The sequence below is a fragment of the Chiloscyllium plagiosum genome, unplaced genomic scaffold, assembly GCF_037043375.1.
Source record: "Chiloscyllium plagiosum isolate Xiang-an unplaced genomic scaffold, Cpla_swu_hap1 HiC_scaffold_21, whole genome shotgun sequence".
Classification (NCBI taxonomy): domain Eukaryota; kingdom Metazoa; phylum Chordata; class Chondrichthyes; order Orectolobiformes; family Hemiscylliidae; genus Chiloscyllium; species Chiloscyllium plagiosum.
The window spans coordinates 11,268,885-11,413,063 of NW_028270159.1; the positions used below are offsets into that span (position 1 = coordinate 11,268,885).

The 144,179-nt window shown below is 43.3% G+C and overlaps 1 protein-coding gene across 2 annotated transcripts; it reads left to right on the forward strand.

Moving 5' to 3' along the window:
- The first annotated feature begins 2,303 nt into the window (after positions 1-2,303).
- lhx3 (LIM homeobox 3) lies at positions 2,304-74,083 on the forward strand. 2 transcript variants are annotated; one of them, XM_043720490.2, is made up of 6 exons: positions 2,304-2,531; positions 15,935-16,106; positions 55,053-55,255; positions 57,006-57,157; positions 64,093-64,264; positions 72,093-74,083. In XM_043720490.2, exons 1-6 carry the CDS (start codon positions 2,426-2,428, stop codon positions 72,494-72,496), a joined length of 1,209 nt encoding a protein of 402 aa, XP_043576425.1. In that variant the 5' UTR covers positions 2,304-2,425; the 3' UTR covers positions 72,497-74,083. The 2 variants fall into 2 exon arrangements, with proteins under 2 accessions (XP_043576425.1, XP_043576426.1); XM_043720491.2 differs by lacking the exon at positions 2,304-2,531 and adding an exon at positions 15,042-15,237.
- The last annotated feature ends 70,096 nt before the right edge of the window (positions 74,084-144,179 follow it).

A 144,179-nucleotide genomic window follows, 5' to 3' on the forward strand; every position in this document is an offset into this window, starting at 1 on the left:
CTTGTTTTTTTAAAAAAAATATTAGTAGAAGTGTTATAATCAGGGGGCTATGAGCATCAGGAATAATGTAGCCCCGGAACCAGCTCCTCTCTTCAATCAGATCCGCGCCTGTTTCCGGCCTCACTCGAGTCCATTAGCTCAACTCTGCCCAGGTTCTCGCCCAGCTCGACAAACATTCACCAAACTTTGTTCTAGTCGCTTCGTTTGTCCCACGATCTCAGAGTGAGATCCAGAATTATATTACAGTTTTTTTTTGAAGAAGTGTTACCTGAATTTTAGAATATATTCTCTTGTTCGTGATACCTTGCGATAGATTTTTAAAATATATCATTGACAGGATGAAGGCGTCGCTGACTGGGCCAGCATTAATAGCCCATCCCAGAGTCAACCACATTGCAGTTTCCTTCCCGAAAGGACATTAACGAGCCGGATGGGTTTCTCCCCAACAATCGTCAATGGATTCATGGCCATCATTGGACTTTAGCTTCCAAATTTTTATCGAATTCAAATTCCATCATCTGCTGTGGTAGGATTTGCACCTGGCTCTCAGAACATTATCTGGGTCAATAGTCCAATGAGACTACCACTGGGGCATCGTCCCCTATAGATGGGTACATGGATGGATGGCCGGGTGGATGATACACACTTGCATTGATAGATAGATAGATAGATAGATAGATAGATAGATAGATAGATAGATAGATAGATAGATAGATAGATAGATAGATAGATAGAATAAATAATGGATGGATGGATGGATGATGAGTAGCTAGGTAAACGGAAGCACAAACACATAAGTAGACCATGTTTTTATTTAACTTGTCTTTTCAGATGTGACTAACCTGTCCGTTCCCGAGATTGCTGCCTTAAATTCGTTTCATTTCTTTCCAACTGATCCCAGTGAAATGTTTAAGAAGTAGTAACATTGTCCCTGTGTCCGCAGGTAAATCCTGATGGTTTGTTATATAGAATCTAAAAAAAACTATCGGATACTTGTAACACCGTGTTAATAAAAGGAAACATATGTCAGGAAAATGGAAGAATTCTGCAACTGCTTCGAAATAAAACGAGAAATGGCCGGGGCGCAGATAAGCTTATGGTTTGGGATATCCCTAAAGGTCTCCAGGGATCTAATTTTGTTAAAAAGGCTCTAACTCAAAGGATTTTTTTTAGTTTCGCATGCTCGCCGACCAGTCGGTATAAATCAGGAATTCTCGGTGTTAATGCCGCATTTACATTTAAACATATGGCATAGTTAGCGGCTATTCGGCCCACCCTCCAATTAATCTCCCTGCCCTGCGGGGCCGGTGGCACAGTGGTTAGTACTGCTGCCTCACAGCCCCAGGGGACAAGGTTCGATTCCAGCCTTGGGCGACTGTCTGTGTGGAGTTTGCACATTCTCCCCGTTTCCTAAATTGCCCATAGTGTTCGGTGTCTCCTTCAGAGGGAAATAGGTCTGGGTGGGTTGCTGATTCCTGATGAAGGGTTTTTGCCCGAAACGTCGATTTTACTGCTCCTCGAATGCTGCCTGAACTGCTGTGCTCTTCCAGCACCACTCATCCAGAATCTGGTCTCCAGAATCTGCAGTCACTGTTTTTACCTGCTCTTCGGAGGGTCGGTGTGGACTTGGGCTGAAGGGCCTTTTCCCACACTGGAGGGAATCTAGTCTATTTGAAGTTAGAGAGTCCATTCATCAGCAGGGAAGAAGATGTCCCTGAACCCGTTGGTGCCTGTGATCAAACTTCTGCATCTTCTGCCTGACGGAAAAGGTTGTAGGACAGCATTAGTCTAGTTCTGTTTTTGTTTCAGATCTTCCGCGTCCACAGTTTTTTTCCTTTTATCATCTTTAAATGGATCTGCGTGTTAACGGTTTATATATGCCTTTATACCTAAGTATCTAAATACATGTGTGTTTCTGGTAATTAAACGCCCCTGGACTTTCAAGGTCGAAATGCAAGTTTAAAGGATTCACATAAATGCACAAAGTGGCGCTTCTTTATCAATGGAAGGGAATCATGTTTGACTAATTCGGAGATAATTTGAGAGGGAGGTCGGGTGTGCTGTCTGAAGTTCTCTATTGTTTAAAACAAAGCACTGACAAGTGGATCAAGTTGTACTTGGGGACACAAATGTACACCCCCCCCCCCCCACCCCGGCGACGCGTCTATCCAGCTTTCCTCTGAGTCCCAAGGCAACACAATGTGCAGCAGCATTGGCTACAGTCGACGGCCAGATCAGCTGACAGTATTAATTCCAGGAATTCCCCACTCGATCTCTCACAAACACCAGTAGCTTCGACTCCCTGGCCCGCGGCTATCTCTCCTTGTCTTGCAAAAGGGATTTATATACCCCATACCCAGTTTCCTTTCATTTTTGTTTTGCTTGTGGTTATTTTAGGTTCTTTTATTTTTGCAAATTGTTATTTATGAAGAAAATTTCTGCTGTAGTACGAAGCGCAATGCTGCTGGAACATCCTGGACCTACAAGCTGCCCGAAATCGACAGAGCACCCACGGTTCAACGGCGGTGCAGGTAAAATGGGTTTCGCTGCTTAATTAATCCAGTGCATTCAGATGGCACTGCCTGGAAAATGTTGTTGGAACTGTCTTTTTTTTAAGGAAAAAAAGAAGAAACGAGTTTCTCAATCATCACCATTTGACGTCTCTTTCAGCAAACACTTTCCCTCAATTTCACCCCCTCCCCCACCCCCGCAACGCATCCTTTTCTCAAATTGACAGATCAGAGACACAGTTAGATCTAACTGTCCAACACTAAAATCCCGAATATGTCAGTCAGTACATGGAGTATGGATTGCCTGCTTTAGAACTTCAGGACTGAAATGTTGCACCTTTCCCTCTATTTCTTTATTTTTTTTCCAATTTGTACATAATATTTTGTACCTAGGTATCTTTGTACCTAAGATGGCGCCGGAAATGGCGACTTTGTGCACTTTTCTCTGTACTCATGTATCCCTATACTTGACAATAAACCTAATTCTAACTTTAATTCGAGAGGGGGGCGGGGGATGAGGACACATTTTACATGCGTTTCAAACAGTCTCGCAGCCTTTCGTAGACAACATCCCAACGCCGTTGTAATCTGACACTCAATATTAAAGCCTTCTGCTATCCCTTTCACTATGAATGTGGAATGAGGTTGTGTACTTTTCAGGACATTTAATACGTTCAGAAATTTCACAATAGTACTTGCATGGTCGCACGGTTGTGTGTCATTTTAGTCACTTGCCAATATAAAGGCAAGATGATGTTTGTTAATTTTTTTTAGGGAAGAAAACAAGATGTATTGTAACTTCACCCGCCCCGCTCCCCCCGCCCCCGTTCCTTGGGTAAGCAGCACACGTTATGAATATGTAATGAAGCGCATTGTTATAGGAAATTGTATCAACAGATGTACAGCGCGTGTCTGGGTTGAGTCCGTCCGTACAGGCACATCATTCATAGTCAGCATCCAGGACTGGTCTTCTGTAACCCCCCACACAGCAAGATCCCAATCGGCTGTCTTTGCCTTTGCTCGCTTTCCCTAGTCTCCCCAAAGCAAGCTTTAACCAGGAGGTGGGGGTCGGGTGGGGGGGCAGGGAGGAGAGGACGAGGGGGGAGGGAGGGTGCATAAAGGGCTGGAGAGTTTCCTCAACTCAGGCTCTAGTCTGCCCAAGGAACCACGTTTCGATTCCTGCCCTTGATCGAACTGCCCCTGTCAAGTTCTTCATCTTTTGGGGATGGGAGAGTGCATTGAGAATTCATAGAGATCCCTGCTGCCTCCTTCCACTCCCCTTCATACACCTCTACATCCATCTTTACACACCCACGTGTGTTTTTGTATATGTGTGGGTGTGTATGGGTTTGCCTGTGTAGTAATGTGTGGGTATGTGTGGTTGTGAGTGTGCGTGGGTGTGGGTGAATGTGTTGGTGTGCGGGTGGATGAATATGTGTGTGTGGTTGTGTTTGTGTGTGTGTGGGGGTCTGTATATGTGTGAGTATGTGGGTGTGGGCGAATGTGTGGGTGTGTGTGGATGAATGTGTGTGTAGGTGTATATGTGTATATATGGGTGAATATATCTGTGGGGCTGATGAATATGTGGGTGAATGTGTGTGTGTCGGGGTGTATATGTGGGTGAATATGTATGTGGAGCTGGTGAATATGTGGGTGAATGTGTGTGTGGGTGTATATGTGTATATGTGGGTGAATGTGTACGTGGGGCTGGTGAATGTGTGGGTGAATGTGTGGATGTATGTGTGGGTGTGGGTGAATGTATGTGGATGTATGTGTGGATGAATGTATGTGGCTGTATATGTGTGTGGGGGGAGGGCGGTGAATATGTGTGTGTGCGTGTGAGAGAGTGAGTGTGCTTGTGGTTGCAGCGAGTTGTGGGGGGTGGGGGGAGGTGTGGAGAGGTTTGGTAAATGAAGGTCGTGAGGTGAGGTTGGCGGGGCAAATGGCTACAAGGAAGCGCAGCGAGTAATGTTAGTGAAATGGACTCATGCCCGACCATGGGCACAGCAAGACTGTGCAAGCCGGTGTCTGGGTCCATTTCTCGAGGTTAATTAGTTGGTGCTTGAGACGGTTTGGGATCAGTACAAAGGGGAAGGTCAAGATTAAAAAGCCCCAGCCATCTCTAATGGGACACGTCTCCAAAATCTGCTGCTTTCAGTTCACCCCACGGTCTATTAACGAGCTCCTCTGTGATTTAGACAGAGGTTGTTGACAGCACCGCCAGAAAAGGCAAATGTTTGTAGGGGCCGCAGGGGTTGGAGGGGTAAAGGGGGTGCGGTAAATGTATCCCCACCATGGCACACACTTCCTACAACACAGCATCTCCTCCGGCAATCCTTTGGGAATGAGATTCCTTTTTGTTTTGTTTGGACTATCCCGTCCCTGATCTCACAGTAGGAGGCTAGTTCAGGTTAGCGGCCCAAACAAACCCTCGAGGTAAAGCCAGATGTCCCTTGGGGTAGTTGGTGACAGCGTGTTGTGTGTATAATCTGCACTGTAGGGCATGCCCCCACCCTTCGATCGGAGAATCAAAGTATCCCTATACTGCGGGAAGAGGCCATTCGGCCCATCAAGCCTCCACCTACCCCCCCCCCCGAAAAAAAAGCATCCAACCCAGACCCAACCTCTCTACCATATCCCTGTAACCCTGCATTTCTCGTGGCTAACCCACCTAAGCCTGCACATCCCTGGACACCGTGGGCAATTAAGCATGGCCAGTCCACCCTAACCTGCCCATCTTCGGACTGTGGGAGGAAACCCACTCCTACCCGGGGAAAATGTGCAAACTCCACACAGACAGTGGCCCGAGGGTGGTATCTAACCTGGGTGCCTGGCGCTGTGAGGCAGCAGTGCTAACCACTGATCATTGCATTTCATTGAGGTTGTTCTCCAGCCTTAACCAGCCAGCTCAGTGATACATTAGCTAACCACGGGAGGGGTGACATAGCAGCGCCTATGATAGCCTGGTCACCCAGCGCCTCGGGTTCAGGATGTGGGGTGTGGATTCACCATCATTTGGTTTGCTCGTCTGTCATGGTTACCCGGTTTGGTCTACATGTGACTCCAGACCCACAGCAACGTGGTTGGCTTTTAAAGGCTCTCTGGGCAATTAGGGATGGGCAAGAAATGCTGGGCCCAGCCAGTGATGCCCTCATCCCGTGACCGAATGTCAACAGATGCAGCGCCTATTGAACTTATAACTAAAAGAAAACAAGGTTTATCTTCTCGCGTTGAGTCATGGTCACTTCCAGCCCTTGCGATCAGGGATGAAACAAGAAGTCGTTTGGAAAAGGAAACCTGCGAAATGAGGTTAAAATCGCAATGAGAATTCAGAAACGTGTATACAGTCTAGCTGGAAAATGGTGGTGACTTCAGAGATCCGAACCTTCTTACCTTCTAACTGATGGGTCAAAGTCAGACTCTAACGCTCACTGGACTTGAACTTGCACCCGGATGCTCCACGTGCCTTGCTTGTGCGCTTAGTCACCTCGCCCATAAAGGTCTTAGAATACTCATTGCCGTCCAACCCATGGAAGGATTTGCTGTTGAATTTACAGCTGCTGGCCAACTTTAACAAACAAATTAGCCACACACCCCGTCCCCCACTACCACCCCTCTCTCTGAAAGAGAAGATGGTGGATCAGACTGTTCTCCCCCTCCCTCCCTCTGCCCCCACTATTCTCAGCGATCACATCGCCACTACGCCTGGTTTGCTCTCCAGTTTCTGGGCCCCAGCCCACCAACCCCTGTTTTCGTGAGCCCTTCCAGGGGAACTTAAAGAAACAAAAAAAAACTCATATCTTTAAAAAAAAGTTAAGGGAGAGATATGACTGAAGCGCCCCTCGCTTGACAAAAAGGTGTTTGATAAGCTCCCGGAATACAAACAAATGGAACATTGATTTTGAATTCATCAGGAGGTACATCAGTAGCACTACTGCCTGATTTCCCCAGGCACCGCTCCGTTTTAAACATCACCGTCAATAAAATTTATCAGGGTGTTACTTAACATTTCATTGAGCGCAGAATGTTCCAAAAACAAACGGGAGGCGGTGGGTCAGGCAGATCATTCCCCCTCCCACCCCCCCCACCTTATTCCTGAGAAATATAGCATTATTTACCTCTGTAACGAGTAGATGAGGCGTTTTAGGATAGCGTGTTCTATTTAGTAACATTCAGCCCCTTTCTGGGCTTCAACATTTCATAAAGCGAGAGGTGCCTGAGCTCACAGCTCCGTCTCCCAATCGAGTGACCCGGCGGCGACCGACAGCGACCGCTTGTGTTGCGCGGGCAAAGGCTGTGGACCGAGCCCAGTGTTTTCAACTGGTGCATTTTTGCTCAGAAAACGTCGAGAATATTCTCTGAAGGATAACCTGAGACGGGAAAAGGTGCATCGGGTGAGTATTCAGCATTAACAAGAGACAGAATCTCTTCTGCGTATAATATCCTGGGGACTGATGTCTTCTACGTGGCTTCGTTACATAATCCTCACATGTTAATTGTTATCCATTTTTTCTTAAATGAACCTTTAATTTGATATTTGATCGATATATTTAGCAGAGATAATTTACTCATACACTTAGCTGAATAGATGTTGTCTCTGATGCGCTGGACACCGTTGATTTTAACAAGCAGAATTTGCAAACACTTTATTGCAAACTACATCAAACCAATTGAAACACGTGTCTCCTAGTGCTCAAGCGGCCAATAACATGGACGTTATAGAAATAGTGAATATGTCCATACGTCCCTGGTGCATTACACGTGCCTGCCATATGTCAATGTATCCTTGGTATGTTATCATGTTATACATAGGTCAATATATCCTTGGTATATTGGTACATCACATATGTACACTATATGTCCATGTAACCCTGGTGTATTAACATGTGTATACTATGAGACCATGCTTCCCTGGTGTATGACATATACTTTATGACCACGTATCCCGATCTATATATCTATACTTATGACGATGTCCCTCTGGTATATGACATGTGTATACCATATGACCATTTACCCCGGTGCAGGACGTGTATCCCAATATCTAACGGATAAATGTCTGGGGGAACCATTTCAGAGGTTTCCCTCACTCAGTTCCACAACCCTTCTCCAACGCTCGCTGATATTATTGAGTGACAACATCCTTGGAGAGAGAGCAAGCTAAGATTTCGAATCTAAATGACTGTATCAGAGCTGAAGTGCGGAGGGGACAGTATTTATGCTATAGTTTGGAAAGCGCGTGGGGATAGTGGCACCCTTCACCAGCTCTGATGCAGAGTCATCTGGACAGGAGACGATATCTTGCTCTCTCTCCATGGATGCTGCCTGGCCCGCTGTGATCTCCAGCATTTGTTGTTTTCAGTACAAGATTTCAGCATCGGCTGTAATTTCTTCCTGTATTTCGAGTGACAGTTGTGCAAATCCAAGTTTTTTTTTCCGGGATGCAGAAGCATTTTAAAACCCCAGTTCAAGGTTGACTGTTGAATTTTGTCGCATTGTAGCCCAAGTCAAAACAAAACAGGGAAGGGACGCCGACACAGCCCTCAAGGATTGTACAGTAAAAATATTGAACAAACTTTGAACAGTATATATATTAGAAAGTTGAAATTAAACAAAATCACTGACAGGGAAACACCAGACCGATATTACCAAACCGCGTCGGTAGTTTCCTGGAATTGTTTTTCGGTTCTGCCTTCAAATGGAATAAAACAGAGAGAAGGGAGATTTCTCGTATAGAATAACGTGAGTGTAATTCAATGCTCCGAAAGCATATTCAAATGATGCAATTAAAAATGCAAACAAAAACCTACATTCGTATATTCACTACTAGTGCAATTACAATTGTATAAATATGTAATTAATAAATATGCCCACGAACCCCTGGTGTGTTTGTTTCATGATTATAATTATTAAATACCATAAATCATAAATAAATTAAAGTGTAATTTATTTTCATATAACCATCTTCAAGAGATAGTCTAGGAGCAAGTGGGCGAGAATTGACAGTCTGTCCAATTATCTGTCGGCGGATTTTGCCCAACAAAATTGCTAAATTTCACTTGCTCCTTCCCGAGCCGCCTTGACAGGTTCCGCCGTTGCTCAAGCAACAGCAAGCACCGTACAGAACCTCGGCGCCCGCTTCTTTATAGGCAGTTTTCAACCTTTTTTTTAATCCTAAGGGGCAAATTTGATTCAAGTTCCACTTCAGAACAAAATCAAGTTAAAGTACATTTTATGTAAAAAAAATTAAACGTGTCGAGCACAAATTAAACCATTTAATGGCACAAAAAAAAATTGAAGAGACGTTCAAGACTTTGCCAGTCACCTTATAATGTGCAATGCGGACAAAAACCTTAAAACTGTAGATGGGAAAAGTACCGGCTTATTTCTCGCCTGGGCACAGATGCTGCAATTTGTTCCTGTTCTCTCACCTCACCGCAACTTTCCACTCTTGGGCAGACTCCAGTATAGAGGAGCCGGATCAGATCTTTGCTTTTGATTGTACCTTTCAGTCGCTGGAGTTACTGACCGAGTGTGTGACCGTCTGTGTATTAGTTGTTGTCTGTCTGTGTAGGTGACTGTTTCTGTGTGTTTATGTGGGATCGTGTGTGACTACTCCAGTGTGTTTTTTTTTCTGTGTGTGTGAGATCGTCTGTGTTCGTGTGTGTGACTATTTTAGTATGTTTGCGCGTGTGTGTGCCGTGCACGCAATGTAGCAGCTCCGCTTGGTCTGCCCAGCCAGTAACACATCGGCCCTGCCAATGGGCGATCTCTGCAAACAGATTAGGCATCCCAAACCATCATTTTAGAAAAGTTGACCCGGATAAACATTGAGGGGGTGGGGGGGGGGGGGGGGGGGGAGTGCTTTCCAAAAGCAACAGGAGTTGACTTCGACTTTGGGGCAGAGATGTGTGCTGCTCGTGGGCTGAAGCCGGGAGAGAAGTCAAACTCGGAGGCGCCACATCACTTGCTGACCCAGAATGATGATCTGTGCAAAGATACTGAGTCCGACTCATTCATAACAAGGGGTGTTGTGATGATCTGAACTGACCAACATGCCTCTTCCAGACTCTTACTGGTTTGTTTTCCGCTCGGAGGTTTGGAGGCAGTGTTATATAAGAGTCTGATATCGAAGGCCAGTCACTAACAAAAATTTAGCTAAAGAGGATTTCACTGTAAACAGATGCGTATCAACCAATGCAGGTCAACTCTTATAACCAGTCAATTAACTAATTAGATAGCATTTCCATTTGAAAAATGTGCACACTTTAATTACATCAGGCACGGAATTAACCATAAACCTCTCCCAACAGCCGGCTAACTATATTCAAGTCTTTAAATTCGCGGAAGAGATTCCGTTCTATTGCCGCCTGGTCTGATGGTCCGATTTGCGTTAGGAATACCACCGCAGTGAGTGGGTTGTGAGTTTGTGGGTTATTTTAAACGGCTGCTATCCGGAAATAAAGCCTTTGCTTATAATTGCGCCAACCGATTAACTCAATGCAACAACCTATTTTTTTTTTCAATTTAAATTATTTGGGGAATGTGAGATCCCGCGTGTATAGAGTTATCCATCAGGAGGCCTTGCTTCTTATTTCAGTATCACATCGCGTTCTTGTTAAAATTGGCAGCGGATTAGGGACATGCGAATGTCACTAACCGGATATATATCTCATCTCCCCCAACCTTCCTTCTCCCCACCGCATTTAATAATGGGGTTGTAATTTTTAGAAACATTTTCATTCCCACATTGTGATTGCAGTCTTCAGCGGGAGAGACCACGGATGGATTAATATTCAAAGGTAGCTGTGTTTTTTTAAAAAAATGCTATGTTAAAGTAACGAGATGCACATGGTGACAGGGTAAGTTAATGCGAAGAGGGACTATTAAGGAGTTTCACAAATTCTCTTGACTGCGAGTATGTCCGCAATACGCTAATATATAAAAGGAACTAGCTAATGAAAAGAAATGCAAAATGCTCACACCGGTATACATTTAATGTCAGTTTGCCGCTACAGTCCATTCACAGTCCGTGTAACCTGCTTGTCCATCGCTATGCATTAGCAAAGGACGCAAACTTCATACAAAAGCGCCGCTTTCTTTCCGTGCCGTGAAGAAGTGTGATTTGGCGAATCAGTTCACAGGGAGTTTGCAGTTTGAACCGAAACCAGTTCTAATCCAGGATTAATCCAGGAGCGTGCAGGAAGCATAACAAAAACGGGAATTTGCGTCTCACATTCTGGCCGACGTCTGTCCCAGGTAAGCAAGGAAGTATTGAGCACTAAATATTACCTGATTCATAAGTAGCACTTTCATTCTCTATATAGATACATTTCGTATAGAACTCTAGAGATAATTGCAGTGTAAAGTAATAACAGAACGACCAAGATGAAAAATAAGAATTTGCATAATAATCTGAGGGCCAGTTTAACAGTGGACTGACCACTTTCACTGGAGGAAGTTACAACGTGAGAATACCAAACCACCGACAACCTACTGCTATATTTAATCATGGAAATTATTGCGCGTACTCCTTTTGTGTTCTGTTTCACTGTGTAGAAAAGATCTACATTTCACTGTTTAAAGCAAAACTCTGTCGCTTCAAAGTTCCAGCAGTAATTTGAGGGATTAGTGCGCGGTTGATCTGACTGCAGTTCCCGACTGGACAGTTTCAACATGACTCTTGTACGACCCCATTTCAAACAGAGGATTTAGATTTATCGAGTAAGCAGACCCACATAAGCGGGCGCGTGTTCTGGATCTCCGACTGTGATCTTCGCTATCCTGGTGACGGTTATGGGATGTCGCTGGAAGACAGGTTCCTGCTGCATTACTTAGGGATTGGTCCCATGTTTGCCGAGGCGACCAGAGTGAGCTACTGGATGATTAAACCCTGAATTGGTTACCCGAACCCGCAGTATCTATCTTTAGAAATAGAGACACTACTGCCTGCACCATAAGACACCCCCAGCCCTTCTCTTCATGAGCTGATTTCTGTAGCATTGATGCTGGAGTTCGGTTAATAATAGGAATCCAAATCCCACTTTAGATGTTTGCAAATTTCAATCGAGTTAATGGGTGTTTCTTGGTGAAATTTGACGGTGAAAGTGAGGATGGAAATGGTCTAGAAATCAAGTACTTCATTAAAACTGTGGAGATAGGGAACGCTGGGAGCAAATTATTGCAGATGCTGGAATCTGTACTGAAAACAACAAATGCTGGAGATGACAGCGGGTCTGGCAGGATCCATTAGGGAGAGATAGAACAAGCTAATGCTTCCAGCTCAGATGACTCTTCGTCAGGGAGGGAAACCCACTGTCTTTCCCGGGTCTGGCCTATTGGTGACTACAGTCCTACACCAATTTGGGTAACTACCCGCCGAAGTGGCCGGACGTATCACTCATTTGTATCCAGCAGCCAGCACTACATTCTTAGGGTCTCTAGGGCGTCTGGCGAAACCATGTCCGCGGAATGAAGTAAAGCAGTAGGTGTGTGTGCATAGGGTGGGGGCTGTTGGTGAGATAATGCATTTGGGACGTGAAGACGAATACTTTCCGCAAGAGAACAGTTTGTCAATGGGCGAGGTGCTCAGAAATAAAGTGGAGTTAACGTTAGTGCGCAAAAGTGGCCTTCCGTTTCCGGATGGCTGTTCTTGTGACCCTTGACCCAATGTGTTTTTTTTATTTTTTTGCTATTAAATGAGCTCAGACTCCCCCTGAAGCCGCGAACTGCAAGAATCTCCCTTTACAGGATAATGTGCCGAGGGGAGTACCTCTAGGAAGGATGCTTTAAGGACCATTTTCTTGGCTAGGTCTAGATGTGATGTTAGCTTTGCTGTTTTCCCTCCCTTTTCTCTGAGTCCACCAGCTCCCAATATCCCACCACTACTTAAAAAAAACACGCACATCCCTCCCCCAATATAATTAGGTGGGCTGCCTACCCAACTGTTCATACCGGAAGTCACCATTCATTGGATCCCGCCCGATTCGCTCTAATGGTCACCGTGCAACGTACGGTTGTGATTTGATTTCATTTTTTTTCAGTTAGGCTGGAGAGGGGCCAGATCTTAACGAGGCAATGATCTGGCTTTCACACATTTATTTCCTTAAAATCGAGTTGGAGGGGAAAGGTCCGACTGAGTTGGACCAAGTTCTGACTCCTTAGCAGAATGGTCAATAACTCTGGACACAGTTTTAACATAAGGAGCAGGATGTTTGGAGGGGATTTGAGGGAATATGTTTTCCCCCTGCAGCACACCTTCTAAAAACAAGTGTAGAGAGAGGAGCCTTCATAATGTTTCTGTATTTAGTTGAACACTTGAACACATGCAAGGCTACCGGGCTACCATAGCGTAGTCGTAGTGTCCCTGTCTCTGAGCCAGGAAACCTGGATTCAAGTCCCACCTGCTCCAAAGTTGTTTCATAACATTTCTGAACAGGCTGATTGGGAAAATATTTGCAGGTCTACGGGCCTTTGATGGCAGAAACTAAATTAGAGTAGTTAGATTCTTGATGTGCAACACCGTTACGATGGGCCAGAGGCCATTTGTTCCTGCGGTAAAAGCTTTATTTTCTGAAAGTTCATTTCAACTGCCCCCCGCCTCTTTCACACCGACCGATGGTCTCAAATCCGCAAACTAGACAGAAGTCGACGAACGCTCGTTTTATTGCAATGACAACTAAGACCGTAGGGGTTTTTTTTTTCTCTAAAAAACAAAACGAAATTACTCCGGATGCTGTAAATCAGAAACTAAAACAGAAATTGTTGGAAAAGCTCAGCAGGGCTGGCAGCATCTGTGGAGAAAGAAAGCAGAATTAATGTTTCGAATCGAGTGACTTTGCCTCAGTTCTGAAGAAGGGTTAACTAGACCCGAAACGTTATCTCTTTTAACCTCCCCACAGGTGCTGCCAACCCAGCCGAGTTTCTCCAGCGGTTTCTGTTGTTTTATTTTGTTAGTTTCAGGTCTGCAGCGTCTTCAGTTCTTTATTTATTATCTCAGATGGTTCTCTCCCTCGTCTGTTCTTCTTCCAAACATCGATGTACTGATTAGAAAGATCAATTGTTTAAATAATTTTACGTAACGCTCTTTATAAAGCGTTTATTTTTTTCGTAAATGTTTTTGTCTTGTTCACAGGGGATTAACGATACCAGGGAGATTAATTTTGCAACAAAAGCACGCGCCCACACATCTGTACATTGACAGCTTCTAACTTTTCCAAAAACAATATAGCCGGGGTTTAAGATATTCCAAGGTTTAGGAAAATAGCCCCGATGCACAGCCGACCCTGCTATATTTCTTAATGCCGTGCTCCCAGATTGTGAGTTGCGTTGTAGATTTTAAACACCGTCTAATTCCTATCACGGTCAACAGCTCAGTTCTCAGTTCTTTGCACGCCGATGCAGTTGTAGTGGGAGCTGTGTCGTAACTGCATAGGGATTGGATTGAAACTGTATGGACCTTGCCTGCTGTGATGAAACGACTTTAAGTGTTGCTTACAGATACGCTCTGGAAATCCCATTTACTTTTACTGAACCTCACCAGGCCTTCCCTCAGTACCACTGATCTACGACTCCAATCGTACGCAAAACCTTCCGTAGTGTCGTTTAAATAAACCCTGCTCTCTCCCAAAAACAAATAAAAGCAGGAAAATAATAGCAGGTCAAATCTTTATACCCATCAGAACGACGGGAAGCCAGATACTGTCGTGCATTGTCATTTGACTTCTAAAATCTCGAAGGTACGTCGTTCCAAAACTAAATAGAAAAAATGATAAATATTCGGATATTGCCGATAAATATAGATGTAATCTGAAAGTAGGAGACAGGGAACCAAGCTGTTGTTGAAATGGGAAAGAATTAAAACGCTTAATATATAAATATATAATTATATATTGTATTTATATATTATGCACATTAAACACTTTAATTCCTTTATCATTTATTATATTATGTATTCCTAATTATATATTTTATAGACCATTATATATTATTATGATTAAAGTGTTGAATATATAGCTATTTTGCATGTCCCTGTGGAAATTGTACGATGGATATGGACCTGAAGCTGGGGAAGATTCACCAACACAGAACCCGAACTGGCCATAGTTCTCGCTTTCACTTTTGACAGGGCCCCGGTAGTCAAGGTGCTGGAAGTGAGGTGGAGTCAACATTACGTTGGGGAAGGTGCGGCCTACCTCGCTGGTATTTCCCCTTTGCTGAACTGGCAGCTCCCAGAGGCTGTCACACTCCAGTGATCCCTGACCCACCTGCCCGGGGTTGGGGTTTTTTGGATATATCCAATGAGCGCAGATTCTCCTTCAATTGATTCCTCTCAGAATCTCCCTTCATGGAGTAGGTTGGTGTGAGGACTGCACCTGGACCTAAACTTCACTTGGGTGGAGAGCTGGGCTGGTGTACACACGGGGTTGCTGTTATTCCTCCCTTCCCTCCTTTAACTTAGCCCCCTCCCACCAATCCCATCAGCCTCTGTCTCCAATCTACCCCTCCCACCCCACCGTCACAACATCCCCAACCATCTCCAGTCCCGTTGAGAGCCAAGCTGCTCCTGTTTGGAACATAAGCAGAAAGTGCTGGAGAAACTCGGTAGGTCTGGGAGCAAATGTGCAGAGAAAACAAAGTTAATATTTCGAATCCAGTAACCCTTCTTCAGAACGGATCATTGGATTGCGCCCGATTCCTTCAAAGGTCTTGAAGATCAAAATGCAACGTAAGGTTTTGCTTTGATTTCCGTATCTCTGTTAGACCAGGGAGGGGTCAGATCTAAATGAGACCGCCACCAGATTTGCATTTATATGTTGGAAGCTCAGTTCTCCGCATGCTTCCAACCTCCATCTCCTTTTTGCAGTCCAGCAGATTCATCTGCAATCCGCAAATCAGTGAATATTTTAAAATAACAGCATTTTGTTTAGAGCCGCACTTGGATGTTTCTGTGGCTGAAGTCTGTGTGACTGAGACGGGTCTTTGTGGCATCTTTGCCAGTGTGGATATGGGATGTCAACTCTGGAACCTAACTTTGGTCGGCAAGTTCCGTTTCTTAATCAAAATGAATTACCACAATCTCCTCAATCTGAAGCCACACGACCCAGTGTTTGTAATAAGGGTCTGCGATTGATCGAGCTCACATGTTTCAACTCTGCAACTCTGCATTTTAATATTCATTGAATTTAACCGAGTGATACACGTTACTCAGAAATTATATGTCTATTTCGTTTGCACTTTGTATAATTCGTTGCCTCGTTTACAGTGTCGGTCAGGAGTCCGGAATTTCGTCGTTATTAGTGCCGAAGTATCATTGTCGTTTGCAGAATTCATAGTTTTCTGAAGGCATTTGCTTTAAATGTGAATGTTGTACAAGGTTCGCGGTGTGATTTATCTGCATTAAACAGAGCGTGTTGTGTGTGCAGATATCCCGCTGTGCGCCGGCTGCAATCAACACATCGTGGACAGGTTTATCCTGAAGGTCCTGGACCGTCACTGGCACAGCAAGTGCTTAAAATGCGGCGACTGTCAAAAGCAACTGACGGAGAAATGCTACAGCCGAGGGGATAGCGTTTACTGCAAGGAGGATTTCTTCAAGTAAGTACGATTTATCTTGCAACATGTCACACGCACACACTCTCACACACAAACATGTTCGCACACATTCACTCACTCATCCTCTCCCAATCACTCACGTACACAGATACAAACACACATATTCACGCACTTTCGTTCATATGTATATAACACGCACATTCACTCACAAGCACCCAGACTTACAGACACATGCACACTCGGGCATATGCAGGAGCAAGCAGATTTACATGCGTTCACTCACACATAAACACATGCTCACAAACACAGTCACTCAAAGATACTCACACATACAGATACAACCTATGCAGATACACACGGATACAGGCGCACACAAACTAACACTTTCAGGCACACGGATACAAACACACTCAGACATATAGATACAAATACACACACACACATATAGAGACAAACATACTAAGACACGGATGCACATACAGATACGAACACACTCAGACACGGATACAAACAACACAAGCGCATTTACTCACAGACACAAACACACACACAAATACTTAGTCACACAGACACAAACACATTCAGATATGATCCGGTACAAACACACACATGGACACACACAAACACACGCACACACACACACACACACACACAGACGCAAGTACATACAAGGATGCAAACACACAAACGTCGAACATGAATAGGAAACGGTAAAAGCGTCTCTATCTCAGGCTGACGCCAACAGGAAAGAATAGCAGCTTCCCAAACCTACTCATATACAACAATCGAAATTAGATTTTCCAGACAATGATCAAAAAATTCAAAGACGCCGTTTCAGACTTAAAATGCAGGGCATTCCTAAATGAGAAAGGAAATGCTGGAAATGCTCTGCAGGTTTGCCAAGCTTTGAGGAATGCGAAGCAGAGTCAATGTTTCCAGGATAAGGATTTTTCAGTAGAATACAATATTTCCAGCATCCTCTGCTTAGATCCTCGGTCTGTTGCTTTGGTCCGTTAATTTCAGACTTCTTTAAGTTAATTGATATTTTTGGAGAAAAAAAGGTCCTCGAATAGATACTGTCTCCAATCTACAGAAATATTGGACTTCAGAAATACAGAATGTGTGTGGGAAAAGGAAAAGCCTATTTAAATAGAATAATAATGACCAAAATCACCGAAGAAACTAAAATAAAGAGCTGCTGACGATAGAAATCTGAAAAGAAAGCAGGAATTGCTGGAGAAACTCAGCAGGTTTGGCAGCATCTATAGAGACAGAGAGCAGGGTTAACGTTTCGGGTCCAGTGACTCTTCAACCGACCGAGTGCTTGTCACTTCATGGCGGTTGCATTAGTCCTGACCCTGAAACCGATTACCAAACCGGTATGTGTGTGTGTGTATTTGTGTTTAAGTGTTTGTGTGTGTGTTTGTACCTGTGTATATCTGAATGTGTGTGTGTCTATGTGTTTAAGTGTTTGTGTTTGTACCTGTGTATATCTGAACGTGTTTGTATCTGTGTCTAAGTGTTTGTGTCTAAGTGTTTGTGTCTGTATATATATACATTAATGCATCGCTTTCCACATGTATCTGGTAAGGTTAGCGATTTTAATGAGCCGCAGTTCAATGGCCTCTGAGTCAAAAGGTTCAAACGCTGAATCCTTACAGAGAGGAGGCCACAGGGTCGCAGTATCCCCAAGCCCTCTCAGACCAATGTTAAAAAAAAATCAATGATTCCATTGCCAGGAGATCCCCCCCGCCCACCCCCAGCCTGTCTCCTCGCTGTTTTATCACCTTCGAACATCACCTTAAAGTCATCTCTCAGACCCCTTGGCCCACAAACCTCATATCTAATGAAGGGCTTATGCCCGAAACGTCGATTTGCCTGCTCCTCGAATGCTGCCCGACCCGCTGTGGTTTTCCAGCACCATGCTATTGACTCTGACCTCCAGCATCTGTAATCCTCACTTTCTCCCCCTTAAAGTACATGACTGTCATAATGCTATTTGCCGGACTTTTTCATGCAAATTGCAATTGCTGCTGTCACGTGAATGCAATTGAAAGGTGCATGTAAAATACTTTGGGACATCCCGGGGGCTCTATATAAATGAATTTTGTCTTTCTATTAAAAAAAATCAGGACGATAGGGAGAAAAAAATCGGAACACTGCCTTTTTTTCCAACCAGTTAAACATATTCACAAAATAGAATTCAGAAAAATGAGGGAGAGTCAAGAAGGGTGGGATAGATCTTTTTAAAAATTACATGTGTTAGAATATTGAAACTGTCCGATTTAAAATTATTAATTCCATCCAGATCAGTTCCCCACTTAGAATAATGAATCCCGACTGAGGGAGAAATATGAAATCCCCCAAACTGACCGGGATATTGTTAAAATATGATTTTTTTTTCAAAAAAGATTTTGAGTTAAAACAATAGTGGTTCTCATATTGAAAATATGCGGTAATTACCGATATAGCTACACCTCTGTAAATATGGCAAGACCGTATAGTTTAACCTTTCTTTATATTTAGATAAACGCTGCAGAATTTAATTTCACTTTTACGTTATTTATAAATGTTTGCCATTATATTCTGCTTCCTAATTCGTGCGCTCCATCTCTCAAAGATATGTATCTGTGTAACATCGTTAGCAATAACCTTGGTCTGCAGCAAATCTCCTGCTGAATTTAGGATTTCGAAGTGAGGCTTCGTTTCCCATCCATGTGCGTATCGGTGAGAGACACAAAGACACGGTCTGTATCCTCAGCACTTACACATCCAGCCAAGACACTAAGCTTCTTATTTGTCTTTAAATTCGTCCCTGAACCCCCCCCCCCCCCTCACAATTCCTTAGTTTTATTTTCTGATCCCAGAAGATTAATATCTCGTTTCTATCTTCTTGCTGGAAGCAAAGATTGAAAGGCGAGGATTAGTTTTTTCCAAATCCCCCAGCCGTCGAACTGGGTCAGGGCTTTGACAAGCGGCGTTGGTAGGAGATAGAAGTGGAGGCCTTGGGTTTAGTTTTAAGAGACATTCACCGATTAGCGAACCGGCATAGGATTAGAACAGGTTTACTGTTTTATAATTCTGCATAGATAATTAAAATGTTTTGTTGAAGTAACAATGAACATGATCTACATAATTTAGTAACCCACAGTGTAAATTTACTTAAACTAAAAAAAACTATTTGAGTGGCTGTAGTTTTATATGATTTTCCTGTGTAGCATTTTCTTAAACATAAGTTTAGAAGTGGTTTCTTTTGCATTTAAACAAAACAACAGAAAAATAACAAGATACGTCGATTTAAAGAACGAATCCATTTCAACTCATTTAAAAATATATTGTCACAACCGTTAGATATTTTACTTTTCATACGCTGGTAGTAAATTCCATTCAGGAAGTGTGAGTTGACCAGCCTAGATTAATTCCAGTGCTGTGGTTGAAGGTTGGAGTTCAGGCGAACCAGAGAATCGGAAACAGCCCAAAATCCAATCCTCTCGGGGTTAATCCCGGCTGAGAAATTCAGTTCCATCAGCATCTCTAACCAGCTTTCAGTCTGTTTCATTCCCGCTTAGGAAGCAACTAATATCTTGAAGCGACCTTTATTTCAATCAAGGGAATAATCTTAGACATGCCCGAAAATCTGAAATTAAAGAAAAAAAGAAATACCAGACAGTGCTATAGGAACTCAGTGAGTCTGGCAGCATCGGGCAAGGAAAAGAGAGTTAACGTTTCAATTCCAGTGACTTTTAGAACTTTCTTATCATAACCGTTATTTAATTATAATAATGATATTAACCTTTAACACACAGTGACGTCCACTTGTCCACTGTTCGCCTCTAGCGAGTTTAATTCTTATTTAAAGATGTCGAATGTTAAAATTCATCAAGATATAGTGATATAATGTATATTAGATATAAAGTCATTGGAAAATGATAGGTTCAATGATTGGATCACAGCTTGCAATTACAATATGCATCGACAACAAATAGCCTACTTTTAGATGCCGTGATAAATTAAATTCCGGGCGGGTAGAAAGAATGAGTTTTCTAAGACACTTTTCTCCCCCCCCCCCCCCCCCCCCGCTAAACTCAGTTGTCAATGGAAACAGCTCAGCAGGAAACATCGATCAATAAATGTTACCCCGCCTAAACATATTGGTGATATAGTATAAATAAAATGGACGTGTTCTTTGTGATGGTGGGGCGGAGGGAGGGGGTAAGGTTGTGAAGTTGGAGGTCATTAAGCCTGACCAAGAAAATAATTTTGGAGAGTTCCTTACCCGACATTCGATCCGAACAACCGAGATTACATGCTAGCACAAGAATTGCGGGAGTAAACTTGTTTTGCAACCCCTGCATTTCACTATAATGGTAAACTTCCAGTTTTAATTTAAAACTTACCGCCATGTTATCCGTGGAAGTATTGCCATTTATAATTTTGCTGATGGTGCGTAGTAACATTTCGGGTGAGGTATTTAGCACGCGAAACAGTGCAGAAATACGGCTCACTTTTTTTTACACAGAAAACCACTTTTCTAGTTAAACGTAGTCGTATTTTGAGGTCTGTTTATTTAATACTCTGGCAAACTGTAAGGTGTCACATAAAAGCAAAGAACTGCGGGTGCTGGAAATCTGAAACAAAAAGAGAAATTGCTGGAGAAACTCAGCAGGTCAGACAGCATCTGTGGAAAGAAAAGGCAGAGTTAACGTTTCGGGTCCAGTAATTAATCACAGAAGTTACTATTCACAGAAGCTGCCGGACCTATCTGAGTTTCTATTTACGCCTTAGATGTCACACTCTAGCGTGCGGACTGCACAACAGTCTTTCCATCAATTTTATTGCTTCTGTCCTTTTACATAATTCCGCTGGTAAAGTTGGAACTACCCCGATAAGCCACTTTAACAACAAAACGCTGGGACCCTCAGACAGTGCGGCACTCCCTCAGCACTGACCCTCCAAACAGTGAAAAGTCCGATAGTTTAAATGTCTTCGAATCACACGGCAATCGATCCGACAGCTGGAGCATCCAATCGCAATTTGGTTTTCATTCTGCCCTGGTTTTTGGAGAATGAGTCCTTCCCGAATCGAAGCACGAAGTGCTGCCAACCGTAGTGAGGGGATAGATGTAGCGGTTCAGGTCAAGTTAGCGTCAACACGTCGACGGTGAGAGAAACCGCTTTTACAGGAGTTCTTCCACATCTCTGGTGTGTGCTTCGCTCGAATAGCCCTGCCTTTCGTTGAGTGCCTTGGTATTTTGGAGTTAGTTTTATCATCCACATTTTATAATGTTCCATCTCGCACTTGGGGCTTTTTGCCAGGACCTACAGGAACTTGCTGACCCCTTGCCTTTAGCAAATTGTCACCACCAAGATTAGAATTGACCATGCGTTTTGATTAATTATTCCAAGCCGTCCTCATCAGGTATGGTTTAATTTACACTGGATAAAGCAATGCAAAGATTTGTTTACAATTCGTACAGTCCAGCAAGGCGGGCCGTGATATGGAATATTTATAAAATACAGACACCAAACGCAGCAATTCTAAACTGATTTTATTCCCCATTCACAAAAGAAGGTTCTCCACTCAGAAATATTGAGAGAGCAGTTTTGGTTAAATCATTATACAGGGACGAAACCCGGTGTTTTACATCAAACGGCAACGTTGTTTATAATATTAAAAGCTGTGTTTTAAACACATAGAAAATATGCTCCCATCAAATATCAACGTTGTTTGTAATATATTTTAAAAGCTATACCTTTAAAATAAATATACTCCACATCAAATAATAACATTGTTTATAGTATTGAAAACTATACTTTAAAATGTAGAAAACATAATTACACTTAAAAGACACAATGTGGTTGTTTTGCACAAAGTAACAATGTGGTTCCCACCTACTAATTAATGCCCCATGTCGATCCTTCCCAGTACTGTTATCTGTTTATTTTTCTGGGAATGCGGTGGGACTAACATCACTGGATTTGTGCTCGAAAGGCCCAGGGGAAACACCAGGCCAATGATGAAATTTAAATTAAATAAAAATCTGGAATTAAAAAAAAGATTGGTGATTGGTGACCGTGTGAACATAGTCCATTGTTATAAAATCTGTGGGTCCTTGCCTGTTCTGCAGCACGTGACTCCAGACCCACAGCAATGTGCTCGAACTCTTAACTGCCCTCAAAACCGGCCGAGCAAACCTTTCATGTTTCTAAGGTCAGCCGAGCCAGCAATATTCACATCCTCTGAACAAATAAACAATAACCAGGGTACTGTATCTATTTATCGGTACTTTGGCTATTTATCAATTTGTGTTAAAGATGTGTTGATCAATCTGATATTGTATGAGTCTGTCTGGGAATAGTTCTGATTAAAGGTCACTTCAACCTGAAACATTAACTCTGGGCAGAATTTTCCACCATGAAGATGTTCGATAGCAAAGGCCAGACGTGAAAGTCACTTTTGTTTATAGGCACATTGTCTTTTCTCTTGTGATGTCCTTGGCAGCTCATTAGATATGCAAGCAGATAAAGTATAAAGAATATTGCATGTGGTCGTCAGGAAGTCACTGCCCCCCTGCCATTACTTCACAGGGTTTATGGTTTGGATTAAAAGAATGCCAAGACAACAATTAATTCCCTGCAACCTGGGGGCATCCCTCTGTGCCTGCGGCTACATCTTCTGGTCCTCATCCTCCTTCTTGGTTTTGCTGCTCAGGATGTCACAAAAGGGCTCTGCTGACCAGCAATCTGAGACTGCAGGTTTTTTCCTGGGCTGTTCAGGAAAGGCAGGAGTCCTGTTTCCCCAAGGATGGTAGCAGGAGGCCCTTGCTGGCCATTGGGACCCATTCCAGTGCTGGAAGAAGCTGGATGATCCATTGTGCTCCACAAGGCTACCTAGTGACTCTGTATAGTCACTGCAAAGTGACAGTCTTATGAGCATCAAGCAGTCTTTGTGGAGGTGCAGAGGCCTACCAGACAGGAGTTTGTGTTGCACACCTCATCAGCAGATGGAATAGGTGGTTTGAATATATGGCAGCCTTCCATTACCTGAAGTTGTTCCCATTGAGGGCAGTGTGGGTTTTAAATGTGTATGGGGGAAGTGGAGGGGGAAAGGTGGTGTGCGCTCTGGAGCAGTCATACTGATGCACACTTATAAAATGATTTTGTACCAGTTGGGAAGATAATCAATCATGCTTCTCTCTACCTGCAGGAAAAGAACACTTACAGCAGAAAATAACATGAGTTGTTCCAAGATAAGAATCCTTGCCCCTCCACTCTAAGGAGGTGGTCATGGAAGTTGTTTGACAGGAAAGGGACTGATCCCTGAAGAAGGGCTTATGCCCGAAACGTCGATTCTCCTGTTCCTTTGATGCTGCCTGACCTGCTGCGCTTTTCCAGCAACACATTTTTAAGTTAAGGAAAGGGACTGAACCTACATGAACAGAGAGACTGTAGACTGACAGCCATCCACTGAAGGTGCCTCCATTCTGCTTTGACAAGTTGGCTTTCTTTGTTGAGAAAAGGGATTGTGCACAACAAAGAACAAAGAACAAAGAAAATTTACAGACCAGGAACAGGCCCTTCAGCCCTCCAAGCCTGAGCCAATCCAAATGTACTGTCTAAACCTGTCCGTCAATTCCTAAGCATCTGTATTCCTCTGCTCCCCACCTACTCATGCATTTGTCCAGATGCATCCTAAATGAATCTACCGTGCCTGCCTCTACCACCTCTGCTGGTAACCTGTTCCAAGTGCCCACCACCCTCTGTGTGAAGTACTTGCCGTATGTATCCCCCTTAAACTTTCTACCTCTCACCTTGAAAGTGTGACCTCTCGTTATTGAATCCTTCACCCTGGGATAAAGCTTGTCTCTATCCACCCTCTCTATACCCTTCATGATTTTGTAAACCTCAATCAGGTCCTCCCTCAATCTTCTTTTTTCTAATGAAAATAAACCTAACCTACTCAACCTCTCTCTATAGCTAGCACCTTCCATACCAGGCAACGTCCTCATAAACCTTCTCTGCACCCTCTCCAAAGCGTCCACATCCTTTTGGTAATGTGGCAACCAGAACTGTACACAGTATTCTAAATGCGGCCGAACCAATGTCTTGTACAATTTTAACATGACTTGCCAGCTCTTATACTCAATACCCTGTCCAATAAAGGCAAGCATACTATATGCTTTCTTGACTACTCTATCCATCTGTGCAGCAACCTTCAGGGTACAATGGACCTGCACTCCCAGATCTCTCTGCCCATCAACTTTTCCCAAGGCTCTTCCATTCATGTACAATTCGCTCTAGAATTAGTCTTGCCAAAATGCATTACCTTACATTTGTCTGGATTGAAAACCATCTTCCACTTTTCCACCCAACTCTCCAGTCTATCTATATCCTCCTGTATTCTCTGACAGTCCCTTATGCTTTCTGATACTCCACCAATCTTCGTGTCATCTGCAAACTTGCTGATCATACCAACAGTGCTCTCTTCCAGATCATTTATGTATATTACAAACAACAGTGGCCCCAGCACTAACCCCTGTGGAACACCACAAATCACCTTTCTCCTTTTCGAGAAACTCCCTTCAACTACTACTCTCTGTCTCCTGTTGCTCAACCAGTTCTTTATCTGAACATCCTGCACACCATATGACTTCACTTTCTCCATTAGTCTACCATGGGGAACCTTATCAAACGCCATCAAAGTCCATGTATATGACATCAACAGTCCTTCCTTCATCTATCAACTTGGTCACTTCCTCAAAGAACCCTATTAAGTTGGTAAGACACGATCGCCCCCACACAAAACCACGTTGCCTATCACTGATAAGCCCATTCTTTTCTAAATATAAATAGATCCTCTGCCTCAGTACCTTCTCCAGCAACTTTCCTACCACTGACGTCAGGCTCACTGGTCTGCAGTTACCCAGAATAGGTAAAAACAATGACTGCAGATGCTGGAAACCAGATTCTGGATTAGTGGTGCTGGAAAAGCACAGCAGTTCAGGCAGCATCCGAGGAGCAGTAAAATCGACGTTTCAGGCAAAAGCCCTTCATCAGGAATAAAGCTTTATTCCTGATGAAGGGCTTTTGCCCGAAACGTCGATTTTACTGCTCCTCAGATGCTGCCTGAACTGCTGTGCTCTTCCAGCACCACTAATCCAGTTACCCAGAATATCCCTACTACCCTTCTTGCACAGGGGGACAACATGAGCAACCCTCCAGTCCTCCAGCACCTCACCTGTATTTAAGGATGCCACAAAGATATCTGTCAGGGCCCCAGCTATTTCCTCTTTCACCTCTCTCAGCAACCTGGGATAGATCTAGCCTACCCAACACATCTATTTTCATCCTCCATTGTAGGTTCTGGCAGCAAGTCCCCAGAAGCAATAACGTTCTCCTTGCTCCCAGTCCAGTTGCACTTTGATCTTCACCACTGATGAAAAGAAGTCAGAATCCTCAGAGGATGCAATGCCATGGTATTCACTGACACTCTCCAGCATCACAGATACCTTCACCCCAATGGGCGCACATTCAGGGTCACAGGCTGTTGAGCACATCACTGACATGCAGTCAGCTGATGAAGGATGAGACAGTCAATGTCTTTGACTTGGTGAACAGCTAGAGACCAGACCTCTGCTGAGCCCCATGCAGATGCCAATCATCTTGATTTGGTTGTAAAAGACCTGTTAGATTTGGAGAAATTGAGGCCATGCACAGACAGGAGCAAATGCTGCAGAGGTCTATCCATGTTATCAGTAATGTCATGGCTCTGGCATCTAAACACTTGGTTTTCTCCATAATGAAGGTTGCAACAGGCATGGGGGAGGCGGGTGGGTCTAAGAGAGTACTCGGTGGCTGCTGCACATACATTCATACCAGCACACCATTGCAACAGTACAGAGCAGTAATGCTTAGGCAAGAGGGGAATGAGATACTTTAACATTTTTCCTGATGGACCCTCTCCATAAGGAATTAGGGAGTTGCCTTCATGCACTAAGAGGGGAGAAGGAAAAACAACAAAGTACCCCCAGGGTATCCATCACAAAACTCTCCAAGGGTAGCTTGCCTGTTGAGCACCTCTCTGCCAGTGACTACGTGTGCTCGGGCAGGTCAGACTGAGGTGAGTGCACTGGCTGGAGTCCTCTCAGCCTTGGTCCACCAGAGGACATCCTCCAAGATCATCACAGGCAATTGGGAAGGCTGGCTGCCTCCACCCCAACTGTGGATTTCGGCGTTGCATCGAGGTGTAGTTGTAGAAAAAAAAAGCTGAAGAAATTATAAGGCACAAAGATGGCAGGGTTGACAGTTCACTGTACATAAGGCATACATTTGTAAGTATACCTTTAATTCCACTTAGGTTTCAATATTGTCATGCAGCCAGTGACTTAACTGGTTGTGTACACTTAAGGGCATTGCTTTTAATTTTTAGTTAATGTTTGAAATGTTTGCCAATGGGTATGCTAAACATTGTGTCACATCATCCATAGTTATACTGACAGGTATAGGTTTGCATGTTGGGTATCATTTGTAGCCATGTGGCAAAACAATGCATCATGTAAGCCATTAGCTCATGTTCATCTGATTATCCCCCACCCTGAGGCTGCTGTCTAGGCAATGTCTACAACCAAATCATTGCATGCCTTTCTCATGTTTGCATGAGAGTCCTTTGTAAGTCCTTTCCCACACTTGGAGGATGTGAGTGTATCCATGCTATATTAAGATTAGAATGTGGCTTTCAACATTGCATGCAAATGGGCTTGTCTGTGCAAAAGGCCTGCAGTCCTGTTCCTTCCCGTTGCCGGTGGTCACAGGAAGATACAGTGATACACAGTGTTGCATTCCTGCTGTCACTAATGGTGAAAAGTTATGTGAGTAGTGTGACCGGAATGTGCATCATCTCAGACTGGGACTTGCAAAGGATCAATAACAGCAGATTTAAGGCGAAAATGTAAAATTTAATGCAGCCACCAGAATATAAAAGCAGCGAAACAAAATAAAACCTTTGCACCTTTATGTCCATTGATCTTCCCACAGACATTCTGGACTTATGGATTTCTGATGTTTCCATGCATTGCATGGACTAGTATCCTCCCTATGTCCCACCTCACCCCAGGTTCACTTGGTTGTGCCAATTCCTTCACTCCCTCCCACTATTCCTTGGTCAGCAGAAGCTGCTCTTCAGTCCATCCAGTTCCCAACCTTGTTGAAATCTCACTGGAAGGAGACCATGCATAAGGCATCAATGCTACTGTTTTTGGAGGATGGCTATAAAGAGTGGAATACACCTGAACAAGGTTCTCATCTAGTTGACTCACTTATTAGGGTGCTTCTATGGTAAGCTACTCACTCCAATTCCAGCAAATTAACTACCCTAACTGCTGCAAGCCACCAATGTGAGTTGTGAATCTGCAGGTACATATAGCTCATTTCTGGATGATTGGGAAGGGGAAATTAATGCTGGCAAGATTGCCATTCATGGAGGACACATGAAAAGCAAATATGTGCAGAAGACTTTCTTGATGCTTGCCATTGAAAAGTTTGATCTGCCTTCAAATTTTCCTGAACATATTGCTTAGAGTCATCCTGCCTTTGAGAAGTTGACTATTGGGCTCACATACAATGGAGTTGTCTAGCTTGTCTCGTTTCCTGCTGCCTGGGTGCAGCAGAAGATTCCGTCTTCTGTTTTTCTTCACAGATGTTGTCTGATATGTTATGATTTCCTTATTTCTTTTTCAGTTTTTTTTCTGTGTTTATTTCAGGTTTCCAGCATCTGTGGTATTTTGCTTTGTTTCTGGGTACAGCATCAACTTGTCTATCTGTGTTCAGTAACCTATCAGTATTGTACCGATTTATCAATTTGGTGCAGCAATGTGACTATTTATTAATCTGGGACTGCATTTATTGAGCTATCTAGGTGCTTTACTTATTTATTTTATCACTTCCCAATCCTCTCATCAACAAAGAAGATAATGTTTATATTGCACTGTTCACAAACTTCAGGGTCTCCCAAAGTATTCTAAGCCAATGAGGTGTATCACTTTTTCGCTGCAGGAAAATGTTGGTCAATTTAATCAGCTAATACTCACAAATTATAAATTTTAAAAAAAAATTCATTTATGGGACATGGATATCATTAGCTGGGCCAGCATTTGTTATCTATCTCTAGTTGTCCTTGAAAAGGTCATCACTTTATGATCGTGGTCAGGCTTTGGGGAGTTAGGAGCTAAGTTACTTGCAGCAGGAAATTTAAAAAATCATTTTCAGGTTGTGGACATTGCTGTCCAGGTCAGAATTAATTGCCCAAAGGGCAGTTGACAATCAAATGTAGGCCAGACCAGGTAAGGATGGCAAATTTCCTTCCCTAAAGGGGAAGTAGTGAATCAGGTGGGTTTTCCTCCTCGTCTATCAATCAATCTTAGACTTTTATAGAATTTAAATTCCACCATCAGCCATGATGGGATTTGACCTTGGGTCCCCACAACACTATATGGGCTTCTGGACTGATAATCTAATAATACCAACTATCACCTCCCCTAAGATTCCTAGCCCCTGATCTGTTCTTGTAGCCAAAGTAACTGGATAGATAGGAGAAAGTGAGGATTGCAGATGCTGGAGATCAGAGCTTAAAAATGTGTTGCTGGAAAAGCGCAGCAGGTCAGGCAGCATCCAAGGAGAAGGAGAATCGACGTTTCGGGCATAAGCCCTTCTTCAGGAATGAGAAAAGGTGGGGGCAGGGAAAATGAGGAAGCTGGAGAAATCTGCATTCATCCCCTGGGAGGGGGAGTTGAAGTGTTGAGCCACGGGGTGGTTGGGTTGGTTGGTGCAGGTGTCCCAGAGGTGTTCTCTGAAACGTTCCGCAAGTAGGCGGCCTGTCTCCCCAATGTATAGGGGGCCTCATCGGGTGCAGCGGACACAGTAAATGATGTGTGTGGAGGTGCAGGTGAATTTTTGATGGATATTGAAGGATCCCTTGGGACCTTGGAGGGAAGTGAGGGGGGAGGTGTGGGCGCAAGTTTTGCATTTTTTGTGGTTGCAGGGGAAGGTGCTGGGAGTGGAGGTTGGGTTAGTGGGGGGTGGGGATCTGACAAGGGAGTCGCGGAGGGAGTAGTCTTTCTGGAACGCTGATAGGGGTAGAGAGGGAAATATATCCTTGGTGGTGGGGTCTGTTTGGAGGTGGCGGAAATGACGAAGGATGATCCGATGTATCTGGAGGTTGGGGGGGTGGTAGGTGAGGACTAGTGTGGTTCTGTCCTTATGGCGATTGGAGGGGCGGGGTTCAAGGGCGGAGGAGCGGGAAGTGGAGGAGATGCAGTGGAGAGCATCGTCAACCACGTCTGAGGGGAAATTGCGGTCTTTGAAGAAGGAGGCCATCTGGGTTGTTCGGTATTGGAATTGGTCCTCCTGGGAGCAGATGCGGTGAAGGCGAAGGAATTGGGAATATGGGATGGCGTTTTTACAGGGGGCAGGGTGGGAAGAGGTGTAATCTAGGTAGCTGTGGGAGTCAGTCGGTTTATAGTTTACATCCGTGTTGAGTCGGTCATCCGAGATAGAAATGGAGAGGTCTAGGAAGGGGAGGGAGGAATCTGGGACGGTCCAGGTAAATTTGAGGTCGGGGTGGAAGGTGTTAGTAAAGTGGATGAACTGTTCAACCTCCTTGTGGGAGCATGAGGTAGTGCCGATACAGTCATCAATGTAGCGGAGGAAAAGGTGGGGGGTGGTGCCAGTGTAGCTGCATAAGATGGACTGTTCCACATATCCTACGAAGAGGCAGGCATAGCTGGGGCCCATGCGGGTGCCCATGGCTAATCCTTTGGTTTGGAGGAAATGGGAGGATTGGAAGGAGAAGTTGTTAAGAGTGAGGACCAGTTCAGTCAATCGAAGGAGAGTGTCAGTGGAAGGGTACTGGTTGGTACGGCGGGAAAGGAAGAAGCGGAGAGCTTTGAGGCCTTCGTGATGGGGGATGGAGGTGTATAGGGACAGATGTCCATGGTGAAGATAAGGTGTTGGGGGCCAGGGAAGCGAAAATCATGGAGGAGGTGGAGGGCGTGGGTGGTGCCCCGAACGTAGGTGGGGAGTTCTTGGACTAAGGGGGACAGGACCGTGTCAAGGTATGCAGAAATGAGTTCGGTGGGGCAGGAGCAGGCTGAGACAATCGGTCAGCCAGGGCAGTCAGCTTTGTGGATTTTGGGCAGGAGGTAGAAACGGGCGGTGCAGGGTTGTGGGACTATGAGGTTGGAGGCGGTGGATGGGAGATCCCCCGAGGTGATGAGGTTATGGATGGTCTGGGAGATGATGGTTTGGTGGTGGGAGGTGGGGTCATGGTCAAGGGGGCAATAGGAGGAGGTGTCCGCGAGCTGGTGTTTAGCCTCAGCAATATAGAGATCGGTGCGCCAAACTACCACCGCGCCCCCCTTGTCTGCCGGTTTGATGATGAGGTTGGGGTTGGAGCGGAGGGAATGGAGGGCTGCACGTTCTGAGGGTGAGAGGTTGGAGTGGGTGAGAGGGGTGGGGGAGTTCAGGTGGCAGTCAATGTCGCGGCGGCAGTTGGCTATGAAGAGATCGAGGGCAGGTAAGAGGCCAGCACGGGGTGTCCAGGTGGATGGGGTGTGTTGGAGGCGTGAGAAGGGGTCGTCAGAGGGTGGGCGAGAATCCTGGTTGAAGAAGTAGGCGCGGAGGCGAAGGCGGCAGAAGAATTGTTCGATGTCTCGCCGTGTGTTGAATTCGTTAATCCGGGAGCGTAGTGGGATGAAGGTGAGGCCTCTGCTGAGGATTGATCTTTCATCCTCAGAGAGGGGTAGGTCTGGAGGGATGGTGAAAATACGGCAGGGCTGGGAGCTAGGACCTGGTGTGGGGCTGGAGCTGGGAGTGGGGGCGAGGTTAGGCTCAGGGGGCGGGGTTCAGCGCGGGGGCAGGGTTCGGCAAGAGGGCAGAGATCGGTGAGGGGGTGGGGTTCGGCACGTGGGCAGAGATCGGTGAGGGGGGCGGAGATCGGCGAGGGGGCGGAGATTGGCGAGGGGGCGGAGATACATTCGGCGTGGTCGGTGTGTCGGCGAGTGACGTCACTGGGGGCGGAAGTGGATGCGGCGACGGCAACTCTGGGGGCGGAAGTGGCTGCGGCGAATGCAGAAATGGTGTTGTTCCCGGTGGTTGTGGACCCCGCGAATCTGTTGGCGATGGTCTTCCTGGCGATCGTGGAGGCGGTTGTCTGGGCGGCAATCGCGGAGGCTGCATGGTCGGTGGGGGCGGAAGTGACGTCATGGTTCGCGGCGGCAGTTGCTGCAGCGGCCGCGTGGTTAATGGCGCCGAAGTGCTTCCGGAGGCCGATGGAAGATACTGGAACGGTTGAGGAATCTGGAGTGTGGGGGTAAGTACATGAAAGTTTTTGGTACTTACTGTCTTTAATTTCGGAGTCACTCTTCCTCCAGGCGTCGTGTTGCCATGGTCTGGTGATGGAGAAGATGAATCCAATTCCAATACCGAGCACAGTGGGATGAAGGTGAGGCCTCTGCTGAGGACTGATCTTTCATCCTCAGAGAGGGGTAGTTCTGGAGGGATGGTGAAAACACGGCAAGGTTGGGAGCTAGGACCTGGTGTGGGGCTGGAGCTGGGAGTGGGGGCGGGTTTAGGCTCAGGGGGCAGGGTTCGGCACGGGGGCGGGGTTCAGCATGGGGCAGAGATCGGTGAGGGGGCGGAGATCGGCGAGGGGGCAGAGATTGGCGAAGGGGCGGAGATACCCAGATGGCCTCCTTCTTCAAAGACCGCAATTTCCCCTCAGACGTGGTTGACAATGCTCTCCACCGCATTTCCTCCACTTCCCACTCCTCTGCCCTTGAACCCCGCCCCTCCAATCACCACCAGGACAGAACCACACTAGTTCTCACCTACCACCCCACCAACCTCCAGATACATCGTATCATCCTTCGTCATTTCTGCCACCTCCAAACGGACCCCACCACCAAGGATATATTTCCCTCCCTACCCCTATCAGCGTTCCGGAAAGACTACTCCCTCTGCGACTCCCTTGTCAGATCCACACCCCCCACTAACCCAACATCCACTCCCGGCACCTTCCCCTACAACCGCAAAAAATGCAAAACTTGCGCCCACACCTCCCCCCTCACTTCCCTCCAAGGCCCCAAGGGATCCTTCAATATCCATCAGAAATTCACTGCACCTCCACACACATCATTTACTGCATCCGCTGCACCCGATGTGGCCTCCTATACATTGGGGAGACAGGCCGCCTACTTGCGGAACGTGCGGGTGTCCCAGAGAACACCTCTGGGACACCCGCACCAACCAACCCAACCGCCCCCGTGGCTAAACACTTTAACTCCCCCTCCCACTCCGCCAAGGACATGCAGGTCCTTGGCCTTCTCCATCGCCAGACCATAGCAACACGACACCTGGAGGAAGAGCGCCTCATCTTCCGCCTAGGAACCCTCCAACCACAAGGGATGAATGCAGATTCAGCTTCCTCATTTCCCCTCCCCCCACCTTTTCTCAGTCCCAACCCTCAGACTCAGCACCGCCTTCTTGACCTGCAATCTACTTCCCGACCTCTCCACCCCCACCCCCTCTCCGGCCTATCACCCTCACCTTAACCGCCTTCCACCTATTGCATTCCCAACGCCCCTCCCCCAAGTCCCTCCTCCCTACCTTTTATCTTAGCCTAACTGGATAGATAGTCTAATTCAGTTTCTCGTCAATGGTAACCTTCAGGATATTGCAAGTTGTTGATTGAGCAATACGTATTAACCAGAACACTGAGATAACTCCATATCCATCATAATACAGTAAGCCTTCATTTAAAGTGATAGTTGCAGTCCTGAAAATTACAACTTTAAGTAAAACAATTTGATGTAAATCACATTTACCTCTTAAATCTAATCTAAAAACTTTAGTTAGGTTCTGCAGAATCTAGTTCATCTGGAATAAAACATTAAACTTTGAAATACTTTCTCATACTAATGTTTTAACTTGGTAAATGGAATAACTTTTGAAATAAGATGCATTTTAAAATGCAAGAGAAATGGGTTGCTTTCCACTTGCTTCCCTCTTACTGTCAATCCTGCTCACCACTGGTCCTGCTTCCAAAACTCTCAGTTCCCACACAAACCATTCCCTAAGCCTCCTCCTCACTGTGACCTTCTGCTACTCCTTGACACTCCCTCTCTTTCCCACTCTTCAGGCCTGTGGTCTCTGTTGCATTCTGTCCTCCATCTCATCAAACTTTATGATCCCCAATCTTCCCTCTTGGGAACCCCTCGCTGTGAACGAAAGCCCTGAAGGTGAGAGGCAGCTTCAATTGGCAGGGGCTAAGCCATGACTGTGTGGTCATTTTAATGAGGTCAGCAAATTGGACATCATAGAATATGAGTTCCCTGATTGGGGCTGTTAATCTGGCTAGATCTGTGAGCTCAGCTGACAGATAAAAAGAAGCATTTCAGAGATATTGACACTCTGGTAGCTGACTCTGAAGAGGCAGTACTAAAGTCAAGGACTGTTCATGCATAAATAAAGGGCAACTTGGTGATGGGATACCAGCCTCTGTGGAGTTATTTCAGGAGGCTTGAAAGTGAAAGGGAGCTTCAAGAAGTAGCAGGTGACATAAACCAGAGGACTGGTATTGAAGGAAAGGGCCAGGGATTGGACGTGGCTGGTCCAAAGTAACACCTGTCAGGTCATGTGTTCCTAAACCTGACCTGATACTATAAATGTTTAAAATGAAACTTGTCTTGCTAAGTAAGCCCCATTCAACGAACAATGTTAATGTGAATTGACTTGAAATAAGGCAACAAAAGAATTGTATTGGACTCAGAATATTAACATCCGCAGAAGTTGCCAGGTCTGATCAGTGTCTCCAGCCCTTTCTGCTGTTTTCGCAAACAATAGGGAGTTATTATCATTTAAATCAACCTAAGAGGGCAGGTGGGGCTCTGGGTGAACCTCATATCCAAACAACAACACCTCTGACAGTGCAGCACTCCCTCCATACTGCACTGGAGTGCCAGCCTAGATTTTTGTGCTTAAATCTCTGGAATGGAACTGAACCCACAATGTCGCGACTCAGATGCGAGAGTACTATCAGCAGGTGCTAACCACCGTGTCCCTTCCCTATGGCAGCCTCACATGCTAGTGTAAAAGATACAACCGATCACCAAAGATAGCCCTTTGCCACCAGTTGTATTTTTGGTACGGTTGGGAAAGAGCCTGTAAAATAAGATGGGTAGACAGTCCACCACCAATCCACCCAATCCTGAACAGCCCTCAGGATATGTGGCTGGTGCTAGGCCACCCATTCTTAGGTTTATTGAGGCCTTTACCTGACCTAATATTCCCTCTGCTGTCATAATGTGGGTGGGCAGTCAGTGCCAGAACAAAATGTCCAGCCCGCTATTTTGGCAGTTCTGTTTAAAAGGCAGGAAAGGATGTTGGTGGTGGGGGTGAGGATCAGGGAAGGGGTGGCAGTGCAGTGGTGGGGGCTATTGCCCTGTTCACACTGGAGCCCCCTATGATATTGGCCCTCCAAACCCTGACCCCCCCCCCATCCCCACTCCAAAGTCCACCATATTTGGACAGGGGCTATCTCCCAGAGTCATATTGTATTCTTCAGGGGGACTGAGTAAAGTATCAGCAGTGGCAGAACTAAGATACAGTGCTGTTGCAACTACTTGGCTCTCAAGGGCAGGACTTCCTTTCCCTGAGAGGTGGAGGTCCCACTTTCAGGTAGTTATGGCTGCCCCCAAGTATATCATTGCTGCAGACAGTGGGTAGGTTTAGCTCACTTGGCTGGACAGTTTGCAAAGCAGACCGATGCCAACAGTGTGGGTTCAACTTCTATCACTGGCTGAGGTTACCATGAAGGACTCTGCTTCTCAACCTCTCCCCTCGCTTGAGGTCTGGTGGTCCTCAGGTTAAATCACCACCAGTCGTCACTCTCTAATGAGAGCGTAGTCCTGTGGTCTGGTAAGACTAAGGCGACTCAATAACAATTGCTGCAGAGCAATGCTTTGTAGTTGGTTGTTGACTACCTTTTCTACCAAGGGTCAAGCAATACCCTGAATAAGGTAAATAACATGGCCTGGATGCTTTCCCATTTTCCTGTGCCCCAGACACTGCTTCCATGCGAATCAGTGATTTTCTTACATTTCTGACCTTGCACTTACAGTCACCTTTGATTTTTGTTCTCTGTCCCATTCTCCAGTATGATTTCTCTGTACATGGCCTTCTATGCTATTTTAATGGAGCTCAACCTTGATTTGAGAAACAGCATCTCGCCTTTTATTTTTAGACACTTGTAACCTTCTGAATTCAATGTTATGTTCAAACAGTTTATATATCACCTATGTTCACATTATTTCTCCTTTTTTAAACTTTTGGATGACTGGTGTCAGTGATTTTTCAGCTTTCCACATTTACTGCTCTGTGAACACATCTTTTGTTTCTTTATTTGTTCCCTGACCACCCACCACTATCCCATCTGTCATTGAATCTCTCCTACCTTCCAGCCTACTACAGACCTTCCCTTTTGTTAATTTTACCCATCTCCACTTTCCTGGTTTCTGTACTAGCTTGTAAACTAGTGTCTCTCTAATCTTTTTCAGTTCTGTCAGGGACCTGAAATATTAACTCTGTTTCTCTCTCCAGAAGCTTTGCTAAGGTTTCTGACTATTTCCAATGCTTTCTGCTTTAATTTCAAGCATCCAGAGCATTTTGCTTTTAGATTTATTTATCCACCTAGATATAGTACTTTTCCCTTCAAACTGTGCCTGTTTATCCAGCTAGTATCGCAGCCACTTGCCAGGATCTACCTCTCTGTCTGAGTACGTTATCTATTTAACTATTTGTCTGGGGACAATATCTATTTAGTTATATGGTTACACAGAGCTCACTCACTAAGATATTCTTTTATGTATCTGAGTATTTTATGTCTCTCTGGGTACAGTATCAATTTATTTCTCCGCATACTGTGATTAATCTTGGTTACACCAGCCATTTTCCAGTTTGGATACAAGACAGATTTATAGATCACCATCATGCATCTACTTATTTTTATTCATTCATGGGATGTGAATGCTACTAGAAAGACCAGCACACAGGCCTATTATCTATTTGGTTCTGAGAACTGAGTGGTGAGCTGCCACCTTGAATTGCTGCAGTCTGTGCATTGATGTTTTCCCACAGTGCTGTTGGATTTTGCCCTGGTAGTGATGGAGAAATGGTGATATCATTCCAAGTTGTAATTGGAGGGCACTGGCAGGTGGTGGTGGTGTTTGCATGCACTTATTTGCTGTCTGTCACCTCCTAGGTGGAGAGGTCAAGAATTTGGGATGGTTTTTTCAAAGATGTTTTTGTCACTTACTGCAGTGCATGTTGCAGATGAAATACATTGCAGCCATGACATACCTGTGATGGAAAATGTGTATATTTAAAATAATGGACAGGACGCCAGTGAAGTGAACTGTTTTCTCCTAGTTGAGTTCAAGATTCTTCAGTGCCATTTAGATCATCCTGCGTGGAAACACAGACTGCTTAGTTACCTGTGGCATTGCAAATGGAACCAAACACTGAGCAATCATCAGTAAACATCCCCACTTCTGATCTTATAATGAAGGAGAGCTATAGATGGTTTGATCTAAGCAATACCCTGATAACTCCTGCAGTGATGTTTTGGAGCTGAGATGATTGGCTTCCAACAACAGCAACCATATTGTTTTCTGTTAGGCATGACTCCAAATAGTGGAGAGTCTTTTCCAATTCACATTGACTTCAACACTATGATTACTCCATGACGCCATACTGTGTCAAATGATGAGTTTGAAAGGGCAGCCATTGCCACCTTACCTCTGGAATTTATCTCACTCATGTTTAAATTAAGGCTTTAAATGAGGTCTGGAGCTGAGTGGTCCTAGCAGAATTCAAACTGATCATCAGTGAGCAGGTTATTCATGCTGCTTAAATACAAATGCTGCTTAATATCACTGGTGATGACACCTGCGCACACATTGTCAACAATTGAAGATGGTTGTGTGGATGTTAATTAGCTGGTTATGATTTGCCAACAGGATTATACCTGGTCAGTCTTCTACTTTGCTGTGTAGAATTCCAATGTTATAGCTTCTGGTAATATTTTTTTAGTGGCATGGCTATTTCTGGAGCATAAAGTTTCAGCACAGCAGTCATAACCTGCAGTGATTATCAGAGTATTGTATTTAAAAGACTTATCTGAATACTTTGACATGTTTATATATTTGAGTGCTGCATCTATTTACACATCTGAGTGTTGTACTGTTTATTTTTGTGAGTTAACTGTCCACATTTCTACTACTTATGCATCAGTGCACTGTTCTTCCCTTTAATATTGCATTCATTAATTTGCTACTGTATCTATTTATCTATAAGGTATGATACTGTTTTATCTTTCCAAATGCTGTATCAGAATCCAGCAGCTATTTATCTCTTTGACCACAGTGTCTAATTATTTATTTGTACTAACCTATGAAGCATCTGTATCTATTTATCTGGTATATTTTAAATTATATCATGGGATGTGGGAATCAATGACAAAGTTAGCCTTAATTGCTCATTTCAAATCACTTTTGTAAAGGATCTGGTGATGCACCTTATTGGATATAACAGTGAGAACTTTTCAGAAGGCATCAAGAATTAACCTCATTTGCTTTAGGTTTGCCTTCATATTGGCCTGACTGGGTAAGGACAACACACTCCCTTTTAAAATGACATTGGTGAATCTTTCTTCCAATGCTAATCTTGCAGTCTCATGGTCATCACCATTTCTACAAATGTTTTATTCCAAGTTTGTTTCAATCTCTGAAATTAAACTCCCCAACTTCGGTAATGGGATTTGAAGGTTTATCATACATCCATGTCTTTGGACTACTTTACAGTACCACATGCTCTAGAATAGAATAGAATCCCTACGGTATGGAAACAGGCCATTCAGCCCAACAAGTCCACACCAATCATCCGAAGAGTGACCCATTCCCTTACTCTATATTTACCCCGATTAATGCACCTAACTTACATATCCCTGAACATTATGGGCAATTTAGCATGGCCAATTCACCTAACCTGCACGTCTTTGGATTGTGGGAGGAAACTGGAGCACCTGGAGGAAGCCCATGCAGACACAGGGTGGGTATTCAAACTCCACACAGACTGTCACCCAAAATTAGAATTGAACCTGGGTCCCTGGTATTGTGAGGCAACAGTGCCAACCACTGAGCCACAGTGCCATCAAATCTCTACTAGTTGCCTGGAAATGATGGCCATGATGTTTTGTTTTATGGCATCGACATTGTTAGTATGACAAGTACCAATTTAGCGCAATCTCCAGGGTGGGCTTCATTGTTTGACATTTTGAGGGGGTCATTAATATAGCTTTTGAGAATGTGTAAGAATATTTAGAGTAAGCAGACTGTGACATGAGTAAGTATATGACAATGTTTTCACTCCCGGTGCTATTTTTGACTTCATATTTTAGTTTTAAAAAGCATTTGTGAAATAACTCTTATTGAACAAGTTATTGCACTCCTTTGGAGCAGGTGAGACTTGAACTCAGTGGTAGGGACAGTATGACTATATCACAAGGGTCCTCCAGTTACTTCATTCTCTTAAACTCCCACCCTATACAGAAGAAGGAATGATCATCTGCTTTAATTTGAAGGGAAGATTTACCACATTTTGATTAATTTCCATTTGATTAACATCTACTCATTGTCATGGAGGCAGAAAAGGATTTTGGTTGCTACCTGCATCATAAAAATTGATGAAGTCTACAAGGAATTGTGCATAATACAGTGAAAGCCTTGGTTCTTGATTCAAGAGTTCTCATGTTCCAATGTTCTGTAGTTTCTGGCCCATTGACTTGCAGCATGAGAAGGAGATTGAGCAGACATGATGGAAAGTGGATAAGCTTTTTTGAATAGAAAGGAGGGAAAAACTGACAGTAGTAAAATATGTTCACCCATAATCTTCAGGTGGTAATTCTCCTACTGTAGCATCAGTTGTGAACAGTGTTTGTAACATCTCCATTTCACAAAGTGTGTGTACTGTCTACAAAGTGCACTGCAGTTGACTTGCAGCCTCAGAACAGGAAAAGGGCAGCATTGTTAATTGCTATAAAGGGAACTATGGTTTTTGAACTCTTTCTTGTTGGTTGGTGAACACAGCATTTCCAATATCATCCAGTTTGTGTCATTAGAGACATCTCTGGCAGTCTGTTTACAAAATGATGCATACAGACTGTATTTGTTGTTTCCAAATAGAAGCAGGAGAAGTGATCATTGGTTTCATTAACTTAGTAGACTACTTGGTGTTGCTGGGAGCCATTGACTGCACACACATCACTTTATGGACATGTGGAAGTAAATTTAGAGCTTTACTGCAACCAGCAAAGATATCAGCTCAGTATCCAGTGGGCATGTGACTGTTAATATTTTAGGTTAAGCTGACTAGCTGATGGAAGGTCATTGTGACCTAAAATGGTTTATTCTGTTTCTCTCCACTGACAGCAATTGCTTTTGTATTACTGATGATATAAAATTAAACCAGAAACTCAACTGGACCAGTCAGTGGCTACAAGAGCAGTTCAGAGACTAAGAAATCTGCAGCGAGTAACTCCTGATTCCCAAAGCCTGTCCGAGGCATAAATCATGATTGTGATTGAATAATCTCCACTTGCTTGGATGAGTTGGAGCTCCAATAGCATTCAAGAACTTGATACCATTCAGCAGATATTGGCCCAATTGAATGGTACCCACAGCCAATCAAGGTGATTTTTAAATATTTACTCCCATCACCACTGAACAGTGGTAGCAGTGTATACTGTCTTCAAGGTGCACAGTAGTTGTTCACCAAGGCACTTTCAAAAGCATCTTTTGACTCTTCAATCTCTCCTTCCTAGAAGGACAAGGGCCTGACTTGGACCTATATTGCTATTCCTTTACTGTTGCTGGATCAAAATCCTGGAAGTCCCTCCCTAAGAGCACTCAACATAACTGTACATCACACAGACTTCAGTGGTTTAAGAAGGTAGCTCGCCAGGACCTTCTGAAGAGCAATTAGGGATGGGATACAAATTTGGGCCAACTGTACAATGCACAAATCCTGGGGAGGAATTATTTTAAAAATTCAATACTACATACAGATCAGCTAGAGTCTACTTTCTGGTTATCAATTATGATGCTGTACTTTTGCTGTCTGCATATAGGCCACAATGACAGGCTACAAAAAGCTGACTCATTATTTCAACAGACAGAAGTGGGTACTGCACTTGCTGGACATTAGAGTCATGATTAGAGTGGTGCTGGAAAAGCACAGCTAGTCAGGCAGTATCCGAGGAGCAGAAAAAATGACATTTTGGGCAAAAGCCCTTCAACAGGAATGAGCCTGAGAGCCTTGGCGGTGGGAAGATAAATGAGAGGCAGTGGGGCTGGGGAGAAGGTAGCTGGAATGCAATAGGTGGATGGAGGTGGGGGTAAAAGTGATAGGTCGAACAAGAGGGTGGAACGGATAGGTGGGAATGATGATTGATGGTTGGGACAGGTCATGAGGATAGTGCTGAGCAGGAAGGTTGGAATTGGTGTAAGGTGGGGGAAGGGGAAATGAGGAAACTGGTGAAGTCCACATTGATATCTTGGGGTTGAAGGGTCCCAAGGTGGAAGATGAGGCGTTCTTCCTCCAGGCATTGGGTGGTGAGGGAGTGGTGGTGGAGGAGGCCCAGGACCTGCATGTCTTTGGCAGAGTGGGAGGGGGAGTTGAAGTGTTCAGCCACAGGGTGGTGGGGTTGGTTGGTGCGGGTGTCTTAGAGATGTTCTCTGAAGCAAAATGGGCAGCATTCTTCTAAGGAGAGCTACACGGCCACATGAAATATATTTGTATAGACTATCAGGGTGCTTAAGCAACACTTCAGCTGCCTACACTATTGGTGAAGTCATGTGTTAAGCAGTTTTTTAAAATTCAAATGTGGGACATGAGTATTGGATGATTTATTGCCCATCACTAGTTGCTTGAGAAGATGATGGTCAGCTGCCTTCTTGAACTGATGTAGTTCCTGTGCTGTAGACATACCGACAATGCCCTTAGGGAGGGAATTCCTGTGAGAGATGGTTTCATGCTTGCAGTAGTCAGAGATATGTAAGAATGAGATTAACCTTTGACAATACAAGATAAAATTGTTGGAGGTTTTTCATAAACAAATGATTTGAATGGTTCAACCTGAAATGGATTTTGAGACTTGCACACAAATGGTAGAATAAATAAATAAAAAACCGCAGGTGCTCCAAATCAGAAACAAAATCGGAAATTGCTGGTAAAACTCAGCAGCTCAGGCAGCACCTCTACAGATGGTGCCAGACCTGTTGCTGTTTACCAGCAATTTCTGTTTTTGTTTGTGGTAGAATATGGAATCTGTAGATGCATTCAGTGATCTTGAACAACTGTGTGTGTGGTCATAGAAAGTTTTGGCACTTCACCCAGGTCTTCAGGGAATTCATAATATTTGCAATGTGCTTCTTTACAGTGTCTATTTGAAAGGTCTCCTGTGCCCCAATGGATGAGAACAACTCTCTCTTCCTGTCCACTTCTGTATCAAAACCTCTACAATTGCATTGAAGAAGCTTGGACCTCACTGTAACATAGTCGATTATCATTCAAATCAGACACGGTTTTTGAGCACTTGCCGTAGGTGAAGTGCACCTCCCTTTAAGCATTGCAAATTGGCTTTAAATTGGTGAGCTTGAACTCTTGCGAGCCTCTTGATGTTTAAGCACGGGGGTCAGTTAGCTGCTTTACACAGCAAAGTGAAGCAAAGCAGTGTGGGTTCAGTTCCCACTTTGGCTAAGGTTATCATGAAGGGTTAATCTTTTTAACCTCTCCCCTGGCCCGAGACGTGGCGACCACAGGTTAAACCACCATTACTTGTCTTTCTCACAAGAGATGAGCCCTATAGTCTGTTAAGGTGGAGACTTCACCTTTAGTGCTGGCTGCACATTGCAATCATATAAGTGATTAGCCAACATACAGTTGGCGTTCTTCCAACTTTGGAAACAATGGGTTAACTACAAGTCACGATCCCTGTACTTAAACGTCATTGAATATCACGGCCTAAATATACTCTTTCTATTAGGGGGTCAGATTACATATCGGGATAAACCATTTATTTATCAATCTGTCTGCTAAATCTATTTATATATCAGGATCCTACTTCTCTTGATTAATCTGGCTCCTTTCTTTTCATTTCGTGCATGTTCAAGAGAAGGACCGTTTTATTGAAGTTATAATCGATCATGCGTAAATGTTGACCACTAACCTCTGATCAAAATTCCTTCGTGTTGCATATAAGCCAAGGTCAACTTTTGACCCTAAGATTCTTCCTCTTTTTTTTTCAAAACACCTCATGGTAGTTTTGCCGGTGGGATTGATGGGAACAGCCCAGTGAGTCATTTTCATGTTTATCATTTTCTCCAGTGAAGTGTTCGGGACAGCGCTTTCCTTCTGAATGCAGACCATAGCCAGCGACCACGGCGGCGGCTCCCAAGGACTGGCATGGATTTCAACCTCTCCAAAATATTAGCCACGCATAAATCTAACCCCTAAAGTCTTGGCATCTTTATTATCGCATGAGCAAAAATGGTTCCGATCTATTAGGGCACTCTGTTTTTAATCGATCAGTGGAAGTTATTTGTTGCTCGATTTGTGTCAAGAATCTGTTTAGCTGTTGGTGCACAGATCTATTTTTTTCTGTCTTGATACAGAAGAATATAAGGAAAATAGAAATGGGCTATTTTGCCCCTCAAACACGCTTCACGATTTAACGAGAGCGTAGCTGATCTTTTCCATAAACTGCATCTTCCTGCTTTATCTCCATAGCCAGCATCCTGTGAGCACCTAAACTCTGCCAATCTCTGACTTAAATTTGCTGAGTGACTGAGCATTCCCATCTCTCTGCGGTATAGAATTCCAAAGGTCCATTACACTTTGAGTGAATAAATTTCTCTTTATCGTAGTCCTTTGTAGAGAACCACTTATTACGGCTCTGTAACCTCTGATTCTAGCCTTCCCAGGCATCTACTCTGAATGGTTTTGTAAAGATTTTGTATGCTTCAATCCGATCACTTTTCCTTCTTCTAAATTCCCAATGTATAGTGGATTATATTCAGATGGTCAGAAGTAACACAATTATCTCTGTTGTCACTATCTCTAAAACCCTAGAATGTAAGCTATCAGCTGCTGGAAATTTGCTGGCTCTCTGTGCCATTAATGTCTCTAAGTATTTATTATTTACTACATTTATATAACTCTCTGGGTACTGCATTTACCTTAATATCAGAGTACTGAAAATATTTCTCCAGCTAAGTGTTGTAAGTATTTTTTGATCTGTATTGTACACTAAATCTATTTACCTTTTCATGTATTGTATCTATCTGTCCGACCATCTGTCCATCCATACATCCATGTGTCTGAATGGTTACATACCTGTTATTTCCCATCACTATTTCTTTTACCTATTAGAGTATAGTATCTCAAACTATTTGAGTATATGACTCAGATATCAATATGTAGCTATTTATCAGTCTGGGTATTGTATTGATTTTTCTGTTGGACACAGGACTTACTTATCTCTCTCGTTATCTGTCATTGTGCTGTACTTATGTACCTTTCTATTTGGGTATAGTATATTTTTATCTGTTTGAATACAATATCAATTCATCATCTGGGTACTGGGAATATTTCTCCTTTTGAGTTGCATTAATTGTCTTGGTGTACAGAGTTTTTTTGCGTTATATGGTATTTGCTTATCACCCTGGGCATGTTAACTATTCATTTTGTGGTTAAAAGGCCTGTTTGTCATGCTGTGTACTGTCTTTAGCTATCTGGATACAGTACCTTTTTATCTCTCTAGTTACGTCTCTTAACTATCTGAGTATTTATCAATTTATATTTTGGGGCACTGTTTCTATTTCTCTAACTGAATGTGTATCTACAACAACCTGATGAAGAGGCAGCCCTTCAAAAGCTAGTGCTTCCAAATAAACCTGTTGGACTATAAACTAGTGTTGCTATTTTTAACAGTCTAACACTGACACCTCCAAATAATGTGTATTTATTCATCTTTCAGGTTACCTGTAACTACTTAACAGTCTGAGTACTGTATGAATTTATCTTGATATACTGTATTTATCAGCCTGAGTAGATTATTTACATATGTCAGGGCATTGTATCTTCATGCTTTTTTGAGTACTGTATGTATTTGTCTCACTGGCTTTGGTACCTATTTATTTATCTGGCTAAGATATTTATTAATCTTTTTGAGTATAGTATCTATTCATGCATCTTTGTATAATGTCTATTCGTTATTGTGTCTGTTTATTAATTCCACTTGCTGGATATCATATCTGTCTGTTACTAGGGTATGAAACATTTGCATCTAATTGGATACCTATCAATTTGAAAATAATATCTAATTGAGCATCTGAGTAAGTTTCTATTTATCAAACTGATTTATGTATCTTTCTGGGTATCTATTTAGCCATCATTACGTTTTGTCTGTCTATCACTCTGGCCACTAGATCCATTTACCTAAATGACACATTATCTATTCATTTATCTCAATACATTAATTTATCTATATACATACTGTATTTATTTATCTTTGTGAGCATGATCTATTTATCTATCTGAATACTACTTTTTTTAACTCTGGGACTGCAGTAGGAATTTATCTGCCTGGGACCATATATATATTTGTCCTGGTACTATATGTAATAATTAATGTATTTGCATTTATTTATTCATCTGTCTGGGTATAATATCTACTTACCTATCTAAATACTTTATGTACATACTCTCTGGATACTAGTGAATTCATCAGTCCATCCCTGGCTAAGTATTTATCTATCAATCTAGTATTCTGTATTTCTTTATCTATTTGCATGCATTACTCAGATGGATAAATAGATATTGTATTTATTTATCTAATTCAGCACAATATTTATTTATTCATCACTTTACAGTACTAGCATAATATCTTTTTTTTGCATACAATATCCATTTGTCTATCTATATACTATATTCATTTAAATTAATGCATCTCTTTAACCGTGGGTGAATTATGTAGTAGCAATACGGAATACTGTAATCTGTTTATTTATACTGTATATATTTATCTATGTAAAGTATCTATTTATATGTTCAAGAATGCTTTAGCTTCAAGTAGGGTACAGCTTCAATGCATGGCTTTGTGTATTGAACCCAATTATCTAACTTTGTACAGGATTTATGTACATATGTATTACCGTATCTGGATGCTGTTTTGGTTTATCAATCTAGATACTGTACAATGTTTTCATCTGAGTACAGTATCTACAGAGCTATTGTGGGACTATAATTATTTAGTATTTCCTTATATATTTGGATATGAAATTTATTTTATCAGATACTCCGTTTATCTGTTTGCAGTATTGATCTTTGCACTGAGTCTATTTATCTATGTGGATACTATATCTATATAAATATATCTATATCTCTTTGGAAGGTATATTTATTTATCTATCTGGGACTGTATACCATATCTATTTATCTATTTGGTGCAATAAGTATCAACCTGGTTACCATTTAAACTCATTTATTTTTCTCCCTGGCATCTCAGTCTAAATATCTACCTGGGTTCAGAATACAAAGTATTTAACTATCTGAATAACATATCTATTTAATCACATGGATACAGAATGTATGTATTTGAGTGCTATATCTATTTACCTATTGTGCCATAGTCTGTATCTGTCATGGGGGTACAGTATCCATTTATCTTTTGCCATACAGATTGATTCACAGATCCACTCCCGGATACACAAATTGATATATATATATATACACATTGTTTCATGTTTGATAAGTACATAATCTACTCATAAGCAGATATGATACCAGATAAATAAGCATTGCAAGTATCATTCATGAATCTATATACAATATCTATCTACTATCAATTAAACACCTAATATGTTTATCTCTCTTCAATAATTTGTTATTTATGTTTCTGAGTCCTATCTATTTATTTTTCAGAGTGTATTATCTTTTTGTCTGTAGTTTCTATTTTCTATAAGTATACAGCATCAATATATTTAGCTTGGACTGTATATAGCTGTCTGTCTGGATACGGTATCCATTTACCCTTATTGATGAATATATTATTTTTCAATTTAAGTTTATTCAATTAATTCATGGGAGGTGGGCATCACTGGCTAGGCCAACATTTATTGCCCATCCCTAGTCTCCTTTGTGAAGGTGGTAGTGGCTTGCCTTCTTGAAATGCTGCAGTCCATTTGATGTAGGTATCCCATAATGCTCCAGGGTTTTGACCCAGCCAAAGTGAAGGGATGGTGATAAATTTCCGAGTCAAAATGGAGAATGGCTAGGATTGGAACTCATAGGTGGTGGTGTTTCCATGTATTTTCTGCCCATCTCCTTCTAGTAGGCAGTGGTTAAAGTGTTGTCTAAGGAGCACTGGTGAATTCCTGCAGTGCAGCTTGTAGATGGTCCACATTGCTGATATTGAGTGTTGATAGCAGAGGGACTGAATGGCACCACAGCCACAAACAATCAAGTGGCCATGTTGTTCTGAATAAAGTCGAGTTCTGCACTCACTCAGACAAGCACATGGATGATTTTGGGATAGTGTAGGGGGACGAGCTGAGAATACTTCACAGGTCGGCGCAACATCGAGGGCCGAAGGGCCTGTTCTACGCTGTATTGTTCTATGTTCTATGCTCTAATCCATCAGACTCCTGATATGCCTTAGGAAGAGTAGACATGCTAAAATTGGACATGGAATGCTTCAGTATCTGAAGAGACACGAATACTGCAGAACTTTGTGCAATCATCAGTGAATATCCTCTTCTCACCTTATAATGGAGGTAAGGTCATTGATAAAGCAGGTGAAGCTAGTTGGGCCTTGGACATTACCCTGTCAAATTCTTGCAGTGATGTCCTGGAGCTGGGATGACTGACTTCCAACAATGAGAATAATTTTCCTTAGTTCTAGATATGACTGCAACTAGAAGACAGTTTTACCCCAGCTCCCATTGATTTTAGTCTTGACAGGTTGCTTTCATGGTGCACTCAGTCAAATGTGGCCTTGACATCAAGGGAACTCACTCTCACCTCACCTCTGGAATGTGTGTCTCTCCTCCATGTTTGAATCAATGCTGTAATAAGGTCGGGAACTGAGTGGCTCTGGCAGAACCTAAACTTAGCATCAGTGAGCAAGTTATTGCAAAGCAAGCATTGCTTGAAAGCATTGTTGGACATCTTCCATCACTTTACTGATAATCAAGAGCAGCCAGAATGTGACAGTAATTGGCTGGGATGGATTTGTCCTTCTTCTTGCGTAGAGAACATACCTGGGCAAATTTCCTCATTGTTGGGACGATACCAGTATTGTCGTTGTACTGGAACAACTTGACTAGGGGTGCAGCAAGTTCTAAAGCACATGTCTTCAGTACCATTTCCAGAATATTGTCAGAACTGATAGGTTTTGTGGAATCCAGTGCCTCCAGCTGCTTCTTGATATTACATTGAGTGAATTGAACTGGCCACAGTTGAATGCAATGTACATAATTTTGACTGTTTTGTTTAAATGCTGTATCAATAATTTGTCAGGATAAAATATCCAGTTTTTTCGTTTGTACAATGAATGCACTTACCTGTCTGGGAAAGTATCTGCTTCTCTCTCTGGGCATGAATTCATTTATTTAATTGCATTTTAAAAATAGCTATGCTATCAGATAGGTAAATAGATATTGTACATAGGCTATTATCTAACTGCATACTGTACTCTATTTATTTACCTATTTGCATATAATATCTATTTATCTGTCTGGGCGCTGTATCTATATTTCCCAAAAGGAATATAATATTGATTTAACTATCATCATCCAGAATTAAATTATCTCTCTGAATATTTATCTTTCTGTAAGCAATATCTATTTATTTATCTGATACAATTGATATCTAAGTCATTGTGTGCATTGTCTATTTATCTATTTTAATAAAATGTGTACCTTATGTAGCACAGTACCATATGTATTAATCTAGTCAGGTACAATATCTATTTATATATCTAAAGGAATTGTAATAATCAAATATGATTTGGTTTAAATGTAGGCCTTTATGTTGTGTATGTTTACCAAGCTAGGTATAGGACCTATGAATCCATATACACTGTGATGATGTTTAGTTTTGCACATACTGTATCTATTTATTTATCTGATCTATGTATTCATTTATGTATCAGACTACTGTATCTATTTGTCAATCTCAGTAAAATGAGTACTTAATTACATGAGCACTGTATGAAATTATCTATCATTACTTGGATAAAGTATGAGCATGGATAGAGGATTGGTTGCCTAACAGGAAGCAAAAAGTAAGGATAAATGAGTGCTATTCTGATTGGCAATCAGTGACTAGCGGTGTGCCTCAGGGATCGGTGTTGGGAACTACAATTATTTACAATTTATATAGATGAATTGGAGTTGGGAACCAGGTGTAATGTATCAAAGTTTGCAGATGACACTAAGATGAGTGACAGAGCAAAGTGCGGAAATGTGTTGCTGGAAAAGCGCAGCAGGTCAGGCAGCATCTAGGGAACAGGAGAATCGACGTTTCGGGCATTAGCCCTTCTTCAGGAATGGGCTAATGCCCGAAACGTCGATTCTCCTGTTCCCTAGATGCTGCCTGACCTGCTGCGCTTTTCCAGCAACACATTTCCATCTCTGATCTCCAGCATCTGCAGACCTCACTTTCTCCACAGAGCAAAGTGTGCAGAGGACTGTGAAACTTTGCAGAAGAACATAGATACTTTAAGTGAGTGGACAAAGGTCTGGAGATGGAATACAATTTAATAAATGTGAAGTCATCCATTTTGTTAGGAGTAATAGTAAAAAGGATTATTACTTGAATGGTAAAAAGTTGCAGCATGCTGCTATGCAGAGGGACCTGGGTATCCTTGTGCATGAATCACAGAAGGTTGGTCTGCAGGTACAACAAGTAATTAAGAAGGCAAATGGAATTTTGTCCTTCATTGCTAAAGGGATTGAGTTTAAAAGCAGGGAGGTTATGTTACAGCAGTATAAGATGCTGGTGAGGCCACACCTGGAGTACTGTGTGCAGTTTTGGTCTCCTTACTTGAGAAAGGATGTACTGGAGGGGGTGCAGAGGAAGTTCGCTGGGTTGATTCTGGAGTTGAGGGAGTTGGCTTCTGAGGGGAGACTGAGTGGACTGGGATTATACTCATTGGAATTCAGAAGAATGAGGGGGGACCTTATAGAAACATATAAAATTATGAAGGGAAGAGATAAGAGAGAAGTAGAGAGGATGGCAGGTGAAACTAGGACAAGAGGGCATAGCCTCAAGGTTAGAGGAGCAGATTTAGGACTGAATTGAGAAGGAACTTTTTCGCCCAGAGGGTTGTGAATCTGTGGAATTCCTTGCCCAGTGAAGTAGTTGGCGTTACTTCAGTAAACATTTTTAAAGCTAAGATAATTTTTTTTGAACAACAAAGGAATTAAGGAATATGGTGAGAGCACGGGTAAGTGGAGCTGAGTCCATGGTCTTATTGAATGGCAGAGCAGGCTCGAAGGGCCAGATGGCCTACTCCTGCTCCTAGTTCTTATGTTCTATGTTCTATGTTCTTGTAATTATCTCTGAGGAGACAGTGTTCTATTAAGATGCTGTATCTTTCTGCCTGGCTATTTATCAATTTATCTCCAAGGCGCCATAATCTAAATATCTTTTTGAATACTGTTTCCATTTATTGATTGGGAAACCATATCTATTTAACTAAATGAGTATATTAACTATCTATCTATTTGTATATATAATCTATTTGTCTAACCATTTGCCTATCCAGGTAAATATCTATTTATCTATCTGGGCACTCCACAATTTATTTGTCAGAAAACTATTTATTTGTCCATCCAGGAACTATTTCTTAATATTTCTGGTTATGTTTACATTGATCTATCAATATTTAATATGTATTTATTTTTATGTCTACTATGGCTACTTAACTCTCTGAGCACAGTATCTATTTATCTAGTTTAAATATTGTTCTGTATTTAACCATTTGATTGAATATATCTTTATAACATATTTTTTAATCTATGGTGATTCAACAACTATGAATCTCTGTCTTTATGCTATTGCCATTTAATTCTCAAGCTAGTATATTTACCTCACTGTGTGCTGAATCTTTTTATTTGCTTAGGGTATTTGTATTTCTTTTATCCAACTGGTACTTCCTTCTGTTTATCTCTCTGGTATTGTTTAGTTAACTAATTGTATATTTTATTTATATACCTATTTATGTTCTGCACCCACTTATTTAAGTTGTTACACTGATACATGAGAGTGTCCATTAATTATGATGACCACAGTACTTATCTCCCTGTGTTATGTGTCCTCTTGTTTTTGTCAGTTCCCTTTCTGTTTATCTCTCAGGTTCTTCTGTCTATACGTATTCACTAATGATGACACGTTGTATCATCTCAGATATTAAAACCATTGTACTGACTTGCAACAGTATTTGTACAACATTTTGGTTTGGGTTGATAAATGTGTAGTAATGACAACCTTGACCAAATGAGGATCTAACCATATCCTTTAACTTTTGATGGAATCATCATTGCTTAAAAATGTGTTGCTGGAAAAGCGCAGCAGGTCAGGCAGCATCAATGGAGCAGGAGAATCGACGTTTCGGGCATAAGCCCTTCTTCAGGAAGAAGGGCTTATGCCCAAAACGTCGATTCTCCTGCTCCTTTGATGCTGCCTGACCTGCTGCGCTTTTCCAGCAACACATTTTTAAGCTCTGATCTCCAGCATCTGCAGTCCTCACTTTCTCCTATGGAATCATCATTGCTTAAGACTCCAACATCAACATCTTGGGTGGTCACCATTAACCAAAATCTTAACTGGATGAACTATATAAATACCACAGCTACAAGAAAGATTCAAAGACTATCCTGCAGTATGTAAATCATCTCCAGAACTGATCTGCCATCAGCAAGGCACAAGATTGGCATGTGATGGAATATTCTCCACTTGCCTGGATGAGCCAACTCCAGCATTCATGGAGCACACTACAATCCAGGGCAAAGCTATTTTGCTTAGAATCTCATTTGCATCCTTATAGATTCCTTCCTTCCGCCATCAGTGCAGCAGAGGGAACGCATGTACAATCTATGAGATGCGCTGCAGAAACTCCCCAAGACATCTTTACAGAATCTCTTAACCCACTAACTCTGTTGTCTAGATGACAAGGGAAGTAGGGAGCATCAGTTTGCAAGATTCCCTCTGAGTTATGCAATTCCTGACTTGGAAGTATATCACCATTCCTTCATTGTTTCTGGATCAAAATATTGGATTGTCCTACCCAACTGCACTGTTTGCATACTAATAACACATGGCCTGCAGCAGTAAGAAAATACAGCTCACCATCTGATTAATAAATGAAAACAGCATCCACCTTCTATGAATTAGGATTAAAAACTAACATATCTACTATATCTATTTAAATATTTTCAGTACTGCATCTATTTATGTATCTGGATGCAATATGTATTTATCTATTTTGTTGTGAATTTGTGGAATTCTCTATGCCAGGGAAATATGGATGCTCAGTCATTGAGTATATTCAAAACATAAATCATTCAATTTTTGAGTAATAGAGAATTAAACAATATCAGGATAGCTTGCGGAGACAGAGTTCTAAAAAACAATCAATCATGACCTTATTGATGAAGTCTTTTAGGGGAAATATGTCAACCATTGCATCTATTTGTCATGCTCTTATGTGCCCACTTATACCTGGATGCTGGAACCATTTACTTATCTGGGTTTTGTATCTGTGCACCTCTCTGGGATGGGCATCTATTTGAAGAGTCAGACTTGAAATGTTAATTCTAGTTCATTCTTCATAGATACTGCCACACCTGCTGAATTTTTCCTGCATTTTTTGTGTTTATAATCCATTCGTAAGTCTAGATATCTGATCATTTGGACATATTGTCTATCTCCCTGGCAATGATGTCCATTTATCTATTAAATATCAATTTTCCCATCTCAGTATGCTATCTATTTATCTATATAGATGCTATATCTATTCTCACTCTGGGCACTTTTTAATATTTATTTAGGACACTGAATCTATTCTTTCACAGAGTAGTTTGTATACAGCTCTCTAGCTACGGTATTTATTTCATTAGATTTTGTATTCTCTTTTGGATAGCTAACAGGTACCTTACTTCAACTCTCTGGAATCTATTATTTATATGCATAACCTATATATTTATCTATCAACATGGGTTATGTATTTTATCTTTTTTTGTTTGTATTCAGCTTACTTGACTATGTACTCTGTCCTTTTATCTCTTCGAGTGCAGTCCTCATTATCTTCATGGGATTAAATTCATCTCTCCGAGTGCTACTTATTTCAATCTATTTGTGTAGTGCATCTATTTCTCCATGCGAATATAGTGTATTGATGGGAATTCTTTGTACTTATCTATTTAGCTTCTGCATCTCTCTACCTGCTACTGCACAATATCTGTTCATTTGAGCACTTTACCTGTTAATCTTTCTTGCATAATTTATTTGTTTATCTATCTGGATAAGGTAGAATCTATTTGTCTTTCTGGTACTATACCCATTAATCCACCTGGTATGGAAGCTATTTATCTATCTGGAAAATGTAACTATGCATCTTTTGCATACTGTACTGATTTATATATCAATGTACATAATATATTTATCTCTCTTTGGTATGTATATCCCTGCATGAGTTCCTAGCCCAACCATTTACACAGGTCTCAATTCCATTTGCAACTTCTCAGAAAATGAAGTAATTATGACTGTCTGCAGCGAGATCTTGGCAACATCTACATTGGGCTGATAAGTAACAACTGGGTCAGATAAAGCCCCGTAAAGGTCACTTTGAACAAGAGAGAGTCACCTTCCAACTTTCAATGCGATTGCTATCACTGAATATCCCACTATTAACATCCCAGAGGACCTCATCAACCAAGAACTTAACAAGAAAAAAACACACACACAAAGACTATGGGTACAAGACCAGGTGAAAGGCTGGATAATCAGCAGTGAATAAATAATCTCTCGAGTTATCAGTATCTGCAAGGCACAAGTCAGGGATGTGATGGAATACTTTCCACTTGCCTTGATGAGTGCAGCACCACCAGTACTCAGGAAGGTCATCACCATCAGGTCAATGTTGCCTGCGTGATCAGCAGTACATCCACCACCATAAACATTCACTCCATCTACTGTCAACACATCATGGGCAGCAGTGTATATCAAATGCAAAGCAGAGCTACACCAAGGCAACTTCTGCCACTCAGACAGATAAGGGTAGCAAGGCATATGGAAACACCACAACCTAGTAGGTCCCCTCCAAGCTATGAACCATCCTGACTTGGAAATATATCACTGGTCCCTCATTATCACTGTATCAAATACTGGAATGCTGTACCCAATAGTAGTGTGAATTTGTCTACAATATATGGATTGTAACAGTTAAAATATGCAGCTCAACATCACTTTTCCAAGGACATCTGATACCCCTATTGTTTAAATGAATAAAAGAAATATTTATCAGTGTACTTCAGTCATTTATCTGTCTGGGCAACATAAAAACTTATCCATTAGACAGCAACATCTATCCATCTCTTTGAGTACTATATCTATTTCTCTGGGTGCTGTATCTATTTATCTATCTGTATTCTCTATTGCTATGTCTCCCTGAGTCACAATCCATTTATCTGTCAGGGTGCTGTATATGTCAAGTTCTGAATCATTTTTATCTGTGTATGTAGTCTGTAGACATTAATTATTTGCAATATCTTTAGTTTGGCTTCTGTAGACATTTAATGCAGCATAAAAAAACAGAAAGTGACAGAAAACCTCTGCAGGTCTGGCAGGATACGTAGAGAGAGAAAACAGAGTTAATGTTTCAAGTTGAATAACTCTTTTTCAGAGCTGCTTGAGAAACATGCTGGAGGAGAGACATAACTTGAAACATTATGTCTCTCTCCACAGATGCTGCCAGACCTGCTGAGCTTTGTTAGCACTTTCTGTTTTTACTTCAAATCTCCAGTATCTGCAGTATGTTTATTTATGTATAGGAACTGCATTCAGTGTTTAGGGCAGGAACTAGTCCTGTGTGTGTTTACCTGTGTGCAGATAATATTTATTGGATATTATACGTAAAACAACAATTTGCATTTATAAAATACCTTTAATGTAGTGAAATATTATAAAACAAACATTATAAAAAAAACTATGGGAAGGAGCCACATAAGGAGATATTATGTTAGATGACCAAAAGCTTGATCAAAAAGGTACTTACGAATGTCTAAAAGAAGGAAAGTGAGGCATAGAGGTAGAGAGATGTAGTCAAGGAATTCTAGAGTTTAGGATTTGGGTCACTGAAAGCACAACTGCCAATGATGCAGACATTGTAATTGGGAATACACACAATAGGCCAGACTTAGATATCTGAGAGAGTTGTGGGACTGGAATAGATTACCAGTCTTGGAGGAATTTGAAAATGAAGATGAGAAGCTTAAAGGCAAGTTATGGTTTGACCAAGAGCCAATGAAGGTCATTGAGCATAAGAGTGAGACCCAGATATATACCAATGTACAAGCTTAAATTGTGCATTACACTGCTTAATACATAAGTACCTGGACAGCCTATGTACATGTGTATCACTAGATAAATGGTCTAATATTCTTCAAGTGGTGAATTTACAATAGCGCAGGAAATAAGAGTTTGAGCTCTTAGTTCTGTCACAACAACTTTCACTAATACACAGGTACCGTACATTGCATTTCCAGCCGATATATAAATCTGGATTCGATTCAGTTGAGACTTTTTTTTGCTGTTGCAGGAGATTTGGGAGGAAATGTGCTGCTTGTCAGCAGGGAATCCCTCCTACCCAGGTGGTCCGGAGGGCGCAGGATTTTGTCTATCACCTGCAGTGTTTTGCTTGCATTGTTTGCAAACGCCAACTAGCCACTGGTGATGAGTTTTACCTCATGGAGGACAGCAGACTGGTCTGTAAGGGAGATTACGAAGTGGCAAAGCAAAGAGGTGAGTTTACTCCTACCCTGCCTCACATCAGTAAATCAGTGAAGCATTATTATTGTTCCTGACTTTCCAAATGCATCAACAATTCGATTAAGTTAATTTTTTGATGCAATTAATAGGTCAGCCATCAAATCATTTTTTATTGACAGAAGTTATGAGTAAAATGCAATTGAGCAAAGATCTATGTCTTCTTTTATGATACATCGATCAATTTGATTAATAATAATAATTAGGAGCAGGCTTAGGCCATTTGGCCTCTTGAGCCTCCTGCACCATTCAATAGGATCTTGGCTGATCTGGTAGAGGTCTGAGCTGCACTTTCTTATCTGCATCCCTTACTCCTTTGTTCATCAAAAGCTATCAAATTTAGCCTTGATCCTTCATAGATCCAGCTTCCAATATGCTTTGGGAGAGAGAAATGCACAGGTTTGGAAGTCTCTGAGAGAAACAAACAGATTTCTAAATTTCTGTGCTAATATTGAAAATTTGTTGAAAACATTCTTTCTGAAATAAAGTAAAATGAACACATTAACTTTCAAAGCACACACATATATATACATATATATGTTCAGAAATTCATGTACACATGTGTTCATCTAAAGGTAAAGTCACCATAACCTTATTCCCTCCTGAGAGATGGACAGCTGGCGATGGTGTAACACAAGGGTCACCATATCTTAAGTGAGGGGAAGTGTTGAAAAGGAGAACTTTTTTATGGTAACCACTGCCACTGCAGAAATTGAACCCACATTGCTAACATCACTAATTGGTCATCTGGTCTACTGAGCTAACTGACCTCCAATATGCTATGTACAATCCTGATGAAAGGTTCTGACCTGATACATCGACTCCCCCCTCCCCTCCTCTGATGCTGCCTGACCTGCTGTGCTTTTTCCAGCTCAACTCTCTATCCACTCTGACTCTCTAGCATCTGCAGTTCTCACTATCTCCATATTACGAATGCTGACTCATTCAGAACAAATTAGCAAGCACCTTGTCATGGGCACCTACATTGACACCCTGTTACCCAATCACAGGTATTGTCACACAAAATGCTGATGTATGTTACCCGCTTCCTATGGCTAACAACCTGTCCCAATTCCATTCCCCCATTCAGTCTGGGGGTGGGAGGTGAAAGGAGTCAAAATGTGTGGTGCTGGAAAAGCACAGCTAGTCAGGCAGCATCCAAGGAGCAGGAGAGTCGATGTTTTGAGCATAAGCTCTTCATCAGGAATGTGAAGGGATCCAAGGGGGCTGAGAGATAAATGGGAGGAGTGTGGAGGGACACTGGGAATGCGATAGATAGATGCAGGTGGGGGTGTGTGATGATAGGTCAGGGTGGAGGGTGGAGCGGATAGGTGGGAAGGAAGATGGAAACGTATGACAGTTCAAGAGGGTGGTGCCAAGTTGGAGGGTTGGATCTGAGATAAGGTCTGGGGAAGGGAGATGAGGAAACTGGTGAAATCGACATTGATCCCGTGTGGTTGGAGGATCCCAAGGTAAAAGATGAGGCATTCTGCCTCTAGGCATCATGTGGCTAGAATTTGGTGGTGGAGGAGTCCCGGGACTTGCACGTCCTTGGTGGAGTGAGACGGGGAGATGAATTCTTCGGTCACAGGGCAGTGGCCAGTTCACACTTTCTCCTGGGGGGGTAAAACCTAAGCAGATGATTGTTAAGATGATTCTGGAAGAAATTAGTCTGCTCCTGACAATTGAGCCCACTCAGATATGGACTTTTTTATTTCACTTGCAGAAGCAGAAACCAATGCCAAGAGGCCCCGAACCACAATCACTGCCAAGCAGTTGGAAACTTTGAAGAATGCCTATAACAATTCCCCCAAACCAGCTCGCCATGTGAGAGAACAGCTTTCGTCTGAGACCGGGTTGGACATGCGTGTGGTCCAGGTATGGAAACACTCACTGGAGCTTTTACTTTCTTAAAATTGTAACTTCTGAAAGGAGAGAAATCCTGGACCCATACAACAGAACCTTTACAGAAGAGGAAAGGTAATTGATACAAGGCTTTGATTAGATGTGATGAAGGAACTGACACCCATCAATTACCTGCTATTCTTCGGCATCCAGGGAACAGGAGATTCGACGTTTCGGGCACAGGCCCTTCTTCAGGCCCTGAAGAAGGGCCTGTGCCCGAAACGTCGAATCTCCTGTTCCCTGGATGCTGCCTGACCTGCTGTGCTGTTCCAGCAATAAAGTTTCAACTTTGATCTCCAGCATCTGCAGACCTCACTTTCTCCTGCTATTCTTCATCTACCGATTGTCTGCCTTCTAAGCTCCTTTATATTCTGGCTTTAATCACTCAGAGAGTAGGGGTCTGGTAACAGGCTGCACTCTACATTTATAACAATACTGGTTTGCCAGAGGAACATGTGTAAAGTTTAGTTTATGAGACATTCTCTCCATAAATAAGTGTTAGACAATTTCTAATCTCTCTAAATACAGTGAAGAAAATTACCATGAAACTGCAGTTTGGGACTCTTGTAATCACAGTGAAGTTCAAAGTAAGAATAGTATTACTTTAAATCCTATTCCACTACCTTTCAGGTAGGCGATGTCTATCCATTGCTCCCTACCCTCAATGTCAATATTCTTGCTCCCACATTGAGAGTCCCAGTTCAGATATAATTATACACATGTAAATAGATAGAACTGATATCAACAACCTGGAGAGAATGGACTATTCAGTCTTGTACCACAATGAAATAGTCACCAGGTTTCCACGGGGATTCCTTCTGGTCATTATTTCTCGAGGTTGTGGGGGCATGTTTGAAAGTTATTGCCCAAGCCTGAGGTAAGCACATTTTGCAATGTCACTCCATGTAAAGATTTTATCAATTTGAGTTTAATGCTTGAAGGAGATAACAAAAAAAGATCAGGGGACCAACTGGATAGATCCCTCAGAGAGCAGACCTGGGTATGATGGGCCAACTGGTCCTAAGAATCCTATGAATTAATCTCACAATGTAGTTTGATCTCAAGCTATATGCTTAACATCAACAAATTAATGGAACAATGTGAGAAAGGTTTATACTTACATTACCACTTTTATACAAATGTGAGGTGATCCCCACTTTACATTTTCCTAATCGAACTGTTCAGAAATGTTACTGTGTACCTCAGGAACAGGTGAAACCTGGTTCTTCTGGCACAAAGGTAGGAACACTTCCATAGCACCACAAGAACCCCTGACCCCACTTTACACGAACAGAGTGAACAGGGAGAAACTCTTTCTGTTTGTTGGAGGGCCAATAATAAGACCACACCAACTTAAGATCATTGGCAAGTGAATCAGAGGAATTTCTTTTTAATGCAACTGGCTGAAAGGGTAGTAGAAGCAGATTCACTATCATTTTTGAAAGAGAATCGGATAAATATTTGGAAGAATTTCCTTTTTGTGAAGACATGGAAAAAGATCAGGAGATTTGGATTAATTGGGTAATGTGACCAAAGAGCTGGCCAAATGGCCTCCTCCTGTATTGATCTAAGATTCTATCTATGTTTATATAACTGGAGGAGAAGGACAAAGTTTGTGAGAGGATTTGTAGCTCGGGTGCTCATTGTTGTGGTTCTGTTCGCCGAGCTGGGAATTTGTGTTGCAAACGTTTCGTCCCCTGTCTAGGTGACATCCTCAGTGCTTGGGAGCCTCCTGTGAAGCGCTTCTGTGATCTTTCCTCCGGCAATTGTAGTGGTTTGTATCTGCCGCTTCCAGTTGTCAGTTCCAGCTGTCCGTTGCAGTGTCGGTATATTGGGTCCAGGTCGATGTGCTTATTGATTGAATCTGTGGATGAGTGCCATACCTCTAGGAATTCCCTGGCTGTTCTCTGTTTGGCTTGTCCTATAATAGTAGTGTTGTCCCAGTCGAATTCATGTTGTTTGTCATCTGCGTGTGTGGCTACTAAGGATAGCTGGTCGTGTCGTTTCGTGGCTAGTTGGTGTTCATGGATGCGGATCGTTAGCTGTCTTCCTGTTTGTCCTATGTAGTGTTTTGTACAGTCCTTGCATGGGATTTTGTACACTACATTGGTTTTGCTCATACTGGGCATCGGGTCCTTCGTTCTGGTGAGTTGTTGTCTGAGAGTGGCTGTTGGTTTGTGTGCTGTTATGAGTCCTAGTGGTCGCAGTAGTCTGGCTGTCAATTCGGAAATGCTCTTGATGTATGGTAGTGTGGCTAGTCCTTTGGGTTGTGGCATGTCCTCATTCCGTTGTCTTTCCCTTAGGCATCTGTTGATGAAATTGCGGGCGTATCCGTTTTTGGCGAATACATTGTATAGGTGTTCTTCTTCCTCTTTTTGCAGTTCTGGTGTACTGCAGTGTGTTGTGGCCCATTTCTGGAGAATTCACCACAAAGGTATACAGGAAAGCCATTCACACAGACCAAGTCCTAAACTACGAAAGCAACCACCCCAACACACACAAAAGAAGTTGCATCAAGACACTGTTCAAAAGGGCCACAACACACTGCAGTACACCAGAACTGCAAAAAGAGGAAGAAGAACACCTATACAATGTATTCACCAAAAACGGATATCCCCGCAATTTCATCAACAGATGCCTAAGGGAAAGACAACGGAATGAGGACATGCCACAACCCAAAGGACTAGCCACACTACCATACATCAAGAGCATTTCTGAACTGACAGCCAGACTACTGTGACCACTAGGACTCATAACAGCACACAAACCAACAGCCACTCTCAGACAACAACTCACCAGAACGAAGGACCCGATACCCAGCATGAGCAAAACCAATGTAGTGTACAAAATCCCATGCAAGGACTGTACAAAACACTACATAGGACAAACAGGAAGACAGCTAATGATCCGCATCCATGAACACCAACTAGCCACGAAACGACATGACCAGCTATCCTTAGTAGCCACACACGCAGATGACAAACAACATGAATTCGACTGGGACAACACTACTATTATAGGACAAGCCAAACAGAGAACAGCCAGGGAATTCCTAGAGGCATGGCACTCATCCACAGATTCAATCAATAAGCACATCGATCTGGATCCAGTATACCGGCCACTGCAACGGACAGCTGGAACTGACAACCAGAAGCGGCAGATTCAAACCACTACAAATGCCAGAGGAAAGATCACAGAAGCGCTTCACAGGAGGCTCCCAAGCACTGAGGATGTCACCTAGACAGGGGACGAAACGTTTGCAACACAAATTCCCAGCTCGGCGAACAGAACCACAACAAGGAGGAGAAGGATTCATAACTCTACTTACCTGAATGAGCCCAACAGCCTGAGAGGGAAGACTACCTACCAGATCTGCAGTTTTCCAGTGAGCATATGGTAATGGTACAAATGACTGTAATGTTATTATGCAAATGTTTGGAACATTTGATATAAAATTATTTGTTGTGCTATTTTCAAAGTGCAAGTGCAGAGAGAGGAATTTAGGGTGAGTGTGTAAAGTGTTCCTACCATAACATAATGGATAATGATATTATTATGATTGTTGGATTTTCCATTGAATTTTACAGCACAGCAATGCACCATTCAGGCCAATAGCACCTTGCACAAAAAGATCTATCCACCTCACTGTGTCTGATCCTATCAGTGTAACATGCTTCTGGACAAGGTGTGTCAGGTCAAAACATTATAAGGAAGATTAGGCAATTACTTTTCCACTAGCTGATAAGAGGTATTAGAAATAATGACAATAAGTAACTTCTATTTTATATAGTTGCCAAAGTATCAGAATGTCCAAAGACTTCACTGAAGCCTTATCAGGCTGATAGTGAGCCCCGGAAAGGTATATATTAAGACAGGTGCTCCTATGCTTGGTCAGATTGCATTGTTTTAAGCAGGGGCTTGAAATGAATAGAGGAAGGTGGAAAGAATTCTTAGATTCCCTACAGTGTGTGAAAACAGGCCTTTCAGCCCAACAAGTCCACACTGACCCTCCGAAGAACAACCCACTCAGACCCATTCCCTTACATTTACCCCTGCACCTAATACTGCGGGCAATTTAGCATGGTTAATTCACCTAACCTGCACATCTTTGGATTGTGGGAGGAAACTGGAGCACCCGGAGGAAATCCATGCAGACAGCTGCCCAAGGCAGGAATTGAACCCGTATCCCTGGCGCTGTGAGGCAGCAGTGCTAACCACTGAGCCACCGTGCTGCCCCAATGAGGGAGGGAATTTCATGGTGTGTAACTGGCTGGAGGCACAGCCACCAAGAGTGGAGTGAAGGGACTGGGGGAATACCCATGCATACATATAAAAGGTGGTGTTGAAGTATTGATTCTATAAATGATCATTGGGTTGTTACAGAGGTTTACATTATAGCAGCTAATAACATTAGAAGTGTGACCATTACCTCTGTCCAATACTTATGGTCCCGCTGAGCCAATTGTCTAATTAGTATCCAGTTAATGGCTACGTTAAATGTCCTTTTATTCGAGCTCACTGGGACCACAACCAGATCCTAGGAGTGAAAATGGAAATCATACACTGAAGGATGGGAGGACATAGTTAGAAAGAGTAATAATCTCAGCAGATTGATTAGAAAAATATGAACTCTAAAGGAAAGGTTACTGTTGTCCTTTGAGGCAGTTCCTAATTTGAACCAGTTAGGTCAATGGATGTGGGAAATGTGGAGTTGTCCAACAGACAATGCAATCCTTGCAACCAGTGGATTTGAATCAACAGTTTTAAAGCACATGCTGATTCTGCAATGCTACCATTACCATTGAGATCAACTTTTATATTGCATTCCTGCTGTTCTGACCTTCAATGTGTGGCCGGTGCTTGGATCTGGGTTTAGTCTGAGCTGAAGATCATTCCTGGACGAGTAGAGGTGTTTGTGCGGGTTAAAAAGTATTACCCATAATGCGTATAGAGCAGGCCAGAAAATCTATGCCAGTAATTAAGCATCACATCAGATTCTTCCTTCAACATCCTGTCTCCACCTTCTCCATCCAACCCCCTTCAATATATCTTTCTAATCCTTTCTCCCTTGTTTGTTTACTAGCTGTCCCTTATTTGTATCTACTCCTTGTTTTGTAACTATTCACTGGTAAACAAGATTATCCTGAATTCCTTATTGAATTGATTTGTAACTATGTTTAGTTCTGATTTCACTGGTAAATGGAAAAAGATATTATTTACATCTACCTTACAATCTTAAAGACCTCTAACAGGTCATCCCGCAGCATGTCTCCAGACTGTTAACTGTCTAAAGAAAAAAGCTGGTTGATAGGATCAGGGTCATGATGTGTTCATTGGTGAATTACCCAGTCTGACAACCGCCTAGCAAGTATTTAATTACAGTGCCTGCTTACTGAAGGTCATCCATGAAATAAGGATTGCAACCCACTGCACATAAGCTGCTAATGGCATTGCATTTAAAGAGATGCACAGTTCTGATTATTTAGCATGAATAAGAGCAGGCGCCACACAGGAAATCTTATTCCTTCTCAATGCCATGTAATTGAACACCCTTAGATACTGATTAATTATTTCATTTTGTTTTGTAATCTGCCGTAGCCCAATCTGGTGCATGACTCTCTAGGCCTCCTGTTAGACAATGAAACTTCTGCTCTGGGGTTGAAGGGGGAGAAAAGGTTGCCTGCTTACCTTTGTTGCCACTGCAATGGTAAGGAACCATTTAGAAGAACAGGGCCAAGAATGGAACAAGTGGCTTTCTCGTAGGCAGCAAGTTTCATGATGAGGAGAAACTGTTGTTTGAACCTGTACCACATTACTGTTATAAAAACAGAAAGTGCTGGAGAAACTCAGTAGGTCTGGCAGCATTGGTGGAGAGAGAAGCAGAAATAATCTTTTGAGTCCAATATGACTCTTCGGAACCCACTGTTGTAACCCTGACAATCAAAGGGAAGAATTACATTTGAGCATGACAGCAAAGATATTGAATCCAAAATGCTGCAGGATCCCCATATGGAAGATGAGATGCTGTTCTTCCAGCTTGTGGTGATCTTCTCCAGGGCACTGCAACAAGCCTGAGACAGAACCATTGGCCAGGGAACACGGCGGTGTATTAAAGTGGCAGGCATCTGAAACTAAGTTGTCTTGATTTTATGCCACTTGGGGATCTCCAAAATGAAAGTCCAGTGCCAAACGTGGTATGAAAAGTATACACAGATGACTCAGATTGCATCAGCATTTTCTAAATGTATCAGAAGTTGACTTCGAAGTTTTGAGAGTATGAAGCAACCAACTCCTGTTCTCAAAGATTTCAAATGCAGCACAGAATTCATCTGATTTGGAGAATTACAGCTCGAGCCAAATAGCATAAGTGAATAGTATAAGATATAACGGAACACACACTGCATCAAATGAAGATATTAATTTGACTATTGCTGCTCTTTCAGACATTTCAAGGTTAGTTATGCTGTACTTCCTGTCTCAATGTGATCCCATTTTTGAAATGCAATGCAAGATCAATGATCTGAGTATAGTCTTGATTACTTTGAGTCTTACTGTGCCCGGTTTTAAAGCAATTGGAATACAACTGCAATACTCTAAACTTTTTATTCACAATTTGTTTATAATGTTAAAAATTTACTGATGTCCTGACCTCAAGAGCTGAAGCGCTATCATGCAGAATTGGCAGTATAACCTGATGATCCAAGTTAGGTTCGGTGCCAAACCTGGAGTAAATTACCTTTTTTTGGTCATATTCTCATTGCAACATTGTGCAAAAGGTTAAAAATTAAAGCAGGACCTCCAGAGGTTTTTGCTGGTTAACTAAAATGCAAGAGTATCTTTGTTTTGAGGTAGTTCAAAATAATTGACACACAGGTGATAAATGCTTATCTCGCTTTTGTCTCCCATAGGTTTGGTTTCAGAATCGCCGAGCAAAGGAGAAACGACTGAAAAAGGATGCTGGGAGACAGAGATGGGGCCAGTATTTCAGGAACATCAAGCGATCCAGAGCAAGCTCCAAATCAGACAAGGACAGCACCCAGGATGATGGGGTAGCCAGTGATGCCGAAGTGTCCTTCACAGGTTGGCATCCGATAGTCACAGAGAGTTGGGGTTGAGTTTTAGTTGCTCTTGACAATCAGCAAATCCAACAATCCTTTTGGACTATCATTGTAAACAGCATCTCAGCTATGTGGGACAGGCGAAGCTGGATCGATTCAGTTAGAAGAGGGACTGTTCGGAAGAGATTTAATAAAGTGCTTCATATTATGAGGGGCTTTGATAGAGTGAATAGGGATAAACTGTTTCCATTGACAGAAGAGCCTGTCACCAGGAGATACAGCTTCAAGGACTTGGCAGGTTGAGGGAGGATGTTTCACTTTGTAGGAGGGCCCAGAACCAGGACTGTGGGACACAGTTTACGATTGAGGTCTCAAATTTAAAATGGAGTTAGGGAGATGCTCTCAGAGGATCATGAGTTGCTGGAATTCTTTTCTTCAGTAAATAGTAGATGCTATTTGAATTTGCTCAAGCCTGGGTTCAATAATATTTAATAGACAAGGGAGTCAAAGGTCATGATTAGGGGGTGGGTGGTGCAGACAGGAAATTGGAATAGAAACAGCAACCAATCAGCCATGACCTTAATGAATGGCAGAGTAGGTTGGAAAGGACAAATGGCCTATTCCTGTTCCCATGTCCCTATATTCTGCCCAATGTGCCCATTTTAAAAATTATCCAGTTAGCTATTAGGATATACCATACTCCTTGTAAAAGTGGTGAAAGTAGGGTCAGCAGCAGCTTACAAATGTATTTGAAAAGTGAACACCTGCACAGTTATGAGGGAAGGGAGTGGTGGAAGTATGGAATGAATTCAGTACCTCCTTCAGAAAGCTACCACATGTACAAAGGGCTTGAATGGCCTCCTTCTACAATTTTATGATTCTAAATGGTTAATATAAGGATGGAAAATCTAACAAAAGAAATGCATATTGATAGTAATTCATGTCACTGAGAATGAGCCTGAGTGGTTATACATAGAATGAATTCACAATGAGGTGTGGTTGGGTGGGGAAGGTGTTGTTTCTGGAAGTAAAGAGTGATATTGGTGAAATTAATAAAGCAAAGATGCAAATACAAACAAAGGAGACAGCTCACAGTTGAAAAATCACCTAATCTCTCCTTTCAACAGCCAGTCTTATCAAACTGTATGTTCTAAATATCTATAGGGCTACCTCGTGTGCCAGGAGTCAGTTAGTTCATTTGGTTGGATGCCTGGTTTATGATGCAAAGTAATACAAACAGCATGGGTTCAATTTCCATTCTGATTGAGGTTACCAGGACAGACTTTCTTCCTCCCCATTACACTCATTGCCTGAAGTGTGGTGACCCTCGAGTAAAACCACTTCTTGGCTCTTTCTAATGCAACAGTTTTATTTGGAGGCGTTAGCTTTGAAGTGATGCTTCTTCAGCAGCGCTTCGAAAGATAATGCCACCAAATAAAGCTATTAGGCTATAACCTGGTGTTGTGTGATTTTTAACTTTGTCCACCCCAGTCCAACACCGGCTCCTCTAAATCATCTCTTTCTAATGAGGGAGTGGCTGTATGATTTGGTCAGACAATGCTGACTTTCCCATAGTTTGTTAGTAACAGTTTGAGAGTGGCCTTTGAAGGAGGCTGGTGTGACAATAATATCCCCGAGCTGGTAATCTAAAACCTCAAGCCATTACATAAGAAATTTAAATTCAACAAACTTTGGAAATAACAGCCAGCTAAATATAAATTGTGTTATCATTGTCAAATATTGTAAAAACCCATTTGGTTCACTAATGTCCTTTAGAGAATCCTGACAGTGTGGAACCAGGCCATTTGGTCCATCAAGTCCACGCTGACCTTTCAAAGACCCAGACTTACCCCATCATCACCTAGCCTGCACATCCCAGGACACCATGGGCAATCCACCTAACCTACTCATCTTTTGACTGTGGAAAGAAGCTAGAGCAACCCAGAGGAAACTCATGCAGACACAGGGAGAATGTGCAAACTCCACACAGAATTGAACACAAGTCCCTGGTTTGTGAGACAGCAGTGCTAACCACTGAGTCACCGTGCCACCTGTTTTAAGCACGGAAATCTGCTGTCCTCACTGGGCTCACTTGCATGTGACTCCAGACCTACAGCAATGCGGATGACTCTTAACTACTCTCTGAAACAACCAATCAATTAAGGCCAGGAAACAAATGCTGGCCTTGCCGGCCATGCACACATTCTATGAATGAATTAAGAAGACCTTCCCTCTGGAAGGACAAGGAACACCGTCACATTCAATTAGCATGACTCATCAGGCAGTGCCAAAACAAACTGTCACAATGCTTTCCATTTTCAAGAGATATTCAGCATTGTTCTTGGGTAGAATTTGAATTATCTCAGTGTTTTAGACATAACTTAATAATGAAAAAGTACGGAGTATCACATGTCTAATCAGGAACAAAAACAAAATGCTACGAAAATGTGTAACCTGAAATAAAAGCAATAAATGCTGGAGGAACTCAACAGTTTCTGCAGAGAAGGAGAGAGAGAGGATTAACATTTCAGGCTAAGAAACTGAGTGGAGTGGTGAGTGTTCATTTTGTGCAGATTTACGAGAAACTGATGTAATGGGACAATTGCTTTAATCTATTCCAGTATAGCATGCTTGGGTAGCTCTCCTGCTGCAGCAATAGATTGTGGGCAAAGACCTCCTGGTGGGGAGGGAGCAGCGGACCAGTCCTTAATGCAATATATTATTCAGGAAGCTCACCTTTTAAGGATGTTGTTTTTTCATGGGGTTCACGATTCTCCTGGTATCTGGTCTTCTTTGTAGACCCAAGATCTTCTTTGCGTCAATAAGACGAAATGTAAATGAAGGGCATGTTTCGCTGAGCATCTCAGCTGTGCCCGTAAGGGCCAACCTGGCCTCCTGGTCACTGCCCATTTCCCATATGTCCATTCTTGGACTCCTCCACTACCACAGTGAATCAGACTACAAATTGGAGGAACACCTCATCTTCTGCCTGGGCAGCCTACTGCTTACGGAACTCAATGTTGAGTTCTTAATTTCAACTAACCTTCCCACCCATCACCCAACACACTTTCCAGCCCTGTCTCCTCCCTTTCATATCTCCAACTGACACTTCATTCTGGATTCCTTCCTCCTATTGACCTAGCGGATTGTACCTACCACCTGTATTCACCTATTACCACCCCACCACTCTACCCCCTTCTCCACCTATAACCTCTTCCCTCCCCTCTCTTCATCTGTAGCTCCCCCTACCTCCCCATCCCCAGTCCTGAAGAAGGATTAAACACAAAATGTCTACTCCATCACACCTGATGCTGCCTGGCTTGCTGTGTTCTTTCAACCTCCTGCTTATCTGTTTAACACTAGCATTTTGACAGAAATATGTCTTCTTCTGAACTGCTGACAAGAATGGTGCTGTTCTCATCTGGCATACCAGCCACTGCGTTGAAGATGCTGAATACCAATTCTCAGACACTTCTTCCTATCTCCCTGGACCATGACTCCACTACTACATGTCTCGCTGTTGTTTCCAGGACTTCGCAACGACCTCCTCTCCCATGAAGACCGAGCAGAAAGTGAGGACTGCAGATGCTGGAGATCAGAGTCGAGAATGTGGTGCTGGAAAAGCACAGCAAGTCAAGCAGCATCCGAAGAGCAGGAGAATCAACATTTCAGGCATAAGCCCTTCATCAGGAATGGTTCCTGATGATGGGCCTATGCCCGAAATGTCAATTCTCCTAATCCTCAGATGCTGCCAGACCTGCTATACTTTTTCAGCACCACACTCACATCTCCTATAGAGACCTCCCCTCCTCAGTTTCCCTCACTGCTCATAGTTTCCCCATTCCCTTGCACAGCTCCCCTGCGCCCCAAAACAACACAGTTCCAAAGAACAGTCACATTGGCCTCCAAGTGTTAACACTGACTCCTGCTCCACAGTTGCTGCCAGACCTGCTAAGTTTCTCCAGAATTTTCTTTTTTTCAATTTTGATCACCAGTATCCGCAGTATTTTATATTTGCAATCTAATATGGGGCTGGGTGAAATTGGAGCATGCCCATCAAGACAAGGTAACTCTCCAAACAAGCACAGAAAATGTTGGAGAAACTCAGCAGGTCTGGTAGCATCTGTGTAGAGAGATGATGTGGTGCCAGTGTTGGATTGGGGTGGACAAAGTTAAAAAATCACGCAACACCAGGTTCTAGTCCAACAGGTTTATTTGGTAGCACAAGCTTTCAGAGCTAGCTACCTGATGAAGAAGCAGCACTCAAAAAGCTAGTGCTTCCAAATAAATTTGTTGGACTATAACCTGGTGTTGCGTGATTTTTTTAACAGAGAAACAGAGGTAATGTTTCAGGTCTAGTAAGATTTCTTCTGAAGAATTCCAGTTCTGAAGACAATAGACAATAGGTGCAGGAGTAGGCCATTCTGCCCTTTGAGCCTGCACCACCATTCAATAAGTTCATTGGTGATCATCCTTAATCAGTATTCTGTTCCTGCCTTATCTCCATAACCCTTGATTCCACAATCCTTGAGAGCTCTATCCAACTCTTTCTTAAATGAATCCAGAGACTGGGCCTCCACTGCCCTCTGGGGCAGAGCATTCCACACAGCCACCACTCTCTGGGTGAAGAAGTTTCTCCTCATCTCTGTCCTAAATGGTCTACCCCGTATTTTTAAACTGTGTCCTCTGGTTCGGCACTCACCCATCAGCGGAAACATGTTTCCTGCCTCCAGAGTGTCTAATCCTTTAATAATCTTATATGTCTCAATCAGATCCCCTCTCAGTCTTCTAAACTCAAGGGTATACAAGTCCAGTCGCTCCAGTCTTTTAGTGTAAGGTAATCCCGCCATTCCAGGAATTGACCTTGTGAACCTATGCTGCACTCCCTCAATAGCCAGAATGTCTTTCCTCAAATTTGGAGACCAGAACTGCACACAGTACTCCAGGTGTGGTCTCACCAGGGCCCTGTACAGCTGCAGAAGAACCTCTTTGCTTCTATACTCAATCCCTCTTGTTATGAAGGCCAGCATGCTATTAGCCTTCTTCACTACCTGCTGTACCTGCATGCGTACCTTCATTGACTGGTGTACAAGAACACCCAAATCTCTCTGTACTGCCCCTTTACCTAAATTGATTCCATTTAGGTAGCAATCTGCCTTCCGGTTCTTGCCACCAAAGTGGATAACCATACATTTATCCACAGTAAACTGCATCTGCCATGCATCTGACCACTCACCTAACTTGTCTAGGTCACTCTGTAATCTCCTAACATCCTCCTAACATTTCACCCTGCCACCCATCTTAGTATCATCAGCAAATTTGCTAATGTTATTGCTAATACCATCTTCTATATCATTAACATATATTGTAAAAAACTGCGGTCCCAGTACTGATCCCTGCGGTACCCCACTGGTCACTGCCTGCCATTCCGAAATGGAGCCGTTTATCACTACTCTTTGTTTCCTATCAGCCAACCAACTTTCAATCCAAGTTAGTACTTTGCCCCCAATACCATGCGCCCTAATTTTGCTCACTAACCTCCTATGTGGGACTTTATCAAAAGCTTTCTGAAAATCCAGGTACACTACATCTACTGGATCTCCCTCATCCATCTTCAGAGTTACACTCTCAAAAATTTCCAGAAGATTAGTCAAGCATGATTTCCCCATCATAAATTCATGCTGACTCTAACCTATCCTGTTACTACTATCCAGATGTGTCGTAATTTCATCCTTTATAATAGACTCCAGCATCGTTCCCACCACTGAGGTCAGACTAACTGGTTTATAATTTCCTGCTTTCTCTTTCCCACCTTTCTTAAAAAATGGTACAACATTAGCCACTCTCCAATCTGTAGGAACTGATCCCGAATCTATCAAACTCTGGAAAATAATCACCAACGCATCCACGATTTCTCGAGCCACCTCCTTCAGTACCCTGGGGTGTAGACCATCAGGCCCCGGGGACTTATCAACCTTCAGACCTAACAGTCTCTCCAACACCAATTCCTGGTAAATATAAATTCCCTTCAGTTCAGGTCCTTCAGCCACTGATACCTCTGGGAGATTGCTTGTGTCTTCCCCAGTGAACACAGATCTGAAGTACCAATTCAACTCTTCTGTCATTTCTTTGTTTCCCGTAATATATTCCCCTGTTTCTGTCTTCAAGGGCCCAATTTTAGTCTTAACCATTTTTTTGCCTTTCACATACCTAAAAAAACTTTTGCTATCCTCCTTTATATTATTGGCCAGTTTACCTTCGTACCTCATTTTTTCTCTGCGTATTTCCTTCTTAGTAATCCTCTGTTGTTCTTTAAAAGCTTCCCAGTCCTCCGTTTTCCCACTTATCTTTGCTATGTTATACTTTTTCTCTTTTAACTTTATATGTTTCCTAACTTCCCTCATCAGCCACGACCACCCATGCCTCCTCCTAGGATCTTTCTTCCTTTTTGGAATGAACTGATCCTGCAACTTCTGCATTATACACAGAAATATCCGCCATTGTTCCTCCACTGTCATCCCTGCTAAGGTATTGCACCATTGAACTTTGGCCAGCTCCTCCCTCATAGCTCTATAGTTCCCTTTATTCAACAGAAATATTGTCACTTCTGATTGTACCCTCTCCCTCTCAAATTGCAGATTGAAGCTTATTGTATTATGGTCACTACTTCCCAATGGCTCCTTCACTTCGAGGTCCCTGACCAATTCTGGTTCATTGCACAATACCAGATCCAGAATTGCCTTCTCCCTGGTCGGCTCCAGCGCCAGCTGTTCTTAGAATCCATCTCTGAAGCACTCCACAAAGTCTCTTTCTTGAGGTCCAATACCATCCTGATTCTCCCAGTCTACCTGCATGTTGAAATTCCCCATAACAACTGTAGTAACATCTTTGCGACAGGCCAATTTCAGCTCCTGATTTAACTTACATCCGACATCCAGACTACTGTTTGGGGGCCTGTAGATAACTCCCAAGAGGGTCTTTTTACCCTTAGTATTTCTCAGTTCTATCCACACTGACTCTACATCCCCTGATTCTAGGTCCCCCCTAGGGACTGAATATGATCCCTTACCAACATGGCCACCCCACCCCCTCTGCCCATCAGTTCTGTCCTTACGATAGCACGTGTAGCCTTGAATATTCATTTCCCAGGCCCTGTCCACTTGAAGCCACGTCTCAGTTATCCCCACAATATCGTATCTGCCAATTTTAATTTATTACTGCCCTCACCCTTCCCATCAACTCCTATTTCACTCAACCTTACAGCATGATCCCTTTCTGAGTTTTCTGCCTCATTGATACAGTTGTCTTTCTTGACTTCCCTTGTTCTAACTTACCCTCCAAATTCCTTCTTAAACATCCAGTTTGAAAAATGCAATCAGACTGAAAAACTCTATTTCTCGCTCCGCAGATGCTACCAGACCTACTGAGTTTCTTCAGCCTTCTCTGCATGTGTTTTATGTTTCAGGTGGCTCAGTGGTTGGCACTGCTGGCTCTCAGTACTGAGGTCCAGGTTCGATTCCAGCCTTGCACAGCTGTCTGTGTGGAGTTTATACATTCTCTTTGTGCCTGTGTGCGTTTCCTCCCACAGTCCAGGGCTGGGTGGATTAACCATCAGCAATGCAGGGTTAAAGGTGCCAGGGTGGGAAGCTCTGTGGAGGCTAGGTATGGGTTGAGTGGCCTGCCTCCACATTGTAGGGATTCTATGATTCCCAGCATCTGCATTATTTTGCCTTTATTTCTAGGTATCCAATGGGTCTGGGTGGATTTGGAGCATGCCATTCAAGGTAGGGCAACTGTCCCTCTTGGGTTTTAGATTTTAATGTCTTTTTGTTTGTTGTTCTTTCATCTAGATGAGCATTCGATGCCCGATATGGGCCACCCGAACGTCATGTACAGAAGCATGGACGACTCCTCTCCGGGTCTAGGCAGACAGGCAGCGAGCAACGGGGGATTCTCGATAGATGGAGTCCTCTCCCACGGCCTGAGGTCCAACAGTCCTTACGGCGTGCCCCGCTCACCAGCTTCTCTGCAAGCCATCCAGTCCCACCCTCCCCTCATGTCCGGCCTGGTGTACCAGGACACGGGCTTGGGGATCCTGGCTCAAGGAGGGGGACAAGGTATGGGCCAGGCACTACGTGTCTTGGGAGGAAACGGACCCAGTTCGGATCTATCGACAGACAGTAGTGGTGGTTATCCTGATTTTCCAGCCAGTCCCGCCTCCTGGCTAGATGAGGTGGAACACACACAGTTTTAACACATTCCCTCTCTCAATCTCACACACACAGTCTGTTTCTCTCTCTCTCTCCCTCCACACCTCATTTTAAAATCAATACGTGTTCTTTCCAGGGGTGGGTTGATGCTACAATTGAGTAGCATTTTGTAGCTTCTTTAGCTGGAAATTAAGTTAGAATCTGTCACCACGGTTTAAAATCAAAGGAACTTTCTACATATCAGCCACGATCATTGCAACTTTTAGCCCTCGTTCTCTTGTGTTCTGTTTAAAAACGTACATTGACTTAGTGTGACAACAGGTGGGGCTCTTTTGCAAGACTTTAAACTGGCGCTGCTCAATCTGAAATAAGAACAGAAATTGCGTGATAAACTTTCAGCACATCGAGCAGCATCTGCGGAGAGAGGGAAAGAAATTCAGGTCGATGACCTTTCTTCAAAACACGCGTTCGTGACTGTTTTGCTGTTTAAATTGCCAAGCCACACGCATTTCACAGGAGGTGCATCTGCTGAAGCCGTCTGTATGTACGTGAGAATCTTATAGTCTTTATTGTGATCCACGTGCACACATCAAAACATCACAGTGTTAGGATCCTTGACACGAATTATACGAGTGAATGTGATTATTTAAGAAAATGTTTCAGACCAGTTACCGGACAGAGCCGTGCGGTGTATTAGGAAACTCTCTGAATGTTAAAACTCCTGGGAGAGTCCATAATCTGTCATCTATTGTTCACTTTTTTTTTAGTAACATGGAATTTACTGTTGGCGTTCTATCATCGGCAGGTGACGGTTGTGGGTGTAATAGTCCAGAAAACAATTTGGGAAACTGTCGAGTTTCCTCACCTTGCAACACGTGACTGCACCATAAAGTGCGCCAGACATCTAGAGGCTGTGAACGGCGCTATATAAATGCAAGTTTTTATTTTCCCCCCCCAAAAAAATTAAGATGAATCAACGGCTGGCTGGGTGGAGTGCCGTACAAACGTATTATACAGTGGCCAACAGTAATTTCTAAGCTTGTACCTGTTCTCTATTTGGTTTTGTTTTGGATTGGGTTTCTTTACCAGTTGCACTTTGTTTGTTGCCAAATATCCCCCCCATCAACCTTTTGCCGTCTCTGGCGGGGATGAAAACGCGTAAAGTGTATTTTATATTTGTGGAAACAGGGAAGCGGTTCTCTTTAGTGGTATTTTTTAGGATCAGAAATAGTGGTGCGATTTTAGAGAAAAAAATGTAAAAATGCAAAAAAAAAAGGACTTATTTCTTGTTTTGAATCTTGCCACGTCATTTTCTGAGTTTCTCTGTAGTTGCTGAAACATTTTGTCAGCGAAAGCTAGAACGTGTAAGGTGTTTTACATAGTACAAATTGGGTGTGGAAGTTATTATAGGTCCCGTGTAAATGTTTTATCGTCTTTTATTTAATCTTTCTGAATGAATAATATGACAAATCTTTAATAAATTTATCAGCTAAACGAAGATGATTATGCGTAGAGACCTAGTGTTTTATCTACGGTCTACCGATTTCACTGACTTGGAGACGCCGGTGTTGGACTGGGATGGACAAAGTTAAAAATCACACACCACCAGGTTATAGTCCAACAGGTTTAATTGGAAGCGCTAGCTTTCTGAGCGCTGTTCCTTCAGCAGGTGGTTGTGGAGGACACAATTGTAAGATGCAGAATCTATAGCAAAAGTTTACAGTTTGATGAAACAGAAATTATACATTGAAAAATACCTTGATTGCTTGTTAAGTCTCTCATCTGTTAGAGTGACCATGTCAGTTTCATTTCATTTTAAAAAAAAATTAAAAAGTTACATTCTCAAGTGAACTTTAACATTTGGTGTCAGTCCAGATAATGTATTGAAGATGTTAGTCCCCTGTGTGCTGCTGTCTCTGCCATAATGTTTAGGCTGATTCTAATCTAAAAAAATTTGTCATAATTTCTGTGTCTCACAATCGTGTACTCCACAACCACCTGATGAAGGAGCAGTGCTCCAAAAGCTAGCGCTTCCAAATAAACCTGTTGGACTATAACCTGGTATTGTGTGATTTTTAAGCATATTTCACTGACAGTCAAGTGGTTAAAAATACTAGACCATAGGGCAGCTTTCTCAATAGAGAGACACCTAAGGGTCACCGTGCTTCAAGGTAAGGTTGAAAAAGCGTAGAAATTGAATACAAACAGTTACTATCACTGTGCATCACACAGCAACTGTCCGGCAACTTGGCCAACCGGTCCTGAAGAAAGGTTATACCTGAAACATTAACTTCTCCACCTCCTGATGCTGCCTGGCTTACTGTGTTCTTCCAGCCTCCTGCCTGTCTAACCGGACCTCTAAACAGTAGAAAGGCATTAGCCACATGTCGAAAATCTAAAGTGAAGCCAAAACAGAAAATGCACGACATCCTCAGCAGGTCAGGCAGCATCTGTGAGGAGAGAAACAGTAGCAGTTTGAGGTCGGTTGCTCTTATGATTAGAAGCCTTTTCAGAACCTTAAAAAGACCTCACGTTGACTGATTCAGTAGTGTCGCGCCCTGGGGAGATGGCGTGGATGGGTGCAGTCCCTTATTTACAACGCGGAACTTCTGAATGGACTTTACTGCCCTTTTACTACTTTGTCTGAATCACACTGGGAGTCATGGCTACATTTGACTTCAGATACCCAGCACACAGAAAGCAATGAACATCAGGTTACAAGTTAATTAGAGAGGGGCAGTAAATACTGGCCTCGCCTGTGACTCCCAGACCATGCACAAATACAACAAACCTGACAATCTACATTTATGTGCCACATGCAAAGTGACAAAGTTCCAGCAAAATATTTGGAACCATTGACTCCGTTTTGTTCCATGAGTCTATCAGCCCATGATACCTGTGGTAGCCTTTTGAAAGCTCTATTGACTCAACTCCCATAATCTTTCCTCATTCTCAGTTTAAGGTGAATGGTGGGAGGTTTAGAGGGGTTTTGAGGAAAATACTTTTCACCCAGAGGGTGGTGGGAATCCGGAATGCACTCCCTGGAATTGGACTTGAGTGAGTAATTTTGCAACCTTGAAAAAATACTTTGGGTGAATAATTGCAATGTCTTAACATTCAAGGCTATCGACTTAGTGCTGGAAAGTGGGGCCCAATGCAGCTTTAGTGATGCAAAACTCAATGAGCTAAAGGACCTCTACTGTATGAGTCTATATCCATCACCTTTTTTTTCCTTTGCAAGTACATCTAATTCCCTGTTTTAGAGATTGGACTTACTACCCTTTCATATACCAAATTCCATGTCATAACTCATTATATTTGCAGTTACCTCATCATTTCTCTTTTCAAGTTTTTGCCAGTTATGATCAATTTTTGTCTTCTCATTTCTAATTCTTTGGGGAGATGACTTTTCCTCATTTACTGCATCAAAACCTTTCCTAACTTTGTTCCTCTCCAAATCATGCATTCATCAAAATCTTCTTCATCTTTATCTTCTCGGGAACTTCACAAAAGGAATACAGTGTCAAATGTTCTGGTCTCCATAAGTCTCTGGTACTATTCTAGTTAATTTCTTCTGTGCACTTCACCCTGTGGTGGACGTAGACATCAAAAATGAGTAATGGAAGGCTATAGATTATGATCAAAGCTATAACTTAACAGGTAAGTTTTGTGAAGGGGTTGTTGATGATGATGGAATAAGGTGAATAAATTGGAGATAATTTCAGAATGTGGGAACATGACAACCAGTGTGAAGCTTTATATAACCTCAGATGGTTTGGGTTAGGAAATTCAGGAAAATAGTGGCAATATCACTGAACTAGTAATCAAAGACACCAATACAAAACACTAGGAGTAGGCACAATTTGCCCACTGTCGCAATTTGAATTCAACTCATTACAACATTTATTCAATATAAACCTGAAACTGAAAGTTGTTCATTAATGTCCTTTCAGGAAGGAAATCTGTGATCTTTTCCTCCAGACCCACAGCAATGCGGTTCACTCTCAACTGTCCACTGAGGTTGTAGCAAACTGCTACAATAAAGTCCTAACAGTACTACAGGACTACCCATGCCACATGGACATCAGTGGTTTAAGATGCCTTACTTCCAACTTCTCAAGGAAAATTACAAGATGCACTTCAGAAATTTACCAACACATGGGACCAACACCACCTGCATGTTCCCATCCAAGTTGCTCATCATTTTGACTTGGAAGTATATTGCTGTTCCTTCCATATCATTGAATCAGACTCCCAAAACTCTTTTCCTAACTGTATTGTAGGTGTACCTACATCAAGAAGGCTGCTCACCACTACCTTCTCAAGGGCCACGAGGGAATGGCAATAAATGCTAGCTCACCCAGTAACACATTCTGTGAATTAACAACAAAAAGGGAATTGTAACAAATGAGCCAGCAGCATACATATGAAAGAATAACATTAATCACCACTGCTGAGGACATAAAGGAATTGAATATTCCAAAGTATTTTTCCATCATCAGATATTTCACCAGCAGTTGGAAGCTGATGAACAGATCAGTGTGTGTTACATATACCTGGTAGCTGCTGTATAAGAAAAGGTCGAGGAAGTTTAAAAAAATTACTGAATTGTGAAATTCGATCCATATTTTGAGAAAATCTCTAATTAGTTTCAGGTCAGGGTAGTTGCTCAGAACAAGGCAGGGTATTTATAGCAATGGTTCTATTCCATATTTTGCATCCCTCATATTTCCGCAGGTTTGCAGGATATAAGGATATAAGGATATAAATTAGTGTGAATTCAGATTCAGCTTACCAAAGAAACAGTGAATTAACTAGTACTAACAGCCTTCTACAGACTTAGTAGTCACATCATCTAACATTATCGAGATTATTGATCTAGCAGACCCAGTATGTCAGAAGTAAAATCCCAGAGATGCAGATTTTTGGGAACCAGGAGTCCAATTTTTTTTTCATCAAAACATGTGACATTTATCATGTAACATATTTCAAATCCTTCTGACTGTGTTCCAGTATTGCAGTCCTATTGTGTTGTTGATTTTGTATCAGTGAGTAGGACAGGACTCAAAGCCATGCTTCATCAAGCCCGGTCCACCATTCAATATGCTCAAAGAAAGTCTTCAACTTCAACTCCATTTTCTCCCTCTCCCCACTTCCCTTGATTCCCTGAGGGACCAAAACCTGTACATCTCAGCCTCAAATTTGTTTTCTTCCTCCGTGGAATTATTTGTTGTCCATTGAGAAGAACTGCCTTCTTATACTATTACAGCCCATCTACTATGGATATGTCCACAATATTGTTGAAAGGGACTATCATGACTTTGACCTTGGAACAATGAAGGAATAACAAGATAGTACCAAATCAGGGATTGGAGGTAAACATGCAGATGTTGACATTCCCATGTGTCTGCTGCACTTATCCTTTGGAGTTGTAGAGTCATACAGCCTAGAAACATAGGGGTCATGTGTTTGGAAGGTGCTATCAAAGGCCCCTGGTGAGTTGCTGCAGTACATCTTGGAGATAATATACAGTGTTAGTGCGGTGCCCCTGTTGTGGAGGAAATGAGCATTTAAACTCTAAGTAAAACCAAAGAACTGTGGATGCTGGAGATCTGAAAGAAACAAAAAGAAACTGCTGGAGAAATTCAGCAGGTCGGGCAGCATCAATGGAGAGAAACCAGAATTTTCATTTCAAGTCCATTGACACTTCCGCAGATGCTGCCAGACCTGCTGAGTTTCACTAGCAATTTCTGTTTTTGCTTGAACATTTAAACTGGTGCATGGGGTGCTGTTCAAATGGACTGCTTTGTCCTAAATGGTGTTGAGCATCTTGAGCACTGTAGAAGCTGTAATAAACGAAAGGTAGGTGGAGAATTTTCCACCATGTTCCTGACATATGCATTGCTGATGTAAGACATGCTTTGGTGAATCAGGAGATTATTTACTCACCTCAATATTCCCAGACTCTGACCTGCTCTTGTAACCACCATGTATGTATAGCTGGTTCAGGTCACTTTCTGTTTAATGTTAACTGTCAGAATGTTGATGGTATGTTTCAGAGATGGTAATCCCATTGCAGGTCAAATGGAGAGAGTAAGATTTTCACTTGTTGGAGATTGGCTGGCACTTGTGTGACACAGATGTTATTTTCCATTCATTATCAGCCTGAGCTTGAATGCTTGATTGCTGAATGTAGATTAGGATTGCTTTAATATCCAAAGATTCGCAAATTGTACTGAACATTGTGCAGTCATCAGCGAATGTTCCCACTTTTGACCTTATGACAGAGGGAAGGTCATTAATGAAGCAGCTGAAGATGTTTGGGCCAGAACACCACGACTCTGAAGAACTCCCACAATGATGTCTTGGCACTCAGATGATTGGCCTTCAATAGCCACAATCACCTTGCTTTGTACAGCTCTGTATGACTCTAGCCTTGATTCCTGTGGATTAAATTTTCCTAGATTTTTTGATGCTACATGCAGTCAAATGTTATTCTGGTATTAAGGATGATCAGTTTCACCTCATGGCATCCCTCTCCTGTTCGATCATAAAATACCCACAATCCTCTGAGGTAGTGATTTCCAAAGATTCTCAATTCATTGAGTTGTAGAGAGAATTAAATAAAATTTTACAAGAAACTGACAACTGGAATAAGATGACACCTTACAGGCTAGTAACATAAGGCTAATTTTATCTGGTAAGAACCTTGAACACCTTAAGGTTCTGCACCAGTAGAAATTACTGGAGAGGAATCTTGTACACACTAGAGAATCTATCAGCCTTTGGGAGCAGATTAGAGTGTATAAACAGATTCATGTACACTGAATAAGAGAAATACCTAGCACAAACAATTTCTGTTTAGTATCCAAGATTCATAAACAGTTTAATTGTGTATATGGACAAACTTAAAAATCACACAGCGCCAGATTATCGTCCAACAGGTTTATTTAGAAGCACTGGATGGAAGTCAGTGACAGGAAAGGAGCAGTTACTTTATTGGCTTTTTTCTATAAATCCACCAATAGCAGCAGAGAGGTGAAAGAACAGATTGGACAGCAGATCTCAGATGTAACAGGGTTGTGGTTATGGGTGATTTCAACTTCCCAAATATTGGTTGAAACCTCCTTAGTGCAGATGGTCTGGATGGAGCCAGTTTTGTCAGGTGACTCCAGGGTGGATTTCTGATTCAGTATGTAGATAGGCCAACTTGGGAGGGGGTTGGCATATTGGATTTGGTGCTAGGCAATGAGCCAGACCAGTTGTCAGATCTTTCAGTGGGAGAACATTTTGGTGTCAGTGACCACAACTGCCTCACCTTCACCATAGCCCTGGAGAGGGAGAGGAGCAGACAGTATGGGAAGTTATTTAATTGGGGGAGGGAAAATATACTGCTATTAGACAGGAGCTATGGAGTATAAATTAGGAACAATTGTTCTACAGGAGAGGCAAAACAGAAATGTGGAGGCTGTTTAAGGAACACTTGTTGTGAGTTTTGATAACTTTGTCCCACTGAGACAGGCATGGGATGATAAGGTGAAGGAGCCTTGGATGACAAGAATAGAGGAGCTTTTTGTCAAAAGGAAGAAGGAAGCTTACTTAAGGTTGAGGAAGCAAAGATCTGGTGCAGTTTTAGAGGATTACAAGGTAGCTAGGAAAGAACTTAAAAATGGACTGAGCAGAACTCAGAGGGGGCATGAAAAAGCCTTGGTGGGAAGGATTAGGGAAAACGCAAAGGCATCTACACATACTTGAGGAATAGGTAATTGATCAGAGAGAGGGTAGGGCTGATCAGGGAGAGTGGAGGGAACGTGTGTCTTGACTCTGAAGAGGTAGGGGAAGCTCTAAATGAGTTTTTACTTCAGTATTCACGAGAGAGAGGGACCTTATTTATAGTGAGAACATTGTGGACCAGGTTATTAGGCTTGAAAAGATTGACATTAAGGAAGTGGATGTGCTGGAAATTCTGGGAAGCATCCAGATAGATAAGTCCTCAGACCTGGACCAGATATATCCAAGGTTACTACAGGAAGTGAGGAAGAGATTGCTGTGGCTCTAGTGATGACCTTTGCATCCTCACTCTCCATGGGAGTAGTAATGGATGATTGGAGGGAGGCAAATGTGGTTCCTCTGTTCAAGAAAGGGAATAGGGAAATCCCTGAGAATTATAGACCAGTCAGTCTTACATCTGTGGTAAGTAAGGTACTGGAAAGGATTCTGAGAGATAGGATTTATGAGTAATTGGAGAAACATAGTTTGATTAAAGATAGTCAGTATGCTTTGTGAGGGGTAGGTCATGCCTCACAAACTTTATTGAGTTCTTTGAGGACATGACAAGACAAGTTAACAAAGGTCGAGCAGTGGATGCAGTGTATGTGGATTTCAGTAAGGCATTTGATAAGATTCCCCATGGCAGGGTCATTCAGAAAGTTAGGAGATATGGGATACAGGGAAATTTGACTGTCTGGCTATAGAAGTGGCATGCCGAATGTGATGCTAGTCTGAGAATGCCTGATGTCAGAAGCTAAGCAAACTCAGGCCTGGTTAGTACTTGGATGGGAGACAGCCTGGGGATACCATGGGCAGCTCAGTGGCTAGCACTGCTGCCTCACAGTGCTAGGGACCTGGGTTCAATTCCAGCCTTGGCGGACTCTGTGTGGAGTTTGCACATTCTCCCTGTGTCTGTGTAGGTTTCCTCCGGGTGCTCCAGTTTCCTCTCACAATCCAAAGATGTGCATGTTTGGTGAATTGGCTGTGCTAAATTGCCCATAGTGTTCAGGGATATGTAGGTTAGGTGCATTAATCAGGGATAAATGTAGAGTAATAGGTTTGGGTGGGATACTCTTTGAAGGGCCAGTGTGGACTTGTTGGGCCAAAGAGCCTGTTTCCACACTGTAGAGATTCTATGATAGTGGATGGAAAGTATTCTGCCTGGAGGTCAGTGACTAGTGGTGTCCCGCAGGGATCTGTTCTTTGTAATGTTTACAAATGACTTGGATGAAGAAGTGAAAGGGTGGGTTAGTAAGTTGCTGATGACACAAAGTTTGGTGGTGTTGTAGATAATGTCGAGGGCTGTTGCAGGCTGCAACATGACATTGACAGGATGCAGAGCTGGGCTGAGAAGTGGCAGATGGAGTATAACCTGGAAAAATGCGAAGTGATTCATTTTGGAAGGTCAAATTTGAATGCTGAATACAGGGTTAAAGACAGGATTTTGGCAGTGTGGAGGAATAGCAGGATCTTGGGATTCATGTACATAGATCCCTCAAAGTTGTCACCCAAGTTGATAGGGTTGTTAAGAAGATGTATGGTGTTTTGGCTTTTAAAAAAAGGGGGATTGAGTTTAAGAGCTGCGAGGTTTTGCTGCAGCTCTATAAAACCTTGGTTAGACCACAACTGAATGTTGTGTCCAGTTTGATCACCTCATTATCAGAAGGATGTAGGTGCTTTAGAGACGGTACAGAGGAGATTTACTAGGATGCTGCCTGGATTAGAGGACTTGTCTTATGAAGAGAGGTTGAATGACCTTAAGCTTTTCACACTGGAGAGAAGAAAGAAGACAGGTGACTTGCTAGAGGTGTACAAGGTAATGAGAGGCATAGATAGAGTAGATAGCCAGAGACTTTTCCCCAGGGCAGAAATGGCTGTCATGAGGGGGTGATAATTTTAAGGTGATTGGAGGAAGGTATAGGGGAGATATCAGAGGTAGATTCTTTACGCAGAGAGTCTGGGTGTGTGGATTGCACTGCCAGCAGTGGTAGTAGAGTCAGAAACATTAGGGACATTTAAGTAACTGCTGGACAAGCACATGGACAGCAGTAAATTGAGGGGTGTTTAGGTTAGGTTAATCTTAGATTAACATAAATGCTCAGCACAACATTGTGGGCTGAAGGGCCTGTACTGTTCTATGTTCTCTATGTACTATGTTAACATGCACAAACAACTTCTCCTGTGCAGATTAACCACAGTGAATTTCTCCTCATCCCAATCATAAAGACTGGCCCCTTATTCTGACACTGTGCCCTTTGTTCCAGATTCTGGAATTCCTTTGTCCCTAATTTCTTGGCGGGAGATACAACCTGTCAATGCCGAACCTCAGCATCATGAATGATCCCTTCCAATTCTACAAAAACTTCAGAAAAGTGGATCCAATTTCCTCAGCTTCACTTCATAACCACCAGACTCACAGTGAAGTGTATAATGAGAGACAGTGTAATCAATTTGTGCACAGCAAGCTCCCACATCTATGTGATGATAGCAGGGTGATCAGTTTCTTTGTTGTTACCAAGGCACCAATATTGGTCAGCAAACAGAGAGGTGAGCTCTTGTTTGAAATTATGGCACAGGATCTTTTAGGGTCAACCTGAGTTGTCAGATGAACCCGCAGCTGAAAATGTGTTGCTGGAACAGCGCAGCAGGTCAGGCAGCATCCAGGGAACAGGAGAATTGACGTTTCGGGCATAAGCCCTTCTTCAGGAATGAGGAAAGTGTGTCCAGCAGGCTAAGATAAAAGGTAGGGAGGAGGGACTTGGGGGAAGGGCGTTGGAAATGCGATAGGTGGAAAGAGGTCAAGGTGAGGGTGATAGGTCAGACTGGGGTGGGGGCGGAGAGGTCAGGAAGAAGATTGCAGGTTAGGAAGACAGTGCTGAGTTCGATGGATTTGACTGAGACAAGGTGGGGGGAGGGGAAATGAGGAAACTGGTGAAATCTTCCGCCTAGGAACCCTCCAACCACAAGGGATGAACTCGGATTTCACCAGTTTCCTCATTTCCCTTCCCCCCACCTTGTCTCAGTCAAATCCATCGAACTCAGCACCGTCTTCCTAACCTGCAATCTTCTTCCTGACCTCTCCGCCCCCACCCCAGTCTGACCTATCACCCTCACCTTGACCTCTTTCCACCTATCGCATTTCCAACGCCCCTTCCCCAAGTCCCTCCTCCCTACCTTTTATCTTAGCCTGCTGGACACACTTTCCTCATTCCTGAAGAAGGGCTTATGCCCGAAACGTCAATTCTCCTGTTCCCTGGATGCTGCCTGACCTGCTGTGCTTTTCCAGCAACACATTTTCAGCTCTGATCTCCAGCATCTGCAGCCCTCACTTTCTCCTCAGAGATGAACCCGCAGTTCAATCTTCCATCCCAAATTAGGGGATCTCTGACAAAGCAGCACCCCCACACCCGGCAATAGCACTAGGCAAGTTTTAGGCTCAAGCCCCTGGAGTGGAAATTACACTCAGGACCTGTTTACCATTCCCAGGCTAAACCTGATACCTGAAACACAATTTTCCATTTCATTGTCAATGTAGCCTACTTTACAAGGTGGTTCTGGGAGGGAAGATTAGATTAAAGAAAAAGAATTTGCATGAAACAATCGGTGTTCTGAGGAAAGGTCACTGGACCCGAAACGATAACTCAAATTTCTCTTCACATATGTTGCCATACCTGAGCTTTTCCAGTAATTTCTGTTTTTGTAATCTGTGTATTGATCATTAAGAGCTATTAGATTCCTTATTGACATTACAGTTAGGGTTTAAAACTTCAATAGTTTGCAAGTTTGGAGAAGATTTGTAGCTCAGGTTGTAAGTTTGCTCGCTGAGCTGGTAGGTTTGTTTTCAGGCATTTTGTCACCATGCTCAGTAACATCATCAGTGAGGCTCCAGTGAAGTGCTGGTGTTCTGTCCCATTTTCTATTTATGTATCTTGGTCTGTTGTGGTGGGTGATATCACTTCCAGTCCTTTTTCTGAGAGGTCACGATAGAACGCAAAGCCTTTTGAGAGCTATAGACCAGCGTTTACAGGAAAGCCACACACACTGACCAGATACTCAACTACAGGAGCAATCATCCCAACACCCCCAATCGGACCTGCATCAGGACATTATTTAAATGAGCCACAACGCACTGCAGAACCCAGGAACTAAGAGAAGCCAAGGCAAAAACACCTATACAATGTAATCAGGAACAATGAGTATCCAATAAGTGCAGAGGTAAAAACAATGACTGCAGATGCTGGAAACCAGATTCTGGATTAGTGGTGCTGGAAGACCACAGCAGTTCAGGCAGCATCCAAGGAGCAGCGAAATCGACGTTTCAGGCAAAAGCCCTTCATCAGGAATAAAAGCAGAGAGCCTGAAGCATGGAGAGATAAGCTAGAGGAGGGTGGGGTGGGGAGAAAGTAGCATAGAGTACAATAGGTGAGTGGGGGAGGGGATGAAGGTGATAGGTCAGGGAGGAGAGGGTGGAGTGGATAGGTGGAAAAGGAGATAGGCAGGTAGGACAAGTCCGGACAAGTCAAGGGGACAGTGCCGAGCTGGAAGTTTGGAACTAGGGTGAGGTGAGGGAAGGGGAAATGAGGAAACTGTTGAAGTCCACATTGATGCCCTGGGGTTGAAGTGTTCCGAGGCGGAAGATGAGGCGTTCTTCCTCCAGGCGTCTGGTGGTGAGGGAGTGGCGGTGAAGGAGGCCCAGGACCTCCATGTCCTCGCAGAGTGGAAGAAGAAGTTGAAATGTTGGGCCACGGGGCGGTGTAGTTGATTGGTGCGAGTGTCCCGAAGATGTTCCCTAAAGCGCTCTGCTAGGAGGCGTCCAATCTCCCTGATGTAGAGGAGACCGGATCGGGAGCAATGGATACAATAAATGATATTAGTGGATGTGCAGGTCAAACTTTGATGGATGTGGAAGGCTCCTTTAGGGCCTTGGAAAGAGGTGAGGGAAGAGGTGTGGGCGCAGGTTTTACAGTTCCTGCGGTGGCAGGGGAAGGTGCCAGGATGGGAGGGTGGGTTGTAGGGGGGCGTGGACCTGACCAGGTAGTCACAGAGGGAACAATCTTTGTGGAAGGCGGAAAGGGGTGGGAGGGAAATATATCCCTGGTGGTGGGGTCTTTTTGGAGGTGGCGGAAATGTCGGCGGATGATTTGGTTTATGCAAAGGTTTGTAGGGTGGAAGGTGAGCACCAGGGGCATTCTGTCCTTGTTACGGTTGGAGGGGTGGGGTCTGAGGACGAAGGTGCGGGATGTGGACGAGATGCGTTGGAGGGCATCTTTAACCACGTGGGAAGAGAAATTGCGGTCTCTAAAGAAGGAGCCCATCTGGTGTGTTCTGTGGTGGAACTGGTCCTCCTGGGAGCAGATACGGTGGAGGCATGGGAATTGGGAATACGGGATGGCATTTTTGCAAGAGGTATGGTGAGAAGAGGTGTAATCCAGGTAGCTGTGGGAGTCAGTGGGTTTGTAAAAAATGTCGGTGTCAAGTCGGTCGTCATTAAAGGAGATGGAGAGGTCCAGGAAGGGGAGGGAGGTGTTAGAGATGGTCCAGGTAAATTTAAGGTCAGGGTGGAATGTGTTGGTGAAGTTGATGAATTGCTCAACCTCCTCGCGGGAGCACGAGGTGCCGCATATGTAGTCATCAATGTAGCGGAGGAAGACGTGGGGAGTGGTGCCGGTGTAATTACGGAAGATCAACTGTTCTACGTAGCCAACAAAGAGACAGGCATAGCTGGGGCCCATACGTGTGCCCATGGCTACCCCTTTGGTCTGGAGGAAGTGGGAGGATTCAAAGGAGAAATTGTTAACGGTGAGGACCAGTTCGGCCAAACAAATGAGAGTGTCAGTGGAAGGGTACTGTTGGGGACGTCTGGAGAGGAAAAAACGGAGGGCTTGGAGGCCCTGGTCATGGTGGATGGAGGTGTAGAGGGACTGGATATCCATGGTGAAGATGAGGCATTGGGAGCTGGGGAAATGGAAGTCTTGGAGGAGGTGGAGGGCGTGGGTGGTGTCTCGAACGTTTGTGGGGAGTTCCTGGACTAGGGGGGATAGGACAGTGTCGTGTTGGTAGGTAGAGATGAGTTCAGTGGGGCAGGAGCAGGCTGAGACAATGGGTCGGCCAGGGTGGTCAGGCTTGTGGATCTTGGGAAGGAGGTAGAAACGGGCAGTGCGGGGTTCCCGTATATCTACCCACCTCCATAACCAGCGCTCCTCAAACATTCCAGAAGATTCCCTGGTCTCGGAAACTACTCAGACGCCATTAGCCATGCGGCTGATGCAGCTGCCACCCCCACGCTAATTGATGATGTCACTTCCGCCCCATCATGGCCACTCCCACAACCACTTCAGCCCCTCACAATTCCTCATGCATCACACGTGACATCACTTCCGCCCCTCACATCATCGCTGATGCCACACGCTCAGTGACTTCCGCCACCCCTACTGCCGTGGTCACCACCACCTCCGCCCCCACCAGCGCCACTCACCTGCATTCTGCTGACACGCCCCCCCACAGACCCCACTGTCACTATCCCCACCCCCCAGAACCCCGAGGGGAACACTACCCCTGCTCATGACTCTACCCCCATTCCCCCCACCATCACACCCACTCCAGTTACAGGTTCCGCCCCCACTCCCAGCTCCACACCCACACCAGATCCCAGCTCCCAGCCCTGCCGAGTTTTCACTATCCCTCCAGACCTCCCCCTCACTGAGGACGAACGATCAGTCCTCAGCAAAGGATTCACCTTCATCCCCCTCCGTCCATGCATCAATGAATTTAATACACGCCGTGACGTCGAACACTTCTTCCGTCGCCTCCGCCTCCGCCTCCGAGCTTACTTTCACAATCAGGATTCCCGCCCACCTTCTGAGGACCCCTTCGCCCACCTCCAACACACAGCATCCACCTGGACACCCCGCGCTGGCCTATTACCTGCCCTCGACTTCTTCATATCCAACTGCCGCCGGGACATTAACCGCCTCAACCTGTCTACCCCCTTCCCCCACTTTAGGGAACATCTCCGGGAGGAAGAACGCCTCATCTTCTGCCTCGGAACACTTCAACCCCAGGGCATCAATGTGGACTTCAACAGTTTCCTCATTTCCCCTTCCCCCACCTCACCCTAGTTCCAAACTTCCAGCTCAGCACTGTCCCCATGACTTGTCCGGACTTGTCCTACCTGCCTATCTCCTTTTCCAACTATCCACTCTACCCTCTCCTCCCTGACCTATCACCTTCATCCCCTCCCCCACTCTCCTATTGTACTCTACGCTACTTTCTCCCCACCCCCACCCTCCTCTAGCTTATCTCTCCATGCTTCAGGCTCTCTGCCTTTTATTCCTGATGAAGGGCTTTTGCCCGAAACGGCGATTTCGCTGCTCCTTGGATGCTGCCTGAACTGCTGTGCTCTTCCAGCACCACTAATCCAGAACCCTATAAGTGCAGTCCGCCGATTCCTACTCAACAGACCTAAACAAGAAGACACAACATGTCCATAAAAAATAGCTACACCGCCATATGTGAAAGGCATCTCAGAGATGATGACCAGACTACTCCAGCCCCTAGGCATCATGGTAGCCCACAAACCTACCACCGCATTCAAACACCTCCAGGTGAATTTAAAGGACCCCATACCAACAACCAGCAGAATGAACATCATATACAAAATACTCTGTAAGGACTGCATCAAACATTACATTGCACAACTGAGCAGGAAACTAACTGAGCACCAAATAGCCACCAAAAGACATGACCAACTATCACTAGAATCCATACACACAGATGAAGAGGGACACCAGTTCGACTGGGACAACACATCCAACCTGGGGCAGGTTAAACAAAGACACGCACTGGAATTCCTTGAGGCCTGGCATTCAAACTGGAACTCCATTAATAAACACATCGATTTGGACTCCATTTACCAACCTCTCAGAAACAGAACAGGGAATGATGCCACCCATGACAACAGACCAAGACACACAAATAGCAAGTGGGACAGAACACCAGCACTTCACCAGAGGCTCACTGATGAAGGGCTTATGCCCGAAACATCGATTCTCCTGTTCCTTGGATGCTGCCTGACCTGCTGATGCTTTTCCAGCAACACATTTTCATCACTGATGATATTACCTGGCACGGTGACAAAACGTCAGAGAACAAATCTATCAGCTCGGCCAGCAAATTGACAACTTCAAATAATTTTTTTTCCCCCTGCCTTCAAAGCACCGGTAATCTTTGGTTGGTGAATAGAAAAAAAGCAGGATACTGTGGATGGTAGAAATCTGTGAGATAGAAAAACAGAGTTCACGTTTCGAGCCTAGTATGACTCTTTATAAGAACGGTTCGGAAGTGGTTGACTCTTTTACTGCCGATTTCCTCTGAGTGGGGGAAGAAAGGAAGCATCTTTGGTGGAGAGGTTGTTAGTCCAGTTGAAAGGGGCCTACAAATCCTGGAATCGAAAACTGAGAAATCTGAACGCGGAACATGATCAAATAAAGATCGTGGTTGGAGTCCATGATCTCGGTCGTTCGCCTAATTTTAACTTCACGACAGTCCTTTGTGGGGCGAGGGGGAATTGTTCTTTTAACGAAATCCGTCCAATTGGTGTGATGGCGCCGCAGATTTTTGAGGTCGGCTCACGGATCTTGCAAAGATTTCTTGTCAAATAGGGTTTTTTTTAAATCGATGGAACCGAGATAGGTGTCGGGGATGCGGATTCTCTGGGGGAAGGGGCAGAGGGAGGTGAGGTAATCCCGGGATGATATTGACCATGCTAGAGATCTGAAAATAAACTCGGAAAATGCTGGAGAAGCTCAGAAACAAGAGTTAACCTCTCGAGTCTGGCCATTTCGATTCACCGAGTTTCTCCAGCAATTTCTGTTCTTATTTCAGATCTTCGGTATCCGCCGTTCTCATGTTTCCCTTTTCAACGAGATATTTACAGGATTCCACCCCATCCTAACATTGACTGGCTGCCTCTTCTGATTATTAAATCGAGTTTGTGAAATCGTTGAAGTTTATCCAGATAAGTATTTTTTAAAAATAAAGTACTGGTCTAGTTGCAAATGATCTTGCTGTCACGTAGTTACAATGCATGTTCACTGCACTGCTGAACCCTTACAGAGGAAATTCAGATTTATTCCAGGCAAACGATATAGTCGAATGCTCGGCTGTGACAATAATAGGTGGTTTCTATTTAAGAAAGAGGGTTATTCGATCTCTTCTGTGTGACTCGCCTACTCCTTGACAACGGGCTAAGTGTTCATTTTAAAGTCATTCAGGCAAAAGCCGCTTTCTAATCGAATTATTCCGCTGCATAGAATTTGAACTGTGCTCTCTATCTCTTCCGGGGATGTGCAGGTGGCTAACTCTTAACAACCAATGCACAAAATTAAAAATCACACAACACCAGGTTATAGTCCAACAGGTTTAATTGGAAGCACACTAGCTTTCGGAGCGATGTTCCTTCATCAGGTGATAGTGGAGGGCTCGATCGTAACACAGGATTTAGCGCAAAAATTTACAGTGTGATGTAACTGAAATTATACATTGAAAATTTGATTGTCTGCTAAGCCTTTCATCTGTTAGAATACAGTGATAGTTCCACTTTCATGTGTAAATCACAAAACCACTTTTTTAAAAAAATTGCATTCTCGGGTTAGCTGTTAACAATGGTGATAGCTAGACACTATGTTGAAGGTGTTAGCCCCCTGTGTTCTCTGTCTATGACCTGATGTTTAGATTGATTCTAAACTAAAAAGTGAGATAACAGAGTTTTACATAAATTCATGCGGTTTTTGAGCTCAGAGTTCTACATGAATGTATGCAGTTTTTGAGCAATGTAACTCTGCAAGTACACATTCACCCCACAAAATATGTGTGCATGTGGGTCTTTGTCTGTCTGTGTGTGTCTGTTTGGGGTGGGGGCTGTGAGTGTGAGAAAGTGTGTGTGTGTGTGTAGTGAGTGCAGAGTGTCTTAAGTCTGTGAGGGGATGCATGTGTGAGTGTGGGAGTGTGTGTGTCTATAAGGGTGTGTGTGGATGGCTGTGTGCGCATCTGTGTGTACCTGTGTCAATGCACAAGATGTAATTCAAAACAAAGCCAAGCCGCTGGGAAGGCTGTCGGCGCTTCTTTTGCATCCCAGTCCCACTGGGAGATAACAAGCAAGGTGTTGCTGAATGTTTAAATGGCACGGTTCTCAAATTGAACTGAATCAGCCGCTACACCCTCCTCCTTTATATGGACTGTTGGCTTTTGTAAATGTCATTCTGCAACCAAGTATTAGAGTGGAGAATGTGCTTAACTATTAAATGAATATAGACATACAGTTAAAGATACAGATTAACAGAGTGGCACTGGGCACGAATATTAATAATCACGCGCAGAAGCAGGGACACAGATACAACCAGCTACACAGATATAAACACACACATCAAAGCAGGGACACAAATATCATCAAATATACAGATATAATCAAGTACACTGCAGGGACACAGTTAATCACCAGATACACAAGCAGAAATACAGCTATCTCCAGGTACACAGACATAAACATGTAAACAGGCAAGGATACAGATGTAATGAGAAAGATACACTCACACAAGTAGAACCATAAACACACATACAGAGATAAAGATATAGTCACTTCCACATAGGATTGACCACAAACAATGACAGAAACACTCACTTGAGCGCATGCAGATTTAATCACTTTCTGATATGACCACATACACATTGTCACAATCACAGCTGATCTTATTACTTAGATCTCAGACTGAAATCTGCCCTGACAGATCACATATTCCATTTTTCTTATTTATTTAAAAAGATGGCATTTCACTGAAACACCAGCATACAGCATTGCAGATTTGGGTTTAACAATAATACAGATGCTTATTGTGCAAAAGAAGGGAAGATAAATGGAATAAACCAATCATTTTATGTATAACACAGTTTGAGAGATTCTGAAATATACGATCAAAGCACAATCCCATCTAACTCAATATCGTCACTTCACAGAACTAAATACCAGAAGCAATTTCCTTCTCTATCACATCTGTAGGTTTGACTAAATTGTATCTTTTAATTCCTAGCCTTGATACTTTTATAGCCTCTTTGTTAAATAGTCACATAAACGTTAACTTTAAAAAGCCCATTCAGGGTTCTACCTATACACTTCTACTCTGGAACTTACAAACTAAACCTACATTGTGGTAAACTCTTTCCTAACTGTTCTGAACTAACTCTTTTCTTCAGGAGAAACTGTTCTCATACCCAACTTCAATCTAAGAGTACAACAGGATCTTGATTAACTGTACAGCACAGGAATGGGCCCTTCTGCCCACAATTCCACAAGCAGTTGGCCAAGGAATGGCAAATGGAGTTTAATTTAGATAAATGCACAGTGTTGGATTTTGGTAAGACAAATCAGGACAGGACTTACACCATTAATGGCCCTGTGGAGTGTTGTTAAACAGAGGTGCAGGTACATAATTCCTTGAAAGTGACATCACAGGTAGACAGGGTGTTGAAGAAGATGTTTGGCATGCTTGCCTTCATCAGTCACAGCATTGAGTACAGGATTTGGAAAGTCATGTTACAGTTGTATAAGACACTGGTAAGGCCACATATGGCATTCTGTGTCCAACTCTGGTCATCCTGTTCTCGGAAGGGTGTTATCAAACTGGAAAGGGTGCAAAAAAGATTTACAAAGTTGTTACCAACACTGGAGGCTTTGAATTACAATGAGAGGCTGGATAAGCTGGGACTTTTTTCCCCTGGAGCATAGGAACCTGAAAGGTGACCTTATTGAGGTTTAAAAAATGATAAGCGGCATAGATAAGGCAAATAGCCAAGGTCTTTTCTCTAGGGTAGGGGAATCCAAACTAGAAAGCATAGGTTTAAGGTGAGAGTGGAAAGATTTAAAAGGGAACTGAGGGGCAACTTTGTCATGCGGAAGGTGGTGCATATATGGAATGAGCTGCCAGAGAAAATGTCAGAGGTCAGTACAATTCCAACATTTGAAAGATATTTGGAAGGGCGTAGAGGGATATGGGTCAAATGCAGACAAATGGGACTAGTTGAGTTCAGGAAACCTGGTTACAGACAAAAAAAAAACTGCAGAAGGGTTATATCTGAAATGTTGACTTCTCCACCTCCTGATACTGCCTGGCCTGCAGGAAACCTGATTGGCATGGATAGCTTGGACCGAAGGGTCTATTCCCATGCTGTATGACCCTATGACTGTAACCAGGATGTCTGCAAACTGGAATCAAAAGCTTTGTAATCTGTGGGGTTTTCCATTAGCAAAGCAAAACATAATCACTTTCCAATTTTTCTGAATCAACAGCAAGTCAATACACCTCTATATTAACTTTTGTCCAATTGTAAAACTATCACAAGATAAACAAATTCCCATTATCACACCTCTAACTCTCTCTTATGCTAGTTTTATTGAAGAATTATGGCTTTAGAAAGAGCCCCTTTCACACACACAAAAACCCTGCGGTGCTAGTTCAAAATCAAAACTCTAAACTATATGACTTGCCAGGGGAAGTGGTAGATGCAGACACACTCAAAACAATGAAAAGACATTTGGACAGGCACATGATTAGGAAAGGTTTAGAGGAATATAGGTCAAATACAGGCAAGTGAGACAAGTTTAGTTTGGGAAACTTGGTCAGCATAGACAAGTTGGACCGAAAGGACTGTTTCCCTGCTGTATGACTCTGAACGATGTGATATGTAACATCTGCACAGAAATATAGGACAGGGTGGAAGAAATGTCACATCAGTACATACAGACAGTTTAAGGTACACGAAGCTTGGGAAAGGTGCAGTGGCTGGAGATGGGCGAATCCATATTAAACCATTCCTGGATAGTGTCTCAGTTTTTTCAGTGTTCTATTTTCAGTGCACACAGATGCGCAGATATGGAAACAATGGTAAAGAATGTAAGCAAGGAGAAGGGCAGGTCGCCAACCCACACGTACTAATTATTGTAATAAAAGCAAAACATTGTGGATGCTGGAAATGTGAACTACTTCTGAAGAAGAGCCAAACCAGACTCACAACATTACCTCTGGTTCTGTTTCCAGAGCTGCTTCCAGACCTGCTGAGTTTCTCCAGCTTTCTCTGAGTTTATTTACTCATTCATGTCACATCTTCAAGTGATTGTTAATTATTTCTTTGTGTTGGTTACACTTGTTCCAGTCAAATTGCCAACAGTAGCTACTTTATTTAAGATCCCAGTGTATTGCTGAAGAGATTTCACAAAACCTGATTGGCAAGAAGAGAAATCTCCCAGCAAGGGGCTGGTAAACTGCAGTGTAAGTATTTTTAGGTTATCCTCAGATGCACAGACATGCACAAAGTGCATGCACCAACACTGTTAGTGGATAAATGCACACACACACCATAACTAGTGAATGACAGACCACATAGCTACAAATAGATGCTGAATTAAATGATGGAGATCACAGCAGGCCCAGATTAGAATCCATGACGAGAGAGAGCAAGCTAACATTTTGGTTCTAGATGACTCTTCACCAGAGCTGAAGTGAAATGTGGAGAGAACAGCATTTATGCTATAGGTTGGGGGGTGTGGTGGTGTGTTAGTTGGTCAAGGGTGCTGATGGAGAAAAGATGTTGATAGCTCAGATTAAGTGACCAGAATGTGGAATGGCAGAACAACAGTGTGTCTCCTGCCAGATTTGAAAGGACAGACACTGAGATGGAGGACATGATAACAAGCTAAAAGAAATGGGAGTTAAAGCACAATTTGAAGGTGTTGAACTCAATATTAACTCCAGTTGTAAAGTGTCGAGCCTGAAGATGAATGATGTTCTTCCAGTTTGCGCTGGGGATCAGTGGAACACTGCAGCATGCTCGGGACAGACATGTGGGCATGTGAGCAGGATGCTGTGCTAAAGTAGCCAGCTACTGGAAGGTTGAGGTCCCTGCTTGCCCACAGGTCGGAGATGTTCCGCAAAGCGGTCACCCAGTCTGTGTTTGGTTTCTCCAATATAGAGTAGGCCACATTGGGTGCAGCAAATACGATACACAAGGTTGGAGGAGGTCCAGATTGTGGGATATAAATGAATTAATGTTATTTCTGCAAGTATAAATTCTGATACAGAACAGGAATGAGAAAATACATATTCAGCAAAAAGAAAGGATATGTTAGCATGAGACGTGAATACAGAACAATGGTGGATATATGGGCAAACAGGAAAGCATCTGTTTCCCCCTACTCGGAGACACAGGAACAAACCCTAATCAAAGAGGTCAAAGTGGCCTCTGGATGGAAATAGATTCTGATAGAAGAAAAGATATGCCTAATCAATAATCTACAATAGACTGACGTCAAACACCCTTATGGGAGTCAGAGATAAGAGTTTGTCACGGACAAGACAGGATAAACAGAAGTTGTGGGATAAGTCTTAAGGAAATGAGTGACGTAAGCGAAGCAGGGAACAGACAATGGAATAAGGAAAACATATGGGAAAAAACAGTATAAATTGCAAGGGTTTTTTGGGATATACTGTGCATTTTGTCATTGCCTTACCTAGCAATTAGACAAAGCACCCACCTATAGGTGTACAAATAAACGGCTGATTCAGATATTTGTCTCGGACTGCAATTATTAAAGTGAGTGAGCTTTTGTTTCTCACAATTGGGGGCTCGTGTCCGGGATTTTCTTCCATCACCGGGGGGAGTGGCTGGCCTTGGACACTGGGAAGACGCGTCCCGTTCCCCATTGAGGAGCGGTCTCGTGTCCCGGTTTGGTCTGCTCCCTTGGGTGACTGATGTGAATCCTATAAGAGAGACATCTGAATCAGACAGTGATAGGAGCTCGATAGAAGATAAGGTGACAAAAGGAGCCAGGTAACTCTGTGCACAGACCAAGGTAAGAAAACTGACTTTTAAGTATTGCCTTGGTGGCCGGGATTGAGTTTTAGTAGTTAATAAGGGACTAACGAAGGAACTCAATATGGGTTGCGCTGTGGGTGAGGAAAAAGCCTCCGCGGAAACAAAGTAAGGAAAAGGCAATGGAAATGGAGGCGGGGTCCCTTACAACATTCCTCCGGAAAGTCCTTTGGGCAGGATGTTGTGGAAATTGGCAAAATAATACTTGTACAAGGGAGAAAGATGATTAAATATTGTTGCTTTGTATGAACTAAGGACTCCATTCTTCGTCCCGCTGTCTTCTGGCCAAAGTACAGATCGGACAAAGACTGGGTTTGTGAATATCTGAGTTTATATGTCAATGTGCGAGAGAGAGAATGTAAAGAGCTGTACAGCTGGTAGGAAGTTTAACCCTTTGTGATTTGGTTTGAGTGAACATTTGTTTGTTGGTGATTGAATGTTTGTGTTTTATTCCCTGGAGCTTGAGTTCCAGGACTGTTTTGAATCTGATTTTGATATGGAAACTTAACATGATTTCTTTTAAGGTTAAGGATTCTATTGAGATTATGAAGAAAAAAAAAGGAATGATAACTCCTGTTCTTTTTACAGATCATGACTGCCTTACTATCAGTTTCTAACTAATCTCTTTTATCTTTACATAACAGCGATTTATGGAGGACAGTTGAAGTTTCAGTTCAACATTAGATTGTAGTAAAAGCAAAATTCTATGGTTAATATCTGTGACCTTGGATTCAGCCATTGTTCATGCATTTGAAGTTTTTTTAAAAAAAACTTGAGTAGACAAGTTCTTTTAAGGCAAGCTCTGATTATTTTCCGACCTATAGTATTGTAATTGAGCAATGATTTGTCAGGACTATTTAAGAAAACTAATTTTGGATCTAAATTAAAGGACTAAAACTGGGTAATTACAGTGAATTGCAAAATTGGGAACTGTATGCATTTTGCATTTTAACTATTAAATACTGAAGAAATGAACGTAAATATATATAAATATATTTATAAGTTAGGAACAGGCTTTAAAGGTTAGTCAAGCATGAATTGATGAATTGGTGTTTGAAGTTATGGGGAGTTAGAAATATTGCAATATTTCTTTAAAAAAAGAAAAAGGGGAAAAACGTAATGACTTATCCCCTTTGGGAGGTACCCATAGGGGACAAAGAGATTGGGTATGTAAGTGCCCCCCTCACCAGTGGGGAGGTCAGAACATTTAAAAAGGAAATGAAGGTCCTGGTTGAGGGTCCGGTGGGGTTGTCTGAACAAATTGATCAATTTTTGGGCTGAATTAATGTCTATTTTGAATATACTATTTACTGGGGAGGAAAGGGGACTTATAAGAGGAACTGCCATTAAAATATGGGACAGGGAACACCCGATTGGAGATGGGGATGCTGGACAGGGGGAGGTGAAGTTTCCCCTCAGAGACCCCCAGTGGGAAAACCAAAACCCGGAGCATAGAGAAGAAATGAGGGAATTGAAAGACCTGATTCTAAAAGGAATAAGAGAGGCAGTTCCGAAGTCACAGAATTTGATTAAAGCCTTTGAAATTAGACAGGAGAAAGATGAGACTCCCTCAGCTTTCTTGCAAAGATTAAGGGACTCAATGCGGAAATATTCTGGAATGAACCCTGAGGACCCAGTGGCACAGGGTCTTTTGAAAGTACATTTTGTGACAAAAGCATGGCCAGACATACAGAGAAAGATACAGAAGATAGAAGGATGGAGTGAAAAACCATTAGATGAATTGTTGAGAGAGGCACAGAAAGTGTTTGTAAAAAGGGAGGATGACAGACAAAAACAGAAGGTGAAAATGATGGTAGCTACGGTTGATGGGGTAATTAAGGGGAGAATGGAACCAATAGTGAGCAACCAGAGTGGCAGGAGGCAGCATGTAGGACAGAGAGGAAGAGGAAGAGGGAGAGGACAAGGGGGAACATTTGATAGAGGGTTTGAGCGACAGGGGCAGAGATGGAGGTCTCCACAGACAGGATGCTATTATTGTGGAAAGATAGGGCATTTTAAGCGGGAGTGTCCTGATCTACAAAGGGAAGAAAAGGCAATTCCGCTTATGAACTTTGTTGAAGAATAGGGGTGTCAGGGGTTCCTGCCCTCGGGGGCCCACCAGGAACCCTTGATAAACATGAAGGTGGGACCCTGTAGGGAAGAGGTAGTCTTCCTAGTCGATACGGGGGCAGCACGGTCATCACTAAATTTTAAACCAAAGAAAGTAGAAATGTTAACACGGTCAATTATTGTTTCTTTGTTTCAGGGGTAAAAGGGGAAGGATTTACTGTTCCAGTATTTGAACCTATGATGATAGAAGGTCCTAAAGGTAGGGTTACAGGGGAACTGCTGTAAATCCTGATATAGGAAGTAACTTACTGGGGAGAGACCTAATTATCCTTTTAGGACTGGAGATTGGAGTTCAGGAAAAAGAATTAGTTGTACAACTGGCAATGTTGACAGAGGATGCAGAGAGAGAGATAAACCCTATAGTATGGGCTAGAGAAGGGAATCATGGAAAACTACAGATCCCTCCCCTTACAATAAATTTAAAACGAAAAGGAGACGTTATCTGTGAACGACAATATCCTATTTCCATAGAAGGTAAACGAGGACTGCAGCCAGTAATTGAGGGACTGATTAGAAATGGGCTGTTGGAGCCATGTATGTCTCCTTATAATACCCCAATTCTACCAGTGCGGAAATCTGATGGAACGTTTGGTGCAGGATTTGAGAACATTGAATCGAATAGTACAGATCAGGCACCCAGTGGTGCCAAACCCCTATACGTTATTAAGTAAGATCCCTCATGACCACAAATGGTTTAGTGTGATAGATTTAAAGGATGCCTTTTGGGCTTGTCCTTTGGCGGAGGAAAGATTTGGGACTATCCCCCTATGAAATCTTATTTGGATTACCTTATCTGGGAATTGCCAATTCCCGAAACTAAAGATTTGTTTTTAAAGAAGTATATACTGGGCTTGTCCTCCTCTTTATCTTTCCTCAGAAAACAGGGTCTATTGGCACAGACTCCGCCCCTTGAATTTGCTGTTCATCCCATCCGGCCAGGAGATTGGGTCTTAATAAAATCATGGACAGAGACTAAGCTGCAGCCGTATCAGGGCTGGGAAGGGCCGTATCAGGCTCTTTTGACTACCGAAACGGCAATAAGGACGGCGGAAAAAGGCTGGACTCATTATACTCGGATCAAAGGGCCAGTGGACCCTCCAGTTGAGGAAGAAGTCTGGACAGCCGAATCAACGCAAGACCGGCTGAAACTCAGACTAAAGAGACTTTGAGTAATTGACTATACAGTGGCGACGCGAGCGCGGGATTATTTCTGTAAGATTGTATATTAAGCCTTTCTGTGTTTTAGCATAGTGATTAGAATACTGGGAATGCTTAGAGTTATGATGCTAGCCCTCTTGGTATTAGGATTTTGTCAAATATCATTTTCATATGTATTATTAATGGTTCCTGAGTCTGATAATCCACAAGTAATAGACACTGATGTATGTAGCTTAGTAAATTGTGGGAATGTAGCTAATCAGAGACAATACCGCAACTCAGAGATACATCTTAAGTCCTATGGGGATGGCCTCGGGGATGGTACCTGGTATAATGGTCTTGTCACAATACACCGGGCCCCCTTCCGACCAGCACGCGATTGTCCCGATAAAAAGTGTAACCCCATATATTTAACGATAAGGAAAACCACATGGCACAAAGCAGTTTTGGGAGGTGGCACTTATAAGGTACAATTAAATGAAACATTTGGGATTGAAATGAAAGCAAATGGGAAGGAGTTTGTGGGCTGTTGTTTTCGAATTAGCGTAGGACAGGGAAAACAGGTAGAATTACTGGGTAATGAGATACAACCTTTCACCCCTCCCGATGATCCTAAAGTAGTAAAAATTATAGAGGTAAAAGACTTGAAACAGACCATCGAGATAGAGACTGGGTATGGGGATGCAAATGCCTGGGTTGAATGGGTGAAGTATACTGTAAAAAGTCTGAACAAAAGGAATTGCTATGCATGTGCCTCCGGTAGGCCAGTGGCCCAGGTGGTTCCCTTTCCGCTCGGGTGGAAGCGAGACAGGAAGGGCATGAAATGTATGATAGCCCTGTATCAGGATGAGACTGCATGGAATGATAGGAATTGTACCTCCCTATCTCTGATGTTCCCTCCCTTGGAGGAGAAAGATGCAAAAGTTCCCCTCCACATTTTCCGCCGCAGTTGGAAATCACACGTCATGTGTGCACAGGCGAGGTACAAGTCGGTCGAGAGATTTGGGGGAGCTGAAATTATGTACAGAGATTAAGAATGTTACCGAAACGGAGAAGGGAGGGAACTACTCAGCATTAAAGGTTCTCCGAGTGGGTCTGCGGTAGTACTGTGGAGGAAAAATATTGAGACCCACCCTACCTCCGGATTGGAAAGGGATATGCGCAATTGTACAATTGGCAATTCCATTTACCTTGGCATTTGAGAAGGAAAAGATAGTAGGGAAAAAGGGAAGGGGTAAGAGATTACTGTTAGATAATTCTTTTGATGACAGGATTTATCTTGATTCGGTAGGAGTCCCTAGGGGAGTACCTGAATTCAAGGCTCGTAACCAGATTGCAGCAGGCTTTTAGTCAGCTCTCTTTTGGTGGTTAACAATTAATAAAAATGTAGACTGGATAAATTACATTTTCTATAATCAACAGCGATTTATAAATTATACAAGAGAGGCGGTTAAAAGAATATCAGAACAGCTTGATGCGACGAGTAGGATGGCATGGGAAAACAGAATAGCCCTTGATATGATTTTAGCAGAGAAAGGGGGTGGTGGTTTCTATCCTTACTTCCCTGATAGTAGTAGTTGGGTATTGGTGGCCATTGGCTGTTGTGTCATACCCTGTATACAAGGGCTCACCCAGAGGCTGATTGAAACAGCCTTGATGAAACAGATGCCCCTGAGGGGAATCAGACAGAGGAACTTTATCAACTAAATAATAAGGAGATGAGTGAGACTAAGATGAATGAAATCTCTGAAATGATGCTTGCGAATTTTGGGAACAATGTTTAAAAAAAAAGAGACAAAAATGCAGAAGATAACAGATAGTAATGAAAAGAAAAAGGGGAAATTGTGGGATATAAATGAATTAATGTTATTTCTGCAAGTATAAATTCTGATACAGAACAGGAATGAGAAAATACATATTCAGCAAAAAGAAAGGATATGTTAGCATGAGACGTGAATACAGAACAATGGTGGATATATGGGCAAACAGGAAAGCATCTGTTTCCCCCTACTCGGAGACACAGGAACAAACCCTAATCAAAGAGGTCAAAGTGGCCTCTGGATGGAAATAGATTCTGATAGAAGAAAAGATATGCCTAATCAATAATCTACAATAGACTGATGTCAAACACCCTTATGGGAGTCAGAGATAAGAGTTTGTCACGGACAAGACAGGATAAACAGAAGTTGTGGGATAAGTCTTAAGGAAATGAGTGACGTAAGCGAAGCAGGGAACAGACAATGGAATAAGGAAAACATATGGGAAAAAACAGTATAAATTGCAAGGGTTTTTTGGGATATACTGTGCATTTTGTCATTGCCTTACCTAGCAATTAGACAAAGCACCCACCTATAGGTGTACAAATAAACGGCTGATTCAGATATTTGTCTCGGACTGCAATTATTAAAGTGAGTGAGCTTTTGTTTCTCACAAGATGAAATACTGCTTCACCTGGAAAGACTGCTTAGGCCCTTGGATGGTGAGCAGGGAGGAGGGGAAGGGGCAGGTGTTGCACCTTCTGCTGTTACATGGGAAGGTGTCGTGGGAAAGGGGAGGGGGTGGTAGTGTTAGTGGCTGTGGAATGAACCAGGATGTCCTGGAATGAATGATTTCTGCAAAATGCAGACAGGGAGAGTGAGGGGAAGATGTGTTTGGTGGTGGCATTCTGCTGGAGTTGTCTGAAATAGCAGAGAATGATCCTTTGTGTGCAGAGGCTGGTGGGATGAAAAGTGAGGACAAAGGGGGACCTGATCACACTGTTGTGAGTGATGGGAAGGGACGAGGGTGGGAGCATGGGTGATAGGTTGGATGTGGTTGAGGGACCTGTCAACCACAGTGGGTGAGAAACTACAGTCATGGAAGATGGAAGCCATGTCAGCAGCGCTGTTCTGGAAGGTGGCATCATTTGAACAGATGCAATGTAGGTGAAGGAACTTGGAGAATGAGATGCTAAGACAAGCTTAAAAACACAGAAAACACTGACATCGCTTATAGAACATCCCCATGTGCACACAGTTAGCAAAAAAGAATTAAGCACAATTATCAAAGATATCGAAATTCCCGCTTCTTTAAAAAAACGTGGGTGAGTTTGTATTTGGTCATTTGAACGAATATTTAAATATGGAACATTCTCCTTAGGATTAGTCACATCCCCATGTATTCCCTTGTTTTCGTTAAAAGATGTTTTCAGGATGAAATTAGTTCTTTTTCATGCTGTGTGGAACTTTTTTAAAAACCATCAAATTACCTTAAATTCCAAATTCAATTAAACCAGACCTGCTTTAATGAATATTGACTCTTTCGTGTTTGTGTGAGAGGTTGTTAGCCATCGTTGAGGAGCCCTGGGAGGAGAGACACGGGGCCATGTACCTCAAGCTAAGAAAAACACGGAGGGCACACACTTTGGAAAGAGTTGTTTCATTCACACAATTAATTGCAAGACGGTCCAACGGAAAGAGTATTGGGAACTGGAATTATGTCTGGGGGTGCAATTGCCTCAATTGCATTCCCAGTTGAAATGTAAGATGCTACATAAATGCATGTCTTCCAACACATTTCTCCCCCACGCCCCCTTTGAAATAATTTCTCGCATATTGTTGAACTCTCTCTGTCCAGCGGCAGAGTGTGTGGGGGAAATACAGTGTGTTTTCCTACATCGTAAGGAAGCGACTGTTCCTGTTGTGACCCGCGGTTACAGGAGCAATGCACGCAGCCCATTGCTTTGCAGAGTTGCTCCGGGAGACTTTTGGAAAGTGGTTGTGGGCGGCCTCGTTGAACCCTGGACCGCGGGGAGGTTGGCTGGGGTGGGAGGCTCCGAGCGCTGATTTCCTCAGGGACTGGGTGGGGGAGGGGTGACAGTTCCAAAGAGGAGGATGGCTGTGGTTGGGTGGGTGGGTGGGGGAGCGATGGAGACTCCAGCTTTTAAGCTGCTGCTGATTACAATGAATATGCCGAAAAGGCAATCTGCATTACATTTCAAAAATTAAACATGGTCTTATGGGAGCTCTGGTTAACGGGACACAGGCCTGATGAAGCTTTTGTTTTAGTTGGGGGAGGGGGTAGTGAACTAGCAAATTAAGTGAAAGGATGAACCAGTAAAGATGAAGTGGCAGAAATTTAAGGAGACAGTTCAGAAAACAAAATCCATACGTTCCAACAAGAATTCCAAGGGGACAATCTAGATATTTCCTCAATCAACCTGTAGAAACTGTATTACATAGACCCACAGTGAGTGGGACTTGAAGACAGACCTCCTGGCTTTGAGATTGAGGCAGTACCATTGCACCGCAAGAACCTCCAAATGTTAGCAACAAGATCTGGTTTCAGCAAGATTAGACCTCATCACTGGAGTTAAAGTCCAGAGTGCTAACCATTATACCATGGTAGATCTTCCAAGGGGGGATTTTGATCAGCTGAAAAAAAATAGTATCAAATTTAAAGGAAAGAGCATATAATTGTGCAAAGGTAGGCGGCAGATCAGAAGATTGGATCGAATACAAAAACAACAAAGAATAACTAAATGGTTAAAGGGAAAGGAAAATAGTATATTAAAGAAATATAGCTAAAATATAAAATACTGTACAAAGAGTTGCTATAGATATTTTTTCAAAAAGGAGTTACAGAAGTGAGCATTGATCCTACAGAAAGTGAGTCTAGGGAATTAATAATGGAAAATATAGAATGGCAGGTTAAATAAAAAGATATCTTGCATCGGTCTTCATTATAGACAAAGTCTCTTCCCTGGGGTAGGGGAGTCCAGAACTAAAGGGCATAGGTTTAGGGTGAGATGGGAAAGATTTAAAAGAGACCTAAGGGGAAAATTTTCATGCAGAGTGGTATGCGTATGGATTGAGCTGCCAGAGGAAGTGGTGGAGGCTGGTACAATTACAATATTTAAAAGGCATTTGGATGGGTATATGAATAGGAAGCGTTTGGAGGGATATGGGTTGGGTGCTGGCAGGTGGCACTACATTGGGCTGGGATATCTGGTCAGCATGGACGAGTTGGACTGAAAGGTCTGTTTCCATGCTGTACATCTCTATGACTCTATGACTCTAATTATAGATACAATTAACATCCCAGAAATAGTGGTAAAGCAGGAAGTGGAAGGGAAGGAAGAATCCATGAAAATTGCAATCACTAGGGAAGTGATACCAAACAAATTGTTGTGGTTGAGGAATTATATATCCCCAGGTCCTGACTGACTTGATTCTGAATGACTTTGAGATAGTGGGAACCACAGATGCAAGTCAGAGTCAATAGATGTGGAGCTGGGAAAGTACAGGAGGTCAGACAGCATCCGAGAAGCAGGAATGTCAACGTTTCTGGCTGAATCCCTTTGTCAGGACTCAATTCTACACTCATAAAAGGAGGAGCTACCCAGTTAATTGATGCATTAGTTCAAATTTTCCAAAATTGTGTAGATTTGGGAAAGGCTGTATTTGACTGGAAAATAGTGAATGTAATTTCTTTATTCAAAATGTGGGGCAGAAAGTAGGGAGTTATAGGCCAGTTAGCTTCGCATGTGTCATAGGAAAAAATATTAGAAGCTGTAATTAAAGACATTCTCGCATTTGGCAAAGAAATAGGGCAATCAGTCAGCATCACCATGGGGTGGTGAATGGGAATTACGTTGAACCAATCTATAAGGAAGTTCTTTGAAGAAGTAATGTGTTGCTGATAAAGAGGAATGCTTGGATAACCTATACTTAGATTTTTAAAAGGCATTTGATCAGGTGCAACACCAAAGATTATTGTGGAAAATATGAGCTCAAGTCGGTGTATCATATTAGCAAGGATAGACGATTGACTTGCTATTAGGAAACAGAATAGGCATAAATAAGTCATCTTCTGGTTGGCAAGATGTCACGAATGGTGAGCCAGAGGGATCAGTTCTTGAAGTTCAAATACTTACAATTTAGATTAGATTAGATTCCCTACAGTATGGAAACAGGCCCTTCAGCCCAACCAACAAGCTGACCTTCTGAAGAGTAACCCACCCAGACCCATTTCCCTCTGACAAATGCACCTAACACTATGGGCAATTTAGCATGGCCAATTCACCCTAATCTGCGCATCTTTGGACTGTGGGAGGAAACCGGAGCACCCGGAGGAAACCCACGCAGACACGGGGAGAATGTGCAAACTCCACACAGACAGTCGCCCGAGGCTGGAATTAAACCTGGGAGCCTGGTGCTGTGAGGCAGCAGTGCTAACCACTGAGCCACCCTAAATATTTATATGAATGATGCGGATAAAGGACCAAAAGTATAGTTGTTACATTTGTTGTTGCCACAAAGATTAGTAGGAAAGTAAGTTGTTAAGAATACGTAAGGGATATCAACGCAAAGAGATTTAAATAGATTGAGTGGGCAGATTTGGCAAATGTAGTATTACATGGAAAGATGACATTTTCCATTATTGTAGAAGAATAAAAGAAACGTATTATCTAAATGATAAGAGTTTGGAGAGTTTTGAGATGCAGAAAGAAGTGAGTTTCCTGATCACAACAGCTAGTATGCAGTGAGTTTGGAGAATATTTGTAGCTCAAGTTGAAGTTCTGGATGTAAGTTTGCTCACTGAGCTGGAAGGTTTGTTTCCAGACATTTCAACAACATACTAGGGAGCATTATCAGTGAGTCTCCAGTGAAGCACTGATGTTATGGCTGGCTTTATATTTATGTTTTTAGGTTTCCTTGGGTTGGTGATGTCATTTCCTGTGGTGATGTCATTTCTGGTGTTGGTGATGTGATTTCCTGTTCTTTTTCTCAGCGGGTGATAGATGGAATCCAAATTGATATGTTTGTTGTTAGAGTTCCGGTTGGAATGCCATGCTTCTAGGAATTCTTGTGTGTATCTCTGTTTGGCTTGTCGTAGGTTGGATGTGTAGTCCCAGTAATAATGGTGTCCTTTCTCATCTGTAAATAAGGGTACTAGTGATATTGGGTCATATGGCTAGTTGATGTTTATGTATCCTGGTGGCAAAAAATAAGATGATGTTACCTAGAAACATCTGAAAACAAACCTTCTAACTCAGCGAGCAATCTTACATCCAGTTAGTATGCAGCTACAGCAGTAATTAGGAAAGTTTCAAAACCAAATTATTGCAATGAATGTTGTTGTTTATTGAGTTCTTACTTCACTTGTGCATAGCTTTAGTGAGACTTGTCAGCTTGGCTTGTATTCACTGGAGTTTAGAAGGAAAAGAGACAACTTGATTGAAATGTATAAGATTCTGATTCATTTGACAGAGTGGTTGCAGAAAGAAAACTTAATTATGTGGGAAAATCTAGAAGTAATGGTATATATTTAAAGTTAAGGGGCTGGTCATTCAAAGTAAAGTTAGGGAGAACGCATTTCTCAGAGAAGGTCATGACTCTTTGAAAATCTCTTCCTCAAAAGGCTGTGGAAGCAGACACTTTGAACAAAGAGCTAATAGATTCTTGATAAGTAAGGGGGTAAAAAGTTATCACTGGTAGGTGGGAATGTGGAGTCATCAGATCGGCTGTAATGACATTGAGTGGCAGATCAGGCTTGAGGGGATGAGAGGTCTACTCCTGTTTCTGAATTCTATGCATGAAATCTTATTCACGGAAATCCCAAGCATGGCTGGAGTGAAGAATGCCATATGTCAGTAGGTCTGTATCCCTCATTCCAAGACATCTCACACCTCCAATTTAGGAGAGGTGATGGTCTGGTGACAATATTGCTAGATTATTAATCCCAAAACCCAGGAATTATTCTGGGCACCTGGGTTTAAATCCTACCAAAGCAGAAGGTGGATTTTGAATTCAATAAAATCTGGAATTAAGGGTCTAATGATGACCATGAAATAACTGTTAGGGGAAGAAAAAACATTGGGGTCCTTTAGAAAAGAGCTGTTGTCCTCACTGCTCTACTCTGCATTTGAATCTAGACACTTAACAAGGTGGTAGGCTCTTAACTGCCCTCTGGGCAATTAGGAATGAACAATAAATGTTAGCCCAGCCAGCAATATCCACAATGAATAACAAAATAAAGCAAACAAAAAAAATCCACCCATCCTTTTGATGTGGGTAATCTTGCTTCCAGCTATGGTTAGTGCTGCCGAAGTACCAATGTTGAAGTAATTAGCCCACCAACTCTCTCTCACTTAAAGTCATAGAGTCATAGAGATGTATAGCACGGAAACAGACCCTTTGGTCCAACTTATCCATGCTGACCAGATATCCTAACCTAATCTAGTACCATTTGCCAGTACTTGGCCCATACCCCTCTAAACCCTTCCTATTCATATACACATCCAGATGCCTTTTAAATGTAATTATACCAGCCTCCACCACTTCCTCCAGTAGCTCATTCCATACATGCACCCCCCTCTACGTGTAAAAGTTGCCCCTTTTCTGCCTGTTTGTCCTATGTAGGCCACCAGGATACATGAACTAGTACCAAACTAGCCACCAGGATACATGAACATCAACTAGTCACAAAAAGACATGACACACTCACTCGTATCCTTACATACAGATGAGGAAGGACACCACTTCGACTGGGTCAATACATCCATCCTAGGACAAGCCAAACAAAGACATGCATGAGAATTCCTAGAAGCATAGCATTCCAACCAGAACTCTTTCAACAAACACATTGACTTGGATCCCATTTACCACCCCCTGAGAAAAAGAATGGGAAATGACATCATCATAGGAAATGATATCACTACAGGAAATCGCATCGCCAACCCAAGGAAACCCAAACACATAAATAGAAAGTAGGTTACACCGCCAGTACTTCATCTGGAGGGTCACTGAAAATGTTACCTAGTGTGGTGACAAAACGTCTGAAAATGAACCTTCCAGCTCAGCCAGCAAACCTACATCCATTAGTTTAGGTGCACTGAGGATCCACACCCTATGCATTTAAAATGGACCTATTATAAAGTTTGGCATATTAGTAGGGTCAAGGAGTAGAGGAAAATGAATAAATAACATATCTCTTTACAGAATGTTCATCATCTGATTGCAATGTTTCATGGTGCTTTGCACACGTCTCATTCCTGATAAAGGACCTACGCCCGAAAAGTCAACTCTCCTGCTCCTTGGATGCTGCCTGACCTGCTGTGCTTTTCCAGCACCACACTTTTCGACTTTGATCTCTAGCATCTGCAGTCCTCCCTTTCTCATTTGCAACATTAAGTCACATTTGGTTCACAATGACTCTATAGGGACTGTAAAGATTAAGGTTTTCATGTTCGAGGGTTCATGAATATGTCATATTGAAGTGAAAAGAGAAAGAAGATAGATTTCGTCCAGAGCCAGTAATAGCCCACAAATTATGTTTTTGAAGGTTAACCACAGTTGCAACGTAGGAAACGGAGCAGCCAGTTTGTAATAACAGCAGCAACTTACATAGCACCTTTAACAGGAAAACATTCCAAGGTACTTTCTCACCAATGCAGCGAAACAAAATTTGACATCCAGCCACATGAAAAGGTTTTAGGGCAAATGACAGTGCAAAGATCTCAGAACATTTTGGGACTGCAGGAGATTAGCATCTAAGCATAGAGAATATCAGTGTTAGCATCTTTTTATTCCAAATGTATACTTAGCTATTCAGCAGGTTCAAGACAGAAATCATTGGCAATGATCTTGGGCTGAATTCTGAAATGCATGTTCAGCAGTAGGCTACCACTTTCTGGTGTCTTCTCTTTCCCCCTAGATCGGAGCATACACGAGGCTGTTGATTACCAGTATACACAGCAGATATTTGTTAAGTATTGGTGGGGACCTGTGGTGAGTGAACAAGGAACAAAATTTCCCCTTCTGGTTCTGCGAAGAGCAAGTCAAGGAGCAATGAGTAACTTCATAGAGAAATTACCCGAACAGTACGTTTGTGTAATTGCAACTAGAATTGCAACAGGGCGGCACGGTGGCACAGTGGTTAGCACTGTTGCCTCACAGCGCCAGAGACCCAGGTTCAATTCCCGCCTCAGGCGACTAACTGTGTGGAGTTTGCACATTCTCCCCGTGTCTGTGTGGGTTTCCTCCCACAGTCCAAAAATGTGCAGGTTAGGTGAATTGGCCATGCTAAATTGCCTGTAGTGTTAGGTGAAGGAGGGGGGGGAATGGGTCCGGGTGGGTTGCGCTTCGGCGGGTCGGTGTGGACTTGTTGGGCCGAAGGGCCTGTTTCCATACTGTAAGTAATCTAATCTAATCTAATAGAAAACATTTTTTCAAAAATGCATACACATTGAAAATTTGATTCTTATTTGTGTCAATGCTATGTTGTTCAATTTCTTCTCTTCCACAATTTCTGACCTTCAAGGGGAAGCTAAGCTCTTTGACCCTCATCAAAGAGTTACAGGCAGGCATTAATACAACTAAATAGTCCAGTTTGTTACACTCTCCCTAGTGACAGTCACCCAGTCAGCTGGAGGGATGTAAATCATTCTTGACAGCTACAATTCCCCAGAGGGCTTGGAATTAATGTAACAATTTTGTGGGCGATGTAGCAGAAATGTTATCCCAAGGGGTAGGCTGGGATACATAACAGCAGCAGGTTACTTGAACTCTGCCTGTGTTCCATCCCACTGCATTTTAACACTACTGCTAGGGTGAGGCATAGATGGAACGTAGCAGCACTATAAAGGGGCTACGATTTAAACAATTGCTCATCTTATTTTCCTCTTGTGTGCTTTGAATTTTTATTATCTAGCTTTTGTCTCCTTGCATTTGGTTCTAATCTGTCGAAATATTTCTGAATTATTAGCCTGAGCAATTGTATTAATGAATCACTCAGTTTTTTTTAAAAAGTATATTTGTTATTTGCAAGGTTTACATGAATTGACTCAGATCAAGTGAAGTGGGAAGTTATACAGTTTTCACAATGCAATTCATAAAAAACCAGTTGTGTCCATGTCTGTCACTTACCTCAGTTCATCCGCTGCTTAACTCCTTCAATGACTTAATTGTTACCTCCAACTATTTCAGTGCTCTCGTTGCTGGCCTTACAGCCTCCATCCTCCATCAAACGGATTTCATCCAAACTTTGTTGGAGGTATCCAAATACACATCAAGTCCCTTTCATTCATCACTCCTGTGCTTACTTAAATATATTGTCTCTGTGGTTTGGCAACAACTCAGAATCTAGTCTTGTTTCCAAATCCCTACATGGCTTGGTCTTTTGTTATTTCTGTAACATCACCTGTCAGGCAGGGAGGAAAGGGTCGTGCGAGGGAGCCGTGGTTTAATAAGGAATTGGAATCCCTTGTTAAATGGAAGAGGGCGGCCTATCTCAAGATGAGACGTGAAGGTTCAATTGGGGCGATTGAGAGTTATAGGGTAGCCAGGAAGGACCTGAAGAGAGAGCTAAGAGCAGCAAGGAGGGGACATGAAAGGTCCTTAGTCGGTAGGATTAGGGAAAACCCTAAGGCTTTCTATAGGTATGTTAGGAATAAAAGAATGACTAGGGTAGGAATAGGTCCAGTCAAGGATAGTAGTGGGAAGTTGCGTGTGGAGGCGGAAGAGATTGGGGAGACACTGAATGAATACTTTTCTTCAGTATTTACTCAGGAACAGGACATTGTTGTCAATGTGAGTACTGAGTCACAAATAAGTAGAATGGATGGCTTTGAGGTATGTAGAGAAGAGGTGTTGGAAATCCTGGAAAAGGTGAAAATAGATAAGTCCCCTGGGCCTGATGGCATTTATCCTAGGATTCTCTGGGAAGCAAGGGAGGAGATTGCAGAGCCATTGGCCTTGATTTTTATGTCCTCTTTGTCTACAGGAGTAGTGCCAGAAGACTGGAGGATAGCAAATGTGGTTCCCTTGTTCAAAAAGGGGAGTAGGGATAACCCTAGTAACTATAGGCCGGTGAGTCTCACTTCTGTTGTGGGCAAAGTCTTAGAGAGAATTGTAAGGGATAGGATTTATGCACATCTGGATAGGAATAATGTGATCAAGGATAGTCAGCATGGTTTTGTGAAGGGCAGGTCGTGCCTCACAAACCTTATTGAATTCTTTGAAAAGGTGACGAAGGAGGTTGATGAGGGGAAAGCGGTAGATGTGGTATATATGGATTTTAGTAAGGCGTTTGATAAGGTTCCCCATGGTAGGCTACTGCAGAAAATACGGAGATATGGCATTGAGGGTGAGTTGGAGGTTTGGATTAGGAATTGGCTGGATGGAAGAAGACAGAGGGTAGTAGTTGATGGCAAAGTTTCTTCATGGAGTGCCGTCACTAGCGGTGTTCCGCAAGGATCTGTTTTGGGACCATTGCTGTTTGTCATTTTTATAAATGACCTGGAAGAGGGGTTAGAAGGTTGGGTGAGCAAGTTTGCGGATGATACGAAAGTCGGAGGAGTTGTTGACAGTGAGGAAGGATGTGGCAGGTTACAGCAGGATATAGAGAAGCTGCAGAGCTGGGCAGAAAGGTGGCAAATGGAATTCAATGTAGCTAAATGTGAGGTGATTCACTTTGGGAAGAATAACAAAAAGATGGGGTACTGGGCTAATGGACGGATACTTGGTAGTGTGGATGAGCAGAGGGATCTTGGTGTCCATGTACACAGATCTCTGAAAGTTGCCACCCAGGTAAATAGTGCGGTGAGGAAGGCATATGGCGTACTGGCTTTTATTGGTAGAGGAATTGAGTTCCGGAGTCCTGAGGTCATGATGCAGTTGTATAAAACTCTGGTGCGGCCGCATCTGGAATATTGTGTGCAGTTTTGGTCGCCATACTATAGGAAGGATGTGGAGGCACTGGAACGGGTGCAGAGGAGGTTTACCAGGATGTTGCCTGGTATGGAAGGAAGATCGTATGAGGATAGACTGAGACACTTGGGGCTGTTTTCATTAGAGAAAAGAAGGTTTAGGGGTGACTTGATTGAGGTGTACAAGATGATTAGGGGGTTAGATAGGGTTGACAGTGTGAACCTTTTCCCGCGTATGGAGTCGGGTATTACAAGGGGGCATAGCTTTAAATTAAGGGGGGGTAGATATAGGACTGAAGTTAGGGGTAGGTTCTTCACTCAGCGAGTCGTAAGTTCATGGAATGCCCTGCCAGCAGCAGTGGTGGACTCTCCCTCTTTATGGGCATTTAAGCGGGCATTGGATAGGTATATGGAGGATAGTGGGTTAGTATAGGTTAGGTGGGCTTGGATCGGCGCAACATCGAGGGCCAAAGGGCCTGTACTGTGCTGTATTCTTCTATGTTCTATGTTCACTTCAACCCTCTGAGATATCCGTGCTTCGACAAATCTGACCTCTTACATATTTTTGGTCGCTGTGTCATCAACTGCCTGCACCCCAACACCCCAGAATTTCCACTGTGAATCTCTCTGTCTTATCTATCTCTCACCCTCCTTTAATACACTCCTTAAAAGCCAGTTCTTTTAACAAAGTATTTGGTCACTTCTCCCAATGTCAAAATCTGTTTCGGTATCAAATGTTGTCTGATTACAGTCCTGAAAAACACCTTGGGATGTCTACGACATTAAAAGAGATATATAAATTGTCAATGTTGGTGCAAATAGGGTTTGGCAGTTTATTTAAGAGCCCTATCAATTGTACATATTTTCTAATCAGCCTGTTCTGAGGTGTTATTACACACCTCTGGAGCAGTGAGACCTGAAATCAGGTCAGCTGCCTCAGAGGCAGGGAAACCACCACTGCACCACAAAAGCCCTTCATGACTTAATATTGACTGAACTTAAAGCCAGCAACAATGCCACACCCTCATAATTGTACAGAGTTAAAAATCACACAACACCAGGTTATAGTTCAACAGGTTTATTTGGAAGCGCTAGCTTTTGGAGCTAAGTCACAATTGTACAGGAATGCATTTGCTGAATGTTTACTCACAGTACCATAAACCAATTTAAACAGCCTAATCTCCAATTTGCAATCTCCAATTTGCAGTATTTATGAGGTAGTAATCTAATTAAAGGCTATGTGTAATGTCTACCGCGGATCAGTTTGTAGTATTCCTGACACAATCATGAAGATTATGGCTTCAATTCCCTTCCACATATGCAATGTGTAGCCTTGTGGGGAGACAGTGGTATAGTGGTAATAATAGTAGGTGAATAGTGTTCTTGAAGCTCAGATTAATGCTGTGGGAGCAAGTGTTCATATTCCACCACCACAGGTTAATTTAATATTAAACTTTAACAAATCTGGAGTTAAATGTAATGGTGACCATGAAACTATCATTGTCATAAAAAACCCTCTTGTTCATAAATGTCCTCTAGGGAAGAAAATGAAGGGTTCCACCCAAAGCATTGACTTCTTCACTTCCTGATACTGCCTGGATTGCTGTGTTCTTCAGGCCTTCTGCTTGTCATTCTTACCTGGTTTATCCTACATATCATTCCAGACCCATAGCAACACATTTGACTCATAATTTAAAAGATCTTACAAAGCTCTCATTTCAAGGACAATCGGAGATAGAACAAGTAATCATTGCTGCTGTTTTTTAAATAGTGCTGTGGACACTATTATGTCTATCTGTTGTGCAAATAGATCCTTGCTTTAAGATCTCATTTGCAAAACAGCAGCGTTGATAGTGTGGCAATCTCTCAGTATTGCACTGGAAAATCAGTCCAGATTATCCGCCACGGTTTTAGGAGTAGATTTTAGATTTTTTGACTTGGGGATGAAAGGGCCATGTGTGATTTGATTTTTGTATAATCATTTTCTTAAGTTAATGTACAATGTTGATGTGAAGAAAGAGCTTTCCATCCTGTTTGGTGTTGATTTATGCAAATTGCATTACAAATAAACCTGTGTAACTAGCAACTCCACAACAAAAACTATGATTTTGTTTTGAACTGCCATTGACATTGTCTAACCATGGCTAAACATTCAGAGTTCTTATGGTATATCCATGGATATAGCCTGGGGCTAAATTTTTATGTCAATGCAGTCAAAACATTTTATAGGATTTCAGAAAGAATAGGCTTGTGTGGAACCCTGATTTTGATTTCAGTTCTTTTAGATTACTTACAGTGTGGAAACAGGCCCTTCGGCCCAACAAGTCCACACTGACCCTCCAAAGAGCAACCCACCCAGACCCATTCTCCTACATTTACCCCTTCACCTGACACTACAGGCAATTTAGGTGGCCAATTCACCTAATTTGCACATCTTTGGACCATGGGAGGAAACCGGAGGAAACCCATGCAGACACAGAGAGAATGTGCAAACTCCACACAGACAGTTGCCCGAGGCGGGAACTGAACCTGGGTCTCTGGCGCTGTGAGGCAGCAGTGCTAACCACTGTGCCACCGTGCCGCCCGTGTCAATAGGATGATAGACCCAATATTCACTTAAAACAATTTAATGTATTAGTTTTCTAACCTTCGGGCTGAAAATGGAATAAGATCCTTTTATGTGTGGCACTGCACTTGATGTATTTTTAGTTGCAAATCAGTGATAAGGATGGGATTACAATAAACAGAGAAATAATTCTACTAGAGCCAGTCCCGAGGGTGTTCACTGGGTCGAGAACCCAATAGCTTCGGCTTGTAAAACTCTGTAGTCCTTAGCACTGCGGTCTTGACAGGTTTATAAACTGCAGTGTCCCTCTGGGACTTTAAATCTCTTTGCAAGTTCAATCAGTCATGACTCACTCAGCTTAGATATAAGAGAGAGAGGAAATCCAAATTAATTCTCAAAATGTGGTCTGTATTTTTATCTTTGAAATCACTATTATGGAATACATCTCTTAACTATCTGATGGCTTGCCCAGATTTTGGGGTAAAACAATGGTCTCACAGTTGCTACACTTCACAGTGTTGATTATGTTATATACAATTATGTTAAGGCATAATTTCAAACATTTCTTAACTACTGGATGGTTTTCCCCAGTTTTGAGAGGAAAAACAAATCTTGTAGTTGCTACACGTTACGGACTATTTTCTTTCTATATTTAAACTCACAATCTAGTTCAGTATTGAGGGAGTGCTCCATCATCAGAGGTGCAATCTTGCAGATGAAGCATTAAACCCCGCACCCCCCCCCCCCCCACCCCCCCATCTACACCCATCATGCTCTAAAGTGGACCAAAAAAACCCATGACATTATTTCAAAAAATAATACGGTAATTTTGCTTCATGTCCTGGCCAATATTTATCCTTCCAGCCAACATCGCAGAATAAAAAAGCAACGTGGTCACCGGGATATTGCTGTTTGTAAGAGTTTGCTGTGAGCAAGTTGGCTATCGTATTCCCTATCATGATTTCAGAAGTTGGGACGGAGCTTTGTCCTTTCAAGAGCATGATGGAGTTTAGTACTCCATCTGTAAGATTGTACCTCTGACAATGCCTTGTTTCCTCAATACTGAATTAGGTTATTAGTTTAAATTTTCTAATGATGGTAAGTAAATAGTCTGTAAACTCTAGCAACTACAAGATTTGTTTTCCTCTCAAAACTGGGAAAAGCCATCCAGGAGTTAAGAAATGTTTCAAGTTATGTCTTCACATAATTGTCTGTATAATGTCCTGGTCCACCAATGTAGGTCTGACAGTGAAGAAAGCACAAAAATGCCTCCACTTCCTAAGGAGGCTAAGGAAATTTAGCATGTCTGAAGAGATTCGTACCAATTTTTATAGATGCACCATAGAAAGCATTCTATCCCTATTCATCACGGCTTGGTATGGCAACTGCTCTGCCCAGGACAGTAAGAAACTACAAAGAGTTGTGAACACAACCCAGACCATCCCGAGCACCAACCTTCCATCTATCGACTTCATCTACACTTCTCACTGTCTTGGAAACACAGCCAAAATCATCAAAGACCCTTCCAATCTCTTCCAACCTCTCCTGTCAGGCAAAAGATACAAAAGCTTAAACACACAGACCAACAGATTCAAGGACAGCTTCTTCCCCACTGTCATTAGACTTCTGAATGGACATTTCAAATTTCAAATTGAATGTTGATCTCGCTGTTTGTGCACCTTCTCTGCAGCTGTAACGTAGTATTCCTTGCTCCGTTCTATTACCCTTATGCACATTTTACTGTATGATTTGTCTGTACTGAATGCAAAAATAACTTTTCACTGTACCTAAGAGCATGAGACAATAATAAATAAATCAAATCAAATAACCATGCTTTGGGTTGCCCTTGGACCATGAAAAGTGCACATAAATGCAAGATTTAATTTTTTTCTCATGTTTAAAGGTATCCTTCCTGACTCAGAAAGGAAACTTTAAAAGTACATACCAGACATTTAGGCAAATACAAATCAAACACATTACTAGACCATGGCTAACATAGAGAATTTAAGGCATTCTTTAAAACCTTGCATTCCCAATGGATGCGATACAGGTAGTTATTCTATAACGTAATGGTTGTGTTCTTGTGCAACCTCATGTTACAGAAAAATTGTGCTTTAGAAACAGCACATTTGTGCTTTGGAGTGTTGGTGACGTAATCGTGTCACAGCCAATATATGTTTTAAATGTTCACGTTTTAGAAACAGTGTCTGCAATTTTTCCATCGCATTATAGCGAATTCGCGTTAATGAAATGTGTGTTCCAGCAGAACAACCTGTATGTTACTACAAGTGGGGAAACAGAAATATTTTCCATAATCTTTCTACATTATTTGTATCTTAGTAAAGTGTACCTTGAAAAGGAGGCAGCATAGAGTTCTACATTGGGAGAATGAGCGATTAGAAAAGCCATTTGAAAACTACATCATCCTGAATTTAACATAAGGCCCTCTTGCTTCCCAATCATTGTTTAGAAATACTGGCAGGACTCAGGGAATTTGGAGCAGGCAAATGGAAACATTGGTTTTGTCATTTTCCTTGGTTCGGAATGTAGGGCTGTGTGAACTCAAAGATCCTGGCGAGGAGTTACCGCAAGAAATTGGTCAAATTCAAGACTAGTTTTACTGGTAGAGAGCTTTAGCATCTTTTGTGTCATACCTCACTGGAATAGCAAACCAGAAACCAAGTCCTAATATTTTTGGAATCATTGCAAAAATAACAGTTTTCAAAATGAATACATGAAGTCCCTAAACTATCTGATTTTCAGACCCAGCTTGATACAAAGCCTCAAGCAAGTTTCTCGACTCAACAAGAACCACTCTTTACTGCATATCATTTCAATTCTAGCTACCGGCAGACAATTGAAGAAAATTAAGTAATCTCCACAAATTAGATCTCTAAACCCCTTATAAACTCTCCTTTATACTCACAGATGGACAACCATAAACAGAAAATGGAAAACCAATGGGGTGGGTTGAGAAACTGGAAAAAACAATCCTGTAATAATTGTTCACCACATGCTGAGGTTGATACTAAATAAGAACTGAAATGATTGCGGATTCTGTAAATCAGAGACAAAAACAGAAATTGCTGGAAAAGATCAGAGGTCTGTCAGCATCTGTGGCGAGAAATCAGATCTAATGTTTCGGTGAAGTGACTCTTTCTCAGAACTGATGGTGACCAGAAAGATGTCGGTTTATATACTGATGATAGAGTTGGGATTGGGTAAAGACTAAATAGTAAGTGGGAATAGAGCCCAAAGAGAGCAAAGAATAGTTGGACAGACAAAGGAGTGGGTAATGATCTGGCCAGGAGGGTGAATATCTCTTAATAGGGATTATTAATAAGGATCTATTAATAAGGATCTATTAATAATATCAGACCATGTGATCACAAGGCCTGGTGTGTGGGGTAGGGGTAAGGACAAGGGAGAGCTAAAGCCCTAAAGTTATTGAACTTGATATTGAGTCCAGAAGCCTCAGTTCAGTTTGTACTTGCTGATCCAAAGGTTTCTCCTTGACCTTCCTTTTTCTGAATACCTCCATGAGTTTGCAAGATGCACAGGGTGGCCAGGTCACTGTGTGAAATGTCTCTGGCTTATTCAATTCAAAGTCACAACTTGTGGCACTTGCTAAAGGAAAGACAGCCTGGTTTTCTTAAGGTTTAAAGTGGCTTACTACAGAGAACAGGGGGGTGACCTATTGGTTTCTCTCCTGTCTGTCTCACTTTTCTCTGTCGTACTCACAACCTCAAGCTTTTCTGCCATAGAAACATAGAAAAATACAGCGCAGTACAGGTCCTTTGGCCCTCGATGTTGCGCCGATCCAAGCCCACTATCCTCCATATGCCTATCCAATGCCCGTTTAAATGCTCATAAAGAGGGAGAGTCCACCACTACTACTGGCAGGGCATTCCATGAACTCACGACTCGCTGAGTAAAGAATCTACCCCTAACATCTGTCCTATACCTACCACCCCTTAATTTAAAGCTATGCCCCCTCGTAATAGCTGACTCCATACGTGGAAAAAGGTTCTCATGGTCAACCCTATCTAAACCCCTAATCATCTTGTACACCTCTATCAAGTCACCCCTAAACCTTCTTTTCTCCAATGAAAACAGCCCCAAGTGCCTCAGCCTTTCCTCATACAATCTTCCTACCATACCAGAGAGAAAGTGAGGGCTGCAGATGCTGGAGATCAGAGCTGAAAATGTGTTGCTGGAAAAGCGCAGCAGGTCAGGCAGCATCCAAGGAACAGGAGAATCGACGTTTCGGGCATAAACATGATTCCTGAAGAAAGGCTTATGCCCAAAACGTCGATTCTCCTGTTCCTTGGATGCTGCCTGACCTGCTGCGCTTTTCCAGCAACACATTTTCAGCTTCTTACCATACCAGGCAACATCCTGGTAAACCTCCTCTGCACCCATTCCAGTGCCTCCACATCCTTCCTATAGTATGGCGACCAAAACTGCACACAATACTCCAGATGCGGCTGCACCAGAGTCTTATACAACTGCAACATGACCTCAGGACTCCGGAACTCAATTCCTCTACCAATAAAAGCCAGTACGCCATATGCCTTCTTCACAGCACTATTTACCTGGGTGGCAACTTTCAGAGATCTGTGTACATGGACACCAAGATCCGTCTGCTCATCCACACTACCAAGTATTCAACCATTAGCCCAGTACCCCATCTTCTTGTTACTCTTACCAAAGTGAATCACCTCATACTTACCTACATTGAACTCCATTTGCCACCTTTCTGCCCAGCTCTGCAGCTTATCTACAGACCATCTGACAACCAATCACCTTGCTATTGGCATGTAGAGGGCCTTTGTCATTGATAATTGGACCCTAGGCCACAAACCAATTAGCTTCACTTGGAAACAACCTTTTGGTTCCAGTTCATCTGCATACCACTGCAGGTCAAAGCTGCACAGACGGGATTCACAAAAAGGGTCAAATTCCTTACTGCAAAACATGCAGCTGTTCTTGGAAGTCCCTGCTTGAAACTATTCTTTCTTACTTCAGTCCACAGATTTTAAAAAAACTCAAGAGATACAAATTTTACAATGGATCCAATAGTGGGATTTTCCTTGCTGTACGGCTGCGATTCATAGCATCATATAGTGCAGAAAAGGCCATTGGACCATTGAATCTATGCCAACAAATGATTACTCCAGTTCCACTTTCCAGCAGTCAGCCCATAGCCTTGAATGTTATGCCATTTCAACAGCTCATTCAAGTAACTTTTGAAGTTTGTGAGGTTTTCTACATTCCTAACTTCCCAGGTAGCACTTTCCAGACTCCCACCAACCTGTGAGTTTTTGTGAAAATATTTTTCCCTAAAATTCCTGTAAACTGCTTGCCTTTCACCTTAAAATTATGTCCCCTTGTTCTTGACCTTTCAACTAAGGGAAACAGCTGCTTTCTATCCATGCCCCTCACAATCTTATATATTTCAACCTGGTCCCCATTCAACCTACTCTGCTCCAAAAAACAACCTGAGCTTATTCAGCTTTTCTTCGTAGCTCAACAGCTCTATTCCAGGCAATTTCCTGGTGAACCTTCTCTGCACCCTCTCCAGCAATCACCATTTGGAGATGCCGGTGTTGGACTGGGGTGGACAAAGTTAAAAACCACACAACACCAGGTTATGGTCCAACAGGTTTATTTGGAAGCACTACCTTTTGGAGCACTGCTCCTTCATCAGGTGGTTGTGGAGTATAAGATCATAAGAAACAGAATTTATAGCAAACGTTTACACTGTGATGTAACTGAAATTATATATTGAAAAATACTCTCCAGCAATCACATCCTTCTTTTGTTGTAAACTAATTGATAAAGATTGATTAGCATGTGTTTCGTCACCAGTTCTATTATCCTTGAACATGTGATTATCAAGATGGTAGACAGTGAGGTAACTGGCGCTTGATCTTTTTGCAGTTACTAATTCCTATCTATCCCATCATCGGATTGTTCAGCTCTACTAATTATTATAACATGCATTATGACCTTTTGGGATTTCTTTTCAAAAGCGTCATTCACTCCTTTTTTTATTAATATTGTACATAAAGCCCTTACATTTTCCTGTTGTTTTAACAACTAATATTTTATGAGAGATTTAATGCCTTTGCCAATTCAGATCTTTTAATATCTTGTCTTTAAGAGATGCCAATGACAATGGGTTGTGCCAGCACACAAACAGTAAAATGTATTTGCTATGTAATGGGTTTGGCGACATTTTGATGTGATAAGGCATTGATAAACATAAGTGCTTTTTTAGTGAATAGCTGGACAGTTGTACAATGAATGAAGCCCCCCCAGGTCAGTCATCTTCATTTGACCTTGCATAGTTGCTGAAGCTCAAGTGCTAATAAGGATAGTACTTTAGCACTCCAGTCCTACTTAATTGCTCCCAGTGGAGCTGCTGGTAAAGTTACTGCACTGCATCGATATGAGTTAAGGTCCAGGATTTGAACACCAGTCTTATTGAGAATGAGGGGTGGAAGTTGTCTTGCACAGCGATCCAATGGGATCTACATCTGCCACATCATCTCTTAAATAATGTGGTCAGATAAATGTTCTTCTGTGTAGTTCTTCCCAAGACTAAACAACTGACTTTCTTCCCGGACTCACAAAAATAATTATTTATGTGACTTATTCAAAGGATTCCTGATTTCCATTGAGACAAACTTTGTTTATCCCTCGGGTTGTCTGGAGAGCTGAAGCAAGAACATTTGGTGAATCGTAAAGAATTTGTTAATTTCTTAATCAAAGCAGTGTGTTTTTAAATGCTTTTAGCACCTTTCACAATCTCAGTGTCTCAAAGTGTTTCACACTTATTTTACGTGATCAAAAAAATGAGGTGTTTTGGAAGGCCATTTTAGTCATGTAGGAAATGCAGCAACCAATGTTCTAGTAGCAAATTCCCACCATCAACAATGTGATAAAGGGCAAATAATTGGTGATGTTGGTTGAGAGATAAATATTTTTGCTAGGTCTTTGGGGAGAAAACCCTTCACACCTTCAGGGTGTGTTACAGGGTATTTTGCATCCATCTGAAAAACAGCACCTCCAATAGTGCTGCATTCCCTCAGTTTCGCAATAGAACATCAGCCTCGAATACACACACAAGTTTCCAAAGTGGGATTGGAGTCCATAACTTATTGAGTCGAAAGTAAGAGTACTACCCAATGACCCAGACCCAAGAGCAATTTCAGTTTATAATTCCATATGGCCTTAACATGCAAGGGTTAAAACTTTGCAGCCTGAGAAACATTGGACTGGTTTAATTGATGAGAAAATATATGGCCAACTAATTGCCTGATAAATACTCAAGCAGCATTTTTCCATATAACCCCTCAGTATGACAGCACGCAGCGGTCTTTAATTAATTAGTAGAACACTACTACCACATAGCAGGTGTACAACAGCATCTCTACTACAAGTCAATCAATCCAGCAGAGTTCGCATTTTCAGTGTATTTGGAGAATGTATTCAGCAAGTGCTATTAATCAAGGCCTTTCCAGTATGTTCTGTTTAAATTCCCCATCCATCTGCAGAATATTAACCATAACATGTCTATAAACTGCAACTACAGTGTGACATGTGATGCCAAGCTACCTTGTAAAACGTTTGTTCAGCTGATAATAACAGAGGGATTGAATATCCTTGAGTGGATGAAAGGATTTCTTGAACTGTGCAGCGACAAGATCTTGTGTCCTTCATGTTCATGTTATTAAAGGATAAGGAAACTGATTTCACATTTATGTCTCTTTACCAACATTAAATCTCTAGCTGCAGGAGAGAAAAAGATAAGATCTGTTTTTTATAAGAACAGTAAGTGCTGGAGAAACTCAGCAGGTCTGGTAGCATGTGTGGAGAGAGAAGCAGAGGTAACATTTGAAGTCCACTTTGACCATTTTTCAGAACTTTGGTGGAGACGGCAATACAGCAGTAATATGCTAGGCTAGTAAACTAGAGGGCCAGGTTAATACTGTAAATTTCAACTCCTATGTAAGGTTGTGGGATTTAAATTCATTTAACACATCTGGAATGGAACCTAGTTGCTGAAATGGTGACTGTGAACTTGTGAAGGGGTGGCACGGTGGCTCAGTGGTTAGCTCTGCTGCCTCACAGTACCAGGCTCCCAGGTATGATTCCAGCCTCGGGCAACCGTCTGTGTGGACTTTGCGCATTCTCCCCGTGTCTGCATGGGTTTCCTCCTGGTGCTCCGGTTTCCTCCCACCGTCCAAAGATGTGCAGGTCAGGTGAATTGGCCATGCTAAATTGTCCATAGTGTTAGGTGCATGCGTCAAAGGGAAATGGGTCTGGGTGAGTTACTCTCCAGAGGGTCAGTGTGGACTTGTTGGGCTGAAGGGCCTGTTTCCACACTGTAGGGAATCTAATCTAATCATTATGTCACAGAATCGTACAAGGAGGCAATTTGGTCCATCATGCTTGCACTGGCCTGCTAAATGAGCATCATTACTTAATAAAAGCAAATTACTGCAGATGCTGGAATCTGAAACTAAAAGAGAAAATGCTGGAAAATCTCAGCAGGTCTGGCAGCATTTGTAAGGAGAGAAAAGAGCTGATGTTTCGAGTCTAACTGACCCTTTGTCAAAGCTAAAAAAAAGGGAGAAATAGGGATGTATTTATACTGGGCTGAGAGAAGGTAAGTTATGGTTCCAGAAGCAAAGGTAGTGTCACTGTCATTATCACCTCTTTATTGCTACCTTTGCTTCTGCATCCATGACTCACCTTCTCTCAGCCTATTTCTCCCTTTTTTTTAGCTTTGACAAAGGGTCAGTTAGACTCAAAACGTCAGCTCTTTTCTCTCCTTACAGATGCTGCCAGACCTGCTGAGATTTTCCAGCATTTTCTCTTTGAGCATCATTACTTGATTGTTATAAAAGCTGGTTCAATAATGTGCTTAATGGAAGTAAATCTACCGCTCCTACTTAGTCTAGATCTCTCCATCTCACTATCTCACTCTCTCTCCTCTTTTAAGGTGCAACTTGAAACCCACTTCTTTGACCCAGCGGTCATTTGTCCTGATACATTGGTTTTTGGCTTCTTGTCAAAAATGTGCATGATGATGCTTAACATACTAAGCTGGCAGAATGTTTAGTAGTATTTCTTTCTGTTCCGATTAATCATCACTGGCAGTGCATGGCTCATGTTTCTAGTCAGATCGTTAAGGTTTCCCAAAGTGAGGGGATCTGGTCTGAAATCGCTGAAATTTTGATGACATCTGCTCCAAAACAGCAATGATCACCACAGAGCTCCACTCACTCCCCTTCCCAGCAGTCACAGCTCTTTCCTCACCATTCCCTGCTCTCACAGACCTTCTCAGCTTCCTCTCCACTCTCACAGTTCTCCCTGCAGGCTGTGACAATTTTAAAGTTTTGAATTAGGGTCACAAGTGGGGAACAAGTTTGGAACACACAGGGTTAAGTGTTTCAGGATGTTTTACTATGTTGCATATTGTACAATGGTGGTGACCTGATGGTATCGTCACTGGATTAGTAGACAAGAGAGCCAGCCTAATACCTGGGGACATGGCTTTGAATCCCATTGTGGCAGATGGTGAAATTTAAATTAATGAAAATCTGGAATTAAAAAGCTAGGCTAATAGCAGCCATGTAAAACCATAGTCCCAGAGGACTAGAGGGCTACTCTGTCATTAGAGAGAGATGACTGGTATTGAGTTTAACCTGGGGGTCACCACATCTCAGGCAATGAGTGAAGTTGAGAAAGTGGGGCCTTCGTGCAACTATATAACCTGTCGATTGTTGTAAAAGCACTAACGTCCTTTGAGGAAGGAAATCTGTCATCCTTGTGTTCTGGAGAAAGGTCACTGGACCTGAAACTCTGCTTTCTCTCCACAGATGATGCCACACCTGCTCAGCTTTTCCAACAATTTCTGATTTTCATGCTTACCTGGTCTGGCCTCCATGTGACTCCAGGACCGCATCAATGTGGTTGACTCTAAACTGCCTTCAGAAATTACCCTCAGATTAAGGGTCAGAAGTTAAGGAATAATTACTGGCCCAGCCACTGGCACACGTATATGAGAATTAGATATTAAAGGTATGAATGTTATTTATAAATGTAAGCAATTGTTTTCTTAGATGTATAATTTAAAGAGGCAAATGACACCTTGGTTTTCTCAAGACAAGGGAATGCAAAGTTTCTTAAAAAATATCTGAGAGTTTAAGGATAGAAGGGGCAAGATGCGTGACAAAATAATGATGTAGGGATGTCAGAAGTGGCTTGGGTGATATGCGAATAATACAATTTCCAATCTGGCAGTGACCTGTTGGAAGCTGAAGGAAGGTGGCCAGGAGTGAAGCAGTAGCCAGCTTAAAGGCAGTCTGCAGCAAAATGTGATCATTACTGCAGCAAAGAACAGCAATGAACAAGGCAATGTGCCATAGTACATCAATGCCTGCAATTGCTCTGAGCACAGATAAATCCTTATTAATGTCCTAGAATGCTGTTTGTTACCCAGATTGGTGAAAATCACAGGAATTGACATAAATCCACAGTTCACAGGATCCATGACCCCATGACCCCAGTGACATAATTGCAGAAAGAATAATGGATGGCTAGCATTTAGCTATAGATGTATATGTCGACTTTGAGTTACTTTACTGCTCACATATGCTTGCCCGGATAGGAAAGCAATACAGTGACCATTACAAGCTGGCAGTTCACATCATGGTACAAATTATCCTCTTCGCTCCTCACCACTTGCCTTCTCTTCACAAGGAACCCTGAGGTCCACAGGCTAAGGGTAAGCTAATTATGCAGACAAAGCAACCATCTGCTATGGGAAAGAAATTGTGGTATATCACAGGAACACAGCCTACAACAGTCCATTGCAAGAATGTACAGTGACATCTAATTCAGAACGTGTTGGGGTAGGAGAAAATAAAGTGGCCTGTTGTCATATTCCAGAGATTTTGGATGATTGCTTTGCACTTGTAGTGTATGGCAAAATTGCATCCATCTGTCATTGGTCAGAATATCCATATTTTAGCAAAACATAAGAATATAAGAACTAGGAGCAGGAGCAGGCAGTTCAGCCCCTCCAGCCTGCTCTGCTATTTGATACGATCATGGCTGACCTCATCTTATCCTCAACTCTACTTTCCTGTCCAATCTCCATAACCCTTCAACCCGTTACTAATTAAAAACCTGTCTATCTTCTCCTTAAGTTTACTCAAAGTCCCAGCAACCACCGCACTCTAAGGTAATAAAGCTTCATGACTCTTTGAAAGAAGCAATATCTCCTCATCCTTGTTTTAAATCTGCTACCCCTTACCCCTAAAACTACGGTCTCTTGATCCAGATTGCCCCACATCCTTCTCAACTCCAGAAAGTTTAGGCTGAAACCACTCCATCTTTTCAGAAGATAAATCCCTCATCTCTGGAATCAGTCTAGCAAACCTGCTGTGAGCACTCTCCAATCCAAATATAACCCTCCACCAGCAAGGAGACTAAAATGTCTGTGAACAAGTTCAGCAAAGGAAAGGTTAACACAGTTGCAATTTTAAGCATAAATTCAGGACAGCAAATATTCAAGGGGCCCTCAATATTGGCTGGATGACTCATCCTGGGAAGGGTTTAGTTGAATATAATGAAGAAAGTCTCTCTCATTAATTGCTCTTCAATGCTGTCCATCGCTCCTTAAGATAATTTGGTATTGAAGAAGCCAGACAATAGCAGAACCTGTTCAATCAGAGGACTTTTGTTAGTGGAGTGCTCGTAGGTTCCTGTTAGTCCCTTATAGATGAAAGTGCTTAGCAAAGTTTATGCTCTTAGTGGAAGGTCAATATCAGGTCAACCACTTTGACTTTCATTGCATTATTTCAATACTACCTCATAATTTGCAGGTTGGCTGACAGGTTCCATGCCAATTGTACTGATTATCAATCATAATACAAGATACAATTCTACTATCATGACTTTATCCATGAAATAAGCAGGATTTTTAATCATCTAGACAGAAATTTATGTAAAGAGTTCACTGCTGGAGCACCCTAAGTAATCACTTGTTTTTGAAAAAAATCTCTTCTCTGAGTTTGGGATGTGCTTTGATAATTTGGTGGCAAGTAATTTCCTATTTGCTGCCACTAAACTCCACCTCACCCCCGCCAAAACCATCCCCCCCCCCCCCCCCCCCCCCACCCCCACCCCACCCCCTGCAAGTTGTCTCAGACTGGAACATGAGAGCCGAATGGAATTTTGGTGAAGGGGGTCAGCTGTCAGAATCCAATGGCAAATGTCGTTGGGCTGTTTGGATGCAGAAGGCTTCACAGTCCAGCCAAATGCTATCCAATGTCCTATCAAGTTTGCAGCCAGATGTTGCTCCTTACCAAAGCAAAGCAACTGTTAATCTGCCTCCAGATTCCTTGACCAACTGGGGAGGCAGGAAGGGATAATGTGTCTGCTCTGTCAAGAAAAGACCTGTAACTAAAGGAACCCAGCCATGTGCCAGAACATGAATTTTTGAGGCTCATCCTTGTGCTATTATCCACTCTCACTGAGTCTCACAGTCACCTTCCCTTCTGCATAAGGCAGGGTGGGGGAGTCCAAGACTAGATGGCATAGGTTTAAGATGAGAGGGGAAAGATTTAAAATGGACCTGAGGGGCAACCTTTTCAGGCAGAAGGTGGTGCATGTATGGTATGAGCTGCCAGAGGATTGGTATGGTTGAGTATGGTACAACTACATTTAAAAGCCATCTGGATAGGCAGATGAATAGGAAGGTTTAGAGAGATATGGGCCAAATATTGGCAAATGGGACTAGGTCAGTTTAGGATATCAGGTCAGCATTGATGAGTTGGACCGAAGGGTCTGTTTCCATGCTGTATAACTGTATGTCCAAACATTTTAAATCTGTGTTCTCTTTTGCTAATGGAAACAGTTTCTCCTTATTTTCCCTTATCAAAAATTGTTCATAATTATAAATGTTTCTATTAAGTCTCTCCTTAACCTTCTGGGTTAATTTTCAAATTTTAAAAAATAATTTACACAATGGGTCATTGTATATTGCCACAGAACTATATAATTGGTACTGCATTTAAATGTTCTTAACATTTGTCCTGAAAATTGACTTCCCTATACACAGAGCCCAGTACAGCAGCATTTTTATGTACTTTCAAATGGAATGCTGTTGTTCACTCAGTTTTAATATATGCTGGAGTAGCTACTCAGAACCATCCCCACTGGGGCAGGATGTATCATTATATATCACGTAGATATGCCTGTTACCAAGCTCCCTAAACAACCATTTGAAGTGGGATGCTTGCAGGAGGACAACAGAAACACTTTTAGGATGCCCACAAGGTATTTCTGAAGGAGTCAAACATCCTGGCAGACTCTCAAAGATCTCTAGCTTGTGATCAACAAAAATAGAGAGGGTTCAGAAATTGAGATAGGGCAATCAGTTCTGAAGAAGCATCATTGGGCCTGAAACGTTGACTCTCCACAGATGCTGCCAGACCTGCTGAGGTTTTCCAGCATTTTCTGTTTGTGTTTCTGATTTCTGCAGTTCTTTTGTTTAATTTGATTTGATTTGATTTATTATCATCACACGTACCTTAATACAGTGAAAAGTTTTGATTTGCGTGCAGTACAGGCAAATCGTACCAGAGACTGTGCATTAATGTGATACAACAGAGCAAGGAATACAATGTTACGGCTGCAGAGAAGGTGCACAGACAGCGAGAGCAACATTAAATATAAAATTTGAGAGGTCCAGTTAGAAGTCTAATAACAGCAGGGAAGAAGCTGTTCTTGAACCTGTTGATGCCTGTGTTTAAGCTTTTGAACCTTCTGCACCTGAAGAGGTTGGAAGAGATTATAACCGGGATGGAAGGGGTCTTTGGTGATGTTGGCTGCCTTCCTGAATCAGCAAGATGTATAGTTGGAGTCAATGGTGGGAGGTTGGCTTGCGTGAAGTATGTTTGAAATGTGCCACTATTTCAATGTGGGAATTGAAGGAACAGCTGGCTTATGTTCATCAATGTCCCCACAAACAGCAACGTGATATTTACTCTATAATCTGCTTTTGGTGATCTTGACTGAGGAATGGATATTGGGGTCGAGAGTATGGTGCTGGAAAAGCACAGCAGGTCAGGTAGCGTTTACGGAGCAGGAGAATCGATGTTTCGGACATAAGCCCTTCATCAGGAATATTAGCTAGGAGACTTAGAATAACTCCCCTGCCCTCCTTTGAATCAATGCTGGAGGGTTTTTTAAACATTGACTGAGCGGATGGAAGGGGCCCAGAAATTTCTGGAGAAGCTCAGTGGGTCTGGCAGCATCCGTAGAGAGAAAGCAGAGTTAATGTTCTTCAGAACTGACGAAGGCGCCTTGATTTAACATTACACCTGACAGACAGAATCTTAGATAATGGAGCTCTCTCTCAGAACTGCAATGTAGTGGCATTCCATGTTTACTTTTCTTATGAAAGCTGTAAGAGCTCCTTGCAAATTTGAATAAATAGAGCCACAGACATAGAGATGTACAGGACAGAAACACACCCTTCAGAACAACTACTCCACGCCGACTGGATATCCTAAATTAATCTAGTCCCATTTACCAGCATTAAGTGCATATCCCTCTAAACTCTTCCTATTCATATACCCATTCAAATGTTTTTTAAATGTTGTAATTGTATTAACCTCCACCACTTCCTCTGACAGCTCATTCCATACACGGACCATCCTCTGCATGAAAACGTTACCTTTTAGGTCTCTTTTAAATCTTTCCCCTCTCACCTTAAACCTGTGTCCTCTAGTTTTGGATTCCCCTATCCTTGATTATTCATCCTATCCATGACCCTCATGATTTTATAAACCTCTATAAGGTGCTATCTATTGTGTACAGTTAGTCATCTTTTGATCAGATTTTGCATCAGGTGAGTTGGAAGCAAAACGTGCAAGTTTACTTTGTAAAACCTGCCAGTTTATTTGAATTTTCCATGCACATCTGCATTGTGATGTGTAGATGCTCACCTAGCCCAACTCTTTTAAGACCTCTGCAGTGAAAGTAAAAGCCATATGAGATATAAAAAGGACTGCCCACTTGCAAAAGTCCAGATCTCCCTCAGTGGAGAAAAGACAGTAACCTGAGACCAAAATGCCAGAATACTCAAATTATGGAGAAACTCTAAGGAAATTGTACATTGTTGATAAAATGTATGAAAGTGCCCCAGCTCTATTAATATTGTAGAATTTATTGACTGAGTATAAATGTTGTTATTCATAGCTGTCAGTTAGAGTACATTTCCAGGCATATGATTATGAGAAAAATGAGGGACAGCTCTTGAAGCTATTTCACTATATTGAGATTTTCCATCAGCAGAATAAGGGAGGGATAAAAATAGGAAACATTGGACTAAGCAATGCATGTGCTAGCTGTACAGTGATTTCTTTATGTGTTTGTAATTCTTACAAGAAAATGGAAACTTGCTTGTATTTTCCCTGACCTGGCAATTTTCTCACCTTCTCTCTTGAATGTTGACTGCAAGAACAAACAGCGATGGGTAGCAAATCCATCTCATGAATGAATTTAAAAATTGGTATGATTTTCTAATTCTGAGTTACCAACCTCTGTCATTATGGGCCCCACATTCCTTACAACTCTTGAGTTTGTCATTTCTGTCTGATATCTGGTCACAAGATAGCTATAACCTGGAGTTTCCTCCAACCAAATGGGTCCTCCAACAAACTGGTTATTGAAATCATGTATATACTAATTGCTTCTCTCTTGCATGTGCTTCCCAATTCCAATCCTGGAATTTCTGCCTCTCTCCAGGATAAAGCAACTTAATGAAACACATCTGGTTCACTCATGCCCTTTAAGGAATGAAATCTGCCATTTTTACCTGTTTGGCCTATATGTGATTCCAGACACCCAACATAAGTGAGTAGGGAAGTTTTTCCTGGTGACCTGGCTAATAGTTATCTTAATCAACATCACCGTATTGCTGTTAATGGAGCTTGCTGCATGCAAATTAACAATTATGTTTCAGGCATTACAACAGTGACTATATTTTAATGAAATCTTTGATTGGCTTTAAAGTGTTTCGGATGCCATGAGGTCATTAAAGGTGCTATATAAAAGCAAGTCTTTCTTCTAATTGATGTATATACTCTAAATCAAACTTGTTGATATTACTAACTTGAGACACATGTAAACAAATAACATTTAAAAGGCATCTGGTTGGGTAAATAAATAGGAAGTATTTAGAGGGATATGGGCCAAATGCTGGCAAATGGGACTAGATTTAATTAGGATATCTGGTCGGCATGGATGAGTTGGACCCAAATTTCTGTGCTATACAACTCTATGACTGTAAATGGTCGAATAGATTTAAACAATGTTGGACTTGAAATAACAACATAATCCATGAGACAGAAAGTGTGGATGACCTTGTGTTAACAGCTGAGCATCTTGTGGAGACCTTCAGCTGTTATTAAAGAGGAACAGTGCATCTTTGGTTTTCTTTTCTTTATTCATTCACAGGATGAGGGCATTGCTGGCTGTCCCCAACTATCCAGAGGGCAGTTAACAGTCAACCATGTTGCTGTGGGTCTGGAGTCACATGTCAGCCAGACCAGGTAAGGATGTCAGTTTCCTTCCCTAAAGGGCATTAGTGATTGATCATAGAGAGTTGTTACCTGGACAATGGGTTGGGGTGATTCTGTATACTCTCAAAACTCATCAAAGAGTGAAGGTGATTGTAGATTTAACAGTGATTCCTTTTGCCATGAGTATATAAACCAGGATGATATTAAGAGTGCAAAACTTGAGGGAGTGCGACACTGTCAGAGGTGCCAACGTTTAAGTGCTAAATTGAGGCCGCATTTGGTGCCTCAGGCACTTATAAAAGAAGATGATGAAGGGCACAGCAGATATCGTTGAGGTCCTAGCCAATCTTTATCCTCCTACCAACATCACTCCGATAAGTTATTTGGTTATTGCATCATTACTATTGTTGGAGATTTCCCAGGCTCGCAAGCAACAGACTGCCCGCATCGGTCCCCAGTCTAAAAACTGACCCGCCCCGACACAAACCACGTCACCACAGACCATCCCCCACTAAACACAAACCCCCCCACCACTGACCATCTCCCTCCACAGAAACCCCCCACCACTGACCATCCCCCGCCCACACAAACCCGCCCACCACTGACCATACCCCTCCACACACTCCCGCAGCTCACTGATAATCCCCATGCCCACACAAACCCCCTGCTCACTGACCATCCCCCCCGCCCACACACACCCGTAGCTCACTGACCATCCCCACGCCCACACACACACTCTGCTCACTGACCATCCCTCCCGCCCACACACTCCCCCAGCTCACTGACCATCCCCCCCTCCACACACAGCCCCATCTTACTGACCATCCCCCTGCCCACACACACCCCCAGCTCACTGACCATCCCCCTGCCCACACGCTCCCCCAGCTTACTGACCATCCCCCGCCCACACACACCCCCCAGGTCACTGTCCATCCTCCCTGCCCACACACACCCCCTGATCACTGACCATCCCCCCCACCCACACACACCCGTAGCTCACTGACCATCCCCACGCCCACACACACCCCCAGCTCACTGACCATGCCCCTGCCCACACAAACCCCCAGCTCACTGACCATCCCCCCCACCCACATACACCCCCAGCTCACTGACCATCCCCCCGCCCACACACACCCCCTGCTCACTGACCATCCCCCCCATCCACACATCCCCCAGCTCACTGCCCATCCCCCTGCCCACACACACCCCCAGCTCACTGACCATCCCCCCACCCGCACAAACCCCCAGCTCACTGACCATCCTCCCGCCCACACACGCACCCCCAGCTTACTGACCATCCCCCCGCCCACATACCCCCCCCCAGCTCACTGACCATCCCCCCACCCACACACACCTCCCAGGTCACTGTCCATCCCCCTGTCCACACGCACCCCCGGGTCACCGACCATCCCCCCACCCACACACACCCCCAGCTTAGTGACCATCCCCCTGCCCACACACTCCCCCAGCTCACTGACCATTCCACTCCACACGTACACCCAGTTCACTGACCGTCCCCCTGCGCACACACACCCCCAGCTCACTGACCATCCCCCCGCGCACACACACCCCCAGCTCACTGGCCATTCCCCCACACACACCCCCAGCTCACTGACCGCACCCCCGCCCGCACACTCCCCAAGCTCACTGACTGTCCCCCCACCCGCCACACCCCCAGCTCACTGACCATCCCCATGCCCACACACACCCCCAGCTCACTGGCCATTCCCCCACACACACCCCCAGCTCACTGACCGCACCCCCGCCTGCACACTCCCCCAGCTCACTGACTGTCCCCCCACCCGCCACACCCCCAGCTCATTGACCATCCCCCTGCCCACACACACCCCCAGCTCACTGACCATCCCCCGCACACACACACCCCCAGCTCACTGACCGCACCCCCGCCCGCACACTCCCCCAGCTCACTGACCGTCCCCCCACCCGCCACACCCCATCAGCTCACTAACCATCCCCCTCCACACACAGCCCCATCTTACTGACCATCCCCCTGCCCACACACACCCCCAGCTCACTGACCATCCCCCTGCCCACACGCTCCCCCAGCTTACTGACCATCCCCCGCCCACACATATCCCCGCTCACTGACCATCCCCCCTGCCCACACACCCCATCAGCTCACTGACCATCCCCCCCTCCACACACAGCCTCAGCTCACTGACAATCCCCCCGCCCACACACACACCCATCTTACTGACCATCCCCCTGCCCACACACACCCCCAACTCACTGACCATCCCCCCGCCCGCACAAACCCCCAGCTCACTGACCATCCCCCCGCCCACATACCCCCCCCAGCTCACTGACCATCCCCCCGCCCACACACACCTCCTAGGTCACTGTCCATCCCCCTGTCCACACGCACCCCCAGGTCACCGACCGTCCCCCCACCCACACACACCCCCCGCTTAGTGACCATCCCCCCGCCCACACACACACCCAGCTCACTGGTCATCCCCCCGCCCACACACTCCCCCAGCTCACTGACCATTCCACTCCACACGTACACCCAGTTCACTGACCGTCCCCCTGCGCACACACACACCCAGCTCACTGACCATCCCCCCGCGCACACACACCCCCAGCTCACTGGCCATTCCCCCACACACACACCCCCAGCTCACTGACCGTACCCCCGCCCGCACACTCCCCCAGCTCACTGACTGTCCCCCCACCCGCCACACCCCATCAGCTCACTAACCATCCCCCTCCACACACAGCCCCATCTTACTGACCATCCCCCTGCCCACACGCTCCCCCAGCTTACTGGCCATCCCCCTGCCCACACACACCTCCAGCTCACTGACCATCACCCCGCCCACATACTCCTCCTGCTCACTGACCATCACCCCACCCACACACTCCCCCAGCTCACTGACCATCCCCCTGCCCACACGCTCCCCCAGCTTACTGGCCATCCCCCTGCCCACACACCCCATCAGCTCACTGACCATCACCCCGCCCACACACACTCCCTGCTCACTGACCATCCCCCCGCCCACACACACTCCCTGCTCACTGACCATCCCCCCACCCACATACACCCCCAGCTTACTGACCATCACCCCTGCCCACACACACCCCCAGCTCACTGACCATCACCCCGCCCACACACACTCCCTGCTCACTGACCATCACCCTGCCCACACAAACCCCCAGCTCACTGACCATCACCCCTGCCCACACACACCCCCAGCTTACTGACCATCCCCCCGCCCACACACACCCCCGCTCACTGACCATCACCCCGCCCACACACACCCCCAGCTCACTGACCATCACCCCGCCCACACACACCCCCAGCTCACTGACCATGCCCCTGCCCACACAAACCCCCAGCTCACTGACCATCACCCCTGCCCACACACACCCCCAGCTTACTGACCATCCCCCCGCCCACACACACCCCCGCTCACTGACCATCACCCCGCCCACACACACCCCCAGCTCACTGACCATCACCCCGCCCACACACACCCCCAGCTCACTGACCATGCCCCTGCCCACACAAACCCCCAGCTCACTGACCATCCCCCCACCCACATACACCCCCTGCTCACTGACCATCACCCCCCCCACACACACCCCCAGCTCACTGACCATCCCCCCACCCACATACACCCCCTGCTCACTGACCATCACCCCGCCCACACAAACCCCAGCTCACTGACCATCCCCCCACCCACATACACCCCCTGCTCACTGACCATCCCCCCGCCCACATACACCCCCTGCTCACTGACCATCCCCCCGCCCACATATACCCCCTGTTCACTGACCATCCCCCCACCCACATACACCCCCAGCTCACTGACCATCCCCCCGCCCACATACACCCCCAGCTCACTGACCATCCCCCTGCCCACATACACCCCCAGCTCACTGACCATCCCCCCGCCCACATACACCCCCAGCTCACTGACCATCCCCCTGCCCACATACACCCCCTGCTCACTGACCATCCCCCCGCCCACATACACCCCCTGCTCACTGACCATCCCCCCGCCCACATACACCCCCTGCTCACTGACCATCCCCCCACCCACATACACCCCCTGCTCACTGACCATCCCCCCGCCCACATACACCCCCTGCTCACTGACCATGCCTGCTGCATGCGAGCTCCCAGGCCTAAACTGCTCAATATCTCTTCATAATACAAGCCCCTTGTCTCTGGATTCAATCTAGTAAATCGCCTCTGAACTACCTCCAATGCAAATAAATCCCTCCTAAAGTTAGGGGGACCAAAACTGTATGTAATATTCTTGTGTTTGTTGTAATACCATATCTGCAAACATTGTGCTTTCTACTTGTGCTTTATGGGTGGCACGGTGGCACAGTGGTTAGCACTGCTGCCTCACAGCGCCAGAGATCCGGGTTCAATTCCCGCCTCAGGCGACTGACTGTGTGGAGTTTGCACGTTCTCCCCGTGTCTGCGTGGGTTTCCTCCGGGTGCTCCGGTTTCCTCCCACAATCCAAAAAGATGTGCAGGTCAGGTGAATTGGCCATGCTAAATTGCCCGTAGTGTTAGGTTAGGGGTAAATGTAGGGTTAGGGGTATGGGTGGGTTGCGCTTCGGCGGGTCGGTGTGGACTTGTTGGGCCGAAGGGCCTGTTTCCACACTGTAAGTAATCTAATCTAATCTAATCTACTCATTCTGCATTAATGGTGTAGCCCTCATATCTTCGTAAACGACATGCCATGGTTAGTATGTAATAATGAACTTTCACCACTGTTGTTACATATGCTGTGTTTAATCCTCATTCACCTATAATGCATGATACTATGCCATATTAGATTTAATACTCAATAGTGTACTTTCAACTTTATCATTACTTTCTATACTTAATAATCATAAACATATGACCACTGATATCAGTTCCATATTAGTTTTCTCCTCAATTTTCTGTCATTACTTACTTTGTAAGTGAACATGTTGAGTTCAGGTTTGAAAGTACTTGACTCAAAACATTAACTGTTTCTCTCTCCACAGATGCTGACAGCTCTGCTGAGTTTCTCCAGCGCTTCCTGTGTTCGCTCGTGAAAATCCTTTCTGCTCCTGCTCTATTTTAAGTTTTCCCAATCTAAGCTTTTGTTTTGGGCAAAACTACTGAAGACTGTGCTCCAGAACTTGCCATGCCACTAGACAAGCTGCTCCAGGGCAGCTGCAACACAGTGAGCTCCAACAAATCTTAACTCCATCCACCCACCCTGGTTCCATATCTTCAAGCAATTCACCGAAAACCAATCTATTAAAATGAGGCCAGCTACTTGAAATAAATGTAGCAAGTATTGAGGAAACGTAGCAAAATTGCCTGCCACAGTAGCACCATGCCCTCACGATCAAATTGCTGAGAATTTGTTTAAATTAAGCACTGGCCATGATCCATCTATGCTTGTGCAGTTCCACCAGTGATGTAACAACATTAGTGGAAAAATAAAAGAAGTGTGCTTATGAATTTTAAAGGTCAGGCCACAGTTGGACTATTGTGTGCAGTTTTGGGCCCCATATCTCAGGAAAGATGTACTGACCCTAGAGCGTGTTCAGAGGAGGTTCACGAGAATGGCCCCAGGAATGAAAAGCTTGACATACGAGGAATACTTGAGGACTCTGGGTTTTCACTCGATGGAGTTTAGGAGGATGTGGGGGGACCTAATTAAAACATACAGCATACTGACTGGCTTGGACAGAGTGGATATTGGGAAGGTGTTTCCATTGATAGGGGAGAATAGGACCTGAGGGAATAGCCTTAGAGCAAAGGGAAGACCTTTCAGAACAGAGATAAGGAGACACTTCTTTAGCCAGAGAGTGGTGAATCTATGGAATTCACTGCCACAGAAGGTTGTGGAGGCCAGGTCATTGGGTATATTTAAGATAGGTTCTTGAGTATCAAGGGGATCAAGGGTTACATGGAGAAAGTGAGAGAATGGGGTTGAGAAACATATCAAACATGATTGAATGGTGGAGCAAACTCAGTGGGCTGAACGGCCTCATTTCTGCTCGTGTGTCTTATGGTCTTAGGAATTGGTTGTGAAAGGAAGCTTCAGGAGCATCCTCAAAACATTTATGCTATTTATATTATTTCCTCAAACATACATTTATTAAATTATGACAAAGGGTCACTGAACCTAGAATCATAGAATTTTACAGTACGGAAGGAGGCCTTTTGATCCATCATGTTTGTACCAGCTCCTGAAAAAGTTACCCAGCTACTCCCACCCTCCAGCCCTATCCCACTCGAGCTCTAACTTTGTCCCTTTCAAATGTATATCCAGCTCTCATTTAAAACCTCCTTTGGAATCCACCTCCACCATGGTCCCAGGCAGTGCATTCCAAATCCTAGCAACTCTCTGAGTAAAGAAGTTTCTCCTCATCTCACTTTGAGTTGTTAACTCTGTTTCTCTTTTTTGTGGATGCTGTCAGACCTGCTGAGTTTCTCCAGTAATTTTAAGATATTCTGTAGTTATGGAACAGGATAAGATGTGTCCTCAAGTGAAAGAGCTAACTGGGGTGTGGGGTGGGGGGGTGGTGGAAGCTAATTATAACAGTATTAGGTCGGAACTGGAGAAATTAAATTGGGGAGTGACAGCTGATTGAGAGTACGTCCATATCTGACATGCATGAATCTTTTAAATGCCAGTTGATCAGAGTTCAAGACTAGCCCGTTCCTGTGAGGATGAAAAATAAGGATGGCAAAATTCAGGAACCTTCAATGACAAGAGAGACTGAAAGTTTAGTTAAAAAGAAAAGGAAGCATATGTAAGGTTAAGGAATCTAAAAAAAGGTTTCTGAGGAATAAAGGAAGCAGAAAAGAACTTAAACAGGAAATTAGGAATGCTCGAGGGGCAACAAAAGATTATTGGCAAGTCAAATTAAGGAGAATTCCAAGGCATTTTATACATATATTAGGAGCAAGAGGATAACTGGGGAGAGGGTGAGTCAACTCAAGGATATAGGAAGACAATTATGCATGGAGCCAGAAGAAGTGGGTAATGTCCTTTATGAATACTTTGCATTGGTATTCAGTAAAAAGAAAGACAGGGATGTTGGTAAGATTAGGGAGGTGTAGGTTGATATTCTGGGGCAAGTCAATATTAAGGAGGTGGAGATTTTGGGTGTCTTGTAAAACATTAATATATATCACTCCTCAAGTCCTGATGGGATCAATCCTAAGATACTGAAGAAGGTGAGGGAGGAGATTGCTAGGGCCTTGACAGAGATTTCTGTATCCTCTTTAGCTACAGGAGAGGTACCAGAAGAATGGCAAATAGCCAATGCTGTTCTTTTGTTTAAGAAGGACAGCATGGACAATCCAAGAAATTACAATACAGTGAGTCTTACAGCGGTGATAGGGATATTATTAAAGAAGATTCTTAAGGACAAGACTTAATCACATTTTGAAAAGAATGGACTTATTAGGGATAGTCAGCATTGTTTTTTGCAGGGCAGGTCTTGTCTCACAAACTTGATTAAGTGTTTTGAAGAAGTGGGGAAAATGATTGATGAGGGTAAGGCAGTGGATGTTGTCCACATGAACTTTATTAAAACATTTGACAAGATCCCTGAGAGTAGGCTATTCCAGAAGATTAAGTCACATGGGATCTATGGTAAATTGGCAAATTGGATATAAAATTGGTTAGTCATTGTAGACAGAGGGTAGTTGTGAAGGAGTGTTTTTCTGACTGGAGGTGTATGACCAGTGGTGTTCTGCAAGGGTCAATGCTGACACCTCTGCTTTTTGCAATATATATATAAATTAGTTAGATGAAAATGTAGGTCTGATTAGTAAGTTTGTAGATGACACAAAAATTTGTAGCGCTGTGAATAGTGAAGAAGGTTATCAAAGGATACAGCAGGATATAGATCAGTTGGAAAGTTGGGCAGAGAAATTGTGGATGGAGTTTAAGTATGAGATGATGCATTTTGGGAGGTCAAATGCATGAGGAAAGTATACAATAAATGGCAGGACCTTTATGTCCTGATATGCAAAGGGATTGTGGGTCCAAGTCCACAGCTGCATGAAAGCACCCACATCAGTGAATAAGGTGGTAAATAAAGCGTACAACATGGTAGGCTTCATTGGTCAGGGCATTAAGTATAAAAGTTGACAAGTCATGTTGCAGACTTTAGCTAGGCCACATTTGGAGTATTGTATGCAGTTCAGATCTCCACATTTTAGGAAGAATGTGGAGGCTTTGGAGAGGATGCAAAAAAGTTTTACCAGATGTTGCCTGGATTGGAGTGTGTTCGCTATAAGGAGAGGTTGGACAGACTTGGATTGTTTTCGCTAGAGCATTGGAAGCTGAAGGGGGTTCTGATAGAAATATATAAAATTATGAGAGGCACGGATCGGGTGGACAGGGGAGTCTTTATCCCAGGGTGGAAGTGCCAAACACTAGGGGACATACTTTTACAGTGATCTGGAAAACATTTAAAGGAGGTGTGCAAGGAGAGATTTTTCTACAGAGAGGATAGCAGATACCTGGAACGTGCTGTCAGAGAAGGTGGTAGAAGCAGATGCATTAGCAAAATTTGAGAGGCATTTAGACAGACACATGAACAGACAGGGAATAGAGGAACTTGAACCATGTGCAGGCAGATGGGATTCGTTTATAATGGCATCATGGTCGGCACAATCATGGTGGGCTTGTTGATAGCAAAATATTACCACGCTCAGATCGATAGTGGGTCGAACACAAGAGTTTATTGGTAAAAGCTTTTGGGAGAAGTCAAGAGCTCAAAGGGGTGTCTGGACTTCTCATCGAATACTGCTTGGGCTGGTTTATTTATACAATTTAAGGAATCTACAAGTTACATGCAAATTTTGTAAGAAACCGCCTTTGTTCCCGATCGCTGTTATCAGCAGATGTTCCAGCTTGAAAGCCTTTGTGCTCCTTGATGTGATTTATACACCAGGTGTTAATTGTTGTATTCCCAAGCTCTTCCACAAGTGCCTCCTTGCCCTTTGTCCTCCTTGATTCAATTTGCTGTCCTTCATTCACAAGGTCGTTACAAGTCTGATGCTCATTTTGTGACTCACTAACATTATTACAGATAACTGAGGTATTACCATGTGTTAATCATATTGTTTCAAGATCTTAAATATTAACTCTTTCCTCTCCGCCTTTAGACCCCCTTTTGGTCATGGGAGTGCAACTGCATATCTCCTTGACCAATTACAGCCAAATATCTCTGGGGAATCCATCAGGCTCAGGGTCTTTTACCAATGGCTCAGTTCTTCCAGATTTTACGTTAGCTCCTGACATAACTCGCACGACTATAACTTTCTAACATGTATTAAACAGTGCCATGATAACTCAGCAGGACATGACAATTACAAGCAAAATGGTTAATCCCTGCATTAGATATGAGCCTCAAGACCTGTCAGCCAAGCCATCCCTGTGAATTGTCTTCATGGAATTGCTTCCCCTCCTCTCTTATTTTATCAGATTCCCATCGTATATGGTCCGCTAGTCTAGTTATGTTTTCTGAGGTGTCTGGGATGTATGTACAACATTCAGACCCTGTTATGGCACAAGTTCCACCCTGTGAAGCTAACAGATAATCTAGAGCTACCCAGTTCTGCAGTGCAACAGAACGAAGGGTGACTGTTTCAGCACACAGCCCCTGCAACGCAGCATTTGGTTGTGTAAACCCATCAGCCATTTCCTTCACTATTGCCTCTAAGGTGGACGCTATGATTATCAACTTTTTTGCCGCCCTGGCAGTTCCATGTGAGAGGGAAGGCAATCATAAAGAAATACCTGGCCTCAGTAATAATCCGCTTAGACCTAAGCAGATGTATTTTAGGATGTTGATATAGTGAACTATTGGTACGAAGATAGGGAATGACATAGGCCAGGTAACACATCCTAGACCAATCATATGGGAGCCATGGGTAAGTATAGAGGGTGCAGACAAAATAAGTGTCATAGTAGGATGTTAGATTCTCTGCTTGCTGCCCCTTCCACGTTGTTACAAAAGTCTCATTTGGGCCCCCCATCAGGTTGGGGGCCCTTACATCAAAGATGCCTTTATTACCTGTGGTCTGTATGGACGAGTCAGATATATTTTGGTACTGCTTACAGAGACTCTTTTCCAGTTTGGGCACACTTGTTAATCCATTCTTAAGCAGACATCTCATTCCAGTAATCTCCCCAGGCTCCAAGACATCTATGGTGGTGAAGTGAGGGGTTTTGTTGTACTCTGGATCGTTCCATCCTAGGAATCGATTCAGACATTCCCACACCTGTTCCCATCATTCTTTGCTATTCTGGAAGTTTATTAATGGTAACTTTGGTAACCGTGTCCATTTGGCCTTGCTTTGGTTTCCCCTGTCTATAAACTATTCTGCCATTTTGGACTCATTAAAGGGGACTGGCCGGAGAGGGATGCCTTCCTTAGAATGTCTGGGTATTTGAGTACAAACCCGGTATTTGGAGGCATTAATTCTTTGGGCATGCATGTAGGACATGTAAAGACAAGTGTTAACATGCAGCTCCCTCTTTGGCCTAGGTGCTCGCAGATTGGTGGCTACTAAGGTCAGGATCACATTTACCCGCAAAAGCAACATCTTATCAATCTATTTTAAAATTTTCCAAAGGCTATACCACCTGCGTGCAACCTTCTGTGCTCCCAATCAGCTTGATTGGGGGTCTAGTAAAGGGTCATTCTGTGAAACAAACATATCATTCAAGATCTCAGGTGGTGTCTGTATACACTTTAGGTTGGGACCAGTGTTTCCAGACGCCCTTTGCTTGCATATCAAGCAAAGTGTCTTCACTGACGATAACTTCATAGAGGCCATTCCATTTGGGGCCGAGCCCAAGTTTCCTGGGTAGCGTCTTTACCATAACCTTGCTCCCTGCCAGCGGGACCTTGGGACAATCCTCTAATTCCCTCTGTTTGCCTTGTCCTTCCTGTTTGTCCCTCACTGTTACGCGCATGTCCTTTAACTGGGCGCTCAGTTCCAGCACGTACTGCCATATTCTATCTCAGAGTGGGCCAATGTCGGAATATCCTGTTATGATAGACTCGGGCCGTTGTATTGCTCTGCTGGTCATCAATCCATATGGGGCCAGTCCAGTTGTGCGGCTCGTGATAGCCCTTTGTCTCATCAGTGTCTCAGGCGGGACCTCTGTCCACCTTTTTCCCAGAGTCTTGCATAGCTTTAGCCAGGGATATTTTAAGGGTTCTGTTCATACTCTCTTTGGGGATGGCAGAGTATGTGGAATTTTTGTTTGATGCCCGTCAGCTGACATACAGTCCTTACCAGTGAAATGGGTCATCTGGCAGAATCAATCTGGAGTGGCACTCTCCACCTGGGATTGATTTCTTCAGCCAGACTCCTTGCTACTATGTTAGCTGAACAATTCTGAGTCAGATATGTTTCTATCCATCTGGTGAATTGGTCAATAATAACCAGGCAGTATGTCTTCCAGTAGTATTTGGGGAAGTGGTCCCACAAAATCTATCTGTATACACTCCCAGGGTCCCCTTGGGCATGGCTGGTGCCCACTCCTGATTTTGGTGGGCCTGCCCGTGTTGGATTGGGCACACATCACACACCGGTGACAGTATTTTGCTATGTCTCTGCCCACACTTTTCCACCACCATTCCTTTCCGATACTGGTCATCATAGCGTTTCGCCCCATGGACGGGCCCTGGTGTAATTGCATTAAGATGTGTTGAATGCACTCGGGGGGCCATGACCTTGTCGTTTAATCGCCAGACGCCTTCTCCGTTCGGTGTGACCCCTTGTGCCTTCCACCTAGCACGTTCACCCTCAGGAGTATCAGCGTGTAGTGGGTAATACCAATGGTGGGGCCATCCTCAATGAACGTGGCTGACAAAGTTTGGATGTCCTGTGTTGCCAGGGCTAACTGAGCTGCTTTATCTACAGCTTGGTTCCCCTTCAAAATGTGTCATTCAGGGATTTGCTTGTCTGTTTCCCTCTGGTGGGCCTTTACCTTCAGCAATGCAGCCTCCAGTGGGAGCTCACTGGTGGCCAATAAGGTTTCCATTATCTGTCCATGTTTGATTGGGGTGCTCCCCCCCACCCCCATCCCACCCCACCCCGCGTTGTGACAAATCCCCTTCTTCCACAAATAGTCATATAGTCATGTACAATTCCAAACACATATCTACTGTCAGTGTAAATATTAACCCTCCTTCCCATTGCCTCCGTGAAGGCCTGGGTCTGGGCTACTAATTCTTCCACCTGTGCTGATAAGGCTGCTTCCATTCTCCCCGCTCGGATTACGTGTAGGACTGCGTTCAATACTGCCTATCCTGTTTGTGCTGACCCATCTACATATTTCCCAGATCCATCTACAAGCAGGGTTTCATCTGGTGCCTCCAGGGGCACATCTTTTACCCAACTCATCGTCTACATTTCCATATTTGTGCAGCTCACCCATCACCAAAAATTCCTTCTGCTGGGTTTTCCCAGGTATCCCTTAACGACGGTTATGGATTTGGTGGGTGGCAGAAGGACTATTTCCCACTTTGCCATTCTCATGTTAGAGAAGGGTTGTAATTTCCCTGTATTGAACATTTCGACTAGGGTGTGCCTGGTATATAAAATAATATGCCCTGTCGTTATCATTGGCTGACTAACCTCTACCGCCCATGTGGCACAGTCTAAGGCAGCTATATACCTGGGTAACCCATTCACCATGAGTCCTTCTGCAGTAGAGTAGTACACTATAGGTATTTGTTTGTCTCCATGGATTTGAGTCACCACCTCTGAGTAGAATCCTCCCTCATTATTACAGTAAATGTGGAAGTCTTTACTAGCGTCAGATAGTCCCAGGCCTGGGGCTGACATTAATTCTGTTTTTAGTTTTGTGTAAGCTTCATCTTGTTCAGGCTCCCAATCCACGGGGTCTGTGGCTGGTTTCCCCCGTTTTACCAGCCTTTGTATTGATCTGCTAATTTGGCAAACGCAGGGATGAAATTCCTGCTGTAATTAAATAAGCCCAAAACCTTCCTCACATTACGGACTGTCATGGGTCATGGCATTTGTTGTATAGTGGTCTTCCTATCTACAGGTCTTCTTTTGTGCCTTGGGAGATCAGATATCCCAGGTACAGCATCTGAGTTTTCCATATCCGGGCTTTCTTTGGACTTGGTGACCTTTGACCTCCAATTATTTCAGGACTAGGTATAGTGCATCTTGGTGTCCAGTTTTGGACTGTGAGGCCAGTAAGATGTCATCTACAATTGGAGTAACGTATTGCCATGGGGTATTTCAATTTCTCTGAGTATATCGCTCATTGCCTGGTGAAAGATGGTCAGGCTGTTATGGAATACCTGGGGAATCTGATCCAGGTATACCGTTTATCCCCTACAATAATTGTGAAATTATCTTGGGAGTCACGGTGGAGTGGGATATACCAGAATCCATTAGTAAAGATTTTGTGGGCTGGGGATAGTCCATTCAAGATTGTGGACGGGCTAGCCACAATGGGGTGCAACTTCGGTCTGACTTTATTTCGGGCTGTGTAATCAGTGGTGATTGGCAGCTCCCATCAGGTTTATTTACTGGCCTGATGGGAGCGTTGGTGGTGCTCGTGGTTTCTCGGAGAATTCCCCTCTCCACTAGCTCTTCAACAATATCTACAACTGCCCTCCTTGCCTCTGGTTTGATGGCGTACTGTCAGTGTGGGTTATGCTCCAAACCTTCTACTACTACAGGGCCGATTTTAATTAGCCCGGTATCTAGTTCAGTTTCTGCCCATACCCCTGGCACGGAGGTGCAAATGGCACCAAACCCATTGTCCTCCAATTGCCAATCACGTCCAGTCACAAATGTGGCTTGAACAATCCCCAAATGGCTCATAGGCTCCCATTTTCTCCTTTCT

Coding starts and splice junctions, on each gene's coding strand:
- lhx3 (XM_043720490.2), top strand. CDS start 2,426: ATGAAGAAAATTTCTGCTGTAGTACGAAGCGCAATGCTGCTGGAACAT. Junction 57,158..64,092: donor TGGACATGCGTGTGGTCCAG/GTATGGAAACAC, acceptor TGTCTCCCATAG/GTTTGGTTTCAGAATCGCCG. Junction 64,265..72,092: donor TGCCGAAGTGTCCTTCACAG/GTTGGCATCCGA, acceptor TCTTTCATCTAG/ATGAGCATTCGATGCCCGAT.